General features: G+C 39.9%; 6 protein-coding genes across 6 annotated transcripts; 1 reads left to right on the forward strand and 5 right to left on the reverse strand.

Annotated features, from left to right (window-relative positions):
- Positions 1–5054: 5054 nt before the first annotated feature.
- LOC139290655 (E3 ubiquitin-protein ligase TRIM47-like) lies at positions 5055–6755 on the forward strand. Its single transcript, XM_070912493.1, has 2 exons — positions 5055–5122; positions 5284–6755. The coding sequence occupies exon 2, from the start codon at positions 5286–5288 to the stop codon at positions 6567–6569; it is 1284 nt and encodes a 427-aa protein (XP_070768594.1). The 5' UTR covers positions 5055–5122; positions 5284–5285; the 3' UTR covers positions 6570–6755.
- Positions 6756–11108: 4353 nt separating this feature from the next.
- Positions 11109–13534, reverse strand: LOC139290365 (CCN family member 3-like). Its single transcript, XM_070912123.1, has 5 exons — positions 13484–13534; positions 12739–12967; positions 12304–12558; positions 11553–11782; positions 11109–11402 (listed from the first exon to the last, which is right to left on the reverse strand). Exons 1-5 carry the CDS (start codon positions 13532–13534, stop codon positions 11109–11111), a joined length of 1059 nt encoding a protein of 352 aa, XP_070768224.1.
- An 11858-nt stretch (positions 13535–25392) lies between these two features.
- On the reverse strand, positions 25393–36064 carry LOC139290023 (secretagogin-like). The gene is made up of 11 exons (XM_070911711.1): positions 35935–36064; positions 35542–35612; positions 33645–33737; positions 30760–30849; positions 30167–30223; positions 29661–29738; positions 29004–29059; positions 28649–28694; positions 28415–28474; positions 26752–26820; positions 25393–26000 (listed from the first exon to the last, which is right to left on the reverse strand). Exons 1-11 carry the CDS (start codon positions 36002–36004, stop codon positions 25872–25874), a joined length of 819 nt encoding a protein of 272 aa, XP_070767812.1. The 5' UTR covers positions 36005–36064; the 3' UTR covers positions 25393–25871.
- Positions 36065–39693: 3629 nt separating this feature from the next.
- Positions 39694–104679, reverse strand: LOC139289742 (F-actin-uncapping protein LRRC16A-like). The gene is made up of 40 exons (XM_070911363.1): positions 104640–104679; positions 100728–100825; positions 81380–81430; positions 75476–75535; positions 74441–74562; positions 73651–73748; positions 73290–73360; positions 72876–72949; positions 72536–72611; positions 68005–68093; positions 66996–67090; positions 66026–66112; positions 64220–64323; positions 63250–63327; positions 62605–62681; positions 61056–61160; positions 60545–60614; positions 59311–59322; positions 58523–58604; positions 58270–58369; positions 57883–57937; positions 52954–53126; positions 52152–52220; positions 50011–50104; positions 49407–49505; positions 49031–49159; positions 48779–48910; positions 47864–48039; positions 47617–47704; positions 47076–47216; positions 46231–46248; positions 45270–45336; positions 44829–45049; positions 44583–44692; positions 44146–44427; positions 43832–44042; positions 42074–42110; positions 41645–41914; positions 41387–41536; positions 39694–39866 (listed from the first exon to the last, which is right to left on the reverse strand). Exons 1-40 carry the CDS (start codon positions 104677–104679, stop codon positions 39694–39696), a joined length of 4284 nt encoding a protein of 1427 aa, XP_070767464.1.
- Positions 104680–106028: 1349 nt separating this feature from the next.
- On the reverse strand, positions 106029–109182 carry LOC139289743 (tumor necrosis factor receptor superfamily member 6B-like). The gene is made up of 5 exons (XM_070911364.1): positions 109165–109182; positions 107742–108132; positions 107209–107388; positions 106966–107050; positions 106029–106832 (listed from the first exon to the last, which is right to left on the reverse strand). The coding sequence occupies exons 1-5, from the start codon at positions 109180–109182 to the stop codon at positions 106622–106624; spliced, it is 885 nt and encodes a 294-aa protein (XP_070767465.1). The 3' UTR covers positions 106029–106621.
- A 2121-nt stretch (positions 109183–111303) lies between these two features.
- LOC139290773 (tumor necrosis factor receptor superfamily member 11B-like) lies at positions 111304–129844 on the reverse strand. Its single transcript, XM_070912634.1, has 6 exons — positions 129797–129844; positions 120468–120695; positions 119611–119755; positions 114414–114620; positions 111784–112008; positions 111304–111698 (listed from the first exon to the last, which is right to left on the reverse strand). The coding sequence occupies exons 1-6, from the start codon at positions 129842–129844 to the stop codon at positions 111304–111306; spliced, it is 1248 nt and encodes a 415-aa protein (XP_070768735.1).
- Between the last annotated feature and the right edge of the window lie 14335 nt (positions 129845–144179).

A 144179-nucleotide genomic window follows, 5' to 3' on the forward strand; every position in this document is an offset into this window, starting at 1 on the left:
ATCCATTGGACTTGTATCATGTTGATATTATATTCTATGATGTATAAATATATTGATTTATATACCAGCCTTTAAAGGAAAGTAACGTAGCCCATATTTCCTGAAATTAACCATAATTGGGTTTTGTGAGTTATTAAGACAGAAAACTGAACATTTTCATCGCTATTTTATTATTTTATTTTATATGACTAGAATTTAGTTCGCAGTCTTTATAATGTCCAGTGAGTCTCTCTCTGCCCTACTTCACCGCGTTCACGCTGCAGACGTGAGAGCACGCGCGTACAGGAATGCGCCTGTGCCTGTTTTGATGCTACAGAGAGAGACAGAGACAGAGAGAGTTTTGTTTGGACACTCTGACATGGAGAGACCCCCCTCTGAGGCTTTGCCCTCCATCGCTATTATTATTATTATCATTATTCCAAAGGACATCCTCATGCCCCGTCAATCCCACAGACTCGTGAGAGTTCAAAGAGATGAACTCAGACCGTGAGGGTGCAACTGGTGTTATCACCATAATGACTGGAGCCGCTGGGTGCCGTCCTTCACAGGGGGTGACCCGACCCGGGATCAAGCCCTGTGAGTGACTGACAGGGGACGCAGAGGGAAGATGGAGACAGATGCCACGAGGCAGCTTCAGCTTGATGATGTTATAGGAAAAAGAAAAATCACTAACCAAGCAGCTGCTGTGACTTCAAGTGCATAGAAGTTTCAGCCTTTTGGATGTAAAGACACTTAGATCTATAAATATGAGCTTTCTTTCAGCAGCACGGCATCCTGCGTACAGTGTTAGCAATGTAGCTACGACACCTGCTGGTGACATCTTAAATTGATGTTTGTGTGTGATGGTTCAAATTTGACCTGGCACAGTGGAGACACAGGGAAGCCCCTTCTAGTAAAGAAAAAGATGCACAAGTGATCATTTGTATCAAAACATGAACAAACTGAATTCAAATATCTTCATGATTTTAATTTAGCTGTAAGAACCTTTGTACATATTTTTCTGTAGTGATGAGGCTTTGTGATGTGTGTGGTTTATTCATTTTGGTGTGGGTATTCTCTAATTGGTGAACCAAAGACATATTTCCTGTCCAGGTGCAATAAAGATGAATCTATTATGTTCTTGTCTTGTATGTTGAAATTTGAAAATTATAGACCACTGAACCCATATTTAAGTAACATAACATTATCCCCCAAAACATTTCATAATTTATTTAAATGCACAATAGTGTGTCATGTTTTTGATTAAGATGCTGATGTTAAGGTATTTCATAGAATAGTGATATATCGTCTAGATGATATGGGAGTGAGGAGTGGGGGGATTCACTATAACATTATTCCGTATGTGATTTGTACACATGTTAAAACTGGAAATGCCAGTATTAACAGATATTTAAAAAATGTAAACAGTGATATTTTTAAAGGAAAAGGAGTCGGAATTTAATAATACTAAAAATAATTTAAAAAAACAAGATATGTAGCATGATATGTATAGTGCCTTGGAGTTACTGTTCCTCGTAATGTTAACAATTGATTTTACTGTGTGAATGTATGACTTGGCCACAGGCTACTAATGTAAAGCAAAGATTACCTATTTATTTTCTCTTACACTGAGCAATAGCTTCTGTGCTAATTACATAGTTTATTTTTATTGGTTTATTATATTGAATTTCCATTAAAAAGGTTGAAAACAACAGCTTCTCCAGTTGTTAACTTATATTGAATTATGAGAAATAAGGGCATTCTAGTATATTATGATTTAATATTATATATATTATATATTTCGCTCCATGTGTCATAATCAAACAGACTGTGTAATCTCGGGTATGTATAGTACAATGTAGGAGCCGAGCTTCCTCACTTGCCCGCCCTCTAAACTACACTGGATCATTAACTGCACCAGAGAGGGGATAAGCTTATTTATTTTGAGAAAGAGACAGAAACAGATATGCTAAGAATATTTTGGCTTAATGAGGTGTAGGAGCTGCAATTGATTTTTTACTTTTATATGGAAATGAGCTATCAGATGAAATGTACATTCTTAACGACCTTCAAAACAAACAAACAAAGAAACAGAGCATGCAGTCCTATTAAAGGTGATGGTATTTAAAGGTTGCTAATTAATCTTTTTTCAATCCTCAGTCGGCCATAGCACATTGACTCCGCACTTTGTTTTTTCATTGCAACAGGGAGCAGCTGTTACACACAAACACACAATCACACATGGGGTTTGTATTGTTCGTCTGTGAACTAGCCTTTTGGAGTAATTAAGAGAGTGAAGTGCCATGCTCAAGAGCACTGCGGCACTTGTGTTGCAAGAGGAGATTCAAGCTTGAATTGAAGAATGTCAGTTTTCAGAGACGAGGCTAGAGAAATATGTTCTGCAACACCATATTATTTACACTTTCAGGCCCTGTAGAGTCTTCTCGTAAAGAAAAATTAAAAAAGTTTGTTTCTCACCAAAATGCATTGAATGTTTACTAACTTGCAGTCTTTCACTTTCACTTTCTTGCCTTTGTTCACTTTCTTTGTGCCTTTCCACCACCAACTGTCAATCAGGGGAATAGTGTGAAAACGACTCTGTTTATAGATGATTAAATATTTATCTGTGTGCTTGCTCACTCATATTTGTTTAGCACACTGCTGCAGTCAACACAATATTTAAGTCAGCAATATTTACAAGTCTGAAATCATTTGGAATAAGGAGAGACAACACATCAGAAATCATGTAAGCAACCACAATTAGAGAACAGGAAATATTGGAGGGGTTAAGACTGAATGATGTCGAATGTGGCAGATGTCTTGCAATCATCTTGCAAATCGTCTTTCAAAATCAAAAGTTGTCCTAAAAGACAGACAATATTATGGATGTTTTCTCAGAGCAAAAATGAAATATGTAGTTATTTGAATGTTGGAGCATCAGTCATTTAACTAGCTGTAGGGGAAGAATGACTTAGATCACCTCTCAATTTAACACTGTTTCAGTCAGATTGAGACTCCTTGATCTTCCCTTCCATACATTTTACTTTCCCGCTTATCCCTTCTTCTGACTTCTGTTGTCCTTCTACCCTTTCACCTGTCCTTCCCTCTCTCTTCTTCCCCTCATCTTTTCCATTTGCTAATTCTTCACCTTTCCCTTCAACTAATTCTCATCCATCAATCTCACAAATCACTTCAAAGCACAACGTCAGAATCATAGGTAACAATTTATCAAACGAAAATGCTATATTGTGACTATTAGTTTTGACCCCCATGTTTAAATATAACTAAAGAAAATATATAATCCCAATTGTGCTGTAATGGCTCATTGAGGCAGGTAAAGGACTCAGATGCACGACTCAGAGACACGCAGTTAAGGTAAAAGTGAAGTTCAAGCAGAGTTTAAGCAAGGGCAGGCCAAAAAAAAAGCAAACATGGCAAGGCAGGCAGGGAAAAAGTCTAAAAAGGCCAGAAAATGTCCTTTCAGGCAAGCAAGAACAGGTATCAAGCTGCACCACTGAGGCAGAATGCACATAGACAGGGCAGGTATATTTACTGGGGAGCTGAGTTGGGTATTGGGAGCAGGTGTGCAGATAGGTGTGGAGGTTAGGTGGTGTTGAATGGTGGGAACAATGAGGACTACTGCAGGACAGAGAAGGAATGACAGGGAGCATTGGTGACACCATAGACTGACATGTTAGTGCCATACTTGCCCACATAATGCAATAATGCCTGAGCCATTTCAAAAATAATGCCAGAAACTTAATTTATGCGAAGTAAGAACGGCACAGTATTTCATATTCAAAGTTAATGTAAATAAAGGAATATATAGAACACGTTTTAGTGGAAAAATACTACAATCTTTCATCCTTCATATTCAGAGGAATGATTCACAATACCTACACTATGTTTTAGGATTTGGGTGAGTCTCACAGTAAGAAGTCAAACACCAGCGCTTCAGGACTTTGAGTTTGACGCCAGAGCAGACGTCATGCTCAACTTCCTCTGGTTTGGCCGCTTCTTGGTTATGGCTGCTGCTGCTGGCATTATCAGACTTCCTGAAATGAGTTTCATTTCCGAGATCAAGCTACAGATGGTGTATTATTCTTATTTTGTATACTTCCCTATTAGTTTGATCATTTGCAGGCCTCACACTTTGCAATATAATGCTAAATCACTCTTTACTGAAAAGCTTAAGTGACATATTCAAAGACAAAATGATATAATCCAAAAGTAGATACTCTTCATTTTGATAAATTAAGATATTTTTACAGCACTACTGTACATTCATCTGACAGCAGTGGCATGGTGTCCACATTTACAGTTAGTGAAAGAATGCAACAAGCAATCAAATAGCACATTGTGAAATTATTATAAATAGTGCTGGGGTGGTTAAATGGTATTTGACATTGAAAATAAAAGCACAAACATCAACATGACACGCTGGCAGCACTGAAGTAAGAAGTGGTTGAAATACAATACAAAGTTTCATCGTCATAATCCATATAGGCAATGCATAACCAAAAGTAATCAGATTACATTACTGATTCATCAAGTGAAATTTGGCGTTATCAGTTGGTTTAAAATATAACCTCACTTCACTTCAACAGTAAAATACGAAAAACATAGAAACTAAACAGCTCTTTTGCTGAAGAGAGAATATTTTTGGAGTGATTCATTTCATTTCATTTCAGTGGCAAAAACACAAACCTGTAACCCTTTAAGAGCAGAGACTCTACAAGTTATTTCACATCAGCTAACTGATTTCCTTTTAGTGTTTGAGTCAGGCACAGATGCTCATTGTGGTTTGAGTCTGTGTTGTTTTTGTTGAGCTGATCTGTAATTACACTGTGGCACACAAAAACTGACAAAAGTGACACCAGGAATTAGTACACTTTATCATCAGAAATTAGGCTCAAAATCACATTTCATTTCATGTCACAAATAGTTTTACAAGGCTCAACTGTTAAGGGGTTAATGTCATGCAGGAGCAGATGGGTGGAGTATGAGGCAGGGGAGGGGAGCACCATTGCATCATTTACAGAGAAATGAAACCTTGCACAGACATTAACAGCTGGTAAACACAGTGCCGTTTGTCTATTTACAGAAAGAGACAGCAAAGCAGAACACCCATCATTCCAAGAAGGTGAAGTTCAACTCCCTTGTTAAATACTTGATAATACTCTGATATTGCAGAATATTCATCTTATATCTTTTTTTGTATCTAATATGGACTCTGCTGTGTTTGTTGTTGGGAATGAAAAAAAACATTTGTTTCTTAGGTTTAAAAGCTGTCTTCTTTTCTAGATATGGCCACAACCAGCCCCTTCCTGTCTGAGGATCAGTTCCTGTGCTCCATCTGTCTGGACGTTTACGCCGAGCCTGTTTCTATTCCATGTGGGCACAACTTCTGCAAGGCCTGTATCACCAGGCACTGGGAAGGCAAGGAGCAGTGTCAGTGTCCACTGTGCAACAAGAAGTTCGACCAAGGGCTCAAACTTTGTGTCAACACTGGATTCAGGGAGGTTGTGGAGAATTTTAAGAAACATAATGCGATAGCGGACAATAATTCCCCAGTCAAACCAGGACAGGTGCCATGTGACTGCTGCCTTGGCAACAAGCTCAGAGCCTCTAAAACTTGTTTGGTGTGTTTGACTTCTTACTGTGAGACCCATTTAGAGCCTCATCAGAGAGTTGCTGCCTTAAAGAGACACAAACTGACTAATCCCGTGCAGAACCTGGAGGACAAAATATGCAAGAAACACAACAGGATTTTAGAACTTTTCTGCAGGAATGACCTGACACGTGTTTGTGTCCTGTGTACAGAACATAGCACTCATGATACAGTCCCTTTAGAGGAAGCGTATGTTGACAAGACGGCTCAGATGGGGAAGAAAAAGGCGGAAATACAGGAAATTCAACACAAGCGTGGCAAGAAGGCTCAGAAGACCAAGAGGAAAGGCAAAAATGGAGCAATGGCAAACAGCGCTGTGATTAATGAAATGCAAGCTCGTCACATTTGGTGGTTTCCCAATGAAAACCCACAACAATTCAACAGATGTTTCTATGTTCCTGGAAACATTTCTGAGGGGAGATTCTACTATGAGGTTCATGCCGCAGGGGGGACCGGCTGGAATGTAGGAGTGGTCAGAGAGTCGATTTGTCCGAAGAAGACATTCACACCTAACCCTGGGAATGGAAACTGGACCTTAAGGATGGGTAACAATACCAACTGCAAGGCTCCACATGGCATCCCTGCCCACCTCTTTTTGATAGAGAAACCTGAAAAAGTTGTAGTATTTGTAGACTATGACAATGGATTGGTGTCCTTCTATGACGTAGACACTGCGATCCTGATCTGCTGTTTTGCCTGCTGCAAATTCAATGAGGTCATTTTCCTGTTCCTTAATCCTGCACAGAATAACTGGGCACAGAGGCTACGAAAGAAGGTTCAGAAGATTAAAGAATGGTCACAACTTCCAGATAGCTTCTTCTTCTTTGTCTTCTTTATTTTCATGGTCATTCTGATGTCGATTTTGCAAAACATCATCTTTTACGAGGGCAGAGTTGAAACAGATTCTGATGAAATCTGATCATGATAAGCCCAGTTCTTGGATGTTTGAAAAACCGAGCCATGCATACAGAGTCGAGAATCGATAAAGGTTCATATTTACATATTTACAAGAAATATTTTCAAAGTTGTATATATGACTTTGTTTGCTTGTTTTGTTATTTGGTGTTTAATTTTCTGTACTTGATATACAAAATTCATTTACATAAAGTTTTTGTTTTTCTATAAAACCACGATGATCGTGTTGTTTCTGAAATGAATCAACCACTCTAAACATTTAGAGTATGTACAGTATCTCAGACTGCTGAGCTGGTATTTGCAGGCTTACTCCACCTAAAGTGCTGACTGAAGTGTGACTTCACATTCATGTTACACGTTTAAGATCAGTGAAGATGGTGGCAGAGGCTTTATTCAAATACACCACTAGAGGGTGCAATCTACTTACCCTTCATGGATAGTGGCCCACACTCCCCGTTCAGTTAAGATAGAGATAACACATGGTAGTTTAGACAGAGACATTTTTTTTTATTTGAGCCACCACTACATTTTAAGTCTTCATAAAGTTTTTCTTTTCATAGGAACTGTGTACAATTCGTTACTAAGCTGAGTCTGAGACTAAAACCAAAAGTTGTGTTCAACACACATTTAAACTGAACTATAGAATATATAGAAACTATACACAGTGGTCTGCCTAAACACTTAACATAGATTGCTGCAGCAGGATTCAGTACTGTATAAATATATATATCGGATTACAAACTGTTTTAAAAAGAAAAAGAGCTTTGTCTTGGATGGATTGCCATGAACTTTGTTACAAACACTCATGCCCCCCCCCGACTTTTTTCATTCTTTGTTTCTGACTAAATACCTGCCAGTCTGGACACTTCCATCAGCCTCATCAGCTGTACTTTGTGTTGCTGATTAGCAGATGTTAGCATGCTAACGTCCTAAACTAAGATGGTGAACATGATAAACATTATACCTGCTAGACATCAATATGTTAGCATTGCCAACATTTAGACCAAGTGGTGAATACTGTAGTGTATTGCTTTCAGCCCATTAAAGACAGGATCAAGTCCATGGGCAGATTACTGGCATACATTTAGCATGTATTATTAACCCCAGTGTCTTTCCAAAAACTACCACTAGTTTTTTCAATTCTTTATTTTTTTTGCTTAAGTTTGGCAATTTCCACCCATGAACAAAAATGGTTTGTCACTCTGACTGTTTTAACTGTCAGATTTCAACATGCCTTCTCACTTCACAGAGCAGCAGCAGAGAGAGAGACAGACTTGGAAAGTAGAAAGTAGTATAGTGGGTCCACCACTCACTGGAATAAATTTTAATGAAATCATTAGAAAGTCATTCTGTTTTAAAGCAATTCCAATGTCACATTGTTTCCTAAACTATTGAGTCTTTGTGGTTTAACCAACAAACAATCTGTCATTTCACATTCCCCTCGCACCTCAAAACCAGGTTTAACATTCTTTCACAGTAATTCAACAGATGAACGTAAGAGTTATAAAAATGTGTCAGGAAACCTGCCAGGTCTGGTCTGCACACTATTCTGTCTTACATGCATCAGCCCATAACTCAGACATGGAGGCGTCAAAGAAAACATGACCTAAAAACGCTTCAGTCATGAAGTTCGAGCTGCAGCCTAGTGATTTCTCAGCTGATCTGATATTTTCACTTCTTCCAGCCAGGTGGCCTGTCAGTAAGTCTGTCAGCAGCAGTCCGTCCATCAGTCAACCACTCGTCCAGGCACTCAGTCCAGCAGTCAGTCGATCATTCAAATAGATAATCAACTGTTCAGCCACTCACTGATGCTGTCAGTTAACCATTTGGGTGGTATCAAACAGCTCACAACATGCCAACTCAGTTTTCATTCCACAATGCAAAGCACAAGTGACGGAGCTACTCACAGCTGAAAAATATTAGAACTGTGGATGCTTCCAGTATGATTGACACGCATCAGTGCAGGTATTGTTTAATTTCCTGTTAGTATGAAATCTTTAAGACTATTCATAGTCAACATGTTACTGTGAACAGTTAGAGGACAGAATAACACCAGAAATACCATGACCAAACAACTCTTGCTGAACACACACAACAAACCAGTTTCATTGAATTATGTCCATGTCAGGTCCACTGCAATAGTATATATTGTACACAATTAGTATGTCGTATCTGATTGGGACACTGTTAGAGTCTACAACAATGCTAGAGGTGCTTTGAGCTAACATCAGCATGGTTTAGCAGTAGACATATAGTTTAACCAGCTTAGTTTTAGCATGTTAGCATACTAACATTTGCTAATTAGTACAACATTTCCATAATGGTTATTACACCTCATCCAGAGGAGGAGGAGGACATGAATGTCTATAAAGTCTATGATCTGCACCAAATTTAATGGCAATTCCTCATTGCTCTTTAATCTTAATATACTGTATATAAAGAGAATGCAACACAAGAATAAACTCAAAATCCTAGATCCACAAACATAACCAACATGTAACATTAGCTCACACCTCTGCTCAGCAGAAACCATAACATATCTGCAACCAGATGTGTCGACCACAGTGTCAGTCCACCACTGATTCAAGCTACGGATGAGCTAAAGTTTCCACTGAGGAGCTATTTTAAGGAGCAGTAACAATCCTGCAGGGAATTACTGGGTTTTCCACTGTGACCTTCCAGGTAGGGTTCAGGGAGAGAGGTCAAAGAGTCACCACCCACTGTCAGTGGGGCTCGGACGGTTTGGTAACTTCTGGGTCCCATATGATAAAAGGGAATCTGGAGGAAGAGTTCTACCCCAAATACAGATGTGTGAAAGCTATCAAGATGTGTGTTAATTTCTAGGGAAAGGGATTATATTTGGTCTCATGAATTTACATAACATAACATATTGTTAGTATTAGCTGCTCTATATTATATTATATATTATAGGGAAATGATCTGCCACATATCAAACAACATGAGAAGCCAATTGTAGGAGAAACCGCAAGCTTTACGCAAAGTTTATTTAACATTTAGCCATGAAGACTATATCGTCATTTATTCATTAGTTAAACTCTAACATGATATATACTCTCTCTAATGCTCCTTTCCCACCACTAGCATCAAGATAGGAATTATTTTAGTGTTGGATATAATAAAGAGATTCAAACTTTGATACAAAAAATACAGATTTATTTTCAAATGTTGAGTTTTGCAGTATTATTGAGACAAATACAGGAACAAGCAGTGTGAAGTATAATTCAAGTAGTAAGCAAAACGATACCACATATCAATATATACAATTAAAAAAAGGTTTACATTGTTACAAATTAAAGCTGTGTATTTGATACACACTCAGTCAAACAAGCTATACAGCAAGTATTTACAAAACCGTTGTCATTATAAAAATAGCTGTTGTTCATGTGCACTACAACCCATTGAAACCTAAAAAAACATACAGTTGCATTTACTAATGGGAACATAGACATTATGCATTTTACAACAGGGATAGGATTTCAGGCAGATGTTACAAATGACACTAAGTCACCATGGTGACCTCTCTTTCGTAGGCGGAGCCCTTGTTTGGACCAGGTCAAAGCACACAGTCCAGTTATTTCAAAAATGTGTCCTGCGTTAATAAAATGTCCATGGCAGTGCCAGTAAAAAGTAACAGCTCAACCTATAATCCTTTATTTCCCTCTGCCTTCTTGCTGCTCTTTTTATTACATCAATGGGAAAATTATGGAATTACAGTTCATCTTTAAGTGACACAGTACAGTAGATGTTTTAATTCATACTGAAAGAGGACGTACAGGAAGCTACTTGCTCCATTACATTGCTGAAGCTCTCCTCTTCATAATTTAGTCTGAACAAAACACACTGTAGTTTCATGTTCTTTGTCTAAAAAATGATGCCTGATTGGCCAACCCCAACTGTCAATCAAACTGGTTGGCTTCAAGCAACCATGACACTCACTACCCTGTGACTTTACACCTTCACACTGTTTGACCTCTTGAATAGACGCTGTTTCTAATTAACCGTCACCTTCACAATCACAGTCATCTCTAAGAGCACCTACAAACAAGTGTCCAACCCAAGTCTGACCTCAGTAGGGGGAGAGAATCAATACATCACAAGGTTTAAGTGCTTTGGTTCTTTTAAACAATAGTGAAGATGATTATTTGTCCACAGGATGTTAATTAACAACCAAATCCCTCTGCAGGAGAGAGAAACACAACAGCTATTTAATTCTCTACAATCTCAACCTCAAAAGAGGTTTCTCATTTTATGAAGTATTATTCTGACCATAATAAGCATATCAGAATAATATTATTGTCACTGTGGCTATGTCGCCTATAGATTGTGCAGTTTTATGACTATTGTACTCTATATATTATATTGTGGACAGGTTTGTTTTAATCTAAAATTTAGAGTTAATGCAACTCATGTTTTATAGTTAAGTCCTTCAACCCATCGGAATTCCTGGATTTACAGTCATCAGCCACAATCTTGACTCACTGTTCATTATAACCTCATTATTATCTTAGAGCGACTTTATGACCTATAACCTCATGCCGCTATATCCCAGCTCTGATGGCTGCCACACAGCGTTGTCTCGGGGGCAGTGGCTGTGGCAGGCACAGGTCAGGATCACCATGACCGGCCTCCTGGTGGTTTTGCCGTTGGCACACTGGAACTCCACCAGGGCGGTCTTGGTTCTGTGGGGGGTACAGCAGCGGCCGTCTGTGCAGGAGCCACAGTAGCGAGGCTTGTAGGCCTGGACGCTGGTGCAGTTCTTATAGGAGAGGTGGGCGGCTGTGTCGCTCCTCACCATCCTCTGGCACTTACTGCCTCTCTGCTGGAAGAGAAAGAGCCAGTCTCTGAATTAATATAGCTCTCTAGAAAAGTATGCCATTCGAGTACAGTAGCTTATGTATTCTCATGCTGTTGGCGTCTAATTAAGATAAAGCAAATGTAAAACTCCGAAAAACTACCCAAAAAGTACCTTTGGTGCCAGCTGTGTCAGCTGCGTCTGGTCCTGCTGGTCGTCACAGGGTCTGATCATACACAGGCGGCTCTGCTTCACCATCTCACACCGACGGTTCTTATTGGTGACCCTGGTGGACAACCCCATGCCGCAGGCTCGAGAGCAGGCGCCCCACTCTGTGGTCTGCTCAATGCAATTCAGGCTGGGGTCCCAACCGTCAAAGCTCACTGTCTCCTCCTGACGATAGGCTGAGGGAGCACACAGATGGACAGACGACAGTGGGTTAGAGTGGAGAAAGAAATCACCACATCATCGAGTGAAAAAATAAAAAATAAACACACTTGTATATGTAACTGCATTATGAGGCTCTAGTTGTGAGCTCCTTTTCAATTCTTTCTCTTGGTCAGCAAAACCTTTTTAAATATAAGTTTAAAAGCAAATCTATAGGCAACATGATCCTTGATTGGATTCAACAGCAAAGTGATCCATCACATTACTGTTTCACATTCCAGACTGAAGTGACAACACTGTCTCATTCCTCTGTGTTTCCTCCTCCTTTCTCATCCCTTACCCTATCATCCTCTTTCCTTCCCTCCCTGACTCCTGCTCCCTTTCCCTGATAAGGTCAGAGAAATGTACATAACCTTTCAACTTTGTGTCTGACACTACAGTGAGACTAAGGTCAAAGCGGAATGGGTCGATTGTATGTGTGTATCTGTATATATAGTCTATCTCATATCCCACCCCAGCCTACTTCTGGTCTACTCACCCGCCATGGCAAAGCCGCCCAGTGCGCTGGCCTCAGCCTGGGGCTCACACACCCACTTCTCGCAGCACTCTCCCGGCACCTGGACCCTGCGCGGCATGGGGCAGTCTGGCCCGGGCAGCATTACGTCCACGTTGCAGCGTGGTACACAGGTGATCTGCCCGTCACGGCACATGCACTGGTACTTACAGCTGGGGAAGAAGGTCTGGCCGTTCTGATAGACAGAACCGTCCAAAACACACACATTCCCCTCATGAGCTGCAGGAAAGAGACAAAATAGGGAAACGTTTTAATTTGGTTTCTACAAATAAAAAATCGATCATTCACAAAAAGTAATGACAAGTAAATGACGTCAGGAGCCACCTTTGTACTAACAGATCATTTACCACATACTGGACCTCTTGAAAGCAATGTTTGGGAACGTCATCGCTCACTCACCGGCACAGATGCCAGTCCTCCTGTGGATGTCGGTAGTGTATTCACACTGCAGCCCTTTACGCGTGTCACAGGGGTTCATTTCAGAGCAAACCTGCCCCTTCTGACGGGCACACACCAGGCAGCAGACACAGTCATCCAGGATCAGGGGCACCCCGGGGGGACACATGGGGGGCTCCTTAGGACACTGGCATCTCCGAGGACACACCTGGGACCAGGCTAGTGTAAACACCTGGTTGGGAAAGAAAATTAATCAGCATTTTACATGTTGTCTCTTTCCCTCTAAACCAATCAATATGAGTAAATATTAGATACAAAAATTCCTCATCCTAATTTTTTCAGGATACAAAAGCTGGTAAACATTTTGTAGGATTGTGTAATTTTACATAATTTTTCCGAAAAAGGTGGAATTAGTAGTTTTAATAACAGTTAGTTGCTCAGTGAAACTGACATGTACTGTAGGTAAAAAGTGGCTAAAAACACATTTTCCAACTAATCCATTTGAGCAAATTAAGATATAATTTGATGCTTTGTATTTACATTTGGTTTCATTTGTGAAAATTACAAACATAACGTCTTCATGTGTTTTAATCTTGAAATTATTGGCTGAAAAGTTTCCACAGAGAAAACTTACTTTTGTTTGTAAAATAAAATACTGTCATTATATTAAACCTCTTCATACCAGGAGTACAGTATCTGCTATATATAAAAACACAACATAATTCATAGTTACTGTTGCAGTGCCCACCTGTGCTGTCAAGAAGAAGACAAAAAGAGCTCTCTCTGACAGATTGGTCATCTTCCTGCTAAGTAGAGCACAATCAAAAATATCTGCAGTCTAAAAAGTGTTCAGTTGTCTTTATCGGAGCTGATTTGAGTCCTGTGGTTCAGGCTTGAGTCTTCCCTCCTCTCTGTAGTCTCCGGCTGTGGTGTAGCAGAAGGTTGTGATCTCTTTGTCGTTCTGGCTTGGGACTCTGGAGAGGAGGGCCTTATATAGCGGAGCAGTCCTGTTGGCACCATGACGACAAACAGGAAGGAATGTTGGAGAGATCGCCCAGAGTGTTGGACGAAGACGAGAGTCACATTTTATTGTGAGATCCTGTCAGAGGCCACCATAAACACACAGAGAGAGGTTTCTGTCATTACAATTTACCACTCTGTGAAAAATAGATAGCCACTTGTGTTAATATAAACATGACATCCAATTTATAATGGATCATTGTAAATTATAGCCTAAAAGTGAACTAATTTACTTTCACATTTTCCTTATTGAAGTATCCTTATTGGGGATTCCCTTTGCAGTCCAGGATGTTCATGTTATTACATGGGGCCTGGGGGTTCCCTCACTTTGGTCCCTCTGACAGTGGGTGGTGACCCTTTGACCTCTCTTGCCGAACCCTACCTGGGAGGTCACAGTGGAAAACCCTCTTATCCCCAGTTGAATTGGTAATGCTTCCTAAAATAGCTACACTGTGGAAACTTTAGGTCTTCGGTAGCTTGGATCAGTAGGGGGGCTGACACTGTGGTCAACACATCTGGTCAGAGATGTGTTGTGGTTTCTTCCGAGCAGAGGTATGTGGATGGATTTGGGGGTGAAGCTGACTGGATCCCTAAAATGTCTTCATGTATTTAGAGAGAGATTGTGAGCAAAACTCCCTGAAATGTAACAAATGCAATTATACAAAAAAAGACAGAAAAGACTAAATCAATGCTAGCAAATCAAAGTTGTTGGAAATGGGCGACAGAGTGGACGTATCTATTGTTAAAGAAAAAGCTAAGAAAAAACACCTACAAGACAGAAAGATTGGCATTGCAGAGAGGAAGTGGCCATTAGAAAAGCTAGAGTTTGTGTGTTTCCCTGATGCACAGTTGTGTGTAAAATCAGACTCAATATTTACTTTGTCTTTCTACTAAATGGTTAAGCACTTAATCATGTTTGTGAGTGTGTGGCCACTTTTTATTTTGTTGTATTTTTTGGGGTAAAATGTTCCAGAGATCAAGCAGGCTCAAACCTTGTTGAGGTCCCTGCAGACCCCCACAGGTGTTTCCAGCGGCTCAGGCTGAAGTTGGGTGGACATGCCGGCACAGTCCTAAGAAGCCCAAAATAAATAAATATACCTGTGTAGGCGTTTAGGAAAGATGTGTGAGGCTTTTAAGAAAAGATGATAGCATTCAGTGTTATAAATCCAGAGCACTAATCGTAATTTTAACTGATGAAAGAAGGTAGAAATTTGATTATTAAAAAAAATAGGCTCACACAGGAATTGCTTTTAGAGAGTAGTTATAAACTAATGTGTTGTAGGAGTTGAATGCTTAACATTTTCTATTCTTGATACTTGACATGCACCATTTGGTTGCACCATTTTATTTATTATAGTATTTGTCGTCTGTTGTCATAGCAATATCTTGTTCTCAGTAAAGTCAAATATCTAAAATATGTGACCTAGAAACTGTTAACAACTACCACATCAAGCCAGCTGTTTTGGATAACATTTACATGCAATTTCGCCCTTATATTCCTCCCAACTTTCTTCCTTCATCAATGAGAGATCACACATCCAGACACCTCAAAGACTTCTTGGTCTGGACTTCCTGTCCATCCACAGTCTATCTATCCATCATCCAGTTGGTGAAAAAGAGAAAGAAATTGAGGTTGCGAACTGCTTTCTAAATGACTGGTGATTCCAGCGACCGGTGGATAGCTCTGCCAAAGTCTTGATTCAGTGCTGTTTAAACAGTTTGCCAGTGGAAGTTGAAGAATGTCAGATGTTCACAGGATGGTTGTGTTTGCCGACGCTTTGTGGATTTTTGCTCCTTTACTGCTTCTACTTTGGACTTTTTCAAGCAAATTATGCCTCTATTCTGCTGCTGGAGACAAATCAATACCACTGCTGCACCCGTTAGAAACAATCCATTGCATATGGATTGGGTTTTATAGCTGATATGGATCAAAATGATACAATACTGAAAAAAAGTTGTGATTGGCCCAAATATCCATGTGGATCAGCTCTGACCATCCCCACTGAAAGGCTATTATGGAAATTGCAAGTAGTCTTTCATTTATAAAAAGGCTCACACTGACTGTACCTTCACTCCCCTGTCCTCCTTTGTTTTCTTCTTCTATATTGTTCCCCTCAAGGCTTCGACCTTTCCATAATTAGATAAATTAAGTCAGTTTCCCACGCTGCACTGCATCTCTGTCAGGTGAGCCAGGTCAGCCGGTCTCAGCTCCTCGCTCTAGGCAACCACTTACTAAAAATAAAGAAAACATTTGATTTGTTTATCTCCTCATTCAATTTCAGTCTTTCCCTCTCATATGTTTCTTTCTAAAATATGTCTGATTCATTTGATTGTAATCCCTCAAAACAATGCTTTTGGCTTCAGCCTTCATCTACTTACTTCACTTTTCAGTTGAGGCTCCTTCTCTCAATAAGTCACTCACTGGCATCAAAAAGAAAAGCCTAAAATTGCTCTTTTCATTTTTTGCCTCCATATTTCTCACAGAATACCCATTGGACTGGTGATCTGAAAGTTAGTAACGATCAAACTGTGAACATCAGCGAAAAGCCTAAAATGCAAATATACATCCTGGAAAAGTTAACACTATAGGCTTGTTTATTATGTGACAGCTTGGCACAGTATGGCAAAGTGTGATATCTCCCAGGAATGAGGTGGGAAGTCTGCATACGCACATTCATGGTATCTGTGAAATATTTCCACCCTAGCCCAGAGAGGAGAGAGGAACGTATGGAGGAAGACAGACAGAGATAGAGGAATGAGAAGAAATCAAACAGAGACAAATGGAGCAGGCAGAGCAGAAGGATGGACAAACTGACATGCAGTAGACACTGTAGCCTATTTCTTGAATGCTTGTCTGTCTGTTTCCTTTGTCCAGGGGGGGTCTGTGGTAGAACCAGTGGTTCTTGAGAGTTTGCACCTTGTGTTATTGTCCTTCATCCTCTGGTGGTAGGAAATGTTTCAGTACCACTTTAAATTGAGGTTTGACAGAGTCTCTTCTAAGCAAAGACGGATCACACAGAAAAAGACTTTAACTAACAGTCTGCTGTCAGCCTGCTGGCTGTTGGTGTTGGACTCTGCAGACGGGCATCAAGCCTTTTGCCAAGCGGTCGGGCCACACAGTGGATGCCGCCACTGAGAGCTCACCATGATTCTGCAACAGACCACACAGCAACATATGTGGTCAACAGTGCGTGTGGCGCAGGAGGTGGATGTTTCAGCATCTTCTTTGTCCCTTTCCTTATGACATCTTGTTCTGTTCACAGAACTTAAAGGGAGAAAATATAAAAAACATCACGTTTTATTATATTGTGTTGACATGCACTATGAGCAGATATTAAAGGTATTTTTAGTTTATGGTCAGTATTCTGCTTTCTTGATTTATACATTTCAGGCTCTTTCCTGATGAATCCAATGCAGTAGCATTAGTATTCATTAATTTGGATGAAACACAAAATTCCTTTTGGGGTTTTTGGGAGGAAAAGTTTAGTTGTTGTAGTCATTTACTGTTGTTACCGGCATATATTCATTCATTAATCCATCCATGCTTGCAGTAATGGACAGAATGAAATGTACTATTGACACCACTCAGACTGATAAAGCTGAAAAAGATTTCATTTTTTATGCTTTGGGCTGGAATATAATGGTGGCTGAGAAGCTTGTCGTCACCAGGTTTCTGGCAGCATTCAGTGTATGAGATGTTTGTATTCCAGTAATTTATTTTGTTATCATTGTTTTATTATTAAGTCTTTTGCTATTTTCCCTCATCTTCTTCCTCAAAAGATGGAATTTTAATGTCTTTAACTCTTAGTCTTTGGTTTGATAACTTAACTGGCATAACTATTTGTACAAACCAACAGCAGTGAACACCTGAAAACCATCTGGGACAAGTCATATTCGGAGCCAAACAGTTATGAAGTATAGTGCAAATTTGGCAAAATGACTGGATGCTCTGCAGGAGAATGATGTAATTACAGGCACAGATTGTTGTTTGTAATAACTGTGTTGGAGCATTACAAACAATCTCAGAAGAGCTGCTTATTTCCTGACTGACATCATATTTTTCTTCAGTTTCATAGAAACGATCAAACTGAACATATAGAGTTCAGTTTGGGTCTCTTTTTTTATGCATACCACAGACTATTCATATACATGTTTCATGATGTGTTTTTAAGTGCCCCTTCATCCTGTGTGCTCTGCAGAATCACGTGTGATCAGAGTGTATTTGATCAGTGCTCTTCCAAAGGAAACCCAGACAAACATAGCTAAAATATCACTTCCTTTAGTCCAAATATTGTTTTTTTCCCGCATCATTAAACATTGGCTTCCAGTCTTTAGGTATGTATCGCCACAGCACACTATTACTGGCTCACCCTACATGTGACATCTACTGAGAGGAATTTTAATCACTGTTGATCCGTTCGTGCTGCTGGACACAAAATGGAAATGTCAGCCTAATGGGCTATACAACCAGTGAGTTAAAGCATTGCAGATGTTGCTGCAGGGATTGTTTGGAGACAGTTTGTGTTTGACGGGGAGTTCATCTCAGGCTCTGGTTGGGTTCAGGGAGAGTTGAAAGGTCCTGAAAAAAATAATAAACGTTGGATTATTTAAATAACCAACATATAGAAATTGCAATATGTATGTATTGTATTTTGTATATTTTGTATTTTGTATTTCTTATTTTTATATTTTGTACAAACTTTTAGTTCTAAATTATGCTACTTTCTACTCTTGAATGGGAGCACCGGTACTGTACAATTTCCCCCCGGGGATCAATAAAGTATTTCTGATTCTGATTCTGATTCTGATGGCCAAGTGAAATATCCAAATCACAGGAGGTGCAATTTTTTTCATAAAGGTAAAATGTGTCAAAATAATCGCAACATTATTTTTTGAGGGAAGACGTGTGTGGTTTATATTGTCAAAATCTCTCTGCCATTCACTTTCTAGCAGGTCTTTCCCTTTTCTATTTCTCCCTCTAAGCCATCTCTTTACCTCACCATCTCCCATGCGCTTGTCGTTAGTTTACATTACGTCCTCCACAGATTCACAGATGAAATCGAGTGCTCTTCATAATTTCAATTTACTCGCCAAGTGGCAGTCAGGCGGTGGGTGCAACAGCTTGGGAGGCCACCGCAAATCTCTCACTCAGGGTTTATTTGCTGTATGCCACCGTACATGAGCTGAGACACCAGGACAGAGGCAGATGTGTCTTTATGGTGGGTGGCGGTGGATGGACGCAATATGGAGCTTCCACTAATAAAACATGTACTATGGAAAAATCTCATGGATGTCAGAGGTTTTACGTTCTGTCAGAGCAGACAGAAAGACCTGGTGGCATCCTGTGTAGAAGAGGAGGCAGTGAGTGGGAATTAATTGTTAGAGAATCATGAGAGAGTTTGTGGTTTGTGTTATTTTATAATTGAAACTGACCACTGTTGTTTTGTTGTTGTTAGTTTGCAGGATATCTTTAAACCATAGACACAAGTTTGTTTGTACAGATTTGGAGTCCAGAAATATCTAAAAGGATTTAGACAGTACATTTTTGAGTTTTTTTTCAATATTTTCTTGTGAAATACCTGCTGAAAAGAATGAAAAAAGTGTCATATATATTAGAGTTAGACTCATAAATCGGCTAGTATTAAATCGGGTGATGTCAGCTCATTGCACATATTTGGGTATCTGTGTATATTTTGGCCAAGAAGTGATATGAAATATTAAAAAGTTATGTGAGGTCATTTAGAAACAGTGTCTCTACAACACAGCCCGACCAATAACAGATTTTTTTAGGCTGAAACTGATACTGATATATTGAAGTTTAAAAAACCTTTTAACAATGTATCGGCTGATGTAGTAATTTTTAAACAAATATATAACAAAACGAAACAATCTTGATGAAGACCACTCATATTTGTGTCTTTAAATAAATGCTTACAACATACTGAGCAGGACATTTTACACATTATTATTTACAAAGAAACACAAAACTATGTAAAGGAGACACTGTTTCTAAATTACCTCAAGTCTAGTGTGGCATTTCTCTGCTGGTACTTCTTTTTACTTATCAGCCGACGTGTACTCCGATACCGGTATATCTGCAATTTAAGCTAATATTGGCTGTATAACAGGTTATCCACTAGAGTGCAAAGACAAGTTATTTTTCAATTGTAAAGCATCCTGCTCCAACTGAAAAACTTATTTAGGGGATTCTTATCAAAAATATTTGTTTTTGTTATCATGTAAATTGACAGATTTATCGTGAACAGATTTTTTGAAACACTCAAAAATGTTGGTATCAGTATCGGCCAGTCAGTATCATATATCTAATATATATGATTGTCCATAACTGTGCATTTTGATGATTCATATCCACATTCAGACGAAATGTATGAACATTTTCTGTTGTTAAAATAACACATTTATGATTGTGTAGCCCTTGTGAAAGGCAGCCATCTCTGAGCATTGTTGCTTTGGAGATTGGTCTTCCCAGTTTAACCTCAGTGTGTATGAGATGACAATCAAAGCTCTACTTTCAACTGTCCAGTTTACCCATGACATTATATTATATTCTCTGTGGAAACATCCAACAAAGTCAAATATAGGAAGTATTCTTCACATACTTATTGGTTATTGGTACTAGTGGCCATAGGCAAACAAACGGCTTACAATCTCCCATTTATTGCCACTCAAGTTACTCTTAGCCTCTCTGACAGGACACCCAGCATGGTGTCCTGTCAGAGAGGCTAAGACGGACTGTAGCAGTTCTGTAGCGGACTGCACAGTGATGTATTCTGTTTCAACTTCTTCTTTGTTGAAGAACTGAACACATGGCTGCCACTTGGGGGAGATCTCATACAAAAACAAACTCAAATATTCAAATTTATGGCCACGTTTTTATACGTATTATTTTTAGTAGTGCACAGCGAGCACCAAAAACAGAACAAACCCAGGGAGGTCCGACAGGAAAGATGAAACACAAACATTTCATCCTGGAAGGAGGATCAGATCCCAGCTTGAACATAGTCTGATGTATATATATAGATTAACAAATATCACTGAATTTAGCTTGGCCTGTAAATTGGTTCATACAAGGCATTTATAGAATAACTTTCCGACAAAAGTCATATTTAAAGGTTTGCTGCTAATTTTGCTAATTTTTGCCAATTGTTTCAAATCTATTTGGTGCTTTTTTGACTTAGCTGTCATTTCCAATTTTAGCATAAAAACATTGTTTTTGTTATCAGGAGGTTTGAGTCATTGGCTGTGTCACATTTTCACTGCTAGCAAGGTCCACTGCTGCAGCCTGTTTGTTTGTTGCAGTGGATGTAAATTGACAGCGTTTGTCAACCACATGAGAAGGTCCAATTTGTATAGAAAGTGACGCAAGTTAAGAGACTTGCGTCACACTTTTAACACAATTAAACACCATGACCACGCATTTTGCATTATTTACCCAACACCATTTAAAATGCAGGTCCCTTTTTGTGCAGTTTACATGTTGCAGGTGTCGAAGTGTTGTGTGACGTACATGAACTTCATGATTGTTAGTGTTAAAAAGGAATTGTTAGCACCCTTAGCCCTCACTCTCCATTTAGTTGTTGCTTCTTTCTTGGATCAGAGTGTAGAATTGTTCCTTATGCAAGATTTGGCTTCTCATTTACCAAAAATATGATCAGTTATCAGAATAAAAAAAAAAAAAAGTAATATTGTACATATTTAACTTCATTTACTGTTTGCTGCTACAAAACATTTGAAATATGCTGTATAGTATAGTTTAGTCTCTCATTTTATCAGACAGAAATCCATTAACAGCTGCCTCAAATCAGATCCATTATAATCCACAGCAAGAAAAGTGAATTCAAGGCAATTAAAAATAAAGATTAAAGATCTCTTGAAATTTCTCAAATAACATTCAAGAGTAGCACTTTTCTATGTCACTTTCATGTCTGTATGTTATTTTTACTTGATTTAGGATAAAAGATAATTGAAATTGCTTCTGTTCTTGAGTTCTTGTGCCAAAACATATATTTTTCATCTGACTGACCTTCAGTTGTAAAGGTCGTTGAGGTGCTCAGCTGAAACCATGGAAACCAGTGACCTGGCAGATCCATACATCGTGAATTATGTTGTTTACAATTCAGCTTACTGGTCCCGTGAACTGCATTTAGCTCTGGCGTTTTGGGAATGGGAATGTTAGGTTTCACCTAGGAGAGGCGCAGAAACGCAACCTTAAAGAAGGCCAGAGGGAAACTTTTAAGGGTTACAATTTACAGCACCTTTCTTATTTGTTGTTTACTTAGTGAGAATGCTGGTGAGCCAGAGAAGAAAAGGAGAGGAAGAAAGAAAAGGTACTGGGGGTCAGTCGCCTGTCCCTGTGAGGAGCCTGCTGCCATGGCCTTTATAAATTTAACTACTCATTATTCTAAACTGAGCGCAGACAAGCACATACCAGCTTCATGCAGCAAGCCGGCTGTTCTCTCATAATGGCGAAAGATGTACTTGAAGTAATGGCTGTGCCTGGTCAACAAATGACATATGGTAGCATACATGTTTTCTGCTTTAGGATGAGTAGCAAAATGGTACAAAACAGTTAAAACATAGAACATTTTGTGTCCATCAGCCATCCTGTTTCTAGTTAGCACTAATGAGTTATAGTACCACCTTCTGGGGATGGGAGTGAACCAACCCACTCTGAGTGTAAAGGTGAAAGCAGCAATGTTTTAATTACAGCTATGAGCACGTTCCACAAGTTCCACAACAAGACTTTCTTAATTCCAGAGTACCACAGTTGATTCTCCTTTATTTATTTAATACTTTTTTTCTGAGTAGAAAGTGCAAGAAAAGTAAAGTTTAAATAGTTCTTCTGGATTTTATTGGAATATTTTCAGAAGTAGAGAAAGATGGTCCACTCCATGTAAGTGTTTTTGTTTGTTTTATTCTCATTTTACTTCATATAATAGTCATTATAATCAAACATTTTTATTTAAGCTCTGCAACTGCTTCAGCCTGACCACTAGAGGGCAGCATTACACAATGTGAACATTCAATTATGCTCTGTTTGGAAGGGAGGGGTTTTTGCTGTCTTGCTCTCTCTCTCTCTCTCTCTCTCTCTCTCTCTCTCTCTCTCTCTCTCTCTCTCGCTCTCTCTTTCTCTCTCTCTCTCTCTCTCTCACACACACACACACACACACACACACACACACACACACACACACACACACACACAATTAGTTTAACAGATGCACCCTTAATATTAAAAGCGCCTCCAGCAAACACACCAATATTAGATCAACAGGTGTTGCCTTAATATTGCTCCAGCATGTATTGTCTGTTCAGGTGAGGTGTTGATTATTGATATATTCAGTGTCCCTTTATTATACCAACATGTTCAGTGTAATAAATAAAATGTGTCGTCCATTGATATTTCAAGGTCCTGAGTAAAAGACAATTCATACTCACATTCATCAGTATCACAGGTAGCACAACTTCATAAATTAAAGGTTATATACTGATGTGCATATGATGTGCATTTAGTCCTTTACAAAAGGTACTACACAGCGTGCCCTTAGATCACACACTGGAGATATAAAGCCCCAGGTGAAGTTCTTGAAGTTAATGTGACAACAATGGAGCACCACTAAATAAGTCATTACTTAAGAATTTAGTCCCACCTAACTGCTTAATAACCTGTTTAGGAGCTCGGAGCAATGCTGGTTCAGGGCTGTTTGACCATGAAGCTGCTGTTCAATAAGGACCCAACACTACTGAATAAATAGAAACAAGTTTGTTGACTGGAAATGATTTAAACAGGAAAAAAACACGGATGGCTAAAAAGTTTTTTTAGTACATGCAATATTATAATATAAAGGAAAAATGCATTATTAGAGGCGGCTTTCCGTTCATTTCAAACACAATTGGCTAGAAAGACTCCAAGGCCAGGCTTCCTGTTTAAGGCTTAAGATATCATCCGTGTTGTCGGTGGGCCGACAATCGTAACAACAGATACGAGGAAATTCAAGTAACATAGTCCAGATTCTGTGTGATGCACTGTTATTCATCTAACGTGGAGCTCAATTCAACAGGAAATGTTTGTCCAAAGAGAACACTTTCAGGGAAAGCAACTCGTCTCACTTTTTCCACTTAGATAATAAAAATATGTTTTTTTTGTTGCAATTGAAACTAAATATATTATTGACTCTGCTTTCATTAGAGTGCTTCCAGTTTGATGATGGGAATCATCATGGCATTTTATTGAAATTCCCTGAAATTGCACAACTACCCACAAACATCCGGTGTAAATGAGGCCTGTGATCCAGTGGGGAGTAGAGCTTTCAGCCAAAATGGGAAACTGTTTGTTTTTCAGCAGCTGTGTGGCGGCTGCTCTGCCCACACAGATACACACAATCATAAGCCCTTCGCTGGACAGCGCAGCACACACATGCAAACACTCACACAAGTGTACCTATTTACTGTATATAAACACACTGTGTAAAGTATCTCTTTTATGTTTGTAATTGTGCCTCTCTGTTTAATGAACACACACACACATCGCGACAATATCAAACCTCACACTACAGCTTTGTGGGGACTCAAAGGGCAATCAGGCGGTCTGAGGCAGAGTAAAGCTTTTAGGTTTGCACCATTAGCTCCCTTTTAGTGGTCAGAAGGGTTTCCATCTACTTAACCCTGATTGTTTTCATTCTCTGGCTTTGACTTAACAAACAAAGACTCGCCCTGTCAGCTTGTTGCTTCTCACAGGTGAAGAGTCACAGTGACCTGCGTCACAGTGTGTCGGTGGAAATGGAACTGTTCCGTTCAAATGTTCAGGCCTGAGTTAATATTGGTTAACACTTTTCAGAATATGACCAGGAGCATTGTTTAAAGTTACATTCTTTGATTAATCTGTGGTCATGTTCAGTCAGCAAAATCACATTATATTATATTGTAGGTCCTCACCGCTGCTGACTCATCAGTCTCTTGAAAAATGTTCGGCATAATTGTGTTTGAAGTGAACACTTAATGAGTCATTGCATGAAGAATGTGAAATCTGAGGAGCAAATCCATTGTAATTCATTCCTTGCATTCAACAGAACAACATGTAGAGTACAGCGTGATGAAAATGAGTGAATGGAGGCTTTTTTTTTGCAAAAAAGCACTCAAAAGGCTATTAATGACTCATCAATGCAGGCTACACAGCTTTTAGTTTGAATTATTTACATAATTATTCCAAATCTCCACAGCATTTCTGCTCTATGGTAATATAGTAAATAGTAAATACCAGATAACGCAACAGCTCATTGCAACTTGCACTGTGTGACTAGTAGTTTATAATGAAGGTTTATTTGAAAGATTTACAATTGATTTGTAATATAAAATGAACATTTTAGTGTACAGTACTAATACTTCTGTTATACGTATATTTCTATTTTATCATCAGATTAAAATGTTACTTCTCGTAAGTAAGTTACAAAAGTAAATTAATGTCATATATGTAAGTTTAACTTTGACTAATACGTTTATATAGGGTTATATATATATATATATATATATATATATATATATATATATATATAAATATTTAAAAGAGCTATTTCATTACATTACAGTAGCAAAAAAAGAGACAAGGAACAATCAATATGATCTTTACGTCGTTTTATTTCCTCAACAGCGCTGTATATTACAACAACATGCTGGACTTCAGCCTTCTTTGGCAGAGAAACATGCACATGGCCAGACGTCAGTAATGGCCGACATACTCCAGCACCAAACTAAAAGAAGACCACTTTATATTACAATGAAAAACATTCTATGTTTTCAAAAGCTACGCTAACATGTCCACAGACTAACAGACTGATTAATTACACATCTTACAGCAGAGTCATTTCTGCCAGAAAACATCTCATTCTTTTCTTTTGGCGAACAACATGCACAGAAACACTGTCATTTCATTTCATTTTGCTTTTAATCACACAGTATCAAATTATGTTTCTATCATATTCAGGATCAAATAACTCTGTATTAATATTGACCTTAAATAACCCAGTAATGATCTGCATCAAAACACAATATTGTACCATATTGACTTTACAACAAATACAGATTCAGCATTTCTCTAACTAAGCTTTAGGTTTGACTCCCAGACACAGAGCTAGCTCATTTCTCTGGATCTTTCCGTCCTTGTTGACGTCACAGTGACGCAGCAGGACGACTCGAAGCTTGTCCAGCTCAGGGCTCGTGATGTTGGGCTGCGGAGGAGAGAGAGGAGGGGAGAGTGGAAAATGTTTGTAAGCAGCACAAACGCTTTTTAGCCTTTAATAAAGTTGTTTCTGTCAGCTCGTTTGTGGAGGAGAAGTCATTTCTTTGAGTTGGCAGACACACTTGTTAGCTCAAAACCTTTTCCACTTAAAAATCAACCTTTTAATTAATAATGAAAATAATTTTCAACAACATGAATTCAGTTTGATCTTGAAATTGTGTGCACAGCAGATCTTTCTGTCTTTCTTGCAGCAGATTTTTCTGTAACAAATATTTAGAGTTGACATAGTTGCATTGAGTGTTGTAGGGCTGCAACTAACAATTATTTTCATTATTGATTCATTTGTGGATAATGTCCTCAATTAATCAACAATTGTTTTTTCTCTAAAATGTCTGAAACAATCGCCATTATGATTTCCCAGAATAGCATATTTAAAATTCATTTCACTTTAACATATTATTGCAGCGTGGTTTCTCATCCTCTGAGTTGGCCATAAAATTCAACACTGGTAAGGTGTCAATTTTCTATCATTTCTATTGTTGATGATTTCAGCAGGTACTCAGAAAGTATTGGGGTTCGATACCGAGCCTACGTGTGCAGGAAATGGAGAGGGAATAATCAGCAGGATTTGGTACATATATAGATATACATGTCCATTACAAATGAACATTTTTGGTAAACAACACTCAATAACGTTGTCAGCAAGCATGTTCACAAAAAACAGCAGCACAGCGTCTTACCCTGACCAACCCCATCATGTCTTTGACAAAGCCGTCCACCTCAGGACCCTCCAGCGCTCCTGTCTTACTCTGAACAGGAAGGACAGAGACAGAAAAAGAGAGAAAGGAAAAAAAGAAAGACAGAAAGAAGGAGTGCAGATTACTTCATCTAATTTACATCCCACTCACATTATTCAGTCATTCACTAGTCTTCCTTTTCTGGGCGTATTCCTTTAGGTTCATTGGTGGAGCTGGAACACATCCCAGCATGCATTGGGGATGTCCATAGTAAGCACCCTGTGCACAAGTACACAAGTGCTCCTAGACAGTGCCACACACTACAAGAAAAATATGATGCTTCTGTTCCTCCTTCTCACTGCAGTTATGCAAAACCTTGAGCTTGAAAGCAGCTTGAAATGAGATACTAGTCTCTTGCAGCGACACCAAGGCTCAAAAATCTCTGACTATCAGCGTATTTTCACTTTCTCCAGGACTAAGAGATGTTGTGTGAAAGCCTGCTGCTAACTTAAAACAGCTTTTGCAGAATTTAAGGTGCCACTTGCTGTGCTGCTAATTTAAGCGCTTAAAAATGCAGCCATGGTGTGAAACATGTCACTGACAGGCTAGTGCACAGACTCTGTTATCACTATAGATCCCAATGTTTCAATAGTGTTGATTCTCCAGTCAACACTTTAAAGTTTGTTCAAATTACGTGCATATTACTTAAAAAAATTCAACTACACACGGTTAACTATAATGGTACTTGTCCTGTGGAGAACTACCTTATACCCCAAGTAATAGTTTGAGAGACCAGAGTTGACTGACAGCTGACGGCGACCACAGGACACTTCTCAGAAAGCTTCTCTGAACACAAGGCAAAATGAAAAGGTTCCAAACTTATCAGTGACTCCTGACTCCTATCTGGAGCTGCACAGTGCATGAGTCTGGCAGAGTTAACTCATTTTCAAAGAGAGTGACTTGACAACATAATGGGTGCTTTGTTCTATTATGTTTCATTACAGAGGTACCGGAGCTAATAACATTCACTGTTGCTGGGCCAAGTCCTCTGCTGCACACCGCCACGCATTATGCAAATTTGAGAGCACTATTAATTGGGAATGGAAAACGGTTAGTGGCGGCGATACCTGCCTCGACTGGAAAGCTGCCATCACTGTTATATAAAATATAAAATATAAAGAGGAGTGCTGTCCTTTGGTAAGACATTTTAAAAAACAAATGGCAAAGAGTCTTTTGAAGCAATGCCACATGCCACAATCTGATAGAGACACAACACTTTCCAGTACAACCACAGGCAGTATTACCTGTAATACACTTAGCCATTGGGCAGCTCTGTTGCCTGCTTTTCCATGAGTGCCTCTACAGGAAGATATTGAGGGTGATTGTTCGCTGTCCTCCTCCTCAACATAGAATTTACTACAGGCTAGCTAACGATTCAAACCTGCAACCTTTTGTTAAGATGCCTGCTGTGGTAATTGTCACACTGCTTTTATCATCCATATTGCTGAAAAAGCACAACTAAGCACTGTAAAATATACATAAAAAAAATATATAATAGACTCTAGACTCTCATTTTCTGCAGGACATGCCAGTAATTAGCTTTGATATGATGAAATTAAGGTTTAGCATTCATCATGCGTCCCACCCGGTGCATTACTGTACTTACAACATCGTAATGGTCAAAGATCTTGTCAAAGTCTCTCTTTCTCTCCTCTTTACTGCAGGCCTTGGAAAAAGAAGACAGGAGTCATTAAAAACATGAGAATATGGGAGAGAGAGAGAGAGAGAGAGATTAGGTCAAAATAAATAGAAGATTACTTATTAAAATGTTGCAACATGGTTTACCCTCCCGTTTTCATCTGCCAAGTGTTATAAAGAACAAGATGAAAACTACACTTACATCCATCTGGAATTGGAGCAGGAAATTCTCATCTAAAGCCAAGATCCTAATTGAGAAAGAAATATTAGAGCATTTGAGTCAAAGAGAAATGTTTTGATACAGTATAACACTTTAAATGAATGGGGGAAATGAATGTACAGCCATGTTTTCATGTATATTTCTTTAAAAACCATCACAGGTTTATGCTTTCTTTTTTTGAGATGTTAGCATTTGGCAAAATTGAATCAAATCTCTCTTATATGGCTGTCCAACCATCTGACCATCTTGCAGTGCAGATACAATTATAGGTGACAGTCATCTTAACATTGCAGGCACCTCTGAGAATAAATCTTTATCCTGCTCTTTGAAAAGGTACCTGGCCAAGTCGTTCAAATCCAAACAGCCGTCCTTGTTTTTGTCAAAGATTTTCATCTGCAAGAAAAAGAGGACGTAGTGAGAAGCATGAAACCAACTTCAGCCTCTGTGAATCTTTCTGTCTGTCCTGGTTATTTCCTCACACCACCTGTGACTCTGGAGCCAACTCATCATTTCATCTGACTGAGCGTGAACCAATCTTTCCCAAATTGAAATCTATAAACTACTGGATACAGGTCACAGAAGTGACTCAGGGAGACGGTTAATAAATAGCAGCACACACAATCTCATGAAAATAATATCACAAGCGAAGAGTCCCACTGAACAATTGTTAAGAACAATAGTTTCATTTGGCAGTTGTTTGGCAGAATAGTTTATTTCAGCTACTTTCATTTCAGTCAGCTTTTACTTGTGATAATAAACAAAACTGGCACTTGCAAGCTACCCGAAAATTGCAAGATTTGACTGTCTGACTCTACACAAGACCTACATACAGTAGATGCAAGAGAGCCTTCTGCCCAGGAGAGTAACCAATCAACCCAGCTGTAAACTGAGTGAAGAAGGCAAAAGGTTTTGGACGAACTGACATATCAGCATGGACTGGTTGCAAGTTGGGTCGTCATCATGATGAATGTGTGTTTGTGACTTGTATTAGTACCATTGTGTCTGTGTACTCCTCCAGCCTATCAGATTTCACTTCCTTGTGATGCTGTTGGAACAGGTCTTTCAGGAAGGCCTAAGAGACAAACATGTATCACATGATCAGACAACAAAACAATCAAATCCAATGAGAGATTCACAATGACACAATTCTCTAGGAAAAAAAGCATACTTCATTAGTGCACATTTCGAGGAAGAACTGATTCCAAAAGAGGAGGATGTGACAATAAAATTCAAATTGTTCATTAAATAGCTTCACCCCATTGGTATTTATTTTAAACCCCTTCATGTCAGCAAAGTACTTTAAGAATCTACAAAGCACCTCTTTTCTAAAGAAACATGTTGTTAGAAGCTGAAAAAAGTCCCACATCTCAGCGTATGACAGAATAGGAAATAGTGGCTGAGGGTTACAATCATCCTTTTTCTGAAAGAGTCTTTCAATGCCACTGCTGACGGTTAAGAAATAAGATGTGCAGTCAGTTCTGTTTGTGTTGACAACCTTACCTTGAGCTCCTGGGCTGATATGTAGCCGCTGCAGTCCACATCGTACTTCCTCCAGATCTGCAGTGGGCAGGAGAGGGCAAATGGGCAAATGCTTACATGCGATGTACAACTTAATATGGCACCATAAAGAGTGTCATCATCTCCTGTACTCTGTTGACCCGTTGCTGGGTAATCTAATAATCAAAGAACTAGTGAAATATATTTTTAACAGGGGAAATGTAATAATCTGGTCCTCTGGTTCTTTACTTGTTGTGTGACATATATTTGAGTCCCAACCACACAGTCTATGGTCCCAACATATAATATAATAAGCAGTCCTGTAAAATAATTAATGTGGGGATGACATGAACTATGGTTCCCTGTCAAACCATGAACGCAGCCATCGCTTCATATATGTCTTAGCCCACTGGCCCATCAGGATACCTCTGTAGGTTTTGTGGTTTTAATGCTACAGTATAATCTTTACTGTTCTTATAACCTTTTCATTGACACATTGACATATTCCTAATACTCATAATTAATGGTGGATGTGGCTCCTCTCATGTCGTCTTGTCTCATCTCATAATAATGTTTGGTATAGTCTATGACCTTACCTTCATGAAGTCAACGCTGTTGTCCAGAGGAGCTTCTCTGCGGAAAATTAACAGGAAGTTCTCGTCCTCTGGGAGGATCATGTTGGCCAGCTGGAAAACAGGTCAGAGGTCAGAGGTCAAAGCAGAGAGCAGACATTTGATAATGACGCTCTATGAGTCTTACCGTCTCGTTAAGTCTTGTCCACTTTATTGTTGGGGAGAATAACAGTTACCACAAAGTTTACAGCAGTCATACAAACTCCAGAACAGTTCAGTCTAATCCGGTCTGGTCTTGATCAGATCAGTGGTCAGTTTTTATTAGATCTATGTTTTACATAAGAAATGGATCAAATGAAACTTTTGACAGTGAGGTCTGTGGATTATCCAGATAAGTTGGGACTCTGTACATGGAAGGAGACTTTGCTGTTGAGTTTTTTAAATAACATTTCTACACACCTTTTATTGTCTTGGCAGCAGACGTCTCAGCCGCAGATATCTGCAAAACTGAAACTATCTGCAAAGCTGAAACTATCTGCACGGCTAGACACAACGTGGGATAAGTGATTCATGTTTTATTCTATCCTACACCAGCTCCTCTTGGCTCCTCTCCAGTTCATGTTGCTCTTCTCTTCTCTTGTCCTTCTTTAATAGTATCAGCCCTCCATTAGCAGATTAAACTGGTCCCCATGATCAATCTGATTAAAATACAAGATGATACTGCGGATATTTGAACGTCTCACAGTAAGTACAAGCGCAATGCACCAACAGTGATGCCAACTCCAGAAGAAAAAAAAAGGCTTGCCATTGTTGTGTGTTTTCAGACAACATGTCTCAGCAATAATAAAATGTAGGGCTATTTCATTAACTAATTATGTGTTGATTGTTTGTTTGAATGATTGTTTGTTGATAGTAAAACATTTCTATCATAATCTATCTTTCTATCAAAGTCTGATGTCCGCAAATAGTTTCTTTTGTCACAACAGAAGTGAAGAATCGCTTGAGTGATTGTTGTTGTTGGCAATAAAATTTCTATCAAATCAAGTCTTCCTTTCTGCATGGATAAAAATATAATTGTTTTCCTTATGAAGATCATGGAATGGAAACAAGGACTTCCAGGTCCCATGAGTTTATAGGTTTATTTGTCATGCATTCAGAACAGCTGGCAGTTGCTGATAAAAAAAATTTAAAATACATTTTGGGTTTCAACAATATAGAAAAAAATAACTGCAAGTGCACTTTGTAAACAGAATACCTATACCTATACCTAAGTACCGAATGTAGCGTCGCCTTAATTAAGTAAAAAGGTGTCATACATCAGCAGAATGTAACTGTTCAGACTGTATAGATTTCTATGGATGGCAGTAAAACATGGATGACAGGTTGAAACCCTCATTTCATCAAGCATCCATCCAGTGAAGTATCCCTGAAGAGTAAAACAGGGTCCCTGCTAGATCCGGGACAGCTGTGCTGTAAAAAGCTTTCAGGAAAGAAGGTTTCCCAGTTCAGGATCATTACTATTAAATGTGCTACAAGTACAATAAAAGCATTGTGTGTTTCATGCACAGGTGCTTACCCTGCAGTAATAGTGAGTAGGTGACTGTATAAATTAAAGTTAAATAGATATTAAAAATAAATATTTTTCTTGTCTGATGGTAAGTGAACAGTGCGTCAGTCATATGATACTGAACCAGAGGAGTAACAGTGTTTCTTGCAGTTATCTCACAGGATACTGTGGCTTTCTGATAGGCGTGCTGACTTCCTAATGCCATTCGTAGAGTACAGGCAACAGTATATGGGGACCTCAAAGTCAAAAACTGGTCAATACAGATGTATTAAGCATATATGTTCACTGCTATCAGCCACATTCATTAAGTCACATAAAAGCTTATGTGATCATAATGAGTTCCACACAGTGAGGTATGTAAAAATTTGGTAAAAAAGAGAGCATGGGTATTGGATTGAGGAAGGAAAAAGTCTAATGGGTGCATCCCTTGATGGCAGGGTGTGTAGCTTTAAAGCTACTGTACAAAGAGGTTTGACAGCACTGTTCCTGCATCAGCCGCAGCAAATCTGTGACATGACACACGACATTTCTTTTCAGCTTTATGAGTAAAAGCCAAAGCATTTGGGATCTGTGGGTGCAACGCATTAAAGGATTGACCTAATGAATGGGTAAAAGCCTCTTTATCAGAATGAAATAAAAGGCACTTCATTGCTCTGATGAAGCACGGCTGCCGTGCCAAGAGCCGCATCAATTACGGAGAGTGGAGACTGAGAAAGCAGTGTCATCGAAACATGGCGTTAAATTTCTTGGAAACAGCTGCAGCATGTAAATTGTCAGTCAAGTTTGATTTAATTAAATGAACTGACTCAATCAAAAACATTTGAGAACCAGCCTTCATTAATCACAAGCAATTCGTTTTGGATTTTTGGGAGTCCTACTTGACAGTCCAAAAGGATCTTATTCAGAATAGATTTGTATTTACACCATATAGTATTACATACAGTATATAGTGCATACTGTGTATATATACAGTAGATTCTTGGGTATCTAATTTAGGTAAATGGTTTGAGTGCTGCTCTCCTCTGGCTGTCTCTTCACTGCAGGGTGGCTTTGCATCTCAGAGTTTTCAGTCTTCTTGAATATGGTACAATACAAGCTGTGTCATTGTCATGGATACATGAGATAAATAAAATATTAAGAGGAGATGCAGGGGAAGGGGGGGCAATGAAAGAGAGAGGGGGCGGAGAAGAGGGAGAAGATCTAGAATAAAGAGGAAGTTAGAGTGGGTTTTCAGTATGCAGATAGTGACAGAGACATAGAGTATCGTTCCTTTAGTATGTAGTAGGAAATAATGGTCAAGTGAATAAGGAAGGCGAGTTGAGACACAGAAGTGGTGTAATACCTCCTGAATCTGTAGTTTTCCATCAGCAGTGACATCATAGGCAGACATAAACCTCTGCTTCAGTCTCTGGACTCTGTCTTCAGTCACCCTCTCCTGTGGAGACACAGTACATTAAAGTGCAACATTAGAAATCCACTATGTGTATTCATCTGGACACAGATATGAGGATGATGCAGTATGTGATAGGGCAAAATGAAATGGTATACACAGTAAATTGTAACAAACAATCAACTTGTTGTATTTTACACTGTTTCCTTAAATGTTGAATGATATTTAATACAAATACTTTTCTGGCTGAGTCACAGATATTTTAAGCAATGTCTCCATGGATACTCCTTTGATCTCTGATGTGTTTCTCTCAAGGTCTGCTTTCTCAACCCCAGGCTAGTGGTCATGTAGTTCTCTACATGTTCTTGGCCTACCCCGTCTCTCTAATACACAGAACAAGGAGCATGATGCATGCTTATCTGAGTTATGAATCAAATTTTCATTTCCTGTGCAGACCAGTTTCTTTCTCAACCACAGCTCAGACAAAAGCTTGAAGCAACTGAAGGCGAGAACATTTTCAGCCGTCAAAGTTACTTTAAAATATCTTTAGCAGCTACTCTTCCAGAGTCTCATTGCAAACCCTTGATCACTGTACTGTAACTATAGAAACCTGTTGATCCATGGTGCTGAAGTCTGAATCATTGCTTCATGCAGCGCAGAGCACACAGGCTGCAGACTACAAGGTGCCAGACCCCGGCTCATTACAGAATGACAAGCATTTGTCTTTACCCTCGCCTGTCTATCTATTTGGCGCCAGCAATCTCCTGTTGCTAAGCAGAAGTTTTTACACTCTTGACTCTATGTACTCACTGCATAAGAAACTCATGTATTCTGTAGGTTTTACTGATGTATTAAACTTACAGTGTATCACATGCACATTCATTCAGTTGCATTTGAGCAACTGATTAAAGTTAAAGTTAGTTTGTGTAATCTGCATAACTACTGGATATGTTGCACAAGATGAAATAAAAGGACAAAAATATACAAAAAATAAGACACCATGTAGTTAATGTCACCCATTGCTTTAACAGCAGAATAGAATAGAATAGAAGGACTGCACCGTGTTTTTGCAGCTCCAGAGAAATGCACAAAAGAGTACATATCCCGGAGGCATTAATGATGGAAAGCAAACATCAGAGATACAAAGTGACATGTGGTTGGTGGTCTGTTTGTTTTAGTACAAACCCATTAGTATCCAAGGGAGTCCAATCAATCACACACACACACACACACACACACACACACACACACACACACACACACAGATGAACTAATAGTCGTACTCTCATTTGGGTTTCCATCATAACTGGTCAGGGAGAGGGCTTCTCCTTTGACAGTGACCAGAGCTCTTTAATCGTGTTGTATCTAACATCCTTACAGTCACCCCACCCAGCCAGATAACTGCATCGTGACAGCAGAGATCACAAGTGCTGCAAAGTCTGTGTCCAAAGAAAATGCATTTCTTGCATGAAATAATTAAAAAACTTGAGAAAATGAATGACCATTATATGCTAAACATTATTGGCAAATTTAAAAAATAATTGTTGCCTGTACTTGTAGAACATGTGCACTATAATGAATAAGAAATATAGCATCTGTAGTCAAATTAATTTTACAAAATATATTATTTTAAACAGCAATGTACATCATTTATACTGTTTTATTCTAATATTGCCATTGTTGGTATACAGATTGACACAGTGTCGTATCCTATGCATTTGTCAATTTCAGATGGAAATGATGTTTCAGTCTGTGGCTTTGTGCCCGTTCAGTTGCCCTTGACGTGCACTGTATTGAAATGCTGTCATCACAAGTTATGGATGAATTCAGACAAACAAAGTTGGCTTACCTGCGGACCCAGTCTCTTCATCATGTGACGGAAAAAGTCATCAAGCTCTTTGCCCTCGATGTAGCCATTATCTGTCAAATAAAAAACAAGTGCTTGGGTTGTAAATGAAGGAAGCAAGTCCGAATTTTCCTCTAAAGAGAACTTACAATCACTACCAAATTGTTTTCATATTTTCAGCTTTGTCAAGCCTTTCTGCTCCCTGTGCACTTGCCCTTCTCTATCAAGCCCCTTTCAGACATGGCAAACAGGTGAAATTGTACATTTTTAGTTTACATTGGACCTCACGGTCTTCAGACACAGAAATTGTCGACATAGTTATTTTGACAAGAATATTTAACATGAAGTACTGTACTATCTGTTTTTTAACATGAACATGTCACTAACTGTCCTCACCATCTGCATCGAAGTGTTGCCAGATTTCCAGGAAACCAGCAGCATCCAGGTCATCAAAAGCAGTGTCCATTTTACTGAAGAGAGGCAACTTTACCACAGAACAACACTGAGGACTGAGGTGCCTGCTTGGTTGACATATGCTCTTTCTGACTTAGTAAAAAACACACCTCCTCTGTGTGTGTGTGTGTGTGAAAGAGAGAGCGAGATAGAGACAAAGAGCACAATGTGGCACTGTGTTTGCCATCTGGTGGCTGTATTGTTGCACTGCAAAGCACATCGTCAACAAAAGTTAGGAAAAAAAAGAGACAATGCAGAGATTTTGAAGCCTGTAAAATTATTTTAATCAATATTAATATTTGCAGGAAGAAATATCCAACACCAGCAGAATGACTTAGTGAAACATGTTGATCCATGGAACAAATAATATATCAAGACTGATGATGAGCAAACATGTACTTTGTATTTATGCAGTTTTTTTTCCAGCTCAAGGAAAACAGTCATTGTTTTGCATCATTTCTTTTTTTTTTTTGAATCATGATGAAAGTAACATTAAATTGATTACATGTAATAACAAATTAAGACATACAAAGAATTAATTTCTACATTTATGAACACAATGTACACGCGAGAGGAAAAACAACAAAAAAATCAAAACATCACCGGCCACTGTTTGTGTTTTTATTCCAAATAAGTTACAAACAAACCCCTAGTGAAGCAGTGTACTTAGTACCAAACAATAGGATTTGCTGTGTTCACATAGGCGTGTGAATATATCAGTGTGTATATTACATGTGAGTATATTACACATACATATATATACACACACTCCTACATGTATGAAAGCAAATATATACATACAGTACAACTCACAGCCACATCATGCAGTCACACACACGTAGACTCAGGAGTCTAGACTCAATGCTACTGGTTATTTTCACTTTCTCCACTGAAATGAGGTGGATGCTCATTTTTCAGGATTGAACCGGAAATATCATCAGCCTTTCACACGACTTGACACAGAGACACAGCCAGCTGCTTCTGAAATCCCACACAGAAGAGTGAAAGAAAAAGAGGGCAACAGAGTACAGCACACAGCATTTGCTTTAAACGTATTGCAAAGTAGTGGTATCTTTTTTTTTTTCAGTGTCCAGGAACACCTTTCAAACAAAAAGTGATGTTTCAATTTTGGGACTGAGACTGAAACTCAAAACAGTTATTGACATCAGAGACAGAGGAACTATATACAGCAGGGACAGTGTTATTTCCAAGCCATGATTAGTGACAAAGAAGCAAAATTGTAACATGATCCTACAAAAAGACATCGATAGACACCATAGGAAAAGGTGCACCAGTAAGACCTTTGGCCCTGACTTGAATTTGACTCTTGTACAGTAAGTAAAATAAAGTTGTGCCCCTTTCACACTGCGCAAAAAGAACGAGGTCGAGTCAACGTTTAAAATGAATGTTGTAGTGCAGTTTGGCACACAACAACTAGATAGTCTCAAGTAAAATTCCACAGTGCTTAATGTCGATATAATAAAACACATACATACAGGTGATTATGGCAACTCAAGATGGTCGTTTGATTGCAAAACTGGTCGTATAAGGGTTAAAAATACCGTGCAATGACAACATAGCACTATATCCATTCAATTTGGGTTTATTTTCCTTGAATGGACTGATGTGACGCATCCATAGTTGTTTGTTTTTTATTCAACAGTTACGACTTGCATGTTGATGGTATTTATAAGTTGAAAAGTGGTAATTACGGTAACTCCAATATTACATGAATGCAGCACTATTGTAATGCAAAAAAGCAAAATCTGTCCCAATCTGTAAATACAATATTAGGAAAACTGCATGATTTTGTATCAAAGAAAACAATCCGATGCTCAGGGTACAAACTGTAGATAGAGGTCATTTTTAGAATCTGTTTGTGGACTGTAGCAGTGTGAAAAGGGCATTTCTTGCTGAATATGAGATTAATCAGCCTGTGTTGTTGTTGTGTAGCATTCAGGTCCTGACAATGCTACATACAGATTAGCCAAGAGGTCCATGTGGTCAAAATACAGCCCTCAGTTCACGTTCACTGCATTCTCAATCACTTTTTAACACAGGCAATATAATTGCCAACTCCTTATAGGTTGAATTTTGAAGAAATGCCTCATCTTGCACAGAATGAAGGGAAGGAGAACTGAACTTGAAAAGCCCTGAAGGTCATGTCTGTAGGAGACGCTGAGGAGGAAGAGTGTTTGAAGGCTGGAGTTCCCTCAGTGTCCCGCTTTTACTCAAAGAACAGACTCAAGAGGTTATTGTCAAAATACTGAAATGGCAAGCAAATGACATTTTCTCTTGTGTTACCTTCAAGCAAATTATATATGACATTCCTCTTTTTAAGTAAGTTTCTTTGCTTTCATTGGACAATCAGCACACCAGGGGAATATTAATACATGTAAAATGTAAGTCTGTTATCAGAAGTGATGTCTGTCTTTAAGAGCAATACAGGGTCTGACAAACACAGGCATACCACTCAGTTAATGCTTAATAGTCTCATTTGTTCCGAGGAGTACCAGCTGTTTTTTTTTGTTGACCAAATAACAATACAGAAATATGAGCCTATAATGTTTAGATGACACTCTGTATTGCACTTTAATGACAGACACAATCTCCCTGTCCCCATAAACAGTGTAGAAAAAGACTTCCGCAGTTTAAAGGTATCATGAGATCAACATTTTTCTCCATAGTGTCTAAACATAGAGAACAGTTTTAGTTAACAGTGCTGAAGCCTTATTGATTGGTTATCAGTGACGTTAAAGTCCTCTCAAAGCCACACTTCATATGGTCACTCCAACTCTCTCACACAGAGACAAACTTGAGTCCAGTTGGGGTGTTTGACACAGTCTATAGTCCACTTAGTCTCCTCTGAGTAAGTTTTACTGTTAGGCAAGCTACATCAAATGTTTCTGATTTATGGTGGGCTGAAATTATCAGCTGAACCTGTATTTTCCTGAAAAAAAGATGAATTGCATAATGGATTCAGTCGCCTCTGAAGTCCAGAGAAAAGTAACTTGCACATACTGAAAATAGCATATAGAAAAATCTATACAAATATACTGGAGGAAAAAGAATGCCGTCGGGTCCTGGTCTGGTTGTAGGTTTGAGTTCAAGTACAGTACAGTGATCCTGGTATTATTGTTACATGTGTTTGGTCCCTGGGAAACAAGCTACTGCAACAAATAGATGTTGGATTAGTTAAAGAAAGACATTTTACATATACACTCTTAACTTTCACAGTCTTCTCTCTCTGTCTTTTTTGTCTGCTGTTTCCTGAAAGCCTCACGTCTCTTCTTTTAGTGGTTTACAAACTTCTACTTTAATTCAGGTTTCAGTATTCTTTTAGAGACGTGAGATTTTCACCTGACAACAGAGAGTAGGAACAAAATAAAAGAGAAAAGGCTGTTTGTGAGAAGGAAGCTCTTAGGAGACTTAGCACAGTTTGGTTTACTAGGTGACATGTGACTGAAAGTGTTAATATCAGTAATTTCATCATAGACAACCAAATGACCTTTAATTTGAAACTGTGTATTACCTGATACTACAGCAGGTCTTCCTGCAAACCAAACATGATTTGTACTCATGTACTACAGGTACAACCTCTAATATAAATGAAAACATATCGATTAGATTTCCCCTTAGTTGCTTTTCTAAAGGAAAATATGTGAGGCTTATCAAAAGGTTTTTGCTGTAAGTTTGTCTCACTCATATTAAAATAAAGTCTTTGTCTGCCTCCTCCCCAGAGTCTGACGACTTCTTGCCCGCTGCTTTGTCCTTGTCTTTGTTTGGAGATTGGTCCTTGGTCTTGAAGGAGCCATGATCCTCAGAGTTGGTACGGAGTGGGCTGGGTCGCTGAGCAGAGTCTGAGCCCGCCCTCACTGAAAACAAGAGAAAGAGAGAGAAGATGAAAAGGACAGGAAGCGTTGGCAATGCTTAGAGCAAGGGGAAGAGAGGAGGGAGAGAAAAGACCATTTTCTGTTATTAATGTGCTGCTACAGTCGGCTCATTTTCCAATACCAGCCGCACAGCCAGATGGAATACAGAAACAAAAACTTTTAGCAAAATCCCAGCATTAAGGATCCAAAGAGCAGCCCCACAAGGCTAATAACTAATAATATGAACTAATAACTAGTAACGAATAGCCAACACAAGACACATACAGCAAAATCCCTTGTGACACCGGCAGTGTGTGCATATATATATGCAGTAGAGCCTGAAAATGGCTCAGAAAAGTCAGAAAATGTCTAAAGGACATTATGATTAAAACAAATGTTTACAGTGGACACAGCACCAACTATTTATAATAATATAGAGTTAGGATGGAAATCCTGGCCTCAGGGGTTAGGTTTAACAGTCTGTCCAGAACATTTCCCTACTCTCTGACTAATGCATGCTAGGATAGATAGAGTGATCCTGTTCCATACTGCCCTTTGAGTATTCTTCATCATCATCTTCTTCAACATGTGTAGAGGCAATTGAACATTCTCTTGTGTATACTGCCACCTAATGGCTCCCGATTTACTCTGTAATAAGATAAATTATCCAAAGAACCCTGGCACATATTGTGATAGTCTTTTTTACTTTTTGTGAAGCCCATCACCTGAAGGCATTAATGTTCTGAGTTTAGTCTTAACAGATAATTTAAATCTCAAATTATGAGGAAGAAAGGTTGTCTTCTAGATAGACATAAACTGCCCCCTCTAGCTTTGAAGTCTCACTGGAATTATTCTCTGTGCATACAAAAAAAACTACACAAATTAAATTGAGGATCAACAAAACAAATAAGCAACAAACCAAGTAGCCAATGGCTTCAAATAATAAACAAATTCACAGACAAATTCATTTCCCTGAGAGCGAGAATTACACTCAGGAACATGAATCTGATGTGCGTACCTCTTGACAGGCACAAGAGGGCGTCACTGATAACATGCAGTGAAAAAAAAAAAAAGGGAAGTGAGCAAGACCAGAGAGAAGAAAGGGAGACCACACATGTGACAGTGAAAACAACATATAAAAGCATCAGAGAAAAGGAAGCAAAGACAGACACAAAAAAAAAGCCATCAAGCTGCCTGAATGTCTGTTACATAATAGATAATAGTGAGAGTTGTGACCTGAATCTATCAGTCTGTCATATGGTACATGTAGACAGACAACAGTCAGCCTCCACAGGAACAATTCAAATATGTGAGACCACTGGGAAAACCAGACATCAAACACCTACCAGTCAGTGTAAGGGGAATCTGCTGTGGCCAAAGGACATGTTTAGGGTGAAGGTGAGACAGAGGGCAACTGCCTGTTTGTACGATGTTTCCTTGCACTTGAAAATCTATTAATTTATTAGCACCATGAGGCATGAATGGGCTACTATAAGTAGAAATAGTCAGATTTTGTGACCCACCATCCTGAGAGGTTTTGTTGGCAGAACCTCCCGACTGCAGACTGGTCTGGCCCTCTTTGTCTTTCTCTGACAGCATCCTCTTCAGCGTGGAAGGAAGAGCAGTGACCTTAGGAGACACACCGCCACTGCTGGGGGAATCTGAGCTCTCGTCTGTCAGGAAAATGATCAGAAAACAAATACTATCAATCGATAAAAAACTGAATCATGGCAGCAACAATCCCGTCAGTGTGGCAATCAGATCCAATGCTCCGACTGTACCTATGCTCCTGCTGCTGCTGGTGGTCCTTGGCTTCTGTGGGATGGTGGGTCGGGCTGCCAGGGCAGGCTTCGCACCCTGTGGCACCGGCGGTTTGGGACTTACTGGTCCCCCAGGGGAACTCGAGGAGGACGTAGCCCTGAGACGGGGGACCGGTTCAGGTTTGGTCTCACCACGAGGAGGGGTCTTCTCTGGAGAACCAGTTGGAGGGTCCGATTTGTTAATCGAGCCACTGGGAGACCTGCTATCTGAAACGGTGGGCTGGGGCTTGGCTGCTGACACATGCAAAAAAACAAACAATGATTTTTATGTACTGTATGAGTATGGATATCTGTATGAATCCTTAACGGTTAGCTTGAAAGTTCTTTTTCACTTAAAGTGCTCCTTTCTCTTATTTTTCCATATTTATCTCAACAGATAAAACAGCTTACCGGTTGCATTGCTGTCAGGCCTGTCGGGGCTGGAAGACTGGAGGAGACACAAGGACAAAACACTGGATCACTATACGTGAGTGTGGAACGGTAGAAATGTATGTTTTTCTTTTAACAGATCATTCAGATTTATGACATGAAACCTAATAGAAATAATGTAAAAATACCTCCTGTACAAACACTGTTAAAATGTTAAGATCACCTTATTGAGTCTAGTATATTTTAAAAATTGCAGTCAAGCATACTGCACTGCATGAGTGCAGTATACCAGTGCAGCATTTTAACAGAAGGGGGCGCCTTTGTGTTAGAAATACTAAGGATACAACTCACACACCCAAGCTTTGTATTAATGACCTGCCTCCTGAATAGCTCTCTCCATCATACCTGCATACATAAACACACAGACACACACACACACACACACACACCTGGAAGCCAGCCAGAGCAAGCAGATGGCAGAAGAGGCTTTAGTGCCACTGATACAAGGTCAGAAAAAATCCTAATGCTGCAAACACCATAAACCTCTTATTGCGCGCACACACACACACACACACACACACACACACACACACACACACACACACACACACACACACACACACACACACACACACACACACACACACACACACACACACACACACACAAACAGTTTGCAGTGTCGTAACTAGATAGGGTCCTTTTAATACATCTAGTGAACACACACTTAGAGATACCAACACCAACTCACATTTCACAGATGCACAAATGCACTCAAATGTATAGTTATTGCTCTTATTAAATTCTGGGGGTATGTGTTATTTCCCTTTGAAACACACAAACATTTTTTTTATGCTTTTAAGGAAATCAACAAGTGGATGTAAAAAAAAGAGCAAAGGATGTGTAGGAACTGAGAACACTTTTAGTTTTAGCTTTCTTTTTTTCTTCATTCTGTCTATTTGCCGTTTGTGCCTCCATCTCTTCCACTCTGCACTTCTCTCCCTCCTCCTCCTCCTCCTCCTCTCACCTTGTCGTCTGGCAGAAAATCAGGGTTGTTTGTGTTTTTATGTCAACATGTTGACAGGCACAATGACTAGCCTGAAGATACACACAAGTCTCAGCATCTGTATGTGTGTGTGTGTGTGTGTGTGTGTGTGTGTGTGTGTGTGCTCTCCCAGCTGATATCCACAGTTAGTGAGTGTTGGACAAAACAGCCTTGACAAGTGGAGACACCTACAGCACTTCGTCCCCAAAACAAAACACAAGCATCTCTCTATATCTCACTGCAATACTACCATCATAACACCGTAAACCGTATTTTTGAAGTTTCTTTTAACTGTCACCTTATTTTGACATTATGAGACATAGCTAAAAATAGATTATTTCGTTTTTTGACATGGAAAACGTATTAAGCTCTGCTTTTCTTAATTATTATTAAAGCAATAAATGGCTTAAATGCAGCTTTTTACAGTCTCAGATCTACAGATGGACACCTGGACCAGAGTCCAAAGATAATCACTACATTTTTTAATCTCTTGCAGGGAATGAAATTATTGAGCTTGAAATCTTTTATTACCATAATTTGATCAAATTACAGTTGAAGCTTTTTAAAATGTTATTGTAGTTTATTATTGTCACTCTCTCTTTGTGTGTGAAAAGAAAAGCACTGATGTAACTGATGAAACAATCTCAGCTCAAGGTCTTCTTACTCCTCTTACCCAAGAACCTGGGTTCTTTCTTGTAACCCCGGTGATTACTTTTTAAATCACACCATCACACCTTGTATGCTCTCCTCTCCTGCTTGGCCTTCATCTCTGCCAGGAGGCCGCTGCCCATCATCTGCAACCCCGGATACCGCCTGCCTCCCTGAGGACTGCCCCTGCCATCCGAACCCTCCCAGGGCTCATCTATGGAGTCTGGCGTCCTCAGCTCCTCTGAGCGGTCTGAGCTGCTGCTGTAGTCTGCCTGCTGTGAGCGGCTGGAGGCGTCTCTGCAGTAAAGTTATTAGTGAATAAGGGGTCGACCGGTACACTGAGACTGACTTAGTTAGTGAGTAATCTATAGTTCCACAACAGAAAAATAATAATCTATACCTGGACTTTGGCTCAGGTGCTGGGCTCTTTACTGCCACCTTTGGTGAGGAGGGCTCCTCAGGGATGGTGGAAGGTGGCGTCATGGCTGCAGAGGCTGAGGACATACCCGAAGCTGGAGGAGTCCCCTGGTTTTTCTCGGACTTATCCGATTTATCCGATTTGTCCGATTTATCAGATTTATCAGATTTATCAGATTTGGTGGATCGTTTGATAAGGTTGAGGAATCCTCCTTTACTTTTCTTCTTCTCTCCATCTTGAGATTCTGAACTCTTCAGGGAACGTCTGAGAATTGACGGAACGAGAGACAGAAGCCATGTTTAATGTATAAGTTATAAATAAATATTAGGTACAGTACACTCTAATACATCTCTATGAAAAAAAAATCAAATGCAGTACAGTCCTCCATGAGGAAATTATAAATAAAGCATAGTCCTTACTTGGAATTCATCTTGGTGACTTTTGTAGAGAAGAACTCGTCCACACCCTCATCCACCCTTCCCATGAGGCCATTCTGCTCCCCATCCTGAGATGGAGCACTGTTGAGTTGCTGAAAGAGGAAGTTGAAGAATATTATATATATATGTGAGTATTTGGTATGAAGTCCTCTCATGTTGCATTTCATCCTACAAGTAGATGGAGGGAAGCCTCTTTTGGGGCTACTAAGCCTGCAAAGCTTTACTCACAGGTACTTTGCTGGAATGTGTTTTCTTGTTCCGGCGGGGTCTTAGTTTGGTGAAGTGCTGCAGCTTTTTTTCCTCCTCAGACGGCAGCTCCACCATCACTCCTGACGGACGTTGCTCCAGTTTTGGCAGGCCCTGAGATGGAGTAGGTGGAGTTCGCGAAGAAGTGTCCTCCACATGGATAGGGACGTCCTCCAGGGCCTTGTCCAGGTCAAACTCCATCTCTGTAGGTTGGATGGTCATAAGGAGGTTTGTAATTAGATATACATTGAGTAGTGTACTCTCACCTGTCATCAGGTCTAAGCAGCATCAGTATTGAGGAATAATTTGAAAGACCAAATACATACTGATTAAAACCAACCAACCTAATCCAAGTAAGCTTTTATAGTATCAAGCAAAAAAACAATGTAAAATCTAAATTGCTAAGAAATATAAACTGCTTACCAAAGGCACGAGACACTGGCCGAAGCATTCTGCTGTGGATGCTCTTCCTCTTGGATTTAGGAGTCATCTGAAAGAGAAGCAGATAATCAAATTAAATGTATTGTAATTGTTGGCAAAATATCAAAGCATTTCTATCTATCCAACAAGGCTGGTTATTTGAGAAAATATCCTGGGTGAATAAATTAACAAAAATCATACAATTTATCAGCAACACGCTAACTCTGTGGCTGTCAGATCCTGGTTTCCTATTTGGGATTCTGTCCGCAGTGTGCTTTTAACTGCACATTCATAATCTCAAAACAATCTAAATATAATTATTAACTGTAGAGGGAATTATCTGTACTGATTTTCCTATCTTACACACATTTCTGTAAGATAGCCTAACACAGACATCTTGGAACTTGTTTAGTTTAAACAAAGTTTACAAGGCACACCGGTTAATTAAATTAATTGTTTTCTTCATTATGCATCCTAAAATGTAAAATAAGAGAATTATTACAGCTGATGGGGTTATGAACAAACAATTCCAATTGCCTCCACACGTTGGTAGATAGTAAACACAGTAGCACCCAGTAACACATGTTGCATATTATATTGTACTGTGATCCACATTCACAAGGTGTTGATGACATTGAGTGGAGAGGAGCAGTGCAATGTGGCTGGATGCATTAAGAAAACTGTACATTTCCAGTTATCAGCATTCAACAGTGTAAAATATAATTCGGAGAGTGAGTGAGGAAGCGATAGATAAATGTGTCCTACTATACTTGTACTGTAGTTTTTCTATACTATCTTTAAAATAAATCATAGGGATCATCATAGGGTTTGTGCTATAGAAAAAGCTACAGCACAGAGATCCGTATAGCAGGCCGGCACAGTGAGGAGAGACAGAAAAGGGAAAGAACAGTAAAAGAAAGTGGATTGAAAGGAGAGTTTAGAGGGACAGTCCAGAATTACTTACACTAGTGCAGCACAAAGTCTCCATGGAGCAAAAGAAGGAAAGAGAAGGAAGAACAGAGGAAAAGAAGATTGAAGAGGAAGAAAGACAACACACAGTAAAGCCTTGCCAAGACAAAAAATGAAAGAGATAGTTGGGACAGCCATGAACTCTAAAGGTGCCCTGTTTATGGAAAGTAGAGGTAAATAGATCAGAGAGGGGGAGATGAAAAGACGAGTAAGACACCAGAGACAGAAGAACAAGCAGCTTCCTGTTGACTGCAGCCTACACTTCAGTTATATCGATCCTTTTCTACAACAATCTACATACAAACGTGGTAAAGAGCAACCATTCCTCAACTCAAGGCCCATGACATTTTCATAAATGTAGAATGAAATATTTGAAACAAAGATGAAATTGACTGTTCAAGTTTACTCTCCCTTAGTGTCCACCCCTCTTTCCAACTTCCCAGCACTTCACTTCCACACATAGAAATGTCAGAATCCATCAAATCTGACACAAAAAGAAAAAAAAGAAAAAAGAAAAAAGAAAGCAACACAGGCTGCAAAAAGTTCAGTTTACTGAACATTAAGACAGTTTTCTTTAAAGTAATACCAAAACCAATCCTCATTGTCTGGTAATTGTAGAGTTGTTGTTTAGAGGGTGATATTAAGCCGGATGTAATTGCTTGTATTTGTGTAATACAACTTAATGTAACTTGGCGTTTAACTTGGGTGGTGAGATAGAATGAACAGGTTCCATTGACTCATTTTACTGTAAATCCAGTCGCATGAAAAACACAAGTGACCTGAATTATGAATCATAAAACAGAACCAACACACACATATCTCTTACCCACCCAAACCTACCATGCATGTCTCAAGGTCCTCTAGCCTCTCAGCCTCCAGTATCTCGGCTGATGCCCGTTTAGGAATCCTCTCCTCTGGGATGTCCAGATCCACCGACTCCTGCTGCACCAAGGGGCGACCTCGCCGCACCAGATGGTCTGCCTGAGAGGACGAGAGGGGAGAGGAAACAAGGAGCAGAGGCAAGTGGGAAGAAAGGTGAACAGAGAGAAAAGGAGTGACAAGATGGGGTGAGAAGAAGGGAGTTGGGGAGGGAGGAATTATGAGTGGAGGAAAGGTAAACAGAGAAAGGAGAGGATAAAAAGAAGGACGAAAAGGGGTTTCAGAGAGATTTACAGTTGATATATGATAGGATATATTATAATTCTAAATAAACATTATGCTTAAGCTACTAAAAGAAGTGGCAAAACAAAATTCAAAAACGTTCAATTAAAGTTACAATATGTAAGTTGTAATATGTTACAACAAATCAGAGGGCTCAAATTAACAGCTACTGTGAATGAACCAATGAGACAGCTGAGAGCTCTGTTGACTCTAATCTTACCAGAGTGAGCTGGGAAGTGGAAAGAGCCTCCAAAATCTCATCGACGATGCGATCGGACAGGAAGGAAGCTAGACTCAGCTTCACCTCACTGACACAGAGAGAAAAGGAGAGTGATGGTTAGACAGCAAAACAAGAGTGTGAGAGGAGGTGTAAGACACAACAGATTCAAACATCCCCCCGGAAAGATCTCAGTGATTTGTCTATGAAAGCCATAGTTACATGTACATATACACAAACACACACACACCTGATCTTGTTGATAATATCCACCCCAGACTGCTCCAGGAGGGTTTTGGTGACAAAGCTTTTGGGTACGACCATCTTGGCTGAGCTGGCTTTCATTAGCTCCGGGCGAAGATTACATCTCTTCATCACATGGGGACACAGGGACTCTGCTGCAGCTACCATCGACTCCAGCAGAGTCTGAAGGGAGTGAAGATAAGGGATGGGTGGACGTGAATGTGTGTTTGTGAGGCGTTTGATTAAAGCACCTCCTGGCTGACAAAGTGGGTGTACATCTTGATCTGATAATCCACCAGCAATTATCTTCAACTTCAAACGAACACCTGTACTAAGTATGTATGACAAGTGATGTTTGTATCACATTTTTTGTTTCTGTAGTTTGGTTACATTTTTTATGTCAAGTGCTCATTGCTGTGATATTCTTGCTTTTAAATTCCCAGAGACCACCTATACTTTTATCTTACATTTCTAAAGTTGATTTTGCCTGTTCTATTATAAAAATTTAATATTTTTGTAATTGGTTGATTTTACTTTGCTGTCTCGTGTGCAGCACTTTGTAACTTAGATTTTGAAAAGTGCTCTAAATAAATAATCATTATAATAATTATCATTATTACTATTATAAATGCAATAAAGTGAGTATTTCCTAGATTTTCTGTTGGTTAACTTTCACTGTTTGTAGGTGCCTCTTTTCTAGTTTTTCTTCCTTATTTTTATCACAAGCAGACACTGAAAACCACAAATAATGTATGTGATAGGATGATATGATGTGTATGTGATGTACTTTGACCCCTTGGTAGTATTAGATCTTAAATAAAACAAGGCTTAACGACACATCTTAAAGTATAATTTTTTGGTGGCAACAATTCATAGTTTAACTGATCATTATTCATTTCTGGAGTGAAGTTTATAACTCTACCTGCAGTTGTTGGTCCATGACAGTCGTCACCTCCCCAGCCATGGACTCCAGTTTCTCCTGGATGGGTCCCACTGACGAGCTGTTCACCTCCTCTCTGGCAGCTGATCCGAGGTGGTAGAGGTTAGGGAGCAGCTGGGGGAGACACAGAATGGAGGACATACAATGGACACAGGAGTCAAAGGAAACTACTAGAGCTCCAAATGACCTTGTAGATGAAACCTTTTTTTATATGTATAATGTAACTCTCCTCACCGTTTTAGAGTTCCTGGCGTCTTTGATGAGGTTCTCTGCTGACCTGACGTCCTCCAAGATGACGTCCGTCTCCGAGTTCCTCAGAGAGTTCAGGTGGTCCTGCACCTTCACACAAATCCTGTCAATCATCTGGAAGAGAACAGGAGGACATTGTCTTTGAAATGTCAAAGGCTTAATAACATAAATGGATATACACTTACTCTAGGGTTAAATGTTATATTAATTCAATACCTAATATAAATATATAAACGCTATTTTCAGTTCTGTAGGAAGTCACCTCTCTCACCTCTCTATTAAGTATGGTCAAAACACACAATGATTATTGAGTCTATATGCACTATAATCTGTCTTTGTTTGTATCAGTTTGTTTACTCACCTGTTGTGTGGTTGTGGTTACGATGCCCTGCTGCAGCCGATAGGCCTGTTCCTGTAGGTATTTTCTGGTTTCGTGGTTCCTGTACAGGTAATTCTCAATCTGGGGGGGAAACACAAAACCACTGCCATGATAATAAAACCAATGTGATAATGAGCACGTTTTCTATAAAAATCCTGTAACACTACTACAGGCAGTAGGTGATTTGTTAGCAAAATGACCAAAATGCATCCCCCTTGTTAACCTGCCACCCCCCCTCTCCTATCCCCTAGTAGCAGAGAGAGTGCAAAGGGCAGTGGGGGTTGTTTCGTTGAATATGTTACTCTAGTCTGCCTGTCTCATTGATCCGTTATCTGACTGAGGTTTGTGCAAGTTAGACTCTACGGCCCTGACCATATGTGTGATATCAGTAGCATAACTGGGCTGTGTATTGATAAATCCAGGGCACTGTCCGAGGTGCTGAAGTAGCAGACGGATTTGTACACCCCCCCCTCAGATAGAGGGCAGGGGGTGGGAAAGGGTGTTCCCATGGGGTCATACCCCCTGTTACAAATTAACAGATCACCTACTGATTACAGGACAGCTGGAGGAACCAATGAGAATTTACCTTTAGCAAGGCATCCTCTGTTTTCTCAGGGCTGGCCTTCAGTGCCTGGGAGGCATCGATGATGGGGATGGGCATGAAGCGAATGGTGAAGTTCCTAATGGACACACAGCCAGAGGACATTATTCCAGAGAACACAGTTAGTTCACATAGAGGAAGGGGAGGAGGCAGAGATGTGTAGAGAGATGTACAGACATAAAGGCAAACGTGGTTATTTCAACAAACATGAAGGAGTGATGCATTTGAACACACAGATATAGTATAATGCAATATGATGGTTCAGGGCTAGTAATTTTACTCAATGTAGTACATTATTAAACACATAGTGGAATGCACCCATTATAATTTCATGTTGGCCTATTACAGGGAGGTTTCTGATCTAGAAATAGAAGTCACCACACAGTATTGATATTCATATCATGATGTAGGAGGAGGAGGAATGAAAACTAAATAGAAAATGCAATGAAGATGCAGTAAAGCGGGAAGCAGAAGGCACATAGAGATGAAAATGAGGGTATTTGGAGGCAAGGGTAAGGCAAGAGACTAAGATGTTGACGGTTTTCAACCTCAAAGGTAAACTGATTCATCTTTACTCTAATATATGCCTGGCTTCACGTTAAAAAGACACATTGAAGCACCACGGCAGGCAACATGATGCCATCACTAATGAAGATTTGACTTCTGTATGAACCCGTCTGCTCTCTTCTTCATCTCCTGAACTCACAGATCTGCTGGGAACATGGCCAAGTCCTTCAAGTTCCTACAGACTGCTGTCTCCATCACCACCTTTAAACAGGATTCCTTTCATATTGCAGCTATAACATAAATGCTGTTTTTGTTGAAAAAAAAAAAAATACAGCCAGAGAGACAGAGACTGCTGCAAATAATGCTTATGTTCATGACTGATTTACCTGCTTTCTCTCAATAATTGATCAATTGGATGCTTTATAACTTTTATAACTTCACAATTTCCTAAAGTCTGTTGAAGTTGAAATCCCTTGTTTTGTCTGTTTAAAATCCATATCCATATATAGATATTCAGTTTACTATGACATAAGATGTAGAAAAGCAGCAAATTCTCACAATGCAGAGGCTTCAATCAGACAATGGTTGGAATTCTTCCTTAAAAAAACCCAAACACTTAATCAATAATCAAAATAGTTTCGGGTTTTGTCAATCTACCTGGAATAATATATAAACCCTGTTCTCTACCTTTGTATGTATCTGTAATGGTCGAAAAGCCTTCATACTGTAACTTTTAGGTTGGTGAATATAGGAGACTTTGTATATTTTCTCTATTCACTTGGAAATGTCCACTTCCACATATTATTTAAAAGGATTGGAAGTCTGGGAAATCTTCTGAAGAATGTAACTTCAAACATTATGAAACATTTTCTGACAAAAAAGAAAAAAGGAACACAGAGACATGAGGAAATTGCCTGAAGGGAGCACACACACACACACACACACACACACACACACACACACACACACACTGCACTGCACTGCACTGCACTGCACTGCACTGCTGAACAGAATACAGAACAGGAGCAAGAAAAATAAAATTGTTATTTCAATATTACAATTGATTACAGAGACTCAGAGGGGAAATGGGTAGATGTGCTGCTGGAAGGATATGATAAACAGAGGGAGAAGATAAGAGAGGGGAGAGAGGTGGATGTACAGATGTGTCCCAGAAGCAAATTTAGTTAGATGCACATGTCATTTCACGCCCACACACAGAATATTAAACATTCAGATCCACAGACAGAAGAGACAGTAGACAAACATTTTATTGATTCAGACTCAACTTTTCCATCTCTCTTAATCTGTTCTGCTCTCTCTTCCTTTCCCTTCCTCAGCATCTTTTCTTCCGCCACTGTTTCTTTGTTGTTGTATTCCCTGTGTTTGTCACGCTCTCCCCTCTCTGGTTTACTTCTTCTCTCTCCTTCTCTTCCTGTCTAAACACACCTCAAGGTTTCCTCCTGCTCTGCACAAAGAAAAATGGCATCTGGGCTGCAACAGCTAACCACACATCCATCCCTTCAGACGTTTCCGTGCAGTACACCAGTGCATGTTTATTGTTAGAATAAAGGTATCATCAGCATACAGTCACATACACAGAAACAGATGGAGATACTTACTTCTCCAGAGCGGCTGCTACATCCTGAAGACCCTGAGGGCTGGTGTTGTTCTTATCCCAGATCACAGTCCTGCACAGAGAAACACAATGTGAGCTAAAGAATTCAGAGAGACGAGCTACAACATTTTAGGTGCCATCTACTGACAACCAAGTGGCAATATGGAACTGTGTTGTGTTGAATATCTTTTATAAGAAGGTGCAGTCGCAGAAGCTACTTGAATTTCTTTCGATGTTCCCCTTTAAGGTGATTTTTTTCCAAAATAACTGTTTGCATGGGTTTTAGTGCATGTAGGGTAAAACGGGAATGCTATTAGTCTTCAGCCTCATTCTGACAAGGTTTGTGACCACACAATATAAGACAACTTATATATACTGCACAATTTTTGTCCATTTGTATCAGTTAATGTCATCAGTTAACCCTTTACTTTAACCTCCCTTATTCATAGACATTATGTAAATAATTTAAGAAATGGTTTACTAAACACTATGGATGTTTTAAGTAGATATAAGCATTTATTAATACAATCGTCAATGACTTCCACTCACTTTTGTGGGCACCCATACGTGGAGGCTGGTGTATAAACACATTATGTATGACAATACAGTACAATGCGGTGGTAATAATATAAAATCTGTATTCACAGGATAAACCATAGTTGTACATTAAAAAACACGTAAAATATAGCTGCTTAGAATTACATTTTAGTGTGTTTATATAGTGCTTCTAATTGCTAAATAGGAAGGTTAAAGTAAAGTGCTCCTTATTTATGACTTGTGCCTTTGACCCCTGAACATGAACTCACCTGAGTTTGGAGTTGATCTGTAGTGCCTTGGCCAGCATCTTGGCCCCCATGTCCCCCATGGCGTTCCCGCTGATGTCTAACCTGGTGAGCGAGGAGTTGCTGCCAAGGGCATTCAGAACGATGGTCAGATCGCTCTTCAGTCTGGAGTCTGCCAGAGACAGAGAGGTGAGGGGCTGGGGAGGGAGAAAAGGAAAAGGGTTTATATCATGAGAACAAGAGGTAAAATACAATCTTCTTATGACTGACTGTTAAATCTTTGTCCTGCTTTTCTTTAACACTGTCACAGTCTTCATTTTATCTGCCACCTGCAGGCTCCACTTCTCTGCGTTTATTCAGCTTTGGCATCACCAGCAAGCCTTTAAAAAGAGCTTTCTTGGCGCTTGTTGTGAATCACTGCCAACTTTAACAAAAGCTATAATAATCTATGTCTATGTCGCATTAATATTCCTTTAGTCAGTGCCAGCTTCAAGTGTCCTTGAATTTATTTATTCACTGAATGCTTGGTTTGCCTGTGTCTTCTTTTTATTTGGCTTAATGCTGCCTCTGTTTGTTTCCCTCACCCACCCTGTGATCTTTGGCACTTCCTTAGAGAAAGTGTGAACAAGCAGTCAGGCATGACTGTCAGACCTCACAGCAACTTTGACACAATGACAAAAGCTTTTTCAAATCAATGAAAGCAATAGAAAGCATAGTTTTTTTCATATTCAAAAGCTGTAAAGATTCACTTACTGCCAACAATTTTAGCTAGACTGTTGTCATTAGCAGATAATACATCTAGAGGTTTTTTCTATAAATTAAATAAAATAAATCTATTTTTCAAAATGTCCTGTCCTCCAACTTCATCTTTTGCAGATATAGCAGTAATTATAAAACTCTATGATCCTGCAGTGACTGGTGAAGCAAAAGGGCAAACCCCACTGGAACAATTATCACACGGTCAAATGGACAAGATACTTCTCTAAAATGTCAGAGGTATTATCATTCAAAACTCCACAGGGCTCAATGAAAAATTCAGCACCGGATCAAGTGGATTTCTTTGTGATGTGAGAGTGAGACGAGGGTTTACAAATGTCCAACAGCGCCCGTCTGTTCACCTCAGCTGAGCTGCTCTATGATGCGTGCCATTTACACAGCTGGAGACTCCTGGGGGCCGTCTTCACAAAAACATGCTGAGGATAAGAGAAGCTCCTAAAAATAAGGGGCATGTCAGTCCTAATCATTTTAATTGAATTTATTTTTTATTTTTTTTATTTAATGTTTAATTTTAAATTTATAATTTGACCCAGCTGAGCCACAATGGGCTCTGTCAGTGTAACATTATTATATATTCTACTATATGATTTGTTTAATTTACTGTATAACAATACATTGTATTTTATATGCTCATTATAGGTTTTTAAAATCTTCATCTGCAAAGTAACTAGAGCTGCCAAATAAATGTAGGGGAACAAAAAGTACAATATTTACCTCTGAAATGTAGTGAAGTAGAACTATAAAGTATAATATTAAAACACACAAGTTGTACTTAAGAAAATGTACTTATTTTACTTTCCATCACTGCTGCATTCAATCCATGAACTGCAGCACAAACAGAAGAGACTATGAGTTATTTGATGGGAATGGTTGGATGATTTCTTTTAATAACTGATCTTGTTGGTGGATTTGCAGCTACCTGAAAAAGTAACTCAATCCAGTGTGAAAAAACATGACCACCACTTCATGTTTAGTACATGTGTCAACCTGAAGTCACAAGAAAAGAATTGCTTCCTGTGTAGCATCTCCAACAGGACAAAATCTAAATATGATTGTGAGTAGGAGACTCTCGCCTCCACATGGATTAACATTAACATGTCATGTCATGCTCTAACGGTACATGTAAAAGCATCCAGTTATACAAGAAACACTCCCAGTAAGGTCTGCCAGCTCACTGTTTTTTATAGCTCAACGCCTGACTGAGACAGAAGGCAAAGAAATCAAGAGATGTAACCAAGAGTTCATGAGTTTGTGTGCTTTGCCATGTAAAAGTAGGCAAAAGAGTTATGGATGATGTGTGAGTTATGAAGTATTTCCCTTTATAATGAAGCTTTTGTCTTTGAGAGAGCGACAGCGTGAGGGGTGTTTTATAGGCAGGGTGGTGATGAGTGTATGGAGGACTAGTGTCAACATGGTTAGAAAGGCAGAAAATTACTTTTTTATGTCTTGTCTGAGGACGCAGAGAGACTTATTTATTGCCTGCATGAGGCCCTCTGAGCACACATTAAACATGCAAATTTAAAGGTACACGTTTATGGACCAGTAGGCACGATAGCTAATTCTTTCTCCAGTGATGTAAAGTCCATCTCTATCACTGTGTCCCCCCATTGACATAAAAATGTCCTACTAGCACAGAAAACCAATGCACAAATTCCTTATGGTTGTGGCAATAAATGTAGAAGCAGGGAAATACTACTACAATGGCAACATCCGTATGTTGTACTGACAAAAGTACTTTCCCTCTCTATGGCTGAAGCAAATAACTTTCAGCAGCTCCAGTGGCTCAGATTCTCAGCCTTTATTAATCACGACAATGATGAAATCATTGCTCTGGGTATGCTACACGCTTTGTTTAATAAAAGCAAGAAAATGAGAAACTGTAACCCAACACACGCAAATAAAAGTGCCCTACCAGAGACAAATGAATGAGTTTATTGTATGTCCATAAAATGATGAACTGTGTTTAATATTGTGAGGAAACTCATTTATCCTGCAGTGTGTGTTCAGCAATATAACATCCTATCTCTCCACTACAGTCCGCAATAGCTTGGCAGAGGGGAAGATGGTGCTCTTAATGATTACTCAAACACTAAAGAATAATTATTATTGTTGGCACGCAGGAGAAAAGGGGTTGTACAGTTTTTCTTCTCAATTGTTTTCTCCAACTCTTCGTGCGGGTGAAATCTAGTTTGTTACTGATTTCTTACTGCCATCTTCGAACCAAAACATTCACAAGCCTGATAATTACTATGAAGGAGCTTTGGGCTGTGGTTTTGCTTATGTTGTTTGCAAAAGGAATAAATATATACAGATTCAATTTGCTGGTGAACGATGGCAGATTTGCACATTAAAATAGTCTCTAATATATGCTGTTATTACATATGTATTACACATTGCAAGAGGAGCAATGTAGGAGATTTCTTCATTTGTTTTTGATATTTCATTTTGATCTGCGATTTTATTCTACAAAATCCAAATGTACTCAAATCGCCTCCAAGCACCTCTAATGCTCACTAATTAACCTCCTTATATTGTTTTTTAATCCATACAAAAAATCTAAGTGTAAATACGACAAATTGTGGTTTTACAGGGGACTAGAAATTCCAGGAGTCTCGCCCTCACTGTAGGGTTTCCAGGCAACCAGCTGAGATATGAGATGAATAGTACAGGTGTGGCAGGCAGATTGAGGTGCCTTTGGACAGACCCATGCTAGCTGTGTCCCTGGGTTTCCAGTAATTATGCTAAACTAAACTAACCAGCTGTTGGCTGGAGCTCCATTTTTACTGCACAAACATGGGAGTGATATCGATAATCTCATCTAACACTCTGCAAGGTTTTCCAAAATGCTGAACTATTCCTTTAATGAAGCAGATGTGCAGTGCCGCACCAACGAAACACAGAATACAGTTTGCGTATCTGTGTATATTCTGGCATCCATACGGTATCCCAGGTCTGACTGCCTGGACTCAGGCCAGGACACAGAAACACAACAGGGTGAATGTGATGCCTGGAGCTATGTCGCGCACTCACTGTGTGACTTTATGTGTCTTTTTTACAAAGAGGCCAAGTGTGCAACTGAATAGAATTTGAAACCAGTTATCTCTACAGGCCGTCACTTATCTGTGTTTTGACCTCAGCTCTGGTTGTAAGGTACCCAAGAGACTGGTTACACACTTGTCTCTCTCGAACACACACATGCAGCGGGACAGGATAACAGACACATGCTATAAACACCTATCCACCCCTACTGAACATCCTTTGACCTACCACCTTTAACCTCTTCCTACCACTTTTTCAGTATCCATCCATTAAGTTTCTCCCTCCTTTCCTTCTCTCTTTGTATCCCACCTGCACAGCCAGATAACCAGGTCATACACACACACAATCTTCTCATGCACATAATCTCACACACACACACACACACTACAAGGACCAAGAGACCAATGCAGCACAGAGCAGCTCAATAGGACCATCAATCTAGCACATCCGCCACTGTGGGACACAAAAAAGGGGCATTTGTTACAGCTCCCATGATGGAGAGCATGATAAAATGAGTGAGATGGATTGAGGGACAGGAAGGAGGGGAGAAAACTAGAAGCTTGAGAAAATCCCTTTATTTCACTGCAGGTTATCAGCGCAACTGAAGGAAATGATAGCTGACCCAGCATCTTGTAATATTTAAAGAGTTCCCCCTGTAGACATTGATAGACAGTAGGAGGGAAAATTCAAAGGATGGAGGGAGTGTAGAGGGTAAGCTATCAAGTCTGGGTAATACGTAAGGTAATGAAAAGTTACGGCACTTGTCAGTTTAAATACTTGTGTCAAAATCCCATGAGTTGTTTTCATGATGTACTGTCCTTGGTGGTTTCCCTTTGTGGTGCAATAAGTCAGCCACAACTCACTTTAACAACAATTTCAAAACAAATTAACTAGATTTAACAAAAAGTGTGTGCCAACCCTTTAAATGAGTGAAATAGCATGAACGTTTGAGTACAGCTCTCATACACCACATGTTTTCAGTTGAATCTGATACTCCATTAATCACTGTGGGGGAATTATATTCACACCACCCTCCAATGGGGAGGTCAGAGGTCAGTTGTAGAGCAGCTGGTGGAGATTCAGTGATTTGCTGCTCCTCACAAAAGCCAGACAGAAAAGGAAATTTAAAAAACTCACCGACTCCTCTTCCTGGATCATATGGACCAGGCTGTCCAACACTGGGGCGAGGTTTCTAAGTCAGGTATAAAAAAGACAGGGAGAAAAATGTAAGAAAATATATCACACTGAGAGAACAATGCTTAGAAAACTGCACTGCACAGGTTAAGTATAGAAATATCTACAGAATGATACTGTTTGTAGATTATTCTGTGCAATGCCATCTTGGATATGACACTTTGTGTATCTGGGCATCACAACCCCTCAGTGTGTACGTCTACTATATATGTAGTGGACAACAGGAGTCCTCAACCAAACCCAACTGAGGCCTAACCACTAAGGATTCTCTCACAGACCCATACTGTACACATCAGCTGTGCGCCTTCTCCTCCTGAACTGCATTCTTACTTAGACTTGATGTTGTTGAAGTTCTTGCCCAGAGAGAGGTGTCTGATGGATCGGTTCTTGGCCAACCACACCAGCAGTGTGGACAGGTCTGAGTCCAGGCCTTGATTAAGAGAAATAGGTTGGAAATGATAATAAAGTTGACTGATCTTAGCTGATTTTGGTAGTTGCATGCTGGGGACTTTTTCCAGATGAGGTTAGGGTTGAAAAGTTTAGTGAATATATTGTAACATATGCACGGACGCTGCCATCTCACCGTTGTCAGAGATGTCTAGGCTGGAGATGTTTGGGATCTCAGCAATACAACCTTCAAGGATCTGAGAACCTCCTGAACGCAACTGGAAAGACAGGAGGGCAAATATTAAAAACACAACACACACACACACACACACACACACACAGTACATGTGAGAATAGCCTGTTCATATAATAACAGTACAGGTAACTAGAGCTTGTAACACTTTGAGTACATGACTCCTTAATTGCCTGCTACACTAGTATTGGAATGAGTGTTGAATTGTAAGTGGAGAATTCTACACTATGACTGCAAAAAAAAGATTAACATAAATGTCACGGTGCTTCCACAAAGGCTTGCGCAAATGTTTGTACAAATTCAACGATATGAGATTCCAGTACTGTATATACACAGTATAAACCTGTGAAAACTACACAGCAAGGGGTTTAATATGAAAACAACTGCATAAGGTTCTTAGGTGAAACATGCACTCACTTTCTAAGCACAGACAACTAATAATGGAAACATGCAGGACAGACCGATCAAGAGGTGCTTGTGGTTTTAAATGACTAACACAGTAATGGAAATCACACATCACTTAAAACAACAACACAGGTCATCCACAGCAATTGTAGCAGGATGTTACTTCTATTTAAATCTTTTCATTTAATGTGAAATGTTGATAGAAAAATGGACCCTGAGATGAAGAGGATCAGCAGAGATTTTAATAATCTGCCAAAACAGGCGTGCAAAGAAAAATGAGGAGGAATGAGATATTAATTATTAAGAGTGAGCACATTGGTACTTACACAATGGCCAAGCTTACAGAAGCATTAGTGGGGAGAGAACAGCATGTCAGAGCCACGCCAGCAACAAAACACACAGATGCTTAATGATCACACTTCTATTCAAAACACACACTCGCACACATTTGTGGAAAACACACTCGACGGGAGTCATACGCAGTCCTTATTTTGCATGCTGTCAGCCCACTCAGAGCACAGTTTTGGGCTGCCTCCACCAAAGGGTTAATTAAGACTTCAAAAAAAGGACAGAACGCATCATTTCCCCCCGCAGCCTCAGTTGGGGAGGATTTCTATGGGAATCTGGATTTCCTGTGTAATTTGTATTCATGTGTTATCTTTAGCAGTCCCACTGAATCTGCAGCAAGCTTCCCTTTTCTATTGGAGCAGGGGAGGAGATGGAGGCGAGGAGCTGGTGTGTGCCTGTATGTGTGTGAGTTGTGATGAAACAATTAGAGGCGGAAACTAACCCCCACCCCCCCCCACCCCTCTGTTCATCTCTCCTCCTCCACCCCCACCTGCTGTCTGCCAAGTATTCCATTATACAGCCTCTTAACAGTGCCATTGGCCTGTCAAATGGTGTTGGAGTGGATCCTAAAAAGCTGATCGCATTGGACCAGCGTTACCTCCAAACTATTAAAAACCACACTCATCAAACTTTAGCTGATGAGTGAGAGCACTTACACAAATGCTACTAATATTAAAAACAGGAAGAATAAAATCAAGAAAAACAAAACCAATGCCCCCTTAAAATCCACTGATGGTAGTCTTTTGAATACTCAAGGTTCAAGTTTTACCTGCATTATCATCAGCATCACTGTGCTGTGCATTTCATGTAAGTATAGCTGTGGGATCTAGATCTACTGCTCTGGGAAAATCCTGTATTTGGTGATACACTATTTATTCATCTCTAATGAATGTTAGGGGCTTCAACTCTACTCATATTAAGATTGGATTTTATTTGTGTGTTCGTAAATATTCACGTGATTTAGTATACATTTTGAACATGGTTTGGAAAAAGTTCCTAGATTCCAGCTTACTTTGCGTACACCTTGACAGATCTGGTTTTTGAGTATGCATGGAGACAGCCCCCCCCCCTCCCCATCTCTCAAGTGCAGCCACAAGGGAATGATCCCTCACAAGGCAGGTACAAATGCACAAATTGTAAAATATATCTTGACTTCAAAAAAAATGATTTATGAGGGGAAATGATAGCACAGTGTTTCTCAGTCTGTCTTACCTCACAGCAGCTGAGGTCTAGAGACACGTCCTTCAGATTCAGGTTACTTGCCAGGCCAAGCAGGAGAGCTCTAAAACAATATCATTAAATGCAGTTAAAAAAAGTTACAGAATCAAAGAATTAAGTAATTTAAAAGATGTGATGAACTTTTCATCACTTAATGTTGGCAGACTCATTGTTTGTGAATCCAGGTTTCCCTACATGCGTTATATTTTGTTCCATTTTGTCTATAATTGTGAGCACATATGTTTCACCACTGTCAATATCCAAATTCTTAATAATAATACTTTTAATAAAAAAAATATACACTGCAGTGGCCAAATTAGTAAAGATAGAGCTGCAGCAGCTCCTCACTTTGATGTAGGCTGACAAGACAAGTTCATTCTTAATGCTTTAAATGGGGATACAGGTAATAAAAGAAGAAGAGGAACAAAATGTATAGTCTCAGAGAATGTGGGACAGGAGGAACAGCTCCTCAGACACATTAAATGTGAATGAATCTTTCTCTCACTTGAGGGCCTCTGGCGGCAGCTTGGTTCCTGACACGTTGATGGAGCTGAGAGACATGGCACTGCTGAAGAAGTGCTTAAATGATGGAGGCACCTCTTTGCCTTTCCTAAAAAAAAAGAGCAGGAAATAAAATGATGTCAGATGAATACACCAAAGACTTGAAATGCAACATGTCACCAACTTTTCAGACAATTTAAAAAGCTCTCAGTTTAAAGCTCTTTAAATCCAACACCATGTAAGGCTTCATGATGTAGTCCCTTTAGCCGACCTGAGATTCAGGCCATCATTGAGCTTTTAGTACTCTTGCCATGTCCTAAAAGCCTGTGACCCATTTAAATGTTTTACTACTGTTTAAGAAACTGTTGTATCTCCACAAAACGAAGGACTCAGAGGAGATTTTCACAAAGGAGAATCCCTCAAAGTCTCTGGTAAAACCCTTAACCACTACCCCCCCTCCCATCCTCTGCCTCCCTTGATGAAGTCCTCAACTCCCTGGAGACACACTGGATAGAGAGATAATAATGGGGAAAAAAACTCCACCCACCACCCATCTGTTACACACGAAATCTGTGCACACACACACACACACAAATTGTGCACATTTACAAACTCAACCGAACACACGCAGATGTACACTCGTGTGTCATCCTGTAGCTCATCTTGTTTGTAATGGCACTTTGTCACCAGCAGGTGTCACACACCAACATACAGACTGTAACAAGTCTGTCATTTCAGGTCAACAAGAAACTTGTTGTAGGCAGTACTACATTAAGATGAGGAGGAGACTCACAGATAAGCCTCAGTGCGGTTATAGGCTAAAGACCATTTTCCAGAAAGTACATGATGGATAACAGCGTACAGGAGATCCCAGACCCATTTCATATTAAAACAGGTTTGCGATGCAACTCAATCGATATTGTATTTAGGTCCTGATTTTACAAAAAGGCAGCTGGCAGCTGTGGATAATCTTTTCATCTTATCTTTTCTACCTTGATGCAGACTGATCTACAACTGCAATACATACATTTGAGATACATGCTGGGTTTGTGTTATGTTACTGCATTTGTTTTATGATAGAAAACACCAACATGTACTCTTTTAAAAAATCTTACCAAACTCAGTGTGACTGCCTTCATATAATGAGGATGTAGACAGGACTGATGGGCCAACCAGAGGCAAAAAAAGATGGCTGATTCTAATGAAATCATTGAGGTTTAAATGTAGACAAAAACTTTTGTGTGATGAACACAATTTATTTATATTTATTTATGCAATTATCAGCCTGGCTTTTGCATCTGTTTAACTACTTCGTACTGCCTCTTATTATGTTACACTGTTTTTTTTAATCATATCTGACTTTTTCTTGTTAATCCTCCATTGTGCAACTGTCTGTCAACAACTGTAGCATGTGCTGTACTTCCAATGGTATTTCAAATTGGCTTGCAAATACATGACAAAAGATTGAAAAAAAAGATACAAGCTACAACAACAAGTTAATTTCCTTTCCTCATGGTCAGGTAACTGTTTGTGCAACCCAGATGAGTTCTTACCTGTGAGGGAAGACACTCTTTGATACGTTAAGAACAGAGAGGTGTTGGACCGAGCCTCGCAGCAGAGCCGAGCAAACCTGGAAAATACACAGAACATGCCACGATCACATCTGAGCTGTATAATCTGTCTCAAGTATTGCTCACACTTCACCTCTGACAGTGACAGACAGAGAAAGAGAAGACGAAAGCATTGTGCCTGTGTTGTGTGTTTAGAAGCGTGTAAATGTATTTATATGTGACGTGAGAGAGACAGAGTATGATTTAGGAGCTAATCAATATCTTCAGTGACAGGCTGACAGCTGGCTACATCTCAGACTAATCAATAAGCTGTGTTCGGCTCTCAGACCCACATCAATACATCACATACAGTATTCAGACCGCTGACACGGCAGCACAGATTGAGTGGGTGAGTAAAATTGGATTACATTCCCCGCAACACAGATATTAATGGCTAGCACTTCACCTTACAATGCAGTAGAATGAGATACAACTCTAATTGCTTGTTTACAGCAAGTAAAAGGCCTGTTTTGTTAAAAATGCATTATCCATTCTCATATATCTCTTTACCCAATTATCTTTTAATATAGCAACTTTTTTCCTTTGAGCACCAGGCAGGAGATCATATCAGTGTGCCACCTCACTCACCTGGTCCAATGAGCAGTCAGTGTTGGAGAGGTCGAGGGTTGCCAGGCTGTTGGGTTGACCCAGGAAGTGGTAGAAATGCTAAATGTAAAGCAAAACATAACACACATTTTTACAAAGGAGAAGATGAGGCCTTGACAACATAGGGATGTGACCGCTCCTCTGGAGGGTATGTTAGTGGATTGATGATGATCGACAATGTGATTTTGACATTCTGTATGTAGCTTCTGTGAACTTCAATAAACTCTTTCCTTTCATGTTTTTTTCTTTTACTCTCCTACTACAGAGTATCTACTGTCCCTTTACTGCTCTCATTCACAATTTTCCATCCTTTCTGATTTCCCACATCAAACCTCCTATCATTCACATATTTCATATATCACCATATCTGAACAATCAGGTGTTGGATGCTGATATTAAAATATTATTGTGATTCTGGTTAAGTGCAGGACTTTTTCTTGGCCAGGCGCAGTAACTTCCTGGAGTCTAGCTGTCGCCAGGCAACCAGCGGACACTCCTGTTAATTTGTGAACTTTAGTAGACTAGCTGTGTCCAGTATTTTTGCTAAACTAAGCTAGCCAGCTGCTGACGCTACCTTCATATTTATTGTACAGACATGAGAGTGGTATCAATCTTCTAATCTCATCAACTATTGACAAGAAAGTAAAGTATTTCCCAAAATGTTCTATTCATTTAAAACAATCTTTCTGTCACTGCAGCACTTTTGACAACAGATGGTACTAACCTCTGTGTATTTCACAGTATATCACTGTGATGGATGTGATTGTGTCTGTTAGACTAGATTCTGATTTGTAACCTCACAGATGAGAGTTTGTATCACATCTCTGTATCTGCGCTCAGAACAGATGTTGAATTTCCTGAGTCGATGCAACACTGAACTGTTTCAATCAATTAAGTGCTATTGATAGTACTTCTAATATGAATTACAAACTGTGTGTGTGTGTGTTTGTACCTGCATGTCGTCTCCCCGGAGGACATTCCCTGAGAGGTCCAGATGGACCAGGCTGCTGGGGATGGACGGGTTGGCACTCAGTGACTGGCAAAGGCTGTTCACCCCTAAACACACACACACACACACACACACACACACACACACACACACACACACACACACACACACACACACACACACACACACAGGCAGTGTCAGCATTATCACAACCCTCAAATCTCCACTTGATGTTTTGACAGCATATTGAAGGAAATAGCAGAGGAAATGAGCAGTGGGTGAAGACAGGAAAGAACAGGATCAGAATGTAGAGTGAATGCATGGAAAGTGAAAAGAGTATGCCTTCTCATGGTGGTGTAGATGTAACGCTACGCCTTTGTCAGTGTCACGCTATGTTGAGGATGAGGCATTCTCCTTTTTTATGTCACAAGAAAATACAATGGATTAAAAGTATGACTGTAATTATTAATTAATGAACATCAAGCTCTTACTAACCTCATGAGGTGCTGCAATCGTTCAAATGATCAGGGCGTATTTGAGAGACAGGAAATGTGTGTATGGCATGTCTTTGCATGCATAGATTTCTAACGCACAGTGTGTGTGTGTGTGATATTGACATGACTGTGTGAACAACCACTGACCCCTGTCACGTCTATCACATGTCTGACACACTGAATCTGCCAATAAATCGAGGTGTGACTGTAAAGTGAGTGATTTTACAGAGCTGGGCAGATGAGAAGAGATGATATGAGTGTGACAGATATAATAAATAGAAATAATAATAAACAGAAATAATACAGATGATTAAGAGAGAGAACATTTCTATATTCTCTAATCTTCATTTCTAATATGATCAAATGATCAAATTACTTATCTGCTGAGTTACAAGCTCCATCAACCAAAATCTGTGCAAAATAAAAATGTCCTCAATCCTCTACTTTTGCTCGGAGCGTTGAGGGCTTTTGGGGTTTGGATTATGGATTGGGCCTTTAGCTAGACAAGCAGGGCTCAGTTTAAGCAGTGCAGCCCTCTCACTAACCCTACACTGTGAAATATGATAGCTCTTTATTGATTGCCTGAGAGCAGAGCATGTTTACAGTGGGTCCCTAAAGATGTGCTACAGCGTTTACTTTGGATGAGAACTAAGAAGAAATTTTACCTGCAAGTGAGTGTTGACAACGGCCACATCTAGAAATTATGACAAGAACGGCTACAAATCCCCTGCTGTTTTTTTTTTCTTTTTTTTGCAGAAAAGCCTCTGCACAATCAGCCCCTTCATAGCATTTCATTAAAGGCCATTACTGCAGAAGGATTCTTCCATCATGCCAAGAGGTTGCGGCTCTACTGACTGAAGGAAAGTGGTCTGGTAAGCAGCATTTATGCAACTGAAAACAGTCTGTAAGCATACTGGTTACAGATTGTCTTTGCTCATTCACACATTACAAATACACCTTTTTCTTTCTCTTCCTCTCTCACTCACAGTGTTAATAGTGCAATAATTAAGTGTCAATAGCATCCCGGCATTAGGTGTGTTCAGATTAGTGGAATTAGTGGAACTGCATCTGATCTTAGGGGAGCAAATCAATTAAAACACAAACAGGAAATCTGATCACAATGCAATACATATATATATATATATATATATATATATATATATATATATATATATATATTTTTTTTTTTTTTTTTTAGTTATTTATTTATTTATTTTAATCATTTCAACCGACATTTCAAAATTGCAAATGTTTTCATTTATCATCCACCTGTTTTTGGAACTGTACACAAAACACATGGACACATATCACATACCTTTGGGTGATAGTGAGGTTTTGGAGAAGTTTAAATGCTTGAGCCCCATACGAAGTTTGGCAAACTGAGCACCCAGGGAGGAGATACCTGCAGCAAGAGGAAACAGATAGGAAATGACTATAAGGACTTTTATATTTTAAATACAAACCACATTGCACCTTCTCTACTTAACTGTTCAACAGTGTATTTCATCACCCAACATATACGTTTCTGCTATATTAAAATCTAATTCAAATTAAAAAGCTGTTGCCTATATGGGTAAAAGGTTATGTAGCTAACACTATGTAGCTATGACAAGCCCTGCTTAGAATTAAAACAGACAATAATACAAACAATTCTCAAAGGGAAACAACAATGTGCATGAAATTATTGTCAGTGCTGGAGAAAGAGCCTCCTCCTAGTTAATCACAGTGACTAGTGAACAGACAAAAAAGGTTCATCTTACACAAACGCATAAAGCGACTACCATATATAACGACATATGTAATGACATAGAGCCTTAATGTTAAAAATAAATAAATAAATAGAACGCAACGAGGTAAATGTTACATGAGAACAAATAAGCCAGAGTTTGGGGAGCCCCAGAAATCTGTCGTATGTTTACATGAGACTGCCTGAATATTGAGTGAAATGTATCTTTAATTCATGTGTCCTGGATAGACTGAGAGGCCTTAGGATAGAGGTGATGAAATATTAAACTTGTTGCACTCACTGTACTGTAACAAGTTAACCTATACTGTCAATATCATGCTATACCTGTGACAGGCTGTGGTATATATATATATATATATATATATATATATATATATATATATACATGCAATGAATGAATGAGACTGCTAAATGACTAGTGAATGTTTAACGTATTCAATACTTCATTACCTTTCACACCTGTTTAAAACAGAGTACAGTAGAGAGCATAACAGACCAGAGATCAGTACATTAGAATAGATTAGAGCAGATATCGTACCTCTGTCCTCCAGTGGGTTGTTGGCAAGATTAATGGTGGTGAGTCCTGAGCTGGGGTTATGGGCCAGGGCAGCAGCTAGCTTCTGGGCAAAATCTCTGTAGAGTGTGAAAGAGTGTATCCATTATGAGTGTATGACCAATGTATTGTACGTGTGCAACCTTTCAAAAAAGCTTTGGCAACATGAATATCAGCCACGGCAGAAAAGCAGAGCAGAATAGAAGTGAATAGGCCGTCTTCAGAGGAGACAAACATGTCACAGTAGGAAAAGCACAGGTGCAAATAATGAATGACTGAATTCAATTTAGCTGCTTCAGTTTCAGGGTCGTGACAAAAGCAGACATCCAGCCAACATGAACAGCCCTCCAACAAAGCTGCTGCAGTTGTAAGTAACATAGTATGTAAACAACATTTCTGGCTTTTTAACTTTACATTGATTTCAAAGTCAGAATTTTTTCACATTTATTTGGTTGCAGGCACATTAAACTGTTTTATCTTGCTTTGATACTCATTCAGTTAATAATTTTATTACATATATTGCATGTTCAGTGTTATAAAAGCAAATCACACTAAATCCAAAATCTGTATAGTTTGACATTTCATTTTAAAATCTTGTGTTACATTTTCAAGTTTTTTTATTTTATTTTTTTAAAAAAGGCCAAAATTGATGCAACAGAGTGAAATATTCTGACTTTTAGTTGCTAGTGTGGGTCAAGCTCTGAAAAGCTTGGATCATACACTTCCCATAATGATAAAGGTTGTGTCTTTCATTAGACCCTTCCTGTCTGGGAAACACCAATATCTTTCAAACCCCACCCTTTCTGCTAATAATGTGTAGTCTCCAAGTTTAAGCTTGGTTTACTCAAGAGGTTACACTCGAGTCATTTTCTCACACTTGACAAAGCTCTGTCAGAGCCACAGAAAACACTACAGAGCTGTTTTCACAGGCTCAGTAGTAATCTTCATTACCACTTAATTGACATAAAAAATGTAATACTTTGCATAATCTCACGTTTTGAGTCCTGCGTTATCCAGAACCAACTCTTCCAGTCGACTGGAGCGAGCCACTACCCGAAGAATCTGCTCGCACACATCTGCAGACTGAAGACACACGTACACGTACACCACACAGATGACAGAAAAAACGTTTGTTATATATTATTTTGCAGGTAGTACAATTTAAACAAGACAGAAAAACACCTTCTCTACATTTACTATAGTTTTTGTGTTACTGTTTTATTGAGCCCTAAGGATGATATAAAAGGTGAAAATCAGATATAATGTTACATATTATTAGTCTCACACTCACAACAGTAAAGTAAATCTTAGCTCACTGATGCGTTAATCAAAAGTATAAAAAATATACCGATTAACTGAACCAGCTCTGAGGCTTAAAATGCACTTTCATCTAGAACAGCAAAGCTTGGATTGAGACATTCAAGGTGATAGGAATAACACAGAAATATACTTTTGGTACACATGATTCCAACAAGTGTTTTTGTGCAAAATGCGGTGAAACCACCTCTGAAAGCTGTTCTTTTATGCTGATTAAAGCTGCACTGCCGAACGTAAAAAAAACAAAAACAGCGTAGAAGTGAATTCTCTTCCTCTCAAAGTCCATTTATGCGTGACAAGGAGAGACTGGGGACAGCAGACTTTAGACACTTTAGAGGGAGAAAAGTTGTCTCGCTTCTGTGGACTCAACACCACAGGAGACAGGGTCGGGGGAGCAAAAACACTCATATTTAGACGAAATTAAAAATTCAACAGTTGGACGTCTGTGCCCTACGAGATGTTCGCTGACCCAGTTCACTGTGTGCTGCGTCATGCTCAAAAATGACGAACACACATCCTGTTTGGCTTGCTGCACTAATTCTCAGTAATTTTTCGACACCAATTATCTGCACGGATTCATAACACAAACATTTTCCATGATAATGACAGAACTTTACTGGACCATTGTTTTGCTGTTATTCTTGGAAATTGAAATTCCTGTTTCTCTCAGCCAACAGCCTCAGTGTGGCCAAAACACTGGCGACATTGTCCCACACTGTTATCTACAGTGAGGGGGAGAGAAAGAGGGGAGAAAAGGGAGTGAGGGATCACGGAGAGAGACAGAGACAACGAGAGGGAGAGATAGAAGAAAGGGACTGTTGTTCACATGTTTACTCTGTGAAACTGTGAATATTATAGAGGAGGAATTAGAATGATGGAGGGCAGCAAGGGATGACACATGATACGGAAAAGGGAGATATGAGGGTAGTGAGGGATGAAATAGAGAAAAAGAGGGGAGAGAGAAGTCGGTCATAGCACAGCAGAGAGAGAGAGAGAGAGGGATCACACAAAGGAGGTTGTATTTTCCACAAGAGCCACAATAAAACTGTTGGGGACAGCACAGTGACACTGTCAGCATGTGCGCTGCACCATTTACCATTCATTAAATAAAAGCCTTGTCATGCTGTGCTGCTCTGACCCCACCTCCTGCTGAAATATCACACACTTTCACACACGTACGTACACACACACACACACACACACGCTGTGCGATCATGAGGCAATCAGAAGGCAAGTCCTCTTATCACTGCTGTCCTCTCCTCTTCTCCTCCTCCTCTCTCATTTTCGGCTCAGCATCTTGATTAGACCACAAGACAAACAGCCTGATTGAACTGAGGACGAGCAGCGTAATCCCTCGCTGTGATAGCTGGCTGTGTGTGTGTGTGAGAGAGTGTTTGTGAGTGCATGTGTGTGTGTTATGTTATCCAGTCCACTGCACTGAGGGATTCCTTATCTGTTTGATTGAGATAGTTAGACTGTAATTTACGCCTGAGGCTTGTGCATTTCATGCTTCACATCTCCCTCATTTTTAATTTTCTTTGTCTTTCTGCTTTAAGATCCTCAGACATCCTTTTTCCATTAGATATTACTAATGCTACTGTACACAGTTGCACAGATACAACAGTTCAGGCTGATGGGCAGTGTTGCCCTTGAGTTGAACTTTGGCATGACAATAGATTTGGCAGGAACAGAAACTGACTGCTAGGAAGTAAAGCACCTCACTCTTTTAATCTGATTTGTCTTTCCTGACACCTTCTGACTAATTTCCTTATTCATCCGGCATCTCTCCCTCACACTCTGTCCACTGACCTCTCCACTGGCCTTTATGTGTGCTGCCATCACTTTCTCTCTTTCACCCTCTGTTCCCCTCTTATTCTTCTGTCTAACTTGTTATTGTTTCCATTGGCATGGAATCAAAAACAATTCAAAATCACGCTCCAGAGCACATCCTTGCACCCCCTTGTCTCTCCATTATCACTGTATAAACATGCACACAGAGGGGAAAAAAAGGGAAATTAAGACTGAAGTTTCCTTAAAAACACCCAAAGGAGTTTCTGCTGCATTAAACAGTAACCAAGCACAAAGTCTGCCTTTTTGCATGACAAACACAACATAACTTCACTGTCCAAAAGTGTCCAGAAGTGGTATCTATGGCTAACACCACCAAAAGAACACTACTAACACACTATAAAACATTTGAATAATCATACACAGAAACCTCACTAACAAAGAAGCCTAGGGTCCATTATAATACATACTAATCTGGAATAGAAAGGACACACGTTTGACACAAGGTGCACATGTGCCCTTGTCAGTATTTGAGCCGAAATATGCACATGGCGTAGTGACGGACAGGATTTTTAAATTCAATACAAAAGGAATTGTCTGTGACGGAGGCGTGAGATAATTGTTTGGACTGAGGAAGCTGCGTGTGGTAATTGGTGAGACTGAGCGAAGTCTTGAGACGGAGAGTTAGTAATGGAGTGCTGCAGGGGGGCAACAGCCTGAGACATTGAGCCCCTTTGTCTCGTTAGGATTAAGAGTCTTATCACACAAGAACATTGGACTGATCCTCAGTCAACAGACAGGCGGGAAAGATGGAGGAAACAAAGGGGGGAAAATTCTGTGCAGGCAGATACAACTATACGCATAGTTAGGCAAAAGTAAAAGTGAGAGTCGTGCACTGTAGTAAGAGAGGGGATACATGTTGTAAATATATGATATAGGAAGAGACAATAATATAGGATAACAGATAACAGTGATATTTCTCAGCCCTCTCAAAAAATGTAGGCAACTTGTAATGAGATCCACCATCCAAACTAGACAAACAATAAACAATACAAGAATTAAATTCAAACTCCTGCTTTTCATCAGAATTGTGAGAATAGTATGCCAATTATCATGTGATACAGTAACCCTCTCATTCAACTATTAATATACATCTTAGCCATGCTCACGGTGTGGCTCTGTGGATGACAATGTTGTTGGATGGTTGGTCGGTCTATCAGTCCATCCCAGTTCACCACCAATTTTAATTACTCCAATACATACATTTAAATAAACATTAAATACCTGCAAAACTAATGAGATTCCCATCAGCCTCAGCTGTACTTTTTGTTTAGTGCAAATACGCTAATCTAAGATGTTGAACATGAGCCCTGAGCAATAATTGAGTACCTGCTAAACCTGAGTATGTTAGTATTGTCACTGTGAGCTAGTTAGCATGCTGACATTAGCATTTAGATCAAAGCACTGCTATGTCCAAGTTCAGCCTCACAAAGCCTCTAGCATGGCTGTAGACTCTTTGTCTTGTTTACACAGTCATTCTCCCTGTTTTGGCCGAATCAGCTGGTGTCTGTGACAGCCTGGTCACTTGAGATATGGTACTTGACAGCAGGAGGGACAGAGAGACACAGCCCTCACCCCACTTTTTATTGCATGGGGAAAAAAAGACAAACAAATATTGTAAGAGACCACTGTGCATAGTGCAGTAAGGAAGTGAGAAGCAAGACCTTTACAAAAGTGATAGGAATAGAGAACAAACTGACAGCCAGGCAGACCGGGAGAGACACGTCTATCCATTTGCCTTAAATAGTGATTCTCCTCACTACTTAACTCTAAAATGGGATTAAATCTGGATTATTTAGCCGGTTTGTGGCAGCAGACTAACACTATCACACTGTTTATTCAACATAATGTACACTAATGCATGGAAACCTATAAGGAGACAAAGGGACTACTAGGAAATTATCAATTATTTATTGCCTCTGTACTACTCAATCCACCCACATGTAAATGGAGTGGACAAAATATGAGAAATACCTCTACATATGATGCAAAACTATTCATAGCATCACAAACTTCAGCCTAAAATATAACCACAAGGTTGAATAAACACATCTCTGAAACAGTTTCACCAAAAACTGAACATTATAACCTTTATAAAGGGTCTCTTGAATGAGATTGCATTAGTTTAATCTACATTGATTTAATAAATTGGCGACTGAATATATGTCCATTATTCTACATGGCCTGCACTGACTCCAAAGCGTAAACACCATTCCTGTGTGACACAACAAACATGACTGAGGATCATCTATTTCATGGTCCTTACTGGATAGCTATCACAAGACTACAATAACTGTGTTTATAATAACTGAACAGACGTGATCAGTGAGCAGGAGGAGCTAGAGAAAAGGTGTACAAACCAGTTTGTAGTCCTTGGTGGAGAGCTTGGTGAACCACTGGTTAAACTCCAGGACTGCTATTATAGCCACCAGATCCCTGAGGAGGAGCAGACAGGGTAGAGCGAAAAGGTCACAGCTATATATTTATCTTCATCAGCACCACCTTCTGTCGTATAATGGTGACTTCAGCACATTTCTATATTAAAAATAAATCAAGTCACACATACAATACCTCTCTTATCTTTTAGTATTGTGTTTCAGCCACATGGCCTCATCTGTGTGCAATGTTTTTTCACAATTTGTTTTACATTATGTTGGTGTGCTCTGGCTATATTTTATCTCTGTTATTTCAAACACTCACCTGTTCTCCAGATGGCTGAAGTCCTGCAGGTTCAGTTCTCTGGTGTCTTGTGTCAGATAGATAGTGTCAACATCCTGGAAAGGAAACAATGGAAACAAAACATGTCTGTTATAAAAAATAATAAATCTGCTAGCTCTTGATGAGTCACGTAGGAACAAGCAATTGCACAGAGCAGATGAAACGTATCCAGTAGAGAAAGAGTCATTCCACTCCACAAGACGGAGCACCAGCATGAAAAAGATCTTGAGTAATATAAAGATGTGAGGGACATGTATTCATATACTGTTGTGGCTATCTTATTCATCTAAGGGCTTTATGCAGTTTAATGTCATCTAGCCAACAGAACCGAAGCACAGTTGAACCAAGATCTGTCAATGCTGTGCAACTGCACAACAGATAATAAATAATACTGACCCACTGCACTTCTTCTCTGTGAGGCAGCCCCAACCAGTCACAAACACATCTGTACATCTGAGAAAACCCACCTAGGCAGAGAGAGAGAGATCACAACATATATAATATACAGATTACAAAACAAAGACTAACCAAAGACTAACCAAAGAGATACGGGGTGTGGATTGTGCAAAAATACATGTAATTTGAATCTACAGTCAATTTAACCACAAATGACAATTGCTTTAACTCATCATATAAGTAAGTAAACTCACTGTATAACTGACTATACCAACCACACACACACACACACACATCATGAATCATTTCAGCAACGGGATGACGAAGCACACAGTTATTATTGTAGGTCACAGATTCCTACCGCAGGGTCCCGGCTCAGCAGGCTTGTTGTTCTCCCACAGAGTCTGCAGAGAGGTCAGCCTGTCGGGAGGCTCCATGCAGAGCTTCTTCATCACTTTACTGAGAAGAAAAGACAGATTAGAGCATAACTAATTTACCAAATATTGCAGCTGGTGAAATGTTCAGATGCATATCCTCCCTTTAAACTAAGATTTTGAAACAAGCAGCTCCAGGCTACCTTCTCACTGCCTTACTTGTCAATGGACATTTTCCAAGCAGGAAGTTGCTGAGTACTCCAATAATTTGAAATGAAACAAAATTTAACCTAACTACGTGTCTAATGTAAAAAACAAAACCGATGCAGCATTACATCGACTGCAGCTCAAAGATAGATATATCTGCCTCACATTCAAGTCAAAGACTTTGTCCTGTTCACAAGACCAAGTTTATGGTTTTGCATCTGTGATCATTTCTGCATTTATATTCATGCTTCCTGTTCTCAACAAAACATATTATGTGAAATTCACATCCGCATTACCGGTTTAAAAAAAAAAAAAACACAGTGTACTATAGCTGTGACTCCACCAAAGTGAGTGACAGAGATCAAGTCTGTCTGTTGCACGTTAAAGTTAAACTTGGCTGTTATTATCTTTTTATACAATAAATGCAAACACACTTACACAGAGATTAATAACAGAAATACCAGGAGATGAATTTAACTACATCTACATTAGGATTGATTCAAATCTGTGAACGTGATTTAAATCACAATAAATCTGTGAAAAACCACATACCGTAGAGCTGGAACTCACCTAGGTGGTAGACCGGGACATATCCTCAGCAGACAGTTTCCTATGTGAGCGACCACCTCGTTGACCTCGTCTGTAGAGAGCAGCTTCAGAGAGAAGGAGCCACGCTCGTACTCTATGAACAGCTAAAAGACACATCATTAAGAATGCATGGTTTCACCCAAACCTGCTTCAAACACAGTTATAAAAAAAGAGAGTTAGTCATCCATCTTTCTTTACTCTATTCCATGCACTGTCTGGTTTTGAAGGATAAAATCTACAGTATAAGAATAATTTATTGGCAGTGAGAGGTTTCAACACAAGTGTATTATGTGTCTCTTTACATACGTTTTTATCTTCCTTTGCATTTCATACTCCATATTTCATACTCGTCCGTCTACTCCCAAACGTCTATCCACTGAATCAACCCAGCAATAATATAACTGACAGGACGAAAAATATCCGTCTATCCACTCAACCACATCTACAGCCCACATCTTTGTATTAAGCAAAAGTAAAGATTTAATGACCAATTTACCAAGATTGGCTAACCATTTCAGCCCTCATCCCAATTATGCAAATGCTGATGTAAGGCGATACATGGCTCCTCTACAGTATAGGCCGAAATTAACATAATCCTAACTGATACGTATTAGACATGGGCAGACCATCAACCAGGATATTAAGAGGACTGACATCTCTTGAGATGAGTGGGGAAGAGGTTCAGCTGCAGGAGCAGTGTGGTTAGTCAAGGATTATCATATTTTGTAGGTAGATCCTGCTGGCTGACAGCTAGCCACCACGGGTCAAAAAACTAAATGGACTAAACTCTTGCCAGATGGGAAACCCCAGAGCCACCATTTCTGAGTCCAGACCTGGTTTCCCTCATACATTCATTATTTTTAAAGGATTATACTGGCATTCAATATATTTGTATATTATTATTAAAACTATGGAGCTGGAGTTAGCTGGTGGTTAGCTTAGCATAAAGGCTTTAAATAGGGGGAAACAGCTCTCAGAGAGTGCTGGACACAATGTTAATGGTGCTAGGTTCTGTACCTGTGTAGGCTTGTTACAAGCAATGCCCTGGATCTCCAGGTAATTAAAGGAATGTTCCACCTAAAAAAAGAGCACAGAAATCACCATTAAAGTACCTATACTGTGTCATACACAGGCTTCCTGAAGGACAGAATACAGACAATGAAAGCAATATTCAAGGATTATCTGAAATACTGTTTATATGTTACACATTCTTTCTGACCTGCAGGAAGAAAATTATTCATAACAAAAGCACTACTATTAAGTCAGTGGGTGATAAAGTTATAATTGTGTATGCATGTGGGTGCAAGTCTTTAAATGAATAAGTGTGCAAGCATGGCGTTCAGATGCTTGCGTGAGAAAATACAGTATGTATACTGTATCTGTGAGAGTAATCATGCCCAATAACAACAGTCTAGTATGATGACGGTCTTTCTGAGGAATCTTGTGCAAAAATATCTCTGTTCCATAATTAATAGGTAGGGATGCAGTCATTTCTTTTTTCTCTCTCAGCTCCTGTGCAGACGACGTCACCACTCACTCACACATTTAGACGGGTTTTCAAAGCAGCATTCGACACATTTGCAGGATTGTGAGATGAGATACAGTCACTTAGTTGTTGAACCAAATCAGCTCTTTTATCCCACTTATCCCTGTGTTTAATCTCTGCTAGCTGAATTAATTTAAAATGCAACCCCTCTAGGATGCACTGTTCATTTTCTTGCTCTTTTGCAAGAAAGCATTTGCTGTGAATTGCTTGTAGTTACACATTGGTGAGACAATAAACTCTCATTTTCTTTTCAGTGTTTACAATTTGCTTCCTGAATTGTTCGAATTGAGAATGAAACAATTTCAGCTTTGACAGAAAATGGAAGGTCTCATCCTCATGTCTCTATTCACATCCAAACAACAGGGTTTTCAAAACAAGACAGACTGAAGACTTACATCAACATTATTTCTATTTCTATTTCAAGAAAGTATTTCAGGACAAGGAGAGTATTTCAGGACAAAGAAAACAGCAGCAGTCTGCCTTCCCATACCTATAAAGGACAGACAAAGGTTTAGCTTCTGTGTGAGAGGAGAACCCTGTGAATACAAATGCCTACTACTGTATACGGAGCACACAGTTTTCCTACACTTCCATCTCTTTTTCTTCTTCTCTCTCAAACACAGACATACACTACAGTGCCTGAGGGCAGGCCAGGGAGTGAGGCCAGACTATTCCAGGTGGGCGCTGTGTTCCTGAGGCTTGGCTCAGAGATGAGAGGAGGGAGAGGATAAGCAGACTGTCTGTCTACTGTCTGACTACAGTGTGCAGTGTGTGTGTGTTTGTGTGTGTTTATTTCAGTACTGCCTGTGGTTACTGACTCATGTTCAGTCTATAAGCTAGAAATAATTCCACAATAAATACACAATAACAATTTCTCTATTCATGGGACAAAAATATAAGACTGATTATTCAAAAGGAGATTAGTCTAAGAGACAATAACACTGTGAAGAAGAAATCAAAGCTCATTTAATCACATGTTCCTCGGATAAAACCAAGAAACAATTAGCCATTAGCAAGGACAAGGAGGCACCTGACAACGGCAGAACTAGCTAAGACTTTGTTGTTTTTAAGCAAGACTACGAAGAAATAATACATTCTTTCTCTGAGAGAAGAAAAGTTGATTCATAAACAATAAAACCACCCTTACTTCATTCATCACAATCAGGGTTTTTAGCTGTTACAGCCTTTCTTTATCTGGTACGACCAGTAGCTTACGGCATGGTGGCTAATGTTAATAATTAATGGTGCTAATTTACATTACTGCTAACTATAATAGGCTACAGTTTATTACATGTACAGTATAGTACAAGTGGTACAGCAGTGTACAGTATATATTGTGTTGATTTGCGTTTTGCAAACTATTTGCTGTATGTTACAATATGCAGTAAACTGTGTCCAAACCCAACTTGAACGGGGTCAATCAGTTCATTTCATACAGCCTGTAAATGGCATGCTGGCATACTGAATTAAGCGCCAGCCAATGATAAGTGAGCACGCTGATAAACATGAACTCCAGCCAATGGCAGGACATCCTGCCAGGAGGTGTGGGGAAGAATGCCCGGGTAATGGCATCGTTCACTCATTCGTTCACTGTCCGTCTGTCACTTTAATCACACTACTCTTTTTTTTGGTTGTATTTTCTTGAAAATTCAATTTTTTGTTCATTCAAAGGACAATTTGATGTAAAGGGATTGGTTTTAATTGTGAACATTGGGATGCTGTTGCAGTGAGCTACAGTATAAGAGTAAACTGTAGATTTTGGGATAATTGGAATTTATGAATGTAAGTGAGACAGATCAGAACAGCTACATGTTTACGGTTTCTATGAGCTGGTTTGCATTAGATTAGATGTTTTGTTATGTCTGGGTATCTAAGTTATGAAAGATATGCTCAGAGCTCTTTTGTTATGTAAACACCCATACTTCTGACATAAAGCAGAAAGCAAAGAGTGATAAAGAAAGAGTGTACAGGTATGTGAAACATACAGCAACAAGAGATGCAGAAAAAAAGAGGGAAAAGAAAAGGAGGAAGCAAAGGAATAAAAAGAGTGTTTGTGTGTGTGTGAGAGCATGCATGCATGTTTGGGAGGAGACAGTGACAGACTGTAAGGCCCTGCAGCTTCTCAAGAGGAGCCAAACCATCAATTGGAGTCACACACACAGAAAAGCCCACTGAGAAGTGCATGGTAGCGCTAGAGGGCGATTTCAAATATAATGGAGAGAAGAGAGGTACATAGGAAAGTGTTTAACTGAGGGTTTACTGTTACTGCAATCCAGTTGCTCAGGCTTTGCTGACGAAATCCCCACCTACTGATTGTTTCATTGTGTGTTTCAGAGGAACCTCTGGGATTGAAGACAGAGATGCATCTAACATGTGATAGATCAAAATACAGCACCTACAATACATACAGATGGCCAGAAGCGTAAATCAACACCCAACACTGTCTCAGCTTTGATTTAAAAAAAGTAGATTTTTAGCAAAAAGCTAGTAAACTGAATCTGCAGAGGATGTACGCAGTCAATAGCTCATGTGTTGGAACAGTGAGCAAAGGCTAATCTTCATTTGCAGTTGACTCATCTCCACTGTAACATAGATTTCACATCAAAAAAATCAATACAAGGAGAGATTCTGTAACCGTCAGCTTTTTTTTTACAGTATGGATGTTGGCAGTCTTTTAACAATGACAGCATGCAGCAAGACTTCTACCCAGTGAGAGATCTAGTGCTAAAACAAGTCAATTAAAGTATATATATATATATCATTGTAAATTGAATATTTTTCAGTTTTGGATACACAAAACAAGCTGTTTAAATCATAATTGCAGTTAATAAATTAACCGATAATGAAAATAATCCTTAGTTGCAGGGAGTTCCTAGAGAGACAACCAAACATCGAATAGATATAATGCATTGATTCAATTGGATTTAAGACATTGTAGGTTATCCCTGCTGACCTTTGGCCCAGTGGTGAGTGGGGGAGGAAAAACAGATAGATAAAGGGAAAGACACACAAGGAGAGACAGGGATGAAGAGAGAAGGACGTAATCTGGATAGTTGAAAAAGAAGGGGAGGATGAGAGTGAGACAGCTGAACGAATGGCTTAAAGGAAAGAAGGAGAGGAGAGCAAAGGTGATCTGTGGCTGTTATCTGGCTAAGCAGAGCCGGAGGAGAAGAGGATAGATGTGTTCTGCAACAGAAAGACCTGAAAGCCAACAGAGGAGGCAGTCGGCTGTGTGGAAAACCAAGGCCGAGACAGATCTACTTCATGATGTGTCAGAAATAATAGACCTTACAAGAGCCTCTTGATTCCACCAAAATCAAATTCACAAGATGCAACTAACAAAGTTCCATCTCACGCATTCTCGCAAGACGTCTTACAGTACCTTTTCTTGATTAAAACAAGAGTATAGTACCACAACAAGAACAACATCCAAAGTAAGGAAGAGAAAGTACAACAGAGAGGTGTATAGAAAGGAGACGAAAAAATAGACATATAGTAGAGAGTAGAGAGAGGAGGGTTGTTGAGGGGGGTTAGTTCTTCATAACGCAGGTGCGTAATCTCTCCAGGTTGGGAGAGAGCACACAGATAGAAAACAGATGCAGAGCCAGCTAAATAAACAGATCCAGAACCTGCAGCTTATAACACTGGAAACAGTATGACATCATGTGAAACAGGGTCAGATTGAATGCTCTTAATGACCTCTTCTATCCCCCATAAACCAATAAATCAGTTTTCAAGCCACTAATCAATCACCTAAACTGTCCCTGGAGGCATCTTATTGACTGGAAAGAAAGCACACAGCTATCTGAAGGGCAACTGTTCAGTATTTCCTGGACCTGGTACAAGATATGATGTTATGTTATCTTGTGACTTGGGAAATATACTGTGAGGTGCTACTCTTTCCCACCAGGAAAACCGTCAGTCCAGATACTGTAGATACTGTACTAAAACCAGTATTTTAGGTTTGCAGTCTGTTCCCACACAGTGTTTGGTTTTGTGAATCTGTGCTTTGGTTTGTGTGTGTAGTCTGAATATAGGATGTTCTATAACATTTTTTACAACTACTGCTGCTGAACACACCGATTAATCATTACATTTGAATAATAAATCATTGTGGGCTTAAAGTTGTTGCTAAATCTGCTGTTGAAGATCATGTGATATGATTGAAAGCTACAGCCCAACTACTAAATGGACCTTGAGGTGACCAGCTGCTGTTTCCAAGGTCAAGAATTAACTTTAAAACTTTTAAGTCCTTAAAATGCCCAGAAAAAATGGACATTTGAACATCTGCATTTCCATAGCAACTGGGTAAAATCCATATGCTGATGAAGATCATGCGATATCATCAAAAGCTCTAATACAGCTATAAAATGGACTTTTAGGTGAGACAATTTTGTCAACTGCTGTTTCAAAAGCGATTTGTCCTCTAACAACTCTGATACCTACAAACAGGTATTTCTTTGTGCACATGCTTTAAAACTTTCCCCCATTTTTACATCCACTTATCCAAGTTCAGGGTCGCAGGGTGCTGGGATTTGCATTGAGCAAGTGGTTTATTTCTCCTTGCAGTATCTGAACTCATCATCAAAGCTTATAAACTGATGCCCATTTGCTGTAGGCCTGTTTTTAAACGCAGACCCGGCCAGTGGGTCACAATACAGAAGTCTGATGTGAAGTTTAATATGGGCAGTAGAGACACCAATAGTTGCTGAGCTGGTGCTGCTGGAAGTTTTGAACATCTGCACTTTATTACTGCGCTGCTGGTTTTTATGTGGTAGCGGTGACAATGATGCTGGTAGAGATGATGACAGATGTTTCATTGCTGGTGATGGTGCTAACAGTTGCCATCTGCGCTACATTACAGCACTGCTGTTCCATGTTAAAATAAAAATAAAAAAAACAGGCATCTCAGCCAGCTGTATAACTGCAATATAACCAGGCACACACAGCGCTACTACTTCAGCCTAAATCTACTCTTTATATCACCCAGACTCAAACACACATTCACGCAAACTAACAGGGATAGCAAAGGTGCTGGTTTGGGGAAATGCCTAGAAGAGAGCACGGAATGCATATTGTTTCTACTCAGTGAAATCTTGTAAACAATATGAGGATCTAAACCTCAGATTTACTCAACCATGTGTAGCTGTCACACTAAAAATATGTGTGACAGCAGAATGTGTTAAAGAATTAAGTTTAAAGAACAAACCCAGACTTCAGAGGAGAATTTAACCACACAACAAAGCCAGTCATTCAACATAACTGCAGTGTCAATCAAAGATTGTGTTGGGGTTGCAGGAGGAGGTGCCAAAACTATTCTGAAGTATTGTCTAACAATGAAATCTAATGTGTTTTTTTGGTACGGTTACACTTACCTTGGTGGGAATGCGTGCCGTCAAGAGGTAGGCTCGGTGAGACGCAAGGGCCTGAGAGAGAACAGAGAGAATAATGAGTATGTAGCTGTAAATATACACTCGGAACAACCAGAACAAGGAAATGACAAAGAACACAGAGAGCGCGCCTGTTGACTCATCAAGATGAAAAGGCTTGTGACTCTAAAACATCTCAGTCAGTATGAAAACAGAGAAAAAAACTGGGGAATGACAATGAGGAGAAAGATTCCTCTCTACTTGAAAACAAACACATAAACAGACAGTGACATTTACCCTGTCTGTAATAAGCATCTCAGCACAACCCACTGAGATGCTTATTAGCAGTTTTTCTTGATTTCCTATTTGTATTTTTTCTGCCTGCTGAGCAAACTGAACACCAGCTGCCACTGTTTCTTAGAGCACATGGTGAGGACTACGCTTGCTTCTGTTGCCGCTCTGTGAAAGAAAAGTCATGGCTTGAGGAGGCATAACTGGAATACATCAACTTGACATTCCTATCCACTATTAAAACTAAAATAAGTTCAACATCTTATACAAATTGATGTTTAAAAGTTGAAGTCATCTGCCTGTCAAATAATATCGCAACACACAACCAAGGCTGACAATTAAAAAGGGACACCGCCATTAACCTTCTTGACAAAAAACACCCTGGTTGGTAAGCAAAGGCATATACTGTGTTCCTCCATCATCGTAGCTGAAATCTCATGAATCCATCTCCTTTGTCTGTCCTTTCACTCTGCTCTCACAGCATGCTAAAATAAAACTGTCATGTCACAAATGTTAAAAAAAAACGCCTAAACACCCCCTTACGGCTCCAAAGTTAAGTGACTTAGGTCTGTTGGTTTTGAATGCTCCAACACATAAAGGCTAATGGCCACAAAGGAAGAGAAAATTCCAGTGGATGAAACACCGAAGAAAGAAAAAAAGGAACTAGATTAAATTAGAAACATGCAAAAAGATGTAAAGGCAAGAAAGGAAATGAGAAACTGACGAGAGGGAGCAGAAATATTGATCAGGTGGTGGAGGTGAGAGAAAACTGGAGAGAAGGTTTGAAAGCAGAAGAGAAAATAAAAGTAGTACAAAGGAGGGAAAGGGAGAGGGAGAACACAGCATCACTAATAAGTCCCAGATAAACAATGACTGGGATGAAGGGCAGGGGGGAAAGAAAGCAGAAAAGGAGGTAAGAGTCTATAGACTAAATGTCCACAAACTGTCACAATCTTTTTGAAAGACATTAAAAAAGAAGCAGAGGGATGAGAGACGGAGGTATAAAGGATGACAGTGTCTCCCAGCCCTCTGTGGCTCAGCTCCACAGGCAGGGTCTGTGCGGTTTGATGTGATAGAGGCAGACAGGCGGGCCTGGGTGACCAAAGATAACCTCTCCTAAAGAGCACCAGTCACCACTGCTACGATCAACTCTCCCTCTCTCTTTATGTTAGACTCATTTCTGGACAGTAGCTCTCTTTTACATAATATGTGTGTGTGTGCAGGCATGCTGGTGATGGAATCTCCTAGTTTCAAGTGAAATTAACATTAGATGAGTTAAAATGAGGGTCTTATTTTAATAGGTTTCCATCAGTTATGATAACATTGTATAGTAAGTAAGTCCTGAGATCTGGAGACATGGGACATCAATAAAAGTCAGACTGGGCAAGAAACTTGATTGTTATTATGATCAGACCTGTCTGATTAGTCTCTAAACTGTGATGGATGTATACAATGGACAATTTGGATAATCACTTTATCATTCATCTTCGTTTTCTCTTCCTAATAAATTTGGCTAAACTGGGGTTTTGTTAAAGGGGCATTCCACTGACTTCACACATTAAGTTCAGTTTCCTCATCACAAAGAGTCCTATTTAGCCTGTAAAAACTGTATAAGGTCTTCTCTTGAGCATTGTCGTTCTATTCCCAGACCTCAGCGATCACTTTGGTGAGAAGAATTTATCATAACTGACAGAAACTATGGTCAAACTTTTGAAAATAAACTTCCAAGTTGTAATAAACTGGAATTACCCTTCTATCCCATTTCATAGTATTGTGTATTACAGAGCAACAGCAGAGCAGTGGTCAGTAAGTATGTAAAAAGTTGGAGTTCTACAGGCTGTTTGATGTCAGAAGTGAAAAAATGTGCAGCCAAATAAGAATTTGGTGGCAGGACTTCTTAGCTGGGTGACAGAAAAACACGTTCTCCTTTGTATTTTCCACAGAGGGAAGCCCTGGTTGTGTGTCTGACAGCATTAAGTCATGGTTTTAGTACTGCAAGTGAAAAACACCAGACTGCTACACATCAGTGCATTTCCAGGAGCTGAATACAGCTGCAGACACCCAATCATGACCAAGAACCTGCTGACTCTGAGTGGAGGGGAGGTACCAACTGACCACTGAGGCTTCATCTTTTCTGTCCAGTCTTACTAGAGAGGGAAGTAAATCATTCAATACTTCCAATGCATTAAAGGATACAAGGACACTTTTATGACTGCCTGCCAAAATGAATTCAGTGCATCTTCCAACTTAAAACTAAGGGTTTTAAACATAGTCTGATTCATGCTGCCTCAGCCTCTTGGATTTTCCTTTAGTTTTCCATCCTCCCTTCCTCCTCCTGTCAATGCATGACTGCCCCTCTGCCCTCTCTCTCCATCTGCCCTTTTGAGTGGACAAAGCCATAACACCCCCCTGTTTTATGACCCCCTCCTCTCTGTAACTGCCTTCCTACCCCTCTTCTCTCTACTCTCTGTCTTAAGTGGACTTAAAGCCTTGAGCCTTCCCATCAGCCAATGACTGCACAGCGACCACCATCCCGCCTTCAGCTCCACTCAGCCAACCAGATGGCAGCAGCATTGGAGCATGTCTACAAGACCAGAGAGAGCATCTGCTATTACTCTCTCTCTCTATTACACACACACACACACACACACACACACACACACAACTGGGGGCTCACATACAAGATAACTGCCACAGGCTCTGAAGCACCATTTGTCTCCTTGGCCTGCCACACATGCCACACACAGCTCTGTCAGACTTTCTGAGCCAAAATCATTTTAATATGAACATTTGACATAGACTTCTTTGATACAGTTATTTTTTTATGGGTAAATAATGTGTGTAATGTTTGATAGCCATTTAACAGAATATACAACACAACATTCATACTTTCTGCTTCACACACACACACACACACACACACACACACACACACACACACACACACTCAAAACACACCATGAGAGAAAGTCAACAATGGCTCGACCCCATTTAAGGTTCAGCAATAGATGCACAGATCTGTTAAGTGTCCAGTATGTTTCTCACGGTGTGTGTGTGTGTGTCTATGTGTGTGCGTACACACTGTGTAGTCTATTCAGGGTATCACCGTGTGCAGATTATCTTCTTTTCTGTCAAACTGTCAACCCCACCAACCCCGTTCCAATTGACCCAACCCACATGTGCACACTCATTGTGTTACTATGGCAACAGCTAGCCCAATCTGCACACACACATTTGTGAATACACACACACACACGCACACACAGATTGACACTCCCTCACACATGAAAGTAGCACGCTGCAGTGCCAAGCCTTGCTTGAGAATGTCAATGAGTTTTCACCCCCCTAAACAACACTCACGCTGGCCTACAGTTAGGCTGAATCTCTGTAGGAACCGAAGCAATACGGAGCAGTGTTTCATCTGCAGTCATTCAGCTGTGGCAGCCCTCAGCCACAGGAAATCTACCCCCAACCAAAAATACTTTTATTCATCCATCATGTCCCGGGGTGCATTCACGCTCTATTATATCCATCTATCACATTATTTCACATCTATTCCTTTAATTTGGTTTTGTTTGGGTGAGAGCAATGTCTTTAAAAACTCTGGTGGCACCAAAACACAGCATCAAAAATGCTAGCTACAAATGCTTCAAATGTTTGACCACCCTGCGGTACGCTTCATTCATCTTGCTGGAAATGTAACCGTTAATAAACATGCTTGCTCCTTGCCAGATAAATCGAGTATACTCCTCATGTCTTCTCATGTACTTGCAACATTCTTGATTGTCTTTTACTCTCTCCTTGAAGAAATTGTTTGACATTATGGGAAATATTATGGCAAAGTTTGCTTTCTTGCCAATATTTAGAGGAGGATTTTAATACCACTCTCATATCAGTCAGTCAAACATGAAGCTATAGCAAGGAGACAGTTATCTTAGCTTAGCATGAAGAATGCAAACGGATGGAAACAGCTAGCCTGGTTCTGTCCAAAGGTAACCGAATCTGACTACCAGCAGCTCTAAAGCTCACTAGTTAATACATAATACACCCTACACTTACAAAAACACTTGACTTGTATATAGACATTTTATTTTTCTCGTTGGCCATTGGTCATTTATATATACACCTATTTTTTCCACATACTTGTGTACATAATAGGCCTGTCTATTCTTTTACCTTTATTTGTTCAGCTTTGTTGTCCTTGTTCTTAGCTGTTATGTCTATTTCTGTGTAAGTACATTGAGAACAATGAAAAAAAAAAATTCATACTTGGTCAATAAAGCTGATTCTGATAATCAGTACAAAAACAGAACTGTAAAAACAACAAATTGTAGTTTTATGTGCCGTTAAGCGTTGGACTGGACCCTTGAACTAAGCTAACCATCTCCTCGCTAGAGCTTTGTAATTAAAGGACAAACATGGGAGTGGTATCCATCCTCGCGTCTTATTCTTGGCAAGACAGTGAATAAGCACAGTTCCCAAAATGTCCACCTATTCCTTTAAACTGTAACATAGCTGAACAACAAAGATGCAGCTCGAATACATACAAAGCGGATAAGTCTTAGCGATGAAACAAGTCACTTGGCTTGACTTGTGATTTTCTGATTTCCTCTGTTTTATATTGTTGTTAATTGAGCACCTTTGGGTTTTGGACTGTGGACTGAAAAAAACAAGCAATTTGAACAAAATCAGCTTGGACTCTGGGAAATTGTGAGGGTAATTTTCCACCATTCTTTGACATTTCACAGACCAAACCAAAGATTCATTGATAGGTAATATATTCATCTACTGCATCACTAATACAAATAGCACAGTGGGGAAAAAAAACACAGCCATAATTACATTCATCCCCACACCGGTGCTGACACAGACTCTCTATTGCATAACTAATGCCAGCATGTCCTCCTGCATGTGTCTGTGTGTTAATGAGTCACGATGTGCTGGCTGCAAACTAAAACAGTCAACGCAGCACAGTAGGGTGAGAGTATTTTTAGGGCTATGCAGAAAGAGAGAAACAGAACTAGAGAGATCAGCCATTGAGACAAGCAGAGTGGACACCAGAGAGACAGAGAGTGAGACAGTGAGTGAAGGAGAGGAGACGGAAGGTCAAAGCGAATGAAATGACTTAATAGATTTTAAGTGCTGCTGTGCTGATAACGAGCAAAGATTTAAATCCAATCAGAGGGGAGGACATTTAATGAAGGGAAGTGTTTAAAAGCTGTTTCATCTCTGTTAAAACCAATGTTGCTGGGATGACGCCCATCTTAGCTTTTAATACACTGAAATCAATCAGCTCACCCTGGATCCAATGCAGTGGGTTCCTCTCCTCATCTTATACTGCAATTCTTTGCTTTTCCTTCCTCCTTAATCTCTTAATGTCCTCGTCCTTCTTCAGCCCCACCCTCTCATACAAAACATACTTACACTATATGATACGTGATACGTAAAACCGTATGAACTCTATATGTGAGACTTAATGCAATGGAATATATGACTGTTGGATGATCGAGCCATCACAAAAAAAAAAATACATTCGTTGAAAGAAGAAAAATGGCCAGTATTTTGTTTTCATCCCCTGCATTCTTGCTCTCTCTGTCTTCCTTATCTCAAATTGGATGCCAGGTGGACTTTACCACACAGTATACACACAACATACTAACAGATTGTAAAGTGTAACCTGAAGTAGCTTTTCTCTCATTTCTTCCTTGAGGTGTTTCCGTCAGTGCCATCTTCCTGTTACTGTTTCCTTGTATATACGGTACATATGAATATGCATGTGCTGCATGTGCTTGTATGTGGGTGAACGTATTCCAAAGGAGGAGGTATACCTAGAGACAATGGAGCAGAAGACAAACACACCACCCTGATTTTATCTCTGAATAATCAGGGATGGTGTAACTCGGTGTAAGAGAGGAGCAAGGCTCTGTAGGCTGCTGTTCAACGGGCTAACATACAGCACCAATTATAAAGGGCAAACATGCTGTCACAGTATCATCTGCAAGGTAGAGGTCTTCGCGGGTCTACTCAGTTCAGTGGGAACAAGGCCCGACCTGCGTCCCCAGTATGACCAGGTCTAGATTATACTGTTTAATTGGGTGGGGCAGGGTCTTGTTTTACTGCCAGGGGTCTTGGGTCTGTGTCAATATGCACTCTGTATCAGTTCCAATAATGTGGTGTGTCATTGTCACCGCAAGAGAAAATATTTGAGGAAATCAGTAGCCTATGAAATGAGATTTATGCTTTCTCAAAACTATATCTTTATTTTTGTTTTTCAAGAGAAAAGACTTTACAAGCATGAGGACTAACTTGTTGGTTTTGCAAATGTGTAAATGTGTAATGTTTTTTTTACATTTTAAACCCATGAAGACCTCTACGGCAGGGATGAAAGTAGTGAAGCCATTTATTGAGCTATTTAAGTTTACGTAGAGCAGTATGTAAGTTAGTCTTCTCCAGATATTACAACTCCTGACACAGGTTAGTTTAACATCAATAAATTTATATTTTATCTAGTTTTAACTAACCTCTAACAGTCTCAGAACTGTAACTTATACACAGCAATACAATCGGTCAAGACATCCTGAGAACGACCCTGAACACTTTAATTTAAAACTGTTAATCCTCTCAGCAGAGGAAGCACACTATTTTCCTGCCATGCGCCTGCACTGGGAATTGGCTCCGACGCCAAATATAACCACTTATCTGCGATGATAGAGTGGGAAAACTAAGAGAGAGCCTCAGTCAGGCTGACACAGGAGAGATCACCATGGTGGGATCTGCTCTAAAGGCCAGCTTGAACTTAATCCGGTTTCAGAAAAAAGCCTAGAGAAAGCAGTAGAGAAATCATTTGTTTTACAATACATCAATTCTCCATTGCCAAGACAAGCTGCTGACAGTGCAGCTGAGGTCTAGTCCGGTAATGTCTGCAGACTCACACTGTGCCAAAACCACAGCAACAATGTGAGTATGTAGTACAGCACGGTGGTTCAGCGATAGAACAGCTAACGTGATGTACAGTCTGGTCTTCTTTCTGTAGTCTCAGACAAGACAGAAATCATGATAGGATTGTCTGGACCCTTCTACAAAACAGTATAACACTATCCAACACAACAGTCACCAGACAGTGTGGTGGTCTGTCTGCAGCATCCTTATACAGCAAGTAAAGACACATCACCTCAGTTTCAAATATTTATACGATTTATAGGATCATTACAAAACACAACAAAAACAAAAACACTCATTGCACAAATGCTTAATAATGTAACATTTTTCTAGGGCAGAATCTCCAGATAGCCAAGCTGCTATCAGGACACATGCCACTTTTTTTTTTTCTTCAAATTATGGATATCCCATTTTGGAGCGAAACCATTCTCTGCGGTGCAAATACTCCCCACACTGCACCAGCAGCCAAGGAGAGTATTAAGAGAGAGAGACATCAATTTTCTTTTATCACTGCCCTGCTCATCATTATGTGTTTTACTGCTGAGGAGATGAGAGCAGCGAGGAACAAAGGCGGCTGACTGTGGTACTTCCTGAACAGATTTGATTGGCTGGTCTCATCGGACCACAGCTGCAGCGAGCTGAGGCACAAATAAATGGGGTGTCTGATTATGTTACATTTCATGGTTTACTTTTATTCTTTTTTCATTGCTACTGTTGCTTGTTTTGTTTTCAGTGAGAATACAATGTGTTCAATAATAAATGAGACGTATACAGCAAGCTTGATGATTAAAATATATGGAAACACTTCTGAGGCAATAAAATCTGCCTTCAGTAGCTGACAATGTGTCTTCCGAGTGAAAACACAATCCTTTTTTTATTGAATTGGGTACAATCAATAACAGCAATTTAATGCATGTTACCATATACATTATCTCTGCATGCTGCCTGTGCATCATTGCCTCACTAACAAGCATGAAATATCCAGTAAACCTCCCAAATGTGTCTTACACAACAAAACTGAGGCTGACCACGTGTTCAAAGGGCCGGGCAGAGGGATTAAATGATTGTTCTTTCAGATTAAGATTATAGTCCAGGTTGGAAAGACGCCCTCTAATACTGGATAGATACCAGGGTTTTTAGAAACTGGACTCTGGTTGGAGTGATAGAAGGGGGTTCCTCTTAGAACAGTGTCAACCTGCAGGGCGTCCTCTAAGAACCCTGTGTGCGTTTAGGTTACAGAGATAAGGAATAATCACAACGGTTCATTCATTCATCAGCATGCCAGCCAGACACAATGGGGAGGGGGTTTGTGGGTGTGTGTTGGTGCGTGTGGGTGTGCAGCTATGTGATGGTGAGCCAAGGTTTCTGGGTAAATAGGATATATCGCTGCAGACCACGGGGATGAAAGAGTGAGACAGAGAAAACCAGAGAGAAAGAAACAAGAGAACAGAGGTGGAGAGAGATGATTATTTTTACAACTCAAGTAAGAAAGAAAACCAAAGTGGGAAAACCTCTTCAAACTGAAGTACAGTGCTTTGTCAAGGAGAGAGAGAGAGAGAGAGACATACGCAGGTGTGACAGAGAGAAAGCACGAGAGAAGAAGAAAGGAATGACGGAGACAAAGGCAGAGCGGGGAGAGGGGAGGAGGGAGGAGGGAGGGGGATTCTGGGCTGCTGTTGGCATTACCCATAGTTTCCCTCTGGAGTGGGTAGATAACATCAGGCGGCACTCATAACACATATGCAAACACACACAGTTCTGAACACTGATTTCACTGATCACAATCAGTTATTTAAGTGTGGCTAAGTTAGTGAATGATGTTTCCCCCAAAGTTCAGCAAAGGTCCTCTCATGATTACATTTATATAATCAAAGTAAAAACTATCAAACGAAGATGTAGATGATGTAAAACTAATACTGGGTTTCCTGTAGGGACCCTAATGGGACCCTAAGCATTTCAGAGTAATCAGAAAACAGAAAACCTGAGAATGGGGAAAGTACCTTTAATTGGGTGGATCATGCTCCTAATTTTAGGAGCAAAAACAAAACACTTCGAATAAGCAATTTCACAATATACCATAATAACTTTCAAGGTTTTGAAAATTAAAATAGGAGAGGTGCAAGTTTCATACATTTCAGGAAAACAGTGTTGAGGAAATGTATTATATTTCATAGTTAGGGTCATAAAACATCAATATCCAGTTCAACATATTATTGATTTGTCAAGGTCCACACTCACAATGAGCACACCCACACATAGAAACATGGATACACATGATTACACACAAAGACCCAGAACACAGTGACCAGGGAGAGTAAAAGGATGGGTGTTTCCTTTACAATGTCTGCCCACTATCAGCTCTGTATACTGTAAAAATGCCAAAAATAAAATAGAATAATGGAGGAGTAGGTTAGCAGTTTTGCAGAAGGCAATGATAAAAACAGTTATGCAACATCAACTGCAAGGACACCATGAAAACCAACCATGCGGCAAAATCATATGACAGCACGATGAAGTCAGTGCAGTTGTTTTGCTGAGAAACAGCTGCATGTGTGCCATCAAATGTCTGTGACAGAGTCCTCGAAGGCAGAGACAAACTAACCAATATGATACACATGCTTCCACCCTGATCTGTATTGATCTGGTTTAAACGGTCTGAATAATCCTCAAGATTAAAATCTCATCATACCGGCCACCACACTGACAGAAAGCCTCTCTGTAAGAGACACATTATGCAGGTTGTCTTATTTTCATCACTCAGGCATCAGTGTTTGGACAGAAAACACCACATTGATTAGACCTGATTGCTTTCGTGGCTGTTTACTATGACATGGTGCACAAATGTCATTATCATCCAATCAATGCTGACTGTTGCTGTGACCTACAAACCCCATTCAATTACATCCAATGAGAGCAGGCTGACACTGTACCAACCAGGCCGCTGCACTAGAACACCCAACAGCCACTTTTCCCACAGTAAGACCAAACAAGACTCACAAGGGACAGGACCAGCCAGACCAGTTCAGCATATTCACATGTAGCACAAATGTGCAGATTTAGAGCAAAACTCAAACTAAGATATTAATTGTTCTCGTCAAAATAGGCAAATGTTGTCTGATTTGCCACATTTGATGCCGTGGTTGAAACCAGACTCATTGGAAGTCAGTACTATGAGATTATAAAAACCAAACCTATCAAGCCAATGACCTGAGGCAGGGTCAATTATATTACTAAGACTGTCTGAGTGACAATGACCCTGACCTATGAGATAATGAAGACGAATGACTCTGGGCGGGGCTTGCATGGAGCCAGGCTGTGTGTCTGGTTAATATCTCTCCAGGGAGACTTTTGTAGGGCATTGTGGGCTAGAAACATGCTAAACCTTGCTATTAAAAAGAAAGTCCCTGTTCAGCTTAGTAATACAACGCAGAGACTGATAGATCCTCAGCCTCTAAAATGTGGCAGTGAGGGAACACACTAAAGGACATAATAAGCATGTTAAACCTTATTCTGAGAATGGCCACACTGGCAATGTTTTTTTTCTGTCACACAAAAATATGGACAAGGACTTTCTTACTGCATATACACTACTTTAAGCAGTGTTGGCATTTAGAATGAACACACAACAGAAATAAAAATACACTCTGTTGTGAATGAATGTATCAGTTTATATGTTGTGCTAAATAATGAACAAGGCATAATCAATGCTTGTAAAATCCTACTGTATGTGGATTTAGCTGAGACTTAATTTTGACTTTTACTTTGCTGCATGTCATCCCCTCTATCTCTTTCCTTCATTTCCAGTCTCTGGAAAGTTTGTCGAGACATCTGTGTAGCATAGGGCTAGGCTACTGTGTAGCTAGAAACGCTTGAGTGCACTGTTGAGACCATGTGGAGCATTTTGTGCCTCTTACAAAAAGAATGTATTTTGGTTATTATTGGTTATGAGAATTGTATTTTTTTATTTATTACTGTGCATTATGCTCAGTTTTCATTCTTGACTTTCCCCAGGAAGGCACAGAGACTCTGTGAATGCTTTGTTTCTATACAATTTTAGGGAGGTTATGCTGTTGCCATGTCTGGTGCTTTGCAATAAAGTGCTGAAAGACAGTCTGGGGAAGTGTGGTCCTTGTCCACTACACAACACAAGCCAAGCCAAAATTAGACCCAACACACACACACACACACATACACACACCAACTCCACACAAAATTCCTCCTAATTAACTGGCTCTTTCAGCTGAGTCTGTTCCAGCACTTTACAGAAACCAAACCACTCAGAAAGAGCCTGACAAAAATGGTCTGATAGCATGGTGTGGAGGCACAGTGCGCTAAAATTAGACTCCCTGACTAACCTAAACTAGCATCTGCATTCAGCCTGTTCTGAACACAGGTCTGGTTGAATTGGTCACAGTATGACACGGCAAGTCGAGAGGAATCACAGTGAAGTGTTTTTTAGGTTCTTTCCTATTTAAATGCATGAGGAGATAACACATTGCTCTGTTTGAGCAGAAGCAAAGAAAGTGTATCAAATGAGATTATTTCAGAATGAGAACACCACATGTTTAAATATATCCATATTTTGATCTGTGTGACGGAGGAAACAAGCTGCTGGACTGAACTACACTTGACACTGTCGACTCCCAACAAGAAGGTGAAGTCCTCATCGGTCCTCACCAGGGCCATCTGGGACCTTTCTGTGTTGCCATTTGTATGTTTGAGGATTGGAAACTCTAAATTGCTCAGAGGCACGACTGTCTTTGAAAGAATGAAAAATCACATCCAAAAACAATTCAAGTATGAACTATGTTTTGTCCCGTTTTTTTTAATCTGTTCTGAGCAAACTGAACTGAATTGTTAAGCTTGAGTAAAAATTAATTAATTAATTCTGTTTCAACTTAATCCTCTTCCGTGTTGTCGGGTAAAACATCACTTTGTACCACAATTGTAAGAGTAATTGCAAGGGTCTAGTCTAGTCAATTTAATGCAAATCATTAAAGACAGTAGTACACTGGACTATACAGTGACTGTAGTATATACTCAGCAGGGGAATGGTGACCTGTTTGACAAATTTTTTTCTGCCCGGTTAGCTCTGAATGTCATCCCAATTATGTTGATAATCACCACAGCATTGTGGTAGAAAGCACAGAGGACCTTAAAGCAGAGTTAACTATTTAATAGACGCAATGATTATGTGCCAAACAATGTTATAACCGTTTGAACTCAGGCTGAACCTCGGTTAGAGGACAAAGAACAGTATTTCTATGTTCATGTCCACTCAACCACGCAAAGGTTCAGATACATACTGTGTATACAAAATGGGTCCCAACCTCAAATATGAAAGCAAAACTATAAATAGATTTCTTCAGGCAGGGAAGACTCCTGTAAAGCCACTGTGTTTTTTCTTAGACTCTGCTCTGACCACAAATCTCAAAATACAAACACCCACTGAATGACGTCTCTGCATCATGAACCATTAAGAACAGAACAGGACAGAGAAACAAAATGATGTTTTGTCTCAGAATGGTGCTTTTAAACATGTTTAACTCTCCATTGAAACAGTGACGATATACACTTTCACTGCATACAAGAAAACCAAACGATACATACTGTTGCAGAGTGGACAAGAACTGGAAAAGTTTATAACTAAATGACATAAATCACTGTTGCAAACACAAAAGGAGGGTCATGTGATGTTGCATGACAAATAGCAGTAGTCAGCCCTTACATACAATAAAAGTCCATATATACTGCAGGTCTAATGAGGATTGCTGCCCCCCCCCCCCCCCGCCCCCCATGTAAATTATTTAAATTTTATCTCATACAACATAAAAAATACAATATTATGATCGAATATCTTCCAGCAATATCCAGCACTTCACTCTTAATTGATCATTTTGTGAAGAAATATAGTGGAAAAAAGATATAGCGACCAACCAACAAGAGCTAAAAATGCTTAAAATGTAAACGTAGCAAGAATTTCACAGCAATTTTTAGAACCTTTCTGTAAAGAAAGTAGCCACATTAAAAACTTCAATAACTACAGCAGAGACTGGATACCATAGTCTATTATCAAAGGGAATTAAAAATGTGACGGATACTTGTTCTACGGCCTGCAAGGAAGAGGCTTACATAGCATACTGGTGCAGGTTCCCGTGAGAGGACATTACAGGTGATCATCAGGGAGTGCAGAAATGGGTCACTTCCATTTCCTCACTGCCCCTAATGACAGACCTCAGGGTTAAAGAAAAGGAGAGGAGGATGGCGGGAAAGACAAGCTGGAGATGATTCTAGGCTTTGGTCTGTACTCAGATGTGAGTATGGGTTCTTTTACATTTACCACCCACGTATACATTACAGTACATTTAGTCTCACTGAGGTGACCAGGATTAGTAAGACATTATTGGCACAAATGCTGCAATGAATTTGCAGTGTAATACAATTAGTTAGGCATTGTTGTTTTTTTCGTAACAGCTAATTGTCCTTCAGTAAAACGGTCTAAGACCCCATTTTCTTCTAGATTGTAATCAGCAGAGTCATGTTAGGACAAGCTACAAGTTCTGACATGGAAAAGTACAAAAGGATCACTGTAGTTTCACTTTTTATAAACCTACTGCAAATATAAAACAAGGCAAACTGGTGGAGGTGAGTGAAGAAAAGATTAACTTCCAGTGGTTTGCAAGTCGAAACCACACTTCAGGACAAAGAAACTGAGTTATAGAGAGCTACTATGATGCTATGATGCTCTATTTTTCCAGTTAGTTTGCCACATACTGTTTCTGTGCAAACATTATGTAACTTACAAGTGACAAACAGGATTATGCATCTGTGATACAAAAAAACCCTAAGGCCCTATATTTGTGTGACACAAAACGATTGCATGAAGATTCTCTGCAGTGTAAACATGTAATGTAAAGCCACATTTCCTATTGTCAACCTTAACAGAAAACCATTGTCATTTTAGGACATGTGTTTGGCCGGTTGGACCCATTCTGATTCACAGCCAGTAGTTTTAAGAAACGTGTGAATGCTGACATCCTGCAGTCAGATATTGGTTTGAGAGACTCTATGTGAAACTACCCGCTTCGCCATCTTGAAAGCATAAAATTAACCCTGTAACTTCATTGATTAGTATAGCTGCTGTGTTGTGGCACAGTGCGAATAAGATTAAAATCTATGCTACTCTAGATTTAAGTTCATGTGTAACAGCTTTGTTTCACACTGTGTCATCTGTGCTGTGTTAGAGCCACTCCTGCATACAAAGCAAACAATGAGACGCAAGAAAGTAGTTAACTATTGGTGACAGTCTCCAGCTTGGACAAACACACACCCGTACACTTTCCCTTATTCACAAGAGGAGATCAAGAGGAAGTTGGACACTATCCCAACCCTCTCGTATCATAACTTTAAGTGGGAGCCAAGGATCTGTAAATGAATAACTCTGATACATGACTAATGACAGGACAACAGAAAGAACTATGATCTCTAGGTCTGACATAATCATGGGAGTCAAGCTGTTCTCCATTCATGATATACTGTAGGTTTATATTGGACGACTTTGCAAAACTCTGGATTATATCTCCAGATTCAATGATCTAATGTTTTAAAATTAGTATATGACAAATTAAGCATTTGACTGAATGGAAGAAAATGAAAACTCAAGGAATCCCCAATGTGATTACAGTTCATCCTGAGTTTCCTGCATCCTGAATTTCAATCCATCCAACAGTTGTTGAGACATTCACTCAAAACCACAAATGGCAATGCCAAACACTGAAGTAGAAATGTGAACCCTAACAAGTTTGGATACTTATTATTACATTAAAGATTTTGCACAGCAACAGCATTAACAATCCTATCCCTCTGTATGAACTTTCATTGACACTACGTTCACACAGTTACTGATTATATCTGTTTGTACTGCAAGAGTTTTACAGTATGCAACTTTTGCCCCCCTACATCCCCTCTGCCCTGTACAGTATGTCCCATTGCCCATTTTCCTCTCCCTCCTTCTCCCATCCAACCATCCTCCCTCCTCTCCCCTCTCCTCTTCCCCGGGGTGTGTTTGATGGACTGATGTTATTATCTCTACCTCCTTCATCCCTCCGTCTTCAAAGGAGGGAGACGACTGTATCTATCAAGCTTTAGTGTGCTTAGGAGACGCCTCAGGCACTGTAGTGCTCCACTCCCAGTCTGAGCAAAGCTTGGTGGGAAAAAGAGGGGGAAGCCTTGTGTGTATGTGACAGACCAGCAAATTGATAGTGGAAATAACCATATTCCTCCCTTTATAATCTGTGTCGTTAACACTGCAGATAGATGCCATGCATTGTCTGAAGTAAATCAAACTTTCTACTGTATGTGGCTGCAGTAATCTGACAAGGGAAGTTCAATAAATGTAAACGAAAAACATCCAACCTGGACTGTAAATCCGAGTGGGAGATAGATGTGTGTTTGACATTTTAGGTGATTGATACTTGGACATACCATACTGGGAAGGGCATATTTTCATACAGATAGGCAACAAATGTGTAATAATGGCAGACAGATGCTCAATATTCATTGTGTAGTCGTTCAAAGTCTCTAACATACATTCTCATGGAGTACAACATAATGTCAAAGTGGAAATGGAAGACAACTCATTGAAAACTATCTATATGTTCAGCCGTGTGACAAATACAATCTCAAAGTATTTGTCTTTGTCAACAGGAAGAGGAAAGACAGGGATACTGAACAGACATGGCTACTGTGTTAATGTTAATACTGTCTGAAGTTCACAGACTAAGTGTCACACCCACAGGTGTTTGTTCAACTCTCAGCCACAGGAAGCAGGCAGCAGAATTAGTCAGTCAATTAAATTAGTCACTTTTTACCTCCTATTAGTCACACAGATTAACTCTCCAACAGCCAGCAGTGCTGCTTATACTGCATCTTCATCTGTTAAAGATTTGACACATTTTGCCCTCACCCCCTCGTCTTTTCATCTTCTCAAATATGTACAAGCACACTCTTTTACTGTGACTCATTACCACACTCAACTGCACCCTCTCTCTCTCTCTCTCTCTCTCTCTCTCTCTCTCTCTCTCTCTCTCTCTCTCTCTCTCTCTATATATATATATATATATATATATATATATATATATATATATATATATATATATATATATATATATATATATTCATTTTGTAATGTTCTTTTTAGTGGTTTTGCACAGGCACAGCCAAGCCAATTCAAGGGCACAACGTCTGCACTGAGTAATATTTATGTGATTTTAACTTTAGGGTGACTATGTAAAATCCATCCAGGGATTACCAATTTAAAAAATTGCCCTTTTGGCTAATTCTGGAACACTTACAGCAATGTTTATTAATGTGCACTGTCCCTGCTAAATAAACCAATAAATGAATAAATACATATCTGGGCTAGTGTTAGTTAATTTTTATTTCTGTCACTGTATTACCTCTATGATCACTGTAAAAATAAATTAAGCTAAAATAAACTGAAGCTTAAACTGCCTGTCTGAGGTTATCATGTTAGAATATAAATCTTACATCTTTAAAAGGGATACTACCCTAATGACAACATCTGGGTTATTTTTTTACTTTGAAAAGCTCCATCCAGGGCCACAGAAGGGATTATACAATTGTTTCCCTCATGACGAGTAAAGTGATCTTCATGTGTAAAATCAGCAGAGTGGTCCCTTAACATTTTGCTGCATCATGCTTCTCAGAAACAGAGACTGTGTTCCACTTTTCAGCCAACATACATTTGATTACAACATCTGTAAATATATTGTTCTTTCATCATGTCTAACATTAGATACTATAAACAGTCACAACTACAAGTCCATGACATGTTTGTGTTCTCTCTGAGCCACTTCCTCCACAATCGGTTTCTCAAACTCTGTTTTTCTTCAGAACAACAAACAGTGGTTTATTTGTTCAGCCCAAGCAGAGCGTTGATACAAACTCACAGAGTCATTCTCATGCTCTGCGTCTGGATTAAATACCAGAACCACTCCACTGGAATTCCTCACTTTCCAGTCCTGACTCCCACTTCTTTGCATTGTGTATGTGCGCACTACTAGCCTCTGTGTCCAGCTCCCACATGGTGACATTGTTGTCATAGCCACGTCAACTGATCACTTGTCTGGACTACATTAGATTCTGATATATTATCATATTAGAAGTCAATATTTCACGATGAAAGAATGATCACATTGACCTTTAAATTAATGTTGCTGGAGATCCCCATGTTCCTTGCTTATGTCACACTGGTGGCTCCAAATTCCAGCATTAATGATGTGCCTCCAATTAATGATTACATTACATAAACTGACAAGTGCAATTTTCTTGCATTGAAACCCGCTCTCTCCTGCTGCTGCTTCCCGCCTCAGCGTGTTCCCAGATCATTTAGCGAGTACAGGAGATGTGTGAAGCTCATCATTTCTGTCTCTCTCTCTGCTTATGTCCCTAGATGACATATTTAAGTTCCTGCAGTGACTACAAATGTCTGCATATTAAAGTTAAACATGCCTGGGGGTCTGGCTGATAGTTCTATTAATGTCACACAATATCACATCCTAAAGCAACAGCTTGGCAGTGCAGGCCTTTTCACATAGCTTTTAAAACTTTCTCTTCTGCCTAATTTCTTTTGTCTATTCCACCCAGAGCTGTACAACTAAAAGCTTCTCATTCCACCGAGAGTTGTATAACTAAAAGGCTCCTGCCATTTTCACCCAGAGCCACACATATTAAAAGTTGTGCAGATTCATTCACAGCAACTGAAAGCTTTCTGATTCAACCATCAAGCTTTACAGACCTTGCTCACACACTGATTTACTGAGGCAACTGCTTTGTCTTAATTAGCTTCAGCTTCTTATCTGTTTTAAGCCCAGAAAGAGCCAATATGCATTTTTAATGATCTACCAGGTATTAATTATTTAGCATTCAGAGGATTTGCTCCATGGCCAGCAGTTAATGGTCTGAGCTGCTATTTCCACCTGCCCAATAGACACAGACTGAGGGCTGATATGGATACAATGTCAGAAATTAATCACCTCAGTATTGGGCCAATGCGTTCATCTTTAGCTGCTGCTTTTATTATTTTGGCATGACTTTTCATTTAGGGTAAATAAAGACCTTTGAAAATGACAGCTAGTTTTGTCATCCTGATTGTCCATATTGTAATTTGACTATGTTGGTTTATTCTGTACACATGACATTTATTGCATGTCGGTCCGTCCTGGGAGGCAATTTGAATCAAAGTCGTACCCCTTCTTGGAGTTTTAACTCAAGTTTTGAACACACAGACATAATGAGCATATTTTTAGATTCAGTGTGACTTACACTTTCCAAGGATATCATTATCTATGATGTTTGTCACAAAGAAACTTCCATAAATCTGCTTAGAAATCACAGAAAAAAAGATGCTCCTTATAACTCCAGGACTCCATGGGTACACTGCAAACAAGAACTGCTAATAGCTAATTCGGCATACTTTTGATGGTGCCAATTTACCAAAATGTAAACAAATACGGTCTAAAAAAACTGAGCTAAAGTTGTAGCTCCCACAGTATAACTTACTGAATCCATGGCTCATTTTCCACATTCTGATTCTTCAAATACATCATCAGACTTTCAGATCTCATGCATCACTTTCTTGTGCAATTTGCACAGGAGTCTTAAAACTTTGGCACATATATACGCTACAGAGAAAATCACGACACAGATACTGGGTAGCATACTGGCAATCATTTATAAAAACCTTCTTACAAATGAGCAAAGATTCAAGTGCTGGAAGAGACCTCTCTGCATCTAAGATGATGCTGGTTCCACTTAAAATGAATGTGACCAGTGGGACTGAAGGATAACGATGCTTTTTTGGAACTCCAAAATCAAAGTACAACTGTACTTGAAAAGACAGTAACAATGCAGGGAAGTGATGCTCACTGTGAAGGTCGAATTATGAATGAATGTCTTTCAAGTGCTGAAGAGAGAGAAAAGCAAGGAGGTTTTGATGTTCTTAAATGAAAACTATACATTTCGAAAGTGGGACAAAAAGACAGACAAGGATTTTACTCCCCGTAATGAAGGAGTAGCTTGAAAGCAGCAGGAGTTGACTCACCAAGACTCTGTTCTCCGTCTTGTCTCCTTTGATCTCCAGTTTGACTCTCTTCCTCAGCGACAGCTTCACCTTCCTCCCCACTGCATCCCTCACACTCTCTGCACAGAGAAGAGGGAGAGATTGGATTAAAATGTTTGTTTTTGTTTTTTTAACAGTGGTTCAATTAAAGAAGTGTAATTCCATATAACAGAGAAGTGGGCTCAACAAACACCCAATCAAAAGCTCGAGTTGAGTCTGAATTTCAACATTATGACTTCCTCAGCAGAGCACAGATCAGTGCATTTCAGCCACAGGGGGTACAATTCCCCAAAACACCACGGGAGGAATGATGTTCCTTTTAGTTTTCAATTAATTTGCGCATCACAAATCCATGGCAATCCATCCAATAGCTGCTGAGATATTTGTGTCCGGTTCAAAGAGGTGGACCAACAGGTTCCAGCTTCTCAAATGTAAGAATTTGCTGCTTTTCTGTTTTGTTTAGTTTTTTTTTATAAAATTGTAAGTTGAGTACATTATGGGTTTTACACTGTTTGCTAGACAAAACAAGCAATTTGAAGACATAACCTTGAGCTCTGGGAGGTTATGATCTGCCATTTTTCCATATTTTCTGACACTTGAAATCAATTAATTAAAAACAATCAACAGATTTGTTTATCTATATTCAAATACACAGTACACTGAAAAACAAACATACACACAGAGCAACATGCTGTGTGTGTTCCACTGATTGATTGTTCACACTTCCAATAGAAACCTCCACGGCCATGGGAACTGGCTTAGAGAGCAGAACTGGGTCAGCCGCCTCTCCACGCTCCTCATTCACCCACCACACAGCGCCTGATATAGTCTGCGCACATGTGTCTGAGACAGAGAGGGATTCTGTGTGTGTACATCTGTGTTGGCACGCACGACTCCTCGCCTACAGGCTTCCTCAAACCATCATCAGATCAAAGTGAAACTAATAATTAGGCAAAGTGCTTCATCTGCCAGCCTGGCTAAATAAACTCCACTGTGTTGTGCACCATTTCCTACTGCAGCATTTCTACACGTATAGCCTTAGACACCCAATAAGTCACAGAGATGTCTCTAGTGGGTTTCTGCACAAAATGAAATCTGGTATGTTTTAATGAGCATGAGCAGTTTTTGGTCCCGGACCGAAAAATGCTCCTGACACACTCTCATTTATCATTTTTCTACTAAGTCAATTTGTACGCTCATTCATTAAAAGTGTGAAAAAAATGTGACAGTAGTGGAAATGTTACTATCCAGCTGCCCTGTGGTTCGTACTAGGCAGTTAAGGCATGTGCACTAGGTCACACTAGGATGAGTATCAGTAGGGTCTCATGTGGAAGGTGGGCAAATGGGAGACCCATGGTCTTATAAGAGCTCAAACAAACAATTCACAAGCCTGTAAAGTCACTCCCCCATTTATTGACCCTCAGCCAATCCAGATTTGTGTGCTGATGATGTCACAGATTAGACCCCATGGTTTTTAGCTTTCACTCTTGAGAGTTGCAAACATTTTGGAGGTGTTCAAGATCATAGAAATAGCATGTGTGTGGGGGGGATAAGTCAAGCGAACATTAACAAATACAGTTAAATATAAACCAGAAAAATCAATTTATTCATGAAGTATATTGGGATGTTGTTTTGGCTTCAGTATTGGTGTGCAAACACCTCAGAGGGAATTTAAAAGATTTGATAGAAAGAAATCATTCTAGGTTCTTGCATGTAACACCAGCTAGCATCTGCTTGTTGTTTTGTTGTTCGGAGCGACTCAAGGTTCAATGACAAGCACCCACAGGATCACAGAGACCAAACTAGTATCAGTAGTACTTCTCCTCAATCTGACCCTCTTTTCCTCTAAGGTCTCTCTGGCTTTAGCTCACCGAACAGAAACTGGTTTACAGGCAGCAATAAGCACATACTCAGTCAGGTCTCAGTCTCAGGTGAAGGGCATGTAAGCGTCCTTATCACACCGAGAGGAAAATGTTTCTAGCTCTTCAGCGTTCAGACAGTAAAACACAGCGTCCCTGTTTTCTCTGTTTTGATACAGCATGACACCACTAACTGCTCAAAGATACAGCTGTAATTGCCTGTTGAACTCATTTATTTGCCTTTGTCACTTAAAGGAAAATGTTTCCAAGACATCCCTCCTTTGTCTTGTGTCTATGGTATTTGCATCTGCAGCATCATGCTGAAATTCCTTGCATGTCCTGGACACCAAGAGTGATGCTGAATCACCGGCACCAGTGGATGTTTCAAACAAAGGCTGGTTATATACTCATCCAGACAACACCACATGCCAATAGGATCATGACTAACCAAATTCCTGACGTTAACTGCTCAGTGTTGGGCAAGTTAGTCAGTTAGAATCAGGAAAACTCTTGAAGAGAGAGAATTTGCTGACGCTAAGTTTGAGTGGAAGTTGGACTATAAGAAATCTGCAAAAGATCTTCAAAAACACACAATGTGTCCCATTTAAACAGGCTTTCGGTGTGTCAGCTGGCTAATCACCTTGTTGAATCAGTATTATAGAAATTGAACGCATTGTTATTGAGCTTTCTGGATGGTCTTTACACAGCTATAAAAAAAGAGAGGACGTGCACATCCAAAACACTTTTCAGAGGACTCAGATGGAGAATAAGCAATTTCTGCGACACCGGTGGGTCAGTCACAGATTCTAAACATGTCTAGCGATGCCAAACATGTCAGGCTGAATTTTGGTGGTGTATAAAAAAAACATTGAGTCTTGGGTTAGAATATTTCACTCAGTGTAAACAAGCTTCAAGCTGGAACATGCTGAGACAGAATATACAGCATATGATACTGTCAGACAGCGTGGAATAAGATTATTTTAACAGCCTTAGAGCTACTTAACTGGAAACAAAATGTTTACACTGGATGTTTACAGGTTACAGAGGATACTATGCTACACACACTTCACAACATTCATAACCATTGTAAGAGCTCAAACAACAGGCTGATAACACAGAAACTAATGTTTGATGGTTGTGTGAGGGCACAGGGATATAAATGAGACCACAAATACTTTGCTAGAGAAAAATAAGTGACTGACGGGCTGATAAATTCTGTGACTCAGTAAATGAACACATGCCTGACCTAGTGACATGTAGGCTTGTGTGTGTGTGTCCCATTGTGTGTCCACAAGAGATGGAGAGAGAGAGAAAGAGCTTGTGCTTGTCCAACATTGCACTGAGGTGTCAAAAACTGAGCTACTTTGCCAAACAAAGAGACCCTGAGCTTGAGCCAAACAGCACTGCAGAACTCTAAGGTATGTCCACAATCAGTACAAATATAAAGGACAGAGACGTGAGCATGTGGGGGAAAATAACCCTGTAAGTTATGTGTAGAGGGATGACAGGCTGGCCACTCACATCTAAACTATTTAGCTTTCCTTCCAAATATAGACTGCAGTCCTCGTTACATTAACAGTACAGTAACAGCACCTTGATCAACAAGAGCAGTGCTCCATGTATACACAGCTTCAAGCTTCACTGCAGCTAAAGCCTTTACAGGCTCACTGAAGATGTCTGGAGAGATTATGTATTAACAGCCTGTTTATACTGTATAAAGTCATGTCTGATTTTGAGTATTCTACCATTAGGACATGTCTTTCACTATTGCTACTGTAGCATTTGGAAAGGGAATAAGATTTTCACAATAAAACTGGCCCTGCAGGGATATGGGTTAAATACTATCAACACTATAGGAGATAATAGCATTTCTATTGTGCCTCAGCCACAATCAACATGGCTGTGTAGTATGTGTGGAACACGTTTTGTTGTAGCAGTTCAATAAGGGCACATGCACACTGCGAGTATGGGATGTGATAACAGTGATTGTCCCAGTCTGGACACATGGCTACCAATGATCCGTGTCTGTTCTTACCCAGGAGCTCTTTGGGGACCTCTGACACTTCTTCGCTCATTTTGCTGAATATAATATCCCAAAACCAACGAGAAGAGTTCAGTCAACACATCAAGAAGCCTAAAATTATGAGAAAAAAAGGGGTGAGAGAGGGAAGTGTCAGGTGGTGCCGCCGCCGCCGGTGTGTTCCTCCCGGTTACATGCTGCTCTCCTCCTCTCGCGGTGTCCGGACAATGTATCCGCGTGTATCTGGGCGCATCTCTTCTCGGTTTAAGCAGAGGTTGTATGCTGAAGAAACAGTAGAGGGGGGAAACCCGCTACAGTCCTCTTAAAATCATGTTGAAACCCAGCGGATTCTGCGCTTCAGGGAAATATAAAGACCACCGCTCGCGCACATCCTCTCTGGCCGTGGCGCTACCGTAAAGCTGTCGGTGATGCAGCACCAGCCAACAGTGGAAACCGGGGCCCCTCCCCGCTCGGTGATGCGACAGCCGGGGAGCCGATGCGATGCCGGGGCGGTGTGGCGTGGCAGGGAGGGGGCGGTGGTGCTGGTGTCAGACAGATATTAATGAGCAGGCTGCACTAGCGGTTCCCAACATGGGAACCAGGGACCTCTAGCGGTCCTTGCGGGATTCCCACGGGGTCCCAATCCCATGCTTGTATTGCAGCACGGGGGGGCTGTACCTGCTTACATTACCAACACTACTCCAGATGGATTAAAAAAAAAACCCTAATAGGAGATTAATACAGGCTGACCATAACTAGCCTATAAGAAGGTCACTATGAAATCACGACTCCGGATATAAATACGCTCTAAATCCCTGGGAATATTATGGGAATATTACTGATATATGTATTGTCCCTGCAGAGAGGCAAACTCTTTTAATATTATTATTATTACTGAGAATACCAGAAACTGTACCGGTAGATATAATGGGAAGACATAGGCTATGCCTTTTAAACAAAAATAGTTTGACTTTAAAGCAGCCAATTTGTAACTAACAAAAGCAAATCTGGTTTGACAGAAGACTTATTACACTGTAATCGTATCCGACCGTGGATTTATTTGATCCTGGACATTTAAATAAACATATTTTACAACTTAAAATCTTGTCCACTATTTTAAAATGCTTTTATTGAGAAATACCACTGGACCTCGATCTGGTCGTAATAGTTTATTCTAAGTCAGGCAAAACGTTTTTGATTGAGTATTATGGAGAAAAATATATAACTAAATGAATGTAAAAATGTTCAATCACTAACTTCACTGTCTCTGATAGGCTACAGTGTGCAAAAATGTCAGCATATATGTTCAAATGTTTTAGACTACAATGAGCAGAGTTAAAGAGAGAAGAAGGCGGCACCTCGTGGTAATTTGGTTACATTACAGCTTGTGATGGATGGAAACACTTTAAATTACAACATGTACTTTATTTAGCTGCACGTGACAGGTAAACGTTTTCAGTTTGATATGACACACTTTTAAAGAACTTCATACATCTCATCTCAACATTTAATTTAGTTATAGCTCGTATCAAACATAAGTTTCTACAGTAGGATGTAACACCTGAGCAATGCCACAATTTACTTGTGAAGTTTCCCCCAAATTTGTACTGTTAGTCACCTTTTTCCTTCTTATAAATCTGAATTCAAGTAATAGTTTGACCTAAGCTTAGGATACACAAACAACACTCAACATCTAGTTCATGGCAGCCTTCATGTATTAACCAGGTGAATCTGTACATTCAGTTAATAGATGTAACCCAGTTTTCAGTCATCATCACTGTCCTATATGTCACCACATCTTACTGCTTCTAAGCAGTAGCAAAAAATAACATTATTTTTATGAAACATCACCAGGTTGACCTTGGATGAAATGCATGTGCTCTCAATTAACAGGCAAATGAAAAATGTGTTAAAAATGCCAAATAAGAGAAAGAGGTATTTGTTATATGGTACTCCACTGAGAGCACCATGGACCCTGTCAGTCTTTTGGAGTACATTCAGCGTGTTAAGGTACAATTCTGCAGCTCAATTTCATTCAGCGTCTTCTCTAGGTTCTCTACCATGGAGCTGAGCTGTGCGGCCCTCAGCATCTGTGGCAGTTTGTTCAGCTCCTCCACTGGAGCCTGGGCCAGCCACTCTCTGATCTGACGCAGGAGAGGACCTCTCCTGCCGCTGGTGCGCCTCTCCTCTCCTGACTTATGAATGTGCCTGTCGGAGGGAGATTGTGGTTAATTATCGTCTACGTAGACTATTAAGTGAATTAAGAGGTGAAAGGAGGTAATTGAAAAGAGGCCAGAAGAAGAAAACGACTGACAGAGGAAATCACGGAGTGAAGGCTCACCTGACGAATTTCTTCATTTTTGGCAGGCGTTTCCTTTGCAGAGGCCTACTGAAGAGCTCAGCGAGGAACGTCCTGTGCGTCTCACCTGAGAGAGTTCTACCGCGTGAGTTTGAAATCCAAACTTTCTTGTAATTTGTCATACGACTGTAAATATTGACCAAATTACCTTGTGGACTTCAAATTCTGCCATACATGTTATAACTGAGAGTTGAGCAGTCAAAATCAACTGTACAAAGTACACACCTCCATTTGCAAGATCCTCACAGGTGCCACACACCGCGTCTTTGTATATCGAGCCGGGGAGGAGCACAATCTCTCCGCTTGCGCATTCCTGGTGATTTACGCACGAATCCAGCGCAGAAGATGAGCTGGAGAAGGAGCCCTCGGAACACTTTTCACAAACAGTGTCCGTTTGTGGCGTACCTGACGAAAACGACAATGCATTTAGGGGTATTTACGATGTTTTTAGATACCGTTGTGGCTCCGGAGAGCCCAGGTGATCGCGCGTATTCCACGCACTTAAACCTTGAATCCAATTGTTTCGAGGCTGCTACTCTTGTTAACATATTGGGTGATGGGTGTATTGTTCACTGTTTTATTATATTTCTTTGTTTCTAAAGATTTACAAATGTAGACAAGAGCGTTGATGTTCATTCATGATGCTCCCACATGCACTGCAAACATGTTTATTCAATCATACTGGATTAGGTTTAAGATGTATTTTAGCATATAACACGATGGGAGCAAATCGACGACAAGTAAAACAAGATAAATACCTTTGGTGTGAACACCGTGTCCGGGCTCGCACTCCGAGTGTTTCATACAGTAGTCACCGGTCATGTAGTAGCCCTCTTTGCACCGACAGACCCTGTTGCTGACCGCTGTGCACTCCTTCTCCACCTGCTTGTTGTCAAAGCAGAAGTTGCTGCAGTACAGACACCTGGGCAGGTAGTTATAATACTCGGTGAAGTGGTCTTCGCTGCACGGCTCGCACTCGGTGGGCGTGGTGGCGGTGCAGTGCTCGGCCATGTGAGTGCCGGGGGGACACTTGTCACAGATGAGGGTTTCCCCGGTGAGCACGTCTCGGCGCTCGTAGGTGGGAACTGATTTGTCAGCCGAGACGCCGCGGAGGACGCCAGAGAGCAGGAACAGCGCCGGTACGAGAAGCTGAGGAGAGGAGCGTGATTACGGTGAGTTACTGTCACTGCACACTGTGTTTTACAACTATGTGTGATACTACTACCTTTACTGCAGCTAGTAATTGTAATTGTAGTACTACCACTTGTATTTCGATTCCTCTTTCCTAGAAGGATACAATACTATGATGAAAACAAGACTGCATGACGCTGGAGACAAAACCTGAGGTCATGGTGTCCTTTGACACAGTTCATCGACTCATCACAGCAATGTAATGCAAATAAGGAATAAGTTAATTGTGAAAGTGTCTGTGAATCATACTTTTTGGAAATTGGAAATTTCCAAAAATGTCAGCATTTGAGCAGCATGTCTCACAATGGATGCAGAACATACAGTAAGTCTCCCAGATTGTGTTCAGTGCAGCTGTGGAGCTTCAGCTGCAGGCTGTTTTAACAATCTTAAGCCCCAGAGATAAAATTAAATTAAAATTGCTCGTTTCTTTGTAAGACAACTCCTAATGATGACTTGCCTGTTGTCTGACCTAACCTGACATTTACCTCCCTCAGTGTCCACTAGAGACCTAAATTTGTCTATTTAAGGACTTCTCATTAACTGGCAGTCAAAGGCGACTCTAAATGAAAGTTCCAAGACTGTTCCACTAAAAAGATGAACTTGCTATGTCTCTGTGTAAAACAGTGCTGGCACGAGTTGTAAAACAAATATGCATTGTGACAGCTGTCCCTGATTACTGTGGTAAAGGTTTAGTAAATTTTCCATTAGATCAATGAATCAATTTCCAAACAAATAAAAAGCCACAAACATTTCTCAATTCACTCACATAGATTCTTCAACTATTTTCTTATTATATTATCCTATGTATATTATCGTAATTTAGTTTGATCCCTTGAGAACTGACAGAATAGTGTTCAGAATCTTGACTGCCTCTACATCTGAGGATCATTTGACAAAGATCCTCAAAAGCATCACTAATCATCACGTCTGTCTCTGTCTTTGCTGGATTTTGTCAACTTTTATAGGCTATTGTAAATACAGAATACTCACCATGCTGATGATGTGCATGTTGTTGCTTCTGTTGAAGAGGGTTTGACAGTAATATCAGGTTCATTATATAAGGAACTGTATGTGTGGGCGTTGCATGTGGTTTGCGGAGTTGTAAAGCATCTGAAAGGTCAAATTATTTCCACATTGAACAAGTTGAATTTTCCAATGAAGATGATGACAAGCTTTAGGAAGTACCAGCATGAGGGATGCAATATTTTTCTAGTTTAGATCAGGTGGCAGTGACTGGTCCTCTCTTGACAGTGTGAAGAAATTGGTATTTACACTCCACAAAACCAGCTTCTCATTTACTAGAATTTAAATCAGAATTCATCAAACAACACAGCAACACGTCTTTCCCATGCTCTCTTTCCTGATATTTTCTGTCCCTCTCTGCTAAGAACTGTCAAGGAAAGGGAAAATGCCCCATCAAAAGATTTTAAAAAATATGTAACACCCAAAATTAACCACGGTATGAGGGCTGTTAGGATGTTAGATGAGAATTTTTCTTTTTCCACAAATACTGTGTCAGGGTCTTTGAATTATGTGTGGTAAAGTAAATGCATCTCTGTAACATCACTAAATGGACAGTCTGCTGTCGCTTCCCCATGCCTACATTAAGCTTTTATAAATAGAAAGATTGTACAACTTGAAACAGAAGGTTTAGAGACTGTTCATTTTAGGGAAATGTCTGTTTTTGCAACAACTTGACCGACAAGACCTCATTCTGAAATTTCCATGTAACCTACAAACAAAATACGGTTGGCTATAGCTAGCTGGTTGAAACAGCCTAAAAGATGTGTCGACGTTCACCTTTTTCTCTTGAAACGTGTCAGTGAATCAGTGAGTCACTGAATTGTATTACAATACGACAATGTTCTGAGATGAATTGTTTTAAGATACTGTAACATATCTACACGTCTCTCATCTCCTGTTTCCCAAGAATATGAGAACATAATACAACCAGGGTAACATACTATATTACAATATATATATACACATAAACTAAAATAAATAAGCTCAGATGACGACCAGTAAATGTTTGAAAAAAAATTAAAAAATCTAAGTTCCTTAGAAATCAACAACACGCTGTATTTAAGTAATGACTGGTTACATGGAAGTGTACAAATATTTATTTGCTCTTGGCCAGTGACTGGTGGAAGTCAGCCAGGTTCCTATTGGCTAACGTTGTTGCAACAGCATGTTTACAAACTGCTTTTAATCAGATCATTTGACATTAGTGTTCACAAGTTACACAAGCTTAAAGAGGACCAGTCAGGCATATATATATTAAAGATCATACATTTAATAATATAAAAGTGATAAAACAAAATATAAAACAAATATCACTTCATGAACTTGCAGCATTTGGAATCCAGTATTTCTATAAGTAATAAAAACAAGCCTTTACATATAAAGAAAGTAAAATTATTATTTTTTAAATAGAAAACACATTGCACTCCTTTGTACATTCATAAAGCTGACAACTTAAAAAAAAAAATCAGATGAGCTTTACTTGCCAGCAGTCCAGAACAAACCAACAAAGGAAAACTGTAGAAAATACATGTATTTCATTATGAAACCAAATCCTTCCTCTCAGTCAGCGAGAAAGCAATAACAATAAAAACACAACATCTGCCAGCCTATCTTCCATAAAATAGTGTGCTATTTACATCTTAAATAGTTTTTCATTTTTCACAGACTCCAGTCAAAAAGTTTCCAGGAAACATTTTCTCGTTTTGATTAGCCTGGAGTACACAGATGTGTTTTTAAAATTTCTTTTAAGGCTTATTAGATTCATCACTGCAGACAGATACTGTAGACTGAGGTTGAAGTTATTAGCATCCCTTGTTAGCTAATTTAATCAAAACATCCTTATTTTGGTGTAAGATTAGGATAGAAAATCAGAAGAAGAATTGACCTTCCCATCTTGCCTTTATGTTACAGTTAGACAAAATACCTCTTGGCACTTTATGCATAGCTTCATATCATTTGTTGATATCTTAAAGACTTGACATTATCATGTGACCCATGTCTGTGAAGTGTGTGTCTTTTCACGATTGTGTGCTTCCTATCGGACAATGTATTAGTGTCTCGTTTATGCTTTAGAGGCATATATTCCTGTTTGTACCTCCAAATTTCCTATTCATTTAATGGCTTATGAGCCTTAAAACATGACTCATCCTGAAGCATACTAACAAACATCTTCTCATACATCTTGTGCGCGGAGGTGGTTCCAATGATGCGGCTGATCTTCTTCAGGCCCTTCAGCAGATAGCGTGGTGCCCCCTGGCTGCGCATCACCCTCAGACTATGGGACAGACCTTTGGCTAGATCCAGGTCGTAGTTTGCTGTCTTCCAGAGGTGAAGAAGCTGCAGGATATACTGCCTGGGCAGGCAGGCAGAGACCACGGCCTGGACATCCTCCTGCCGAACTTTGACCCCCGGCAGGCTGTTGGTGACCTTCAGGAGGTCATCTAGGGTCAAGTTCTTTAGGCTGTTGCAGCGGGAGACTTTCCTCTCACAGTGGTTCACACCTGGAGGGACAGGGTGCGAAAATTAATACAAAAATGCAGGAGTTGAATTAGAGCTGGCTAAAACTAAAAATAGTTTTTTTAGTACCTTGTATGATGCCGTACAGCTTGTCCTGGTCTTTGTTCTGCTCCCTCCACAGTCGCAGCAGCTGGAGGACCTGCTGCTGGGGAGAGCAGGCCTTCTTCAGCTTCTCCAGGCTCTTACGATCCACCCTCCGCCCGGGAAGACTCTCCAGCAGCCGCTCCAGGGGCACCGAGGACAGTCGCAGCGAAGAGAGTGACTGGAAGACCGCCTCCTCACACAGGGTCACATCTGGAGGAAATTGTAAGAGAGAGACAGAGAGACGGGCTTAGAAACATTTTTTATTGGCATTATCACACAATAAATAATATGATCATGTTGATGCGGATCTTGCTGGACATTTTGACAGCTTAAAGCACGAGGAAATAAAAGCTGAATTCACAAGCTATAAAATGCAACTTTGGACAAATTAAGATACTCGTAATAGTTTTGTTGCTCCAGCCTTACTTGGTCTGTTATGGCTAGCAGCTAATGGCTAACGATCGCTTATGTTAGCAAACAGATAGTGCTGTCTAATTTAACAATTTAATCCTTTGTGCTGTGCTGTGCATTAATATCTGACTATAATAAGTAATTTATTTCTGACTATGATGAGTCATTTCTCTAACATCATGACACTTGTGCGACAGTTTCACAATGTCCTAACCATTATCATGCATTTGTCACTTGTGGTCACAGTGATTTCTGTTCAGCAAAAACTCCATAGTGTCACTTAAATCTTCTGACTGTGGCCCTCGTACGTGAGAATGAGTGGGAAACGTGTTTTTAAAGTTTCCTTATTGTAATCGTAAGCTTAGCGGATGTTAAAGGTTCATAGCAGAGGGCACATTACGCAATTGGACCAATTATCCAATCAATCAAAATCTATTCTTCACAGAGCTTCCATGTGGTACACAGGTGATCATCTATTATATGTCTGGATTTGTTTATACGTGTTTGTATGTGTGTGTGTGTGTGTGTGTTGAGACTGTGGTGTTGTAATTTGACCACAATAGAATAGAGGATTTCCTCTCTTTCTGTTCTCCATTGACAGCACGGAACCACCATTGACATCAGTCTGACTAGCCAAACCAAACGCAGCCCATCTGTGTTGCTCAAAAGCAACCAGAGCTGCGTCCACTGAACTGAAGCGAATAAGGGTGAGCTGCGCTGAAACGTGCTGGAATGTTCTTTGCGGTTGAGACGCACTGCACCACGCACAAACCTACGCTATTTCATCATCACATTGCTTTACATTTCTGCAAGCCAAGGTCTTCTGTGCCTTCCTTATAAGGCAATAGCATTTTTGTGAAGAGCGTGGTTCTATTTTTTCTTCAAATTAGGGAAACCCCAACCTGACACCAATTATATACCCAGAACAGTAAAACGTAAATACGATGTGAAACATTTGAAATTAAATTGCAACTGTATTCCACAATTATGAAGCATTTCTGTAGTCATGCATGTGTAAAAATGTTTTCGGACTGACTTGCAAAACATGAGGGACACCAGTAAATGAAAAAAACGTTTAATAAAACCAACATCAGTGTAGTATGATTGAGCTTAATGTGAAGAGGATATTAGGCTCGTTTCTCTGATGTCTGGATGATGTAAGCGTGGCTTGCCCTGTAATTGCCATGGACATCCTGGTGGTTTCTCCAAATCACGCAGCAACTTTGGGAATCCCAACTGCTTTTAATTTCACATTTTTTGTTAAAATAAACTGCTCCAAGATCTGCTGCAGACAATCTGCGGTTGTGTAGTCCGCAGTAAGACAATTTGTGAATGAATGTTTGAGGAGAGCATCACCATCCCTGAGGGACAGCAGCTTTGTGTGTTTCCTCAGTGTGCCAGGGTCTGTACATCAGTATGTGTGTGTTCTTCAGCGGTTTCTCCTGCTCTGGGAATGCAGTGTCATATTTGAGGCTTCTCCTCTAAAATTAATTGCCAGCATCTGTCATAATTTCAGTCTGAGTAACAAAGGCTAGCCAGCTCGTCTTGTGTCTCATTTGTGCTTGACTCAATTTCCTCTGTTATTGCAGTTGGAGGATGTCACAGTTGAAGGAGTAATTGATCCATCATGGGTCATTATGACAGTAGTGCCATAAACATCCCCCTTAACCCAGCTCTGTCTTTTCTCTCTTGTGTTGGTTTTCAGACATGCAAGAAAGATTTGGAAAATAATGGAATCTGGACAAGAACCTGACCGAGGAAATCCCCTGCCTTCAGGAATGAAAATGAGCACATGTCTGAAATAATTCAGCTCTGACTGATTTTAAGTTGTTGACAATTGAGGTTTGCTCAAAAACATCATCACATGTGTGTGTGTGTGAGTGTGTGCTGTGTGTACACTGTACAAACAATTCCAGCCTGCATTAGTCCTAAAACCTCACCATACAATTCCTATTAGTGATTAAACTCTACTGCAGAGTTGTAACGTGTACATGACAATGATAATCTGACAAGATGCAGGACCAATAGACTTAAGAACTAATTTGTCCCCACTGAAATTGGCCTTTAAAATGTCTCACTGTGATTTTTATATTGTATTTATTGTCAATTGTTTGTCTGATAGTTATGTGATTTCTGCTGGCTGTACACCAAAATGCCCCTCGGGGATAATACCTGAACCTTGAACTTGAACCTATATGTCTTACCAGTGTGGCACAGAGTGGGGTGCTGGGAGCACTCCAGTGTTGGTGTCTTGTCACAGATGCTGTCTGAAGAGGACGTGCCCCATCTCAGTGTCTTAAAGCCCAAATCTGAGCAGTTTCTCTGGGGCTGACATGGTTCGGTGGAGGAGCCACCAGTGGAGAAATGACCAGCGGGACAACGTTCACACACAGTGTCACTCACCGGGGTACCTGGAGGAGATAAACACGCAATGATTCTATGAATGAAAATGTGATTTTGACAGAATTTATACTATTGACCATCAAAATGTTCATCTTACACTTGTCAGCCATTTTCAGTGTATGAACATGACGTGCAGCACACACTATAGCTGATCAAACAGACATCAAGATGATGTGATTCTAACAACTATAACCACAACAACGTGACAACGCATCAGGGACGACAGAGGACTGTGTGATTCTGGGAATGACTCACGCTCGGTTTCTATATCTCGTTTTTTGCACAGGAAATACCACATAACTTGGGTGATGCAGAAGATGAATTTGACTACTATTACTATGACGGCATGTGACTTAAACCGCCATGCAAAGTGATTTGTCGGCTGATTTTTCAGATTGGCTGACAGGAAAATCAACTTTTAAGAAAAAGTATGTTTAGCTTTAACTATAACATCATCATGCAATGACATGCGACTTGTGTGTTCTAACTTATCAAAACATTAATATAAATGTGTACAAATTTGCTTTTAATGGGAAAGATTCTTTGATAATCTGATCACATATGGTAATGACTATGACATCATAATGCATGTAAGATATTTTTAACAGATGATGTAATAATATTGTTGATTAATAGTATCTGAAAAAAGATTTTACTGCATTTTGACAAGTCGGCAGTTACCATGATAACATTACAGTAAACCATAACTTCTGATATATGATCAGCAACACGCATGATGTGTCCAAAACGTGAAACTAGTCACTCACATGCTGATTTTATATTTATCTCTAAGGCATAGAAGTGAAAGTGTGTGGGAGGATGAGTCATGCTCATAACAGATTTAACCTTTGATTAGTTTCCCGCTATCATGGCACAGCATGTTCTTTTCTTGAAAACATTTCACCGTTTAGCATAAAAACATGAAACCACTGATATGCATACAGCAAAGTGCTAATGTTTCCTGATGCGCCACTGAAGACAGAGCATGTAGGGTACGTGCATGATGGTGTGTTAATCTAAGTATAGTACTATTTCATATGTTGGCACTGATCTTTTCTCAGAAGTTCCTCTGTCAATGCAAAATCAGCATGTTACCACTTTACTATCACAAGAATTAGCTTCCGGTGACATTTAGAGCAGATGTGCTAGCTCTGCTGTCTACATTATAAAGGGATTTATTAATGAAATAAAGTGGCTGAAAATGCATAGATTAAAAAACATTAATATATAAAGAAGAGCTGAAACGCTTAGTTGAAAATTAATTGGCAACTATTTTGATAATCAGTTATTTTTCAAGCAAAAATGATAAAAAAAAAAATCACTTGGTTTCAGCTTCTCAATTGTGACGATTTCCTGCTTTTCTTTGTCTTACAATATACTAAACTTAATTTAATTATAATATCTCTGGCTAAATTCAAGACAATTGTAAACCATGGTAAATGACTTAGGTACTTAGCTTACCTTTAGCTTTATTCTATTATTTTAATATTATTCTCTATTTTTAGGCTTGTTTTATCTCTTGTCTGATTTGTTTTGTTGGCAAAAAGTCCAACCTCAATGGGATTTACCTGGTTAAATAAAGGTTAAATTAAAACAAATCTTTAGATAACATTATATAGACCAGACAAGACAATAATTGCCAGAATAACTGATAATGAAAATAATTGTTAGTTGCATGCCCAATATAAAGGGAAACATTCCTCGCATTGTTTCATTCATTCGTTGGTTCTTTCTTGTATACTATATTATATTATATTATATGTTCCACTGTGAATTTGCTAGTCAATACTGACAGAACCAGTTTCCACAAACACAGATAAACCAGCTAGAAACAGACAAATCAGGAGATCAATGAGAAAGGAACGGAGTCATAAAAAGGCATGTGTTGTTGGAAGACTGAACCGTCAACATCCTGTGGTTTAAAAGGTCTAAACCACAACTCAAGGCATTACATAATAAGTCCTTCAGCTTCAGGGAGGGGAATCCCCTGAAATGCTGTCTCATGTCTGCAGAGCTTCATTAGACTAAGATTGTAGAACCATGTTAGAGGAATTTATGGAAAATGTTGTCTCATCTGTGAGTGGTGTTAGCGCTACAGGGGTCAGATAGTAACCAGAATCAGTGGAAAATGTTGATTCATCTATGCAGTGACTGGATTCTGGTCTCAGGTCTGAGATGAAGTCATGAGAAGTGTAGTGCCAGTTTGCGCTGCGGTTCCAGCAGAAATATCAGATTCTGTTTGCTGGAATGTTGAAATTCAACATCAGCCTCTCTTTAACTTTCCCACAATCTCTACTGACGCACGGATCAGCAACGAATATGAGGTCAGACATCCACCGCTATAATGACACCCTCAGTTGCATCTGGCTTAAGGATTGACTGCATGCAGTGCTGCATTGTGAGAAAAAGAGCTTGGACTCAGCTCTAAAACTGATGTTGATGCTGACACTACAGCAGAGCACCTGTGATTCCTGACCAACATGCAACAAAAGACAAAACATTACCCAAATATTCGTGATCAGTTTAAGAGACCGTCTGTGTCTTCGGAGGGACATGGTTGACATACTAGTCTGTTAAAATATAATTTCTCTCATTCTTCAGAGAAAGAAACGCATCTCTTATACATAACTTCTTTGTTAGGACTCAAACAGCAGCAGCAGTCTGAGGGATCTGCAGGTGTCCTAAATTAGTCCATTAGTTAATCCATTAGTTAATTCATTAGAGATAAGTACAGTATTTTCACACAATGACCAAGTTATCCCATAATGTATCAATAAAGAAATCTTTATGGTAGTCATTATATTTGAGTCAAGCTGCAGTGACTTCTAAGAGGAAGTGCAGATTCAGGTATGCAGGGGAAAGGTTTTGCCATTTTAGACAAAACAAACAGGACGATCCGTATCTTTAAAGTTTCCTCTTTAATTATGCTGTATAATATGAGTAATTATGTACGAAGAGGAACAAGTGATAAAGCGCTTTGGAGAAAATGTCACACCATTCTCTATTGTTAATTTTTAACAGCTAACACTCAGAGATGATTGGACCAACCAACAGCAGCTGATACTTCTGCAGACAGGAACATGAGAATTCGAACCCACAATGTGTGATGACTGAAATTACTAATATGTAAGTGACAATTATTTAAAACTCCAATAAAAACAAATGGGAAATGGTCAGCTTCCTTCACACAGATAAAACCTCTAAAAATAAATAAGTAATCTAATCAAAAGTGAACTGACGGATAGTGTTACGTACATCAACTTTGCATGTATGTAACATCAGTTATGAGGAAGTACTTCTTGCAACCAAAGTGAATAGGTCAAAGCCCAAATAAAGTCATTCTGGTTCATTTGACATTACACACACATGAAAAAAAGTTAAATGTTAATCTGACTCATAGTGTCAGGTGCCATGACAGGATGGAATATGTTGACATTCTTCACAGCGATTATAGTGACAGAAGTTGTACCTCAATGGAATTAAATAAAAGGCTGTGTTTGCAATCACTGGAGTTCATGGAAAATATACTATATATATATATATATATATATATAATTTTAACAACATGAGGATGACATTTTATTTCCATCAGAAATATTCAGCATAACAAACAACAGCAATTCTTTGAATTTAATTTAAAAAACCTTTAATCCAGTAATCAGGAAGCTGTCATCTTTTTCTCCTTTGACCAAAGCTCATTAAAACAGAATGTACCTCTCAGTAAATCATGTCTGATGTTCTCAATCAGTTCTTCTGATCCAGATATCACCATTTCTTTAATTAATGATGATTTCATGCAACAAGCCATTGCTACCAATTGCTCAATGTCTGATTACCAATAAATATCAGTCATGAAATACGCTTTAAAGCTGTGGTTTGGTTTGTTGTTTGGTTAAGGGTGATTAGAAAGAGACTTGACTCACTCACAGAATTAAGACATGACATTTATCTGTGCCTCAACACTTAAAACAGTAAACTTCAGCTACAATAAGACCCAGTGTGTATCTGGTTCTTTTATATTGTGCAGTCCAGAAGTGGCAAGCATATATAGCATGTCCCACTCTGAACTTGCAGGCAACACTGCCCTAACTCAGACCAGGTGAGGAAGTGCAAGAAAGACATGCATAAATGTGTTTTATGTTCACACACACACACACACACACACACACACACACACACACACACACACACACACACACACACACACACACACACACACACACACACACACACACACACACACACACACACACACACACACTAAATCTGCTTCAAACCAAATTCTGTGTGTCTGTGTGTTAAAGACCGACAAGGAGAGAGAAAGCAGTTCTAAGAAATATTCAGAGTCACTTAAAAAGAAGCTGCATTGGTTCTGCGGAAAGAGACGTCTGTGTCTGGAACAGATCTGATTCACAGAATCAGAGAAAGACAAAGCGAAAGAGAGAGGGCTTCCAGTGATGAGTGATGAGAGGACATCTTAATGGGAAATGGTAAAGCATATCTGGAATTGAACTGATTTGACATAAAGTGAGATAGTGGAAGAGTAAAACATACGTTGAGGCGCTTAAAGGAACGATAAAATATATAGTGATGGGATTCTATTCAAAATACTGAAAATACAAAAGTACTGCATTATATAACATGGGCACACATAGTAACAAACACTCATGCACAGATATCCCTATAAACACACACACGTTTAACACTTTTCTTAACGTTAACTAATAACATTGAGCTGATAGGACTTTTCTTCACTGAACTCATCCAGGGCTTCCCCCCCGGCTGTGTGCTGACTGAATTCCTGTTTTAGTACAGATACCTACTTTTAATCATTGATATCCGCTCTTCTAAATCTGATTTACAAGCTGACCAGATAGACAGAAAACCCACAAAATAACTGATCATCGTGTTCATCAGATATCTTATGTAAAACGAAGGCAGTCTGCCAGTGCGATTACCTAATAATAATAATAATAATAATGATAATCTCAGTCTTACCTAAAGCTGTCACTCCGTAGCCAGGTGCACAGGTACTGTGTGTAATGCAAAACTCAACCACTAGGTGGAAACCTGGAGCGCACTCACACAGCTGGTCATGAGTGCTGTTGCATTGCTGCTTTACGAGTTGCTTCTCTTTACACACCTAGACACAACAAACCACAGTCACACAACTGTTGAAACTGTGCTGCTGCATGTAAACAATAACATACAGTAAAAGATTGATTTGTTTGTACATATATGAACAGAGGACAGACTAATTTACAGCGTTGAACAGGGTGAGTGTTGCTGCTGCTTCCAGAACTGTCTTTAACATACAGTATTTGACACATGATATACATGGCATAGCAGAACAGGAATATAAAAACACCTCAAGGTGGACATGTCAACAATACATAGAGTGGGTCATATTGCATAATTTATCTATAGTGGCAAAGAGGAAAACATCTAAACTCCGGGGGAAGATCACTCTACCACAATGAGCACACTGAAACTTTCATTTTTAGTAACAACTAAAGTGGAAACACTGGTTTGAAAAAAAGTGACAGATGCTGCGCCAAAATGTAAACAAACAGTATAATCATGCATCTAAGAAAAAAGGCATAAAGAAAACCACAAAACAGTGGCATAAAGGACGAGGTGGAGGATAAAAACATTAAAGGGATACCGAACTGTGCGGATTTGGTTGATTCACTTAATTGTGAGTAAATACACAAAGGAGATACTTCTTACTTACAAAACCTGATGTTTCTCATAAAAAAAGAGAAACATGCCTGAAGCTTATGGGTCTATTAAGAAGAAAAACAAAGAGAACCAAATATTAAGATGCTGTGTAAACCTTTTGGCCTCATACATACCGAGGTGCAGTATTGGCATGTGTCCCCCCAGTGCCAGTTCTCAGCAAAATGCTTCTCAGGACAGGCCTGGCACTCTGTGGGTGTGTCAGCGGTGCAGTGTTGTTTCACGGCTGTGCCAGGAGGGCACTGGTCGCACAGTAGGAGGTCAGATGTCACAGGGTCGCGGCACTGGTACTTTGGCGGTACGGCTTGCTGCTGGAAGGCCCAGGAAAGAGACGCCGTGAAGAGCTGCAAGCGAAAGAAAGTGGGTTTAGTACTGAGTCAACAGCAGTGACAAAATCTTTAATGGAACCCATCTCGTGCACAGATCCTCTTTGGCAAAAGGTTCAAATATTTTTTCATATTTTAGAGCACCCCGCCAACCCAAAGCTTCCAGTAAGAAGGAGTTGAAAGAAAGGTCAGAGCTGTAAAGTTGAAGCTCCTGGTGGACACGCAGTCCTAAAGTGATTTCCTCTGCTTTATAGAGTGCCGTTCAGGGAGCAGAGGAGAAAATCCTGCAGCAGTTTCATGGATATGGATTACTGCGCAGGGGCAACCTTTGAAAGAATAGCAAAAGTGCGTTTTTAATCTTTGTATGTTTGCAGGAATCATTGTCGTCCCTTTGTGTTGCCTCAAATCATGATGCTGAATGCTGTGAGCTGATTCTATCCTGACTATTAGTCTTGATTAAGCGAATCATATTCATTTTATTGAACTTTTGGCCTTGTTTCTCAGCATCTTAACTGTTTTCCAAAGCTTTTAAATGGATTCAGATGTTTCAGTCATGCCAGTATTCTGCACAAATTAAATTAAAACAAAATGTATGACACAGGATTATAGACCATAATTGTGCAGCCCTGTGTTCTCTGACCTCACCAGCAGCCTCCTACCCGTGTCAGCAGCTCTGTAAGATAGGCTGCTATGTAGCTGAAAAGCATCTGACGTGATTCAACGCTGATCTACAGCAGTGTGATACCGCCCTGGAGCAAGAGCACACCACACCCATATATCTCCCCCCCTAAAAGCAACTCGTCCATATGGACACACTGTAAAGTGGGTGGCTGTTAGCGGGCCTCTGAGTCGGACATATGTAACTATTGCCTCAAAAACAAGCCCATGTATCATTGCCTGAGCAGGAACTGAAAAGCTTCAGTTGAACCTAAAATGTAAGATATCAGTTGGTGAGCATGTTTGACATGCAGCCATGCAGCTGGTCGAGGCCACATGCAGACCAGATGTCACACATCTGGCTCCTTCCACCCTGAAGTCCCTCAGCCATTGGCTTTGTGGACTTTCCCGTTGGCCGGGATACATCCTCACTGCTTGGACAAACTAACAATAGGCCGTCCTTGCATTGTGTGTGTGTGTGTGTGAGAGTGTGTGTGTATTGTTGTATGTGGTTTTCTGCTTTCCACCATGTTTGTTTGTGCATTTTCAAAATGAATGAATCCATACAACAAAGAACTACAAAACATTCACGCATGTGCGTGCAGGGAGTGCACACATGCAGGAATGTGTGTGTTGCTGCATGTGTGTGTGTGTGTGCATGTCTGTCGGTGTTCATGTCCAATTATCGTCTTCCTCAGTGTTGGTCTGTGTGCTGTGCGGTCTCCTCTCCTGGCTGCTGTTCATAAAGAGAACTGTTGGAGGTTACTGGGCTTTCCCCATTCACCACCAAAATACAAAACACTCACCCACTCTGTTCTACAGTTTAGCCGCTAAACAACACTGAACTCCTTCCTGCGTGTGTGTATTTGTACTTATCCCATTTACCTTAAAACTTGCAACCACAAAACACGACATGCTATGTGTATGAATGTGTGAAACAAAAGGAAAACCAGAGAAAAAGAACCTTACTTTCAGTGTGTGTGCGCACTCATTCATTCCCATTCACTATTATATTACAAAATATTTGGCCACAGAAATCTTTTCATCAGAAATGTGTTCATGTGTGGGTGTGTGTGTAGAGGAGACAGTGTGCAGTACAGCTGTGTCTTCCCAATCTGCCACATGTTACTGAACATACTGCTTATGCTACAAACTACTTTGATCTGTTATTCATGTATATGTGTTCATATATGTATCAACCTGAAATGATGCACTACACAGAAAGGAAAAAAACGTGAATGTTTACTTTGCGTCCTTCTATTTCTGTTTCCTTTTGCAATGGAGGTCACTGAAAAAGATAGTAAAAATAGATGAATGGGTTTTACACACCATAATAGAAGCCTAAGCTTCAAACAGCCTGGCGAGCACAGTGGTTTTCCCGGCAAAACCTATCGACCTCTGAGCACCACATTTGGTGGAAGGCTTTCATCCACAGTAACGTGCTGAGCAGTACCATGGCTGCATGTGTTTGTTTGTAGCATGGGTGGCCCCAGCGGGAATCAAACCCATAATCATAGACTTGCTCTTCAAATTAAGAAGTGTATATACACTATTAAGCCGTGGGACCACATCCAATCAATTTAGAAACATCAGGGAGGGTGGAGTGCACCGAGGGACTGACAGAGGGTCACCTGGGTTTTTGCAAATCTGGGTACGGTTACACTTTAATGTTTGGTTCGATTCAGGATGAGTTTACTGGCAGAGCCCATGAGCCTGAGCACATGCGGAGGTGGTCGAGTTCATTTTTCATATTGTTCATACAGCACAGTAGTTTGGCTAGATTCCAGCTACAATATACACAGTAATGTTTAGTAGGTAAAATGAAATGACAGCACATGCATGCTCAGAGATGTTGCTTTATAACATCACATCTTTATCAGATCATGTCTACAAATCCTTTTGAAACTATTAAAAAAACACAGTGGTTCAATGGTTTAATGCACTTTCTCCCATCGTACATCAGATATCATACATCATAAAACCTTTGCTGCTTGTTATTCACTCGTTTTTCCCAGTTTCATGCGCTGTTAAACCAGTGCAAAGAAAGCAAACGTAGCATACAATTAAAATGGAAAGGAATGGAAAAATGGAGGTTGTCACCGGCAAAGCATGTGAGCTCACGCTGAATGTCATTGTAGTCTGGAACTAATCAGTTTATTTTAATTTTTACACCTAGCCCCAAGGTGGATCTTTAACAGACATGTCACTTGCATTTAGTTAAAAGTAATGCATTTTTAATCAAGGCTGGGCCACCAGCTTTTGGTTGAACTACGTCAGAAAGGCCTTCTTAGTCGACAGAAGATTATCCTTTTATACTCCAATCAAGTCCAGCTTTCAGTAGAACTTATTCTGTTATCTAGTTATGGCACGCTGCAGGCAGAACCACACTTTTCCAAACCAGCCAGTACAGTAGCTTTCTGCTACTGAGAAAAAGATCATTCATTTATCTGGAAGATGTCCTGTGGTGTGTGTGAGTCCGTCTATCAGCGGCTAAAAGAGATATTGAACTTTTCACCCTTCTTGTCGCCTTAGAGGCTTTCATCTGACGACATCATGGACGACCGCTGGAAACCCAAATTACACAGCAGCTAGGGGCCACTGACAGCCATAATTACACTGTTAACATCATCAGAGCGGAGCTCAGTGAGAGGCATATCCTACATGGAGCACAGCCAGCTGAGAGGAAAGGATGGATGAAGGTATGAAGGTAACAATGATGTTCTACCTTCCCTAGGCAAGATGCCCTTGCTCAAGGCAGGGCAGCTCTGATGAGAGCTGTATGTGAAGCTGCTTGTTGGAAAAAGCAAGCACACTAAGTCGCCTTCTTCTGGATAAATACTGGTTCACATAAAAGAACTATATTCATACTGGTTATTAAATCAGCTTCATCTGATTCAGTTTGCATATGTAATCTATGCCAGTAATTCCCATTTGAAGCAAGTTGAGAGAAAACCTTTATGCAGAGCAAAGATGATCTTTACCAATTCTTTAACAGAGAACATGTGCTTTTAAACAGATGTTATCCTCCTGAATGACACAAACAACAGCACAAGTGTAGTCCAATCTGTGAAGCGCGGTGATACACAAGGCCATGCAGGCTCAAGGAGATGGACCACGCTTCCCACAACAGGCAACACAAGCGAGACACAGTGACAAATCTTGTCAGATGTTTACTGGCGGGTTACAGTTGTTCACATTGTGTTCATCTGTCACTATGTTGATATACTTTGACTTGGCACACATGTAATACCTCTGACGTTCAAGGAAATAATTCCTGAAACAATGCCAGTCCTTTGGCGAGACGGGGTTTAAAAGACTTACGAGGGTTTTTGTTTTTCTAGGACCTGTCTGTTGTCAAAATCACATCCACAGTGAAGTGTAATGATGACAGAGTGCTTTAGTGAAACAGGATGAACTGCACTTTGAGCACTGCATGACAGATGGGCTGTAGCAGCATAACTGCAGAGTTCCTGTCACCTGTCACAGACACCTGTCAGAAATAGCCTTACAAATGATCACAAATGCTTTCCATGTGAGCTTGTAAAGAGAGCAACATCTACAGATAATGGGCGAGTAACAGGCTGATTGATTTTTACACACATAGGTAAAAACCAATTGAATAAATATTAATTGGAGCTAAAATGCTCCTCATGACAAGCATTGCAATAAAGATACAGTAAATACTGTCAGGCAGCTTGTTCATGCACAATATAGCAGATTGGTAGAGAGTGACACATTTTGATATTTGTTGATATGATACAAAAGGTAACAATTAAAAAATTATGAAAATGTTTAGGAGTTCAGGCACAAAGGAGCATCTGTAAGCAGACAACATCTTCACCAAAATCAGTAAGTGACGATTACATTTTGAAACAGTAAACATGCCCACCCTTGTGTTGTCAGTGGAAATATTAAATATGCTTCCAGAACAAATTAGTCGCAGTATTTAACTAATTTCCAGCAGACAGGGTTAGTGTTACAATGAATGAGGAGCATACTGAAATGCAGAGACAGAGGAGAATCAGAGTTTTGGGAGCCTGGGGTCAGTTTTAAATTCATGGCATAAGGAAAAGAGCCATGGCACAAAGGGACCAAACCACACAACACCAGCTCATCCACCAGGCACATGGCTTCAGTTAGCTGTAGAACGCAGGTGGTCTGAGGGGGGATTCCAGCGCTTGGAAGTTTGTGTGTGTGTGTGTGTGTGTGTGTGTGTGTGTGTGTGTGTGTGTGTGTGTGTGTGTGTGTGTGTGTGTGTGTGTGTGTGTGTGTGTGTGTGTGTGTGTGTGTGTGTATGCGTGTGTTGGTTCCTGCAAATATGGAGTCTGTCTTTTTTCACTCATACAGAGAGACTATGGCACATACTGCCATGTGCATCACAGGAAGTCTATCGTCCCACATTGATTCATAATCTTTGATGAGATTGTTGACTATTAATATATACATATATACATATACATATCTAAAATGCAAGTGATGTTCTCTCCATGTAGTCGTCCCATCATCTCAAACCAATTTCTACAAATCTTGCGATAAAAATAATTGATTTATGTGTGTGAGCACATGTTTAACACGTGCAATCCTGCCTTGAATAGAGTATGTTCCATTCATTAAAAACAATTCTCCTGCTGCACTTTAACCAAGCAGAATCTGTAAACACAGTTTCCAATTCCACTGTACTCTTATAATGTATATGTTATGTTGATTAATGCTGAAACAATTTATGAGAATCAATCAGCATGTATTTTGATAATTGTATTTATCAAGTCTTTCATAGGGCAAAATTGCCAAAAATGAATTGGTGTGTGAAGTGTGATATTTGCTGGTTTTGCTGGTGAATATGTCAATTTGGGCTTTGGGAAATTGTGAAGGGCATTTAAATGAAAATATTTTCTGACAAAAAATAATTAAGATTAGAAAAAAAAGTAGATTAGTCAATAATAACAATCATTAAACAAGGCAAAAAGACATTATATTTATCTTCTCTCAGTCCAGGAATGCCAATAACTCATTTGAAACAAATACGTACTTTATACTATAATTTTTAAAGACATATTTACTGGTTACTTTACAGATTAAGATTTTGCATTACAAAACACATGATGAGATTATAAAATACGAATCATTGCTACAGATTAAACCAGTGATTCCAAACTTTTTTTCACAAAAAAGCAAAGATTAAAGTTCAACAAATGAATTCAATTTGTGGAGCAGAATTATAATTTTCTTTTGCTAACCCATTAATGATCTCATGACTTATCAAATTTGGAGTGTAACCCCTTGGAGGGGGCCGACCCCTAGGTTGGGAACCACTGGACTAAACTTTTACTTTTGATATCAAGTACATATTCCTGATGATACTTCTGTACTTTTACTTAAGTCAAATTTTAGATGTAGGATTGTTTCAGTGTGGTACTTAAGTAAAGGATCTCCATTGCATACAGCATGATAACTTGGACTGATATCTCAAACCAAATATAGATATATAATTTAAAATAGTAGCTGCACTTTAAACATTTAAATAGAGATCTTGTGTCTCACATGTTCTGGCTGTTTACATTTCAAGCTAAATAAATCTCTCCTCATGTTCTAACACATCTAGTGTCAGATAAACTTTCACTACAGACATTTACATCAGATCAGTCATGCTGTTTTTAATATGAGTCATAATAGTAAGATAAAACAAAGATGAAGGCAGGTGTGTGACTGTGACACTAATACAACAGCTGTATCTCTTTTGCCTACTCTCTTCTGCTCACTACACACACACACACACACACACACACACACACACACACACACACACACACACACACACACACACACACACACACACACACACACACACACACACACACACACACACACACACACACACACACACACACACACACACACACACGTCTGCTATCAGTAGTACTACTGTTGATGGAAAAGGGGAAGTTAGGTGTGCGGAAGCAACTCCCAGCATTAATCGTTGCTTTCTGAATAAACGTTTGTGCTTGTTTGTTTAAAACATGTTGATCCTGTACCTTCACACACCCTCTGTATGTCTCCCTCCCCTCCCTGTCACAGTCACTTCCTCACCCTTTCTCCAGTGTTTTCAAAAAAAAAAAAACATTATGCCAAGGCTGTTTGGCCAAGTGACCTCTTTGCAGCTTCTTTTGTCTGCGTGCTAACCTGCAGCTACGTTTAGGGAAGTTGGTGCAGCTAATGCCAACGGCCACATCAGAGAGTGAAGGAGAGGAGGCGTAAAGATAAAGGCAGCACAGATAATAGATAATAGAGGGAGATACAGTATGTAGGGATGAGTGGCTGGATTGTGCAGGCTAGCCAACTGTCTGATAGGCTGGCTGGTTGACTACCTGCTGACCTGACAGACAAGTAGAAAAGAGAAGATAGAAATCCAACTTAGCTGCATTATTGGGCTCTCCAGAACCCCACTTTTCCACTGCACACAATTATTGAAACACATGTCTTCACAAAAACAAAACGGCTGACAACTTTAAGTCCAATTTCGATGTCTGTTCCACTGACATCATCCATCATCAAACAGTGTTTTCAGCAGAAAGAACACATGCAGGGGCACAGGAAGAGCACGAAGGTACAGGACATGCATTTACTGCTGGACGTCTACAGCCAAAACAATGTTTTGGACGTAAAAGCGTCCCTTGGACATAGAATTACTTGCAGACAGACTGAGTGGCTGGTTGAAAAGCGGATCAACAGGCAGAAAGGTGTGAGGGATCCAGAGGGGTGCAGACTGCCTTACTGGCTTGACGCTGACAGTCCAGACAGACTGTGTGGTTGGACGACTGAATCATTAATTGGCTAAATAGACGCTTGCTTGGCTGGCCAAATGACTGACTGACTAACGGCATGATGGATAAACACAAGAACGCCACGTCAGAAATTGTAAGAGCAAAATATTTGCCTATTTTAGGTCATTTGTGTGAAGAGTGGAGAGTGCAGACTGCGCTGCAGTAGAGAAAATACTCTGTGTGGATGATTTCACATTAAATGGTGGCAGAAAGTACACACGCTCATTCATTTTTGTTTCACTGCCTTGTACTTCACATACAAAGAAGTGACACATCTTACAAACAAAATGCCTGACTGACCATGCACTTCACAAAATAGGATCTGTCTCTTTCTCTTTCTCACACATACAAACACACACAGAGAGACAAACACACACGCAGGCCACCAGGACAGATAGTGGGTCCAGTGTTTTGTAGCAACAGTGTATGATCTGTTTCTGCGCTGATACACATCTGTACATGGACATATGCAAAACCTGCACAGGCACCAACACAGCACAGCATGCAAAACACAGCAAAGGAAAAAAAAATGCTCTTAGCCCAGAGGCATACATTCAAAAACCCTTAAGAAGGCTATTGAACAAATTAGTGCCATGTCTCTAGTTTGAGCCTGTAATGTTTCATTCATTTTAAACGTGCCATAGTAAAAGCAAAGTAAACTTTCAACCATTGATGAAAATCATAGGTCTGTATTTATATGTTGGTCGTGAGTATTCACAGCAGTGAATAAAAAGATGGGCAAAACTGTTCAGTTCAGTTCTATTTTCAAAATCTATTATTCATCCCAGAAGGATCTCATCATCATATAGTCCTAAGAGACATACAGTAGATTCAGTACTCTGATAGGATATAATTCCCTACAAAAACAATACATTACAGCCTCAGAAGTCACCAAAAAGTAGAATCGACAACGTCTCAACAAAACTGAATATTACCTGTACAAGCTTATGCTGCCGGGCTGCTATGTGGGACTGCATTACCTTGTCTACACCTTGGAGACATAAATCCCTTCATTTGATAATAACGTCATGCAAATATACTACACAAATATTGGAGCCCAATATAGTGGCTGAGTTTGACTTTATGAGCGTGTACATGCGTCACACAGGGTACAACAGGTACAGCATGAGGAAGACGGTCTGAATAAGAACTCTAATAACGCTCACATGGCACTATGCCACGTGTCTACACCTGTTAAGGATTATGACTATCCTCAAAACCAGTCATGGTGTAAACAAGACCGATTCTGATAAGTGCCAGCTCCAGTAACTGACTGTGTTTCAGAGGACACCGAGACTGAAGCGCACAGACGAGCCTAATTACTGGCACCTGTAATAAATTAGACATAATCAAACCACCTACACAGACACGTGCTGTACAGACAGAACAGAACATGTGAATAGCAAATATATTGCTTCTTTTGTGGATACATCTGGACTGGAAGGCGAGTGCCCATACCCGACTGATCCCCATGTATCTGAGACCGCGTGTAGCGCAATGATAATCCATGTCTCGCAATAATCCCCTCGAATGCAACACCTTCAGAATAAAACATGTCATTCATTCGGTACGAAGTGTGGCTGTGCACCAGCGGATCGGATCGGGAGAGCAGGACCAAGGAGAGGAGCTGCAGAAACTCACCACTATCAGTTTCATGGCGGGGTTGGACTTCGCTATCCGGGCGCTCATCTCCACTGCGTGAAAGTGAACTTCGGTGTGATGGGGTCTCCATCACAGATCTGTTCTTATACAGTACAGAGAGAGGGGGGAGAGAGAGACAGAGACAGAGAGAGAGAGAGAGAGAGGGAGAGAGGGAGGGAGGGAGGGAGCATACGCCCACCTATCTCGTTATCCTGTGACAGCCCACTCTCTGACTGTCTTTGTGTTTCTGTCCCTAAAAATAAGATGCTGCATCGTCACGAGTTGCGTTGCGATTACGCGAAGTAGAGGATGGTGAATCCAAAAGGCAGCATCCAACGATCTTCAGATGATGTGGATTCATTGAATTCAATCACATGGGGTCGACTTTTTAAGCTATACAAATATTCGCTAAAATATCCATAATAAATCATAATAAATATGGCAAATTGTAGAGGAATATGAGGCTATGCAAATATGGTACAGTAGCAAAATATGAGACCAGTAGTAGGATAAAACTCTCTCTATGCCAAGTATGAGTTCAGTTTAAACTACAAAAGTGTCTTTCTTTGGTGGGGATGTGAGTTTTTCTTTACTTAGAGGGAAATAAAGCCAATAATTATGTAAATTTGCTTGACATTCCCCCAACTACTGAAAAATTGTGGTAAAATAATACAGTGATGAAGTAAAACATATATCCATATGCCTATAATGCAAATTGTACAGTGTGAAGAAGTGGTTTCTATTTGTATTTGACAACAAGTTTAACACACCCAATGTGTCAAAATAAAACAAAAAAGGTAGCTTTAATCAGTGTGAAACATTTTCCAGGATAAATGTTTTGAGTCCTGGTTTGACAGCTTGTAAATATAATGATTGACAGCTGTTTATTTGGACCAGCCAGAAATCATTTATTAAGACTTGTTGTGCTTATTTGGACATCTGCTGGTGGAAATGTTGTCTCAGTGGGGATGGACGACACTATATATGTGTTGAGAAGACCTGTTTTAGGAACCTGAGCCACAAAATCGAAGAAGTCCAAAATACCGTCTTTCTTAAAACTGTGGACCATCACAGCTTCGGTCTGGTGGCCCCTGAACTTTAAGGAACACTGAGTTTATTTAGTTTTAGGACTGTGCTGCGAACGCGTTTTTCCATAAGTGTATGTTATAATATATAACAAGAGTAGGTTCTGGTGTTTGGTCCATAGACTCCAGATGGTTTTTATAATATTTCACAAAAAAAATTAACTGTATGATTTGTTGTTACATGTCCCACAACTAATTTCACTGGATATTTTTCGTTTCCGTTTATTTATTCAGGGAAGTCTCACAGAGGGGCAAAGTATTTTTTTCCCACAATTACACAGTTAGGGTTAGTAACTGCCCTCTTTCATTTACCCTAACCAGGGTTATCCTGTCTGTCCGGGGGTTAACCAGCAACCTTTAGTTCTCTAACCTTTAGTTCACCACTGCCGTATTGTACAGAGGACTCGTGTAGTAAAATTCACTTTGATTGGATAGTTAAGTCACCTGATGACAACTGAGCAAATTCCATTCATTGATGGCCATTAGATGTGGTTAAAAGCTCCTGAAAAAGCTAGAAGGTGGACCTTATGTTAAGATTTTTGTCCCCCAGTCAAGAATGAACTTTCACACTCAATGTTCTTGATGTTGTGAATGGATTGTCTCATTAACTGATAGACCTAGAAATTCATTTCAGAAAATTTTCACTCTTTCCAGTGAAGATTTCAATCTTCCAGACTGACAAAGGTATGTGAACTTTGGGGATAAACAATTAAATCAAAAGAACATTTTCCATTTTCAGAAAGAAGACACACACACACACACACACACACACACACACACACACACACACACTCATACATTCTGAAGTTCAACGATAGATGTATATCAATGGGCCAATCCAGTGACATTTCAGGTTTGAAACTTGTTGGTGTTCTTTCTCTCCAGTCGTCTGTTGAATATCTTTAAATAAAGTGTTCTATTTAAAAGAATGACTGTACAGTAGAACAATACAATAGTACCCTCACTTCATCAAGGTTTCAACCAAAAATAGAACTCCCACATAGAGGTCAAGATGCATAATAGGTACCGGACAACTCATGTAGTAAACCCAAAAGGGCACTCCCACACTGTGATCTCAACGTCTGATGTTGATACAAGACCTCTGATGTCAAAGGCCCTAAAACAAATCTGCTTTTCCATTTCTCTTTTTGTAGCTGCTCACTGTCCGGCCTGACAAAATGTCACAGCCCGCTGACGTAGAAGCACAAGGTCTCGACGTAATGAGAGAAAATACACACTCACCCACCTACGAGCCTCTGAAGCATGTGAGGGAAGTCTTGATGGTGAGGTCACAGCTCACCACAGGATGACTGAACATACACACACAGGCAAAAATGCAGAAAAATACACACATCTTTCAGCGTCAAGGTCAGGATACACCGCAACAATGGTGGAACGGAGGCTGGACGCCTCTCAAACACACACACACACACACATTAACACACACTCACAACGAGCCTTCCTGACATGTTAGATGGACGGTGAGGTCTGTAGCGTACGAGCATTGAAAACGTGGGTGTTACGAGGTGAACCAGATGCCACTACGGCATGACCACTCCACACACAAGCAAATGCTGACTCGCTATATGTCGCCATAAATTGTTAGCTGGTTTTGGCCTGTCAACAATATTTCCTCATTTATTTTATATATCCAGTCACTGATTACAAGAATTTGGGCTTGCCCTTATTTATTTTTGTATGTGCGTAATGAACGTGGACGTGTTTGTTTCTGTGTGTACTGTATATGTATATATTTATGTTCCTGAAGCATGAACAATGCACCCGCTGTGGAATCAAATAACTCCTATGAGGACAGTAAATAAAAATCTGTCTGTCAAGCAGAAAACTGGTCACAGTAGTGACTCCAAAGATGATAAATACTGTTTTAAATTCAACTGCAAAGGTGTTCAGGTTAGTTCTTCGTAGTGCTTTTGCCATCTTGTTTGCATAGTCAGATAGCAGATCTCTCACTACCATAGCCTGTTATTGTTCAGATCCATGCTAACTTCTGTGTACATGCGTGTATAGAATTGTCTGGTTGCGTGGTAGCCAAGATTGTGTGTGCATGTACTTATTACCCGTGTGTGTGTGTGTGTGTGTGTGTGTGTCCCACTCATTTCCATAACAGATCTCATAAACGAATGAATGGAAAAGGGAACTGATAACTGTTGTGTTGATGGGGACCCGAGACAGTGAAAGGTGAAAGACACAGAGAGCACTTTTTCAACTTTTTCAACAAAGGCTTTTACCCACGCATGCAAATGAAGCATATTTGTAGGTAAACTTCAGAGAGAGAAAGAGATAGGACATGACGATCCAAGCATCCTCTTGACAGGCTCACAAAGAACAGTAGAGATAATATCAGCTACTAAAACTGTACAAAGCACTGTATAGGGGGATTGAGTCATGGTAGCAACTCAAAAGTAAAATATTTTTCAAGATTTAGTTCTGAAAGGGTTTTGCCCACCATACATCTCCAAGTGATGATGTGGCAAAGACCATGATTTTCATTAGGTCCTCGTTGAACTGTACATATCTGACATGCCTGTGGTAGTAACTTTTACAGGCCAGTTAATGGTTACTGTTTCTGCTACTTCTGAACATTTTCAGTGCAGTTACAGTGGAGGATTTCTTCTTCCGTTTCACATTTCTGTACTGTTCAAAATGCTTGTGGAAGCATATTTTTAGCAAATAGAAGCTTCAATTCACATTTATTTCTTATCAGTTGGTACCATGCTCCATTTGCGTTGTTTGATTTAAGTTATGTTTCGTGTTAATTTGCACCTATTGCATGTCTGTCCACCCTGGCAGAGTAATCCTGGGGATCTTTGTTGCATCCCTCTCACCCTCATTTCCTGTCATCTATCCAATGGCGTTATCTAATAAAGGCATAAAATGCCCAAAAACATTTTTAAAGACTGTTACTATTTCATGTGTAATTCTACACACACACACACACACACACACACACACACACACACAATTATACAAACTACATAATAAAATAAGTCTTCAATTATACTAAGCTAAAAAGTGAAAGTTGTGGTTTCCTATATGAAGGTGGAAGTTGGTTTTGATGAGGTGTGTGGCAACTACAAAACAGTGGTGTGTAATATCATCGACCTGCAGAGCCGGAGAGCCCCCGCAGACCCACCGCTTTCAAATGTAAATGTAAATGTAAATAATGCACTGCTTATCAACATAATGAATCTACATCAGAGTAATGAAGCTCAGCGTCAGTTCAGTCAGGAAAACCTCTAATCAGTTTCTCTAAACAGCTCATCGTGGACGTTTACTCTCTCACTATCCAATCAGAATTTGCCATGATCTCCTGTCATTTCAGTGTGGAATTACTGCGACCCTCCTCCACCCCATTCACTGCCAGTCATCACATCCTTTCACCACCACCACCTGTGTCTAGACTCCATCGGGGGGTATCCTATACTAAGGCTTCATTACCCCCTTAAAACATAATGGTGTCACGATGGGGGTCGAATCGCCAAAGACTTTCACATTTCTTATCTTTATTATGCATGTGTCAATAAATAATTGTTCACTCATTTAAGTCTCTCCTGACTGAAGTGCAGTTTATTGAGATGTTCCCAAAACATGAGCCTCACACCTAAATTATTAATAATAATCATTACTGTTATTTCTGCTTCTTAGGCCAAAGACACACTACACACATGAAAAGCAAAATGGACAATCATTTATGTAAAAATGTCAAAATACGTAATTAAAACATTTGTCTATTGACTAATGTTTTTTTTTATTTAAGTTCAGTTTAGTTCTGTGGGGTAAGGTGACCTTAGTGCAAAAGGTTTTCAGCAAAACCCTAGCCACACCACTTTAATCTGTGTTGTTGTACAGACGGAGAAGAAGCATGTTGCCTTGTTATGGTTCTTGACCTTCTCATATTCTCCTCTCAGCCTTCCTGCGGTCCACCTCAGAGTTCTTGTTTCAGGATATTTTATATCTCTCACTGCCTGGGCCCCTCAGATGGAAATCACAGTGGACAAGTCTTTATTTTACTAAGTGATGAAAAAGCCTCAACAGGATACTGAAATTATCAATGTGGGGCAAAGATACCTATAGAGAAAATGCATGGAGGGAGGAAGCAGAATAGAATGAAGTGGAGGATGATATAGTGGTGTATCTGCTGAAGGCCCATGAGATACATATAGGAAGCAATGGCAGAGAGAAACGGAGAGACAGGAATGAAAAAAGGATGAGGGTTTCAGCAGACCCTGTACCCAGCGTTGGAAGTATTGCCAGTCAAAGCAGTGAGTCACATGCGACCTTGAGAGAAGAAATAACAGCAGAGGGATCCCTGGACTTCCACGGCAGCTGATGTGGTCACCTTGTTTTTCCCTGGTGAGGTTTCCAAAATGATTTAGGGGAAACTCTTATGAACTGCTTGGTGTCGAGAGTGACGCATGCAACAAGGCTCATTCTCAGGAGATGTTTGCATGCCTGCCTGTCATTTTTAGAGCACTCAAGATCAGTTTAAACAAATAATGGAGGAGGAGTTTCAAGTTTATTGAATAGTTTTTAGTTTTAAAAAACCCTTTACACTTTTATCCCTCCATGTACATGGCCTGGTATTTTTATATTTTGGGCCAGTCTTTTAAAGTAACACATGGACCAAAATGTACCTGTAGATGTTAAGGTAGAGGAAGGTACAGGCTACTGAGTTCTAAGAGAGGAGAATTCCATAATATATAAAATAGCTATTGTATACTTTGTCCATATTTATCTATATTTAGTTTGAGTCTTTTTGGTTGAAAATTATAATTCCTTTGGACCAATTTTAGCCATGTTAGCAGCTAAAGCAATGTTGGCCAGACAGCCACTTTAGTCCAGACTGAAATATCTCACCATCTATCGGCAAATGTTGGCATGCTAACATGCTAAGCTAAAATTGTGAGCATGGTCAACATTACACTTGCTTCAGCATGTTAACGTTGGTGCTGTAAGCATGTTAGCATGCTGACATTAGCATTTAGCTTAAAGCTGTGCAGTACAGCCTCACAAAGCAGCTAGCTGCTAGCGTGGCTGTGAACTCTTAGTATTGTTTTATTCGCAGGAAGGCCTCCCCATCATTTTGTGGAAAGTATTTGTTTGCCCCTTATAATCACAAGCATGATTTTTGTATTCATCATCAAGTTTAACAGACTGGGAAACGGGAAAGCTGAGCAGTACTTTACTACAGTCTTTGTGACTAGAAACGTAGCTATTTATATAATTCAGCAGCACACTCTGATGTAGCAGTAGCTTCCCACTAAATGCTGCACGAGTACCATATGTTCAGATGAATGGACTTCAGTTTAGTGTTTCTCCTGTTTCCAGTTGACCTTGACATTCCCTGGCATGCATTGCCTTGCTGAAGTAATGTACAAAATAAGATATATTTCACATTCTTGCCACTGGACAAGTTAATAAGGGCTTTCAGGCAGTGAAATATATTAAACAATTTGAGTGCCAACAGTGTGTTTCAGAATCAAGTCTTATCAGACAAAAGACAGATACAGAGAGAGGAAGAGATTGTGTAATTAAAGGAGATTGAAGTTGATGCTGCTGAAACAACACATGTATTGTTTTAAATGGGAAATGTGATATTGAATCTCCTGGCCATTATAAACTTTGCTGTGAACTAGACCGTGGACTATGCACCAATAGGAATTTAGATTTAAGTTGAAAGCAGTGATATTTATGAGGTCCATTAAGTAAGCGCACTGTAGCATTGCAGGCCTCAGAGGATACAGGACGACAGGGTATTCATTTTTAACTGTTTTACAGACAATTATTTGCTGTAAAATGCATCTCAAATAAACTAACAGTCAAATTTCAAGGGCATATATAACAGTGCTTTAATTATTTTGCCGCCAGGAAAAGTCAACAGACAAGAGGCAGCAGCCTGCTTCCCTGTTTGTCCAATTCGTTTCATGAGAGGAGTGCTGAATGTGTGTGTTTGTGCCTAATGTTTACTGTTAGCGTGTGGCAAAGAACTTCTTACTCACCGGCCACAATCTACAGTGGCGCAGACCCAAAGTAAAGATGGCCTTACTGTGCAACTACTGTACTTACAGTGTATGCTACAAGGCCTCACTCCCGGCGACCTCAGTTACACCTCCGTAAAATAACCAGAGTAAAAATAAAACACATACCATAGAGAAAGAGGAAGTCGATTTTGGCTGCAGGTTTTTAATTTGACACATAATTTTGGAATATTTCTGTTTCATTAATAAATATTGAATACTCCAGCCAAACCAGATATTCCCCTGGGCAGAAAAATAACTGTGCTTGTACAGGGTTTTTTGGAGCCCTTTGTGCTATGTTAAACTGTAAAGTAAAGTAATAGGTGACAAGACGATATAGCACCTTTCTTAACAAGGTTACAAGATGCAGAACAAGTAAAAGTGGTAACACTTTACTTCAAGTTACCATAATTAGCATTTATAAGCAGTACATAAACATTTGATAAATGGCTTATGACACACTATTATGTAGTTGTTACAGTTGTTATGAATCACAGGGTTGGCGGTTCAATCCCCACCTCCTCCTCTCCACACGTCAAAGTGTCCTTGGGAAAAACACTGAACCCAAATTGCTCCCGATGGTTGGCCAGCACCCTGCAAAGTAGCTTACTGCCATGAGTGTGTGTGTGAATGGGTGAATGAACAGCAGAAAACCTTTGGATATGTACCTTAAACGTCCTCATATCTGCCACCAACTAAATTATAGTGTGTTGTAACAGTGTTGTGCAAGTTACTGAAAAATAGTAATTAGTTAGTTACTAGTTACCTCATTAAAAAGTAACTAAATTACTGAATACTTTCACCAAAAGATAATGCAATACTGTGATAAGTAACTTTCTGGTTACTTTTTAAATGTCTACTTTGAAATGCTGCCATTGATGATGTGCCTATAGCTTTCATTTCCATACTGTTGTTGCAGTATGTGGGTCTTTAGCAAGTAGCTTCTATTCTGCCTTGTTGGCATTGATACCATAATCGGAATCCAACTTTTTTTCTTCTGTGCGATCACATTAGCTGTTGAAAAACATAGAATGTTAAATGTAAAAGTGTTTACGTGATTTCAGAGAGGTTTATATTGTGTGCCTTCACCAAATAAAAAGACCAAAATATTATGGAATACAAGTGTGCTGAGCTGTCAGCAGTCCATGTGAGACGCACTCATTCTTGGCACCAAGATTGCCGTGCGCTGCTGAATTGGCGTCACCACTATGGACAGCCATTTCATTCAATACCCCCCCACTGTACACCACCTTTCCAGTTAACAGACACCCACCATCCAAACTGCACATCACCTATCCAGTTAACAGACACCCCCCACCTAACCAATCACCAGACACCACCTATCCAGTTAACACCTATCCTGTTACTACACACCACCAATCCAGTTACTAGACACCACCTCTTCCTTTTTGCTGTGCTTTCTTTTTCTTGCTATGTCAGACCTACTATCACGCCATTATTTCAAATTTAATGTGAAGTATGCTTTTTTTGCTATTCAAAAATGACATAATCAAGACTTGACAGCAGGGTTTCCACTTGAGTACATTTTTGCTTTGTTGTCTTTTTCCATCATTATCTCTGTGAGTATTTTCCACTGGGTTAATCTCCTGCAGTCTCTAGTCTCTAGTTACCTTGGAAAAGATGACAAACAGGCCAGCAGCCTCTGAAACAGCAGCATGTTTTCCTGCTCTCTCACCAGGATGCCACTGGCATGCAGGCCACTAGTCTTTCCCAGCACTGGGCACTTAGCTCTGTTCACAGGATTGGCCTGCCTGCCCGCTTGCCTGCCTGCCTGCATGCAAGTGTGTGTTAGTGAGTGTGTGGGTGGGCGTGTGTGCTGTGCATGCAGTCAGTGGGTAAGGGGTGATACAGACAATTTCCAGGGAAGGTAAATGCGTGGAGATAAATGTGTGTGTGGAGTAGGAACAGGCGATATTTTGTGTGTAAATGTAGAACTCATTTTTGTTGTCTTTCCAAATAAGAAATTGACATATAGGTCTGGGTCACTGAATGAAGAGAGCCCATATTTCTGCATTCCTCAACATCCCTATACAATCCCTGAATAAACATCGCAGCATAATGACATTGCGCCACGCTCAAAGCAATCCCAGGCTTAATATTCCTATAATCGCTGGGATTATGACAGGAAGCAAGATGGTGGGGTGGAGATCGTTAAACAATAGGTATACTTACATGTTATGTTGCCAGATTTGGCAGACTTTTTGGAGCTGTCATGAGACATTTAATGGAACAATGAGGTGTCAGATATTGCAACAGGAATTCCAACAGAAGCATAACAGTACATGCACAGTTTAATTTAAGTGAGTCACACACCTAATAAAAAACTGTGGAAAACTTTATGACTTTCAAGTAATTCTGTTGACTTCATAGAAATCACCTGACTCTTAATAAAGTCCTATGTTGGTCAAAATGAGTGACTGTACTGTAAACAAAAATGCTATGCATGTTAAACCATGTTTTTTAAAAGGGAGACTTATTTATGTTCTGGGAAAATCAATGTTTTTTGTCTCTAAGACAAGGCCGGTAAAATAAAAAGTACAATCGAGGTCAAAAGTCAAACCCAGGTAGGCAGGGGAGATGAGGCAAAATGATCCAATAAGGGATCAGCAGGAGTCCAAAAGGCAGGCAAGAGGTCATGACAGGCAAAACGCAGGCAGGCAGAGAAAATCGCTGGCACGCAAAGGCAGAAACACAGAAGATGATCTGGCGGGGAATGACTGGGAAGTGGGCCAGTAACACATGCTACTAGGTTGATGGGAAAGTGGGAATAGGTGTGCAGGTGGGCGGGAGATGTCAGGTGAATGGAGGGAGCACAGGGGTTACTGCAAGGCAGGTGGGACTGGCAGGACCTGAAACGACAGAGAGTTGGTACATGGCAGGGGGGAAAAGCAGACAAGGACGTGTTATTTTCAGAGGGGAAGCTTATCACCGCTTCAAAATCAAAACACCCTGTCCTAATTCAACTGGCTAGAACAACCACTGGTAGACCAAGGCAACGTTTCTGTAGATATGGAAGAAAACAATTTTAATAGTGTAATGCTAGAAGACATTCAGAGCGGCCTGTGCCAGGGACAACTGGTGGTGTCGCTGCGGTAAATATGCACCATTGGAACAGAAGTTTAATCGCTGTGCTGCAGCAAATTTCACCAATGCCAGTTTCTTTTGGATTCAATTTAGGCTAACATTAGTAGCTCTGACCCAGTGACCTGGGAGTGGCCTTGGAAGGCAACAGGCCCAGTGCATTCTGGTTGTTGTAGTTTTTCTACCTTTTGTATAATTTCCCCCCGGGGATCAATAAAGTATTCTGATTCTGATTCTGAAAAGGAAATATGCTAGGCCTTTTCCTCTGTTTTCTCTGGTAATGTAGCAACAATTTAAAAAATATTTCTTTCTACTGCATAGACAGCCCAGTTTTATCAAAAGACCATTTTTCCAGCTGTGAAATACCAATTTAATTTCTCAATGAATAATAGTAACACTCCTTCCAGAAGTTTTTAGGTTTAGGTTCTGAATTTATATTTTAACCTAAATGAACTGAAACCAACACGGAGATCAGTGAATGGTTTGGCGACAGACATCAGAGGACATCAGGCCCTGCTCCCACCATCCAGTCAAGGGAGGCGACACAGCAGGAGATGAGTTGAGCTCACCGTGGTTCTACAGTACTTCCTGTGCCAGGACATTCAATAATTGAGTCCAGTCAGGCAACTATGATAAAGGTAGTAGGTCAAATTTGAACCAGGGGGTTGCTGTCTAATGAACATTTACAATGGACAATTTGTGGGAATACATTTACTTTGTTTTCTCTCCAAAACAAGCAACAATGAGGGGGTTGTCAGCAGCGTGTTTCTAACTGCTTGTGCTGCTTACCTTATTGGACTCTCCTCTAGCAATGTTGTCACTATCCCCAAACCTCAGCAGTTAAGTTGGTGAGTAAAACTTAAAAAAATATCCCAACCATTAGGAAAATAAGAGCCAGGTTGTAAAAAAAATCCTCAAATTATGTGCCCTTCCTGATTTCATTTGCTTAGTCCTACCAACATATATAAATTTAGGAGGCCCAGGGGCTGACACAGGACTTCCAGTCAACCTCTCTCCGTCATTTACAACCAATTATACTTGTTTGCTTTTCTAATGAGAAATACTTGTGCTCAGGCTAATTTTATTGCAGAACACTACTTGTACTGAAATGTACAGACAGATAGACAGACACATGCTTTTTACATGTTAACTTGCCAACCAGCAAGGAGTGTGAGCTAAATCCACAGATGGGTTCATTACCAGTAAAAGGGCGTTAAACTATATTTGTCTGAGCTGGGGTCTGACTGACTGGAAACGACACAGAGGAAACTGTCAGATCCTTCAGGAGAGAGAAATTGATAGGTGCACTGATGGAAAAATGCCACAAAAAGGGAGAGAGGGAAAAAAGAGAGAGGAAAGGAATTTTAGAAAAATAAATACAAGAAAAGTGAATCTGATATATAGATCTCAACTCATAGATGACAAATAAGGAAAAAGAGATCGGTAGAGACGGGGGATTAATAAATATCAATGAATGTGTTCCTTTGGGCCTCCACCACACCGTGCCATATTTGTTTAACAGAGGTTGTCAGAAGGACAATTTTGTTAAGCTGTGCCCCATCCATCCATAGGAGGTTTTTCTTTTCAGCAAGGTCTCCCTCTCCGACCACAGCAGTGGTCTGCTGACGGTCACGCTGCGGCCAAACCCTCGGGCCGCTTGACTTTCTTAGCAGCGTCATCACGACCACATGAAGAGAAAGAGGGAATACCATATTGTTCTGTTAAAAGAAGAGGAGGACCTGTACGCATCTGTGCAGGGCAGGCAGGCAGGAAACATTTACACACAAAACCTGACAAATGACCTCTTACGCCAGCAAAAAGAGGTGGGCTGGGAATCATCACCAGAACAGCTGTCTGCCAGGAATACTATCACCACTGTGTGTGCATGTGTGAAAGAGAGACACAGAAAGAGAAGGGATCCACGTGATCTTGTCTCTCCATTGTAATTTTGTCAGTTGTTTGTCTGATTGCTGTTATTTACTTTAATTACTTTGAATGCTGTTGCTAATTGGTTTAAGTGACAGCAGATGTGAACTCCACCTGTTTTCGAGCGTATCTCTTGGGAGGAAGAACAAAGAAGCGACTCACACCAGCCTTCATGAATAAGACCGGACACAAACAAATACAGGTCAACTGCTTCTGCCCTATGATACTGTAAGTATGATTCAATATCCAGGTCAAGAAGTGAGACCAACGCAAGAACTACTCAACCTCAGCTTTCAACATTGGACATAATGAAATACAAAACAACACACTAAGATGTTACACACGTGGGAGAAGTTTGTCTTTCTGCCAGAAAAGCTGTAGGAAGTCGTAGTATAAGGAGCGACAAAGTCTACATAAAGTGCAGGTTAGGGTGGATGAAATGGTTAGACACAGGGCTTTCAACCAGGAGATTGCTGCTCATGTCCCGTGTGAAGCTAAAGGTGAATATTTTATTTCAACCCAAATCATGACCTTAAAAACTAAGACTAAACAAATAGTTTTTTAAAAAGCCTTTCTAACACAGGGTTAACATTGTGAAATGGTCACAGTTTGGTTAGGTTTAGGCACCAAACTTTCTTGGTTAGGCTTCCCTCAGGGCTTTCTTTCTGTCAGAAAGCCTTGAAGGAAAACCTATCCCATGTGCTGATGACGTGACACGACACAACAAGTTCAGAACAGATACAATGACAAGCTATGCGACAATTTCACCAACTAACTATTATTGATTCCATTGGTGGAATGATATGAGTTTGTATGAATATGAGTGGCCCTGACATCAGAGATCCACTGTGATAGGGATGAGTAGGATAATTGGTTTAATCATTAGATGTGATGCAGTAAAATGATAAATCCATGAGGATGTCTGTAATGACACTACAGATATTTGAAGCCTGTGAAATTTCTGACAAGTCCTCTGGCAACTCTCATTGTTAGTATCAAAAAAGCCAGCAGCTGGTGGACCCCCATGGACCCACATGGATCTAACTGCTGGACACTGAAAATAAAGGAATCAACACGAAGACTGCAAAGACTTTCAAATTTTTCTACAAACAAAAATTTTGGCTGTACTGTTTTTGTTCATGGCGGAGACACACGAGACATATATCTCTCTTAGCTCACACTGGAGGAAGTTAAATTTGATGCCTCGCATTCCTTTTGATTTCTGAAATGTTCATCTTGGAGCAGGTTATGGGTGGTGAAGCTGTCAAACTAAGAGAAACTGTGCTTCAGCCTCTCACACCATTCCTGTACAAAATCTTTCATCATTACTTTGATTGAAAAAGTATTTTAAAATGCACACCTGCTTGCTAAATTGTATTTTGAACTGGGTGAGTGGTGTAATGAGAGAGCTATAATAGCTGTAATATATTATTTCGTAAATACAGTATTTTCAACGTTGTTTACTTCCAGACTTCCAGACAGGCTCATTTCATTTATTTATTTATTTTAGGACACATGTTTCAGATTATATGTCACATGCTTAATACTAGAAATAATCCAAAACACATGTTTGAACTGAATGAAGGCGCTGCAATTTTACAGCATTGTATCTTGCATTTCAATAAATTCTAATTTTAAAAAACCAAAGACATTTACCTGCCCATCCTGCGATAAACCCACACTGACTGTGTTTAGTGGCATCACTTAGCTTAGTTTCTCATATGAACCTTCATGTGAATGATTCAAATGTCCTGTAATCATTGTATAGGCCTTTTTCAGAGAAGACGTTTTCACATGTCACAGTAGGAAAAACGTTTAGGGGTGAATAATAAAATGAATGATGGAATTCCATTTAGCTGCTTCTGTTTCAGGGTCCTGGTATTATACATGTAAACTGTCATGACTTACTAGGACACTTGAATAGAACACAGACATTGTTAATGTTAGTAAAGGCCTATCATTAAATGCATTATAAAGTTTAGGCTGCAGTCAAGAAAACCTAAACCTAAAACTAGTACTACAGGGTTGCTTGATGAAAATGTCACTGCTTACTTTTATATTGTCAAGTGCAACATAACAACAAAAATAAAAAAGCACATGAACTTTTTTCCTTGAATTAAATTAGACCAAACAGACCACAACTAATAAATAAAACATTTTCTTTGTCAAAACTGAGGCTAAAACAAAATCAAAAACATGTGCCAAAGTGATCAGTGCTTCTCAGTCAGTTCC

The sequence above is a fragment of the Enoplosus armatus genome, chromosome 9 (genome assembly GCF_043641665.1).
Source record: "Enoplosus armatus isolate fEnoArm2 chromosome 9, fEnoArm2.hap1, whole genome shotgun sequence".
Lineage (NCBI taxonomy): Eukaryota > Metazoa > Chordata > Actinopteri > Centrarchiformes > Enoplosidae > Enoplosus > Enoplosus armatus.

What these genes read in the sequence shown, in the direction of transcription:
- LOC139290773 (XM_070912634.1), bottom strand. Translation starts at nt 129,844, where the DNA reads ATGAGCGCCCGGATAGCGAAGTCCAACCCCGCCATGAAACTGATAGTG. An exon ending in CCGCCATGAAACTGATAGTG is followed by an intron (nt 120,696 to 129,796) that starts GTGAGTTTCTGC and finishes TTTCGCTTGCAG; the next exon opens with CTCTTCACGGCGTCTCTTTC. An exon ending in GCTGTACGGCATCATACAAG is followed by an intron (nt 111,699 to 111,783) that starts GTACTAAAAAAA and finishes CTGTCCCTCCAG; the next exon opens with GTGTGAACCACTGTGAGAGG.
- LOC139289742 (XM_070911363.1), bottom strand. Translation starts at nt 104,679, where the DNA reads ATGAGCGAAGAAGTGTCAGAGGTCCCCAAAGAGCTCCTGG. An exon ending in CCACCAAGGACTACAAACTG is followed by an intron (nt 68,094 to 72,535) that starts GTTTGTACACCT and finishes GTGTGTCTTCAG; the next exon opens with TCTGCAGATGTGTGCGAGCA. An exon ending in TTCAACAACATCAAGTCTAA is followed by an intron (nt 57,938 to 58,269) that starts GTAAGAATGCAG and finishes TACCTGACTTAG; the next exon opens with AAACCTCGCCCCAGTGTTGG.
- LOC139290655 (XM_070912493.1), top strand. Translation starts at nt 5,286, where the DNA reads ATGGCCACAACCAGCCCCTTCCTGTCTGAGGATCAGTTCCTGTGCTCC.
- LOC139290023 (XM_070911711.1), bottom strand. Translation starts at nt 36,004, where the DNA reads ATGGACACTGCTTTTGATGACCTGGATGCTGCTGGTTTCCTGGAAATC. An exon ending in ACAGCGTTGACTTCATGAAG is followed by an intron (nt 30,224 to 30,759) that starts GTAAGGTCATAG and finishes TGCCCACTGCAG; the next exon opens with ATCTGGAGGAAGTACGATGT. An exon ending in AGGAGTACACAGACACAATG is followed by an intron (nt 29,060 to 29,660) that starts GTACTAATACAA and finishes TTTTTCTTGCAG; the next exon opens with ATGAAAATCTTTGACAAAAA.
- LOC139290365 (XM_070912123.1), bottom strand. Translation starts at nt 13,534, where the DNA reads ATGACCAATCTGTCAGAGAGAGCTCTTTTTGTCTTCTTCTTGACAGCA. An exon ending in GGGCGGCTTTGCCATGGCGG is followed by an intron (nt 11,783 to 12,303) that starts GTGAGTAGACCA and finishes GTGCTCCCTCAG; the next exon opens with CCTATCGTCAGGAGGAGACA. An exon ending in TGACACAGCTGGCACCAAAG is followed by an intron (nt 11,403 to 11,552) that starts GTACTTTTTGGG and finishes CTCTTCCAGCAG; the next exon opens with AGAGGCAGTAAGTGCCAGAG.
- LOC139289743 (XM_070911364.1), bottom strand. An exon ending in ACACGGTGTTCACACCAAAG is followed by an intron (nt 107,389 to 107,741) that starts GTATTTATCTTG and finishes CGTTTTCGTCAG; the next exon opens with GTACGCCACAAACGGACACT. An exon ending in AAAATGAAGAAATTCGTCAG is followed by an intron (nt 106,833 to 106,965) that starts GTGAGCCTTCAC and finishes TCCCTCCGACAG; the next exon opens with GCACATTCATAAGTCAGGAG.